Source organism: Plectrocnemia conspersa, unplaced genomic scaffold (assembly GCF_051122295.1).
Source record: "Plectrocnemia conspersa isolate PC_06_02 unplaced genomic scaffold, ASM5112229v1 ptg000011l, whole genome shotgun sequence".
Lineage (NCBI taxonomy): Eukaryota > Metazoa > Arthropoda > Insecta > Trichoptera > Polycentropodidae > Plectrocnemia > Plectrocnemia conspersa.
The window spans coordinates 9,602,765-9,737,012 of NW_028277175.1; the positions used below are offsets into that span (position 1 = coordinate 9,602,765).

A 134,248-nucleotide genomic window follows, 5' to 3' on the forward strand; every position below is an offset into this window, starting at 1 on the left:
TAAGAAAATGACCAAAGGGTAAGAGAATGTCAATTATATTTTAATTCATTAAAATTAAAATAAATACTTTTAAGTTATTTTTTTAGTCATTAAAAACGACATTCATTTTGAGATTATCTAATACAATCATCGCTTTTTCTCGACAAAAATCAATACCGAAATTTTCAGGATTTTGCTAATTTATAATTATCTTATTAGCATGTAAGCAGCTGTTATAAAAATAATAACCTTCATTCTCTGGTAACATTACACAATCAGAATCTTTAAATACAACTTTCTTTGCTTTAAAAATACCTTTTAAAAACCAATCCCTCAATACCACTTAACCAAAGATATTGATCCGTACAGGAATACATATTTCTGTGCCAATAATAAAGGTAGCAAACGTCGCATATTTCTCGCTTTTATAAAAAAAAATTGCGTCGAACATATCGAGAAATGCCCATAGAAGAAGAAGAGGAAAAAGAGAAATGTCTTTATGTTTTATTTTCTTTATATATCGGCAGCGCTCGCGTACAAAACGCGCTGGTTTTGTTGAAATCAGGTGCGTTTTAGTTTAGCAATTTCGTTTCAAGCTGAAGAATAAATAGAGGAACGCCGTCTATCCGTCTTCCGTATTAAGTTCGATACATCGAAGGGTGAAAAAGGGTAGGTGGTAATGGTGAAAACGAAAAAAAACACATTATTTATGAATGTATCTTTGTATACACAAATAAGTAGATATATTATGCTGTGATTATTCCAGGTTTCTTTGTTATTATGGCTCTTAATTTCGCGGGCGATAGTTCTCTTTTCATAAGTACTCGTTTAAGTTTTTTACCCGCTTTGAGCTATTATATTGCCCAGGCGCTCATAAAGAATGGGAATTAACTCAAGTGCAACGGTTAAGCAAACTAAAACATGGGTTGATACCGTATAATGCTCTTTTTTAAAACGAATTATAACAACAATATGCCCTATATCAATTCATTAACACAAATTGCTAAATAAAAACGTCTCTCATAATCATTAGGAACGATATCAGTAGTAAGTTCATAATAGTAAAATATATATTTAAGTATCAATTGAAATGGATTAGTAAATTATTAATCACTTTTACTGTATTGTATATTTAGTTAGATACGCTTTGATCTTTCGGCGGTTACAATTCTGATTATATTATATAATACACACAGTTAATAAATATGTGGCCGAGTCATGCTTTGGTGTTGCTGCAACACTCAAGGGGCACATGGCGCATACTTATCTGGCTAGTGTGCAAATGCACCATTTTATTGTGATACCGGTGTTTATACCCATAATCCCGAGGGCGTTATGCTCTCCTAAACCATGTAAATGAGTATATGCACCTCTGGACGCGTTTAGCCACCATAATGCACACACCAACACAATTTTGTCCATAAATCTGGCCACCGCTCTGCAATCGGCCACGATCGCTTAATCAAGCCACGAATATCTGAGTATCTGATCTTAGTGGCATCGTTAGATTGTTTGAGTTGGCGAACCATTAATTATTGATGGTTTGATTAGCTCATGGTTGTTTGTTTTTATATTCAAAGTGGTTGAATAAGCAGATTTGATCATCGCGATATGGACTATGTGATTAATGAATTCATTATACTCATCAGATTCAAAAGCCATGGCTTCATAATTAGGCACTGTTTTTAATGTTGCATAAGTATTTAAAATTTAGTTTTAACTGATATTTTATTAAGCAACAAACTAAGAGTCTCGCAGTAATATTGATTTACGACGAAAACATTTAGTTGCGTTTTTTGTAATTTAATTTGCTGTTATTTATTGTACTTTCATATTATATTAGTATTCCATAAAAAATATTACAACTGCGATTCAAGCGAAAGTTATATCGTTTACTGTTGTTAGACTAAATCAGACCAAATCATCTAACTAGTTATAACTCTGGCGTTACTTTGGCATAAATACAATGAAGATAGTTAGTTAATTTGTTACATATCAGAGTCTTAAGCAGTGATGAGCAAATGCTGGCCCGCGTGCTGAATTTATCCGGCCTGCGACAATATTTTGATATTAACCAATTTATTAGAACAATTAATTTTTTTTTTATAAATTAAAAAATTAACTGCAAATTTAGTTTTCCATTCCAAAACAATACGAATGATATTTTTCTCGAGAATTTCTAGAGAAAATATCGAATCGAAAATTTTCATTCCTCAGAAATTTTATAAAGCATTTTTTATTACATATAATTTAATTTGTACAAATATTTTTATAGCGCTGTATAAGTATTGGCGGGTTCATGCCTAATATGCATACTTCTTAGTTTGTCTGCACTTGGATATTACACTATGTTTTAAAATATGATCTTTACTTTTGATATACGAGTTTTGATCGAATTTTGGTCAATAAGAGGGCGCCAAAACAATTATCACTTTTCAGAAGTCAAAATTTCACGTCAAAAGCAATAAAATCAAGACGCCGCCGTCGCAGTATAATGGAGAAATAAATTCGACTCCATTAAATCATCAGAATACATAGAAATTTTAAATTTATTATTGGCTCAACAATTAAAGAAAGAAATTTATTTTAGCCTTACATTGAGTAGTGTTAGAAAACCAACTTCTTACAGATTAAAGGAGAAAGAATTCAAAATATTTTTATCGACAAGCAAGAGAACAAATAATTTACAGTGCCTATTTAAAGCCTAGTTGTCGATTAAACCAACACTAACACAAATCGATAAGAAATTTTCCACGACTAAAACTTATTTAACAAAATAAAGAACGACGATGTCTGATTCTGTTAGTGTTATTTAAGGAATAATATTTAATAATGTATCTTCAATACTGTATTGTTTTACATACATTTTTTCATTCATCAAAATTTCTCGAAAAATTTGCGAAGTGAAAATTCTCATTTTTGGAGAAATTAAAATCATCGAAAAATCAGGATGCCTAGTTACAAGATTATGTTATGTTAGGTTAAGAGTATTTCCTATCTTTAACATTGCTAAGCAAAAATATCAGGGATGTGAAGTCGTTTAAAATTTTACCGACTGAAAGAAAGGAAAAAAAAATATTTTGACAGATTGACTAAAACTAACTTAATTCGTGATTAAAACTAAATTAGATCCTTAACATATAATTGCTTTTAATAAGTCAGCGTTTTTGAAAGCTTTTAAGTCCATTTTTTTTATTTTAATTTTATTTACACTTGGCGTGTTAAATAAATTTATGAAAAAAGTCGAAGTCGGTCAAATTTGTATTACTTCGACTCTTCCTAAAATACCACAACTCCGCGACTCCACACCCCTGGAAAATATCTAACATGTTACACACTATCAGTATTTTATGGTTGTTTAAATACAGAGCTGCATCCTAATTGTAACTTAAGCCGCATTAGAATAAATGATTCGTTTATATTTCACTATAGAAATATGTCAGCCATTTCATAACAATCATAGATTAATAGAAAGTTACTTTCTCATAAATAGACCCATATAAAAAAAACAAACCTTGGTTCAGAGTGAAGTAGTAATTTTTCAAATGTGTAGAAAGAAAACTATTTATTTACTTTGTAAAACAATAATTCTAGATGTTTGGAATGTAAAGAGACTAAAGCTGTTTTTAAGGAGACACAATCAAAACATCAGAAAAATACAAAAAAATTGTCAAGCGAAGAGATGAACATTATAAGTGAAAAATTGGAAAATTCAATAAATAAGCAAGGACATATATATGTACATATTTTAATTTTCTTACAAACGTCAAGATGTCTATTTTATTCACTGACTGAGACAGGAAGAACAGTAAAATCCAGCGTTTTACAATTTAATTTATTCATAAAACACATATATTTTATACAATATTTTCAGAGTGTAATGCTAAAAAAATATTGATATCGACATAAAATTTAATTTACTAGGTTTAAATCTAATAGTGCTTTAAAGCAATAATTGTAAACTGAACTAAAAATATACACATATATTACTATTAACCTAATTATAATAAACACACTGTTTTATGCTCATCCTGTATGTATACTATGTATCTATACAATAAATGTAAAATTCGAAACACACGTTCATAATAATTGGCGGGCAGTGTCAAATTTATCGGAAAGATAACATTAAATAGGCTTCGGGCGTAATTTATGCACGCAAAAGTTCTGAGGCGATAAGACATTCGCCAAGTTTCGTTTTGCCAATATCTACTGTGGCGAAACTTTGGTCGAGTCTCAAATTTCACTTTCGCGGAAAGGGCCGATATTTTACATCGGCTGGAAAATTCGCCTGTTACCGTCGAGTCGTGTATTATAAAACAAAATTATTATGTTACTGGTGTATCTGAATTACCAAGAGAAGCTTTTTTTTATTTGCTCAAAATTTTCTTATTTAATGTGTCATGTAAATTTAATTCAAGTATTCTTTAAAATAGTATCTTTTTAATTGATGGCTACCAAATAAGCATATAAATTAATAAAACTAAATTTAATAACATATTTTAATGCCTAATAGATATTAAATATTTTTTATATAAATATAAATATATACGTAAATATACAAAACACAAGATTACGGTAATCTAGAGATTTGTGTAGTTGGATCTATAGCTCAACTGTCTAATCACAAATATTGAAACGCAAACGCATGTTTGTTTTCAAAGGGATTAATGTACAATATCACTCGAATGCTGCAAATATTTGTTGGATATCTGTAAGCAATAATTAATTTTAATGAGGTAACCAATTAGACTAGATTTGGTATATTCACTAATTATTTTTAGATGAACTATAGAGTAGGGTTGGGTAAGAGTTATTAATTTATTTAATTTAATAAGAACCGAATAAAAATAAATATCTATGCTTATCGGATTTTTATTTCTTATGATGATACTCTTTATAAAGAAATAATATTTTACAGATATTTATATATCTACCTTTAATATTATATATATAGATAAACAATATTCTAAAGATATTTCTATATCCTATGCAGTGGCGTAGCTATAGTGGGGGCGGACCGCCCCGGGCGGCACTTGCTTGGGGGCGGCATATTCGCGATGGGATCGTCTAGTGTGGTTCTTAACCCTGAATCCATTAAAACATATATAAATCCACGAATAACAATAGCTTAATATTAACCAATTTATTATTTTAAGAAATGCTGATTTTATGATCCTGCAAAAAATGTATGGGGGGGCGGCAATTTTAAGGATCGCCCTGGGCGATTCATACCCTAGCTACGCCACTGATCCTATGTGTCTTTTAAAAATTGTAGTTCTAAATGTCGTTTGTTTTACAATGTCAAACCTTGTTTCTATCATATTGTATTTTCCGTATCTAACATTTTTGTCTATTACTTGAAAATTTAATAAGTATACATGCACTTTGCATTTCTGCGTATCCTTCGAGTTATATTAACATACATAAAAGCGCTCATCACATTCTATGTTGCGAAATTATCATCTTGCTCAAATTGTTCAGCGGTTAACACGCTTCTTGCGTTTAACGCAAACGCTCGAGACGTTATTTTGAAAGCTTTCCCTACCATAATGTGTATAGTATAGTTTAACGCGATCGTGTTTACTGATTGCACTATTATTGTTATACTAATATCTAACCGTATTAACAAAATCACTAACTGGTTTTCTATTTGTGTGACCCATATTCAAGTGTAGTGCATAAAAAAATATTTTTGTTTTAAATCAGACAGTATGTAATGATTTATTTTTATGGGTTATACCAATATCCTGTAAATCTCATCAATCAGATACCTACAAGTAAGTAATAAAAACACTTGACTGAAAATCTAGGAATCGGTGACATATATAATAATAATAATTTATGCTGCTGGGGCCAATTTTTTATAGTAACGCATGTTTTATAAATAAAAAATCGAGTGTCGCTGCCGGGGCTTGAACCCGCAACCTAAGAGTTACTAATCTGAGACGTTACGAACTACGCTATTCCGTCCTCAAATATAATAAATAATTTATAAACGTACCGATTGATTATGTCAAGCAAATATTACCAATATTTTGTCTGCGGTACATTTTTTAATGCTTTCAAAATAAAAAAGTTTTTATGGCTAGAGACTGACTGACTTTATACTATTGTACTATCATTATTTTATTTTAGATGTAATGCATTTGTAGTGTATGACTCTACGTTTTTATTATTAGAATCGGCAGAAAGTCAAGTGAGTCGGTTCGGACAATATTTTTAAATGCATTTTTTTATCGCTGGCCATTCGAGCCCATGTGGGTCGAACCCGGCCAAAGGAATAACCGGGAGTCTGGATCGCCTACGGAGATATAGTCCAGATAACGTGGCCGGCTTCTAAGCGAGATGTTAACGTAATTTTCCAGTTTCATGTTACACTGTAAGAAAGATAATGATGCAATAAATGTAAACGATTCTCGTACGAAGAGAGTGGAGGGGAGTGGGCGGAGGAGTGCTACCCCACCCTCCGGGCCCGGAGGGTTGCCCTCGCTCGGAAAACCGTTTAGGATAATAGGACACATAAATAATCTTTATATGCGGCAACACTTTTACATGCGTTAACGAGTCCGGAAAAAAATGGCCAGAAAGAAACGGCCGTTACGAATGAAAATCAATTTTACCTTTTTCTCTATCCTTACGACTGCCATTGAAATAATTGATTGGCCTATTTGCGCGCGACAGGTGAGCGTGTATAAATTTGCGCATACATTCTTTATGGATCCGTGCCGAACCCGGAGCAGTACTAAATCAAGAAACAGACGTTCAGTTTAACGATTTAGCGCAATGAAAACGAAACAAAACGTTATATGGGATCGGTTGAAAATAAACGATCGCGTTTACTTAACAAAATAAATAATTTTGACCCACATCTGATTCTGAGAAGTGAGCGGAGAAATCTGTAAGCATTGATTGGTGAGGTTTATATTCAGACAGCAGGAAATTTAATTATAAAATTAGAGAGAGAATTTTCAACAAAACCTGTGTGTTTTCGAATGTTAATTAATTTCAGGTTTTACTGCTTCCTAAATAAAACAGTAAATAAAAATAGGCATATGCTATTGAATATAAAATAATCATTTATTTAATTTATTCATTTATATTCGATAAGTGAAGATACAATAATAATTAAAATGGAAACTAATATATTATATACAGATAAACTTGATTAGTAACACGAGAGTTAATCAGTTCTTAACCATGTAGATGCTTAAAATGCCCATTGGCAATCAATCCTCGTTCAGTAGTGTCATAGGGCATGAGCAACTACCACTCTTTCCAGATCGAGCATTTCGACCTCCTACCTGGGCTGTCGTGAGTGACAGTGACGAACGGTATACCGTAAAAAATATTAATGATATTAAACATCACGTTTTGCATACCTAAACACTCTCATTGCTAAAACGAAGATATTTAAAAAACAAAATGATAATGTACTACATTGACTGATTCAAAAATGACGAGATAACTTCGCTACCTAAAAATAAAAACCTCTACAATACATATTCCGAATTTAACCTGGGACATCTCTCAGACGCCATAAGAGCCTGGGGGTCAATTAAAATCTATATGAACTAGGGATTGCATTGAAACCTAGCGGCAACCAAGATATACAACCGCTTTGTAGCTCACTCTAACGAAGCTGCTACTTTTCAGTCATAATCCCCAATACTATCATTATATTAAACATTATTTTTCCTGTAATTTTAACATCGTTGAAAACGAATTTATATTGTGCACCAATGTGAGAAATTGAGAAAAAATATGCTTTCTGTGGCCTTCCCAAGCATGCTTAGCAAATGATTCACTTCGCTACAAAACTCAGATCTCAATTCTTGCCATCGAGTCACACCAACCTGCATATAGCGTTTTGAATCCTCTCCTTAGTGTGCCGTTTATGACAGAGATTAAAAAAATGACCATAGTACGGACTTTCGATTCTTCTAAAGGTTGTAAAATTAATTTTGTAATGACTTAATAATGAAATGGTGTCGTGAATTTTGAGCAAGAAGAAGTGACACAGAAAATATAATTAGTCAATTAATACCATGCGATGCGACGAATTCGTTCAAAAATCAAAAATAAAACATTTTGGTGGGCGTTTATTGATTGACTATCTATTAATAAAAAAAATATTCTAAGTAACACAATTCAGCTATCGGAAATCACGTAGAAAAAACGTTGGGTGCCGAAAAAAACAGGCCTGACATTTCTTTGGCGTTAAAATCAACACAACTGACTCCAAGTCCCATTACGATTTTCATCCATTACGTCATACATAGTGACATTAATTTATTTTAATCTGTAATAATATTATAGTTTATGATTATTATATGTAATAAATGTCACTAAGTTACAATAAATAAATATCTTAATTGCCACTAGTAACCATAAAAATTAATTTATTACCACAAAGACTGTATTATATTCATATTAGTCTTTAATTTCACAATAGTATTTTTTATTGATAATAATATATTTTATAGAACAAAAAATTGAAGCTTAAAATTTTTCAATATATAATATAAATCTATATTTTTTTTATTTTATAGTTTCTGGGTCTAATGCTAAGTGTGCCGAATGCGACGCAATTTTAGCGTTAAATATATGAAACATCAATATAGTTACATTACATTAATACATATGTATGTATGTTAGAGTAAAAGTGCTATATTTCGATAGAGCATACAATGCCTAGACAAAGTATGCACCAACTATGAGTTTTAGCTTACGTTTACAATGCTACATTTCGTATATACTTAGATAATGCATACACGATGTTTTTTATTGGTAAATAAGAATAAGGTAGTGACTAAAAAATCAGGAAATATGATATATATTTTAAAATTGTGAATATTTTAATCATTTATGGCAAGGATTTTCAGCACTCATCTATGCTTTATTGTTAATAAGATTGAAAAATAGATAAATATGCAAGAAATTATATACGCAGAAGTTTATTTAGTGAATTTAGCTTTAAATGTAATAATGGTCCATACCAAAAATATTGTAAAGCCAAAAAAACAGGTTAAGTGAAAGAGATCGTTAGTCATATTAGTGAACACCCCATGAATAACTGTCTGCAACAAATTTATTTAAAATGAGGATTATATAAATCGACAACAATAGACCGGTATTCGCACACGCGCTAGCTTCGGTACCTTACGTTAGTGAAGTACCGACAACTAGTATGTAATAAAAGTTGGTTGATATTAAAGCTACCCCAGAGTGCGTATTTGAGGGGCACTGGTCTTTTGGTGACACGGCAAGGTAAAAACAAGCCCTCTCTGAGTCTAATCTTTGAGTAAACAACCGATGGAGGTAGTTTACGGATTGAATAAAAATTTAAAAATATTGTAGCACCTGATTTTGTAGTGGAAAGTCCCTACGAAAACTCTTTCATTACAACTTCACCATTACTTGTACATATGTAAAATTGTAAAAAACTCTATTTAAGACATGTTCCAACTTTAGCGCGACCCACGCACTCGATGTTATATAAATAGAGCGACATCGATCGCTCCAATCATTCGTATATCGTCTGCGCATGATGCAACACGTGCCGCGATTTTAAAACATACCATAACATTACACTGATTTACATACCAGATAGAAAGTTGTACTTAGCCGGAGTGTACTTGGCAAAACTCTCAGCGTCGAAGCTTAGTCAAATAGAGCCCGCGCTAATTAATTATCAAGTTTCCAGCATCTTCATCCATTACATTCGCATAAACGAAATTCCACTCCTTGATCCAATACACTTACGACGCGGGCACGTGGCCCCGAGCGAAGCATATAGTCTATGTGTACGATGCACCCTCTAATGCCATAAAGAGAAATATAATGAACGAAAATAACCCAATGCGGCCCCCGCACGCGTGCTTTCTAATGTAGCATAAAAAGAAAAATATACATGATAAAAGCAGTAATTGTAAATTTGATCCAAAATAAAAACGCGTGGTGGTGTATACGGGTTGATGGTTTTAATAGCTAATCATAGACCCCAAACTGTAACTGTTTTAAAAAAAATTAAAACCAAATTTATTTATTTAAAATTCTAAAATCAAACTCACTTAATTTATCGAATTTTGTATATTTTTGTTTAAATTTAAGAAAATATTATCTTATAAGTCATTTGAATACAAGTGTACACTAGTTTTCATTTTATACTACTACCCTGTTAAGTGACGCGATACTTATCTCTCACTCACTCTCGTCAGTTAACACGCGAGCGATCGAAAGAGAAACTATCTCACCGTACGCGCCTGATAATCACGTATTTTAATTTTAATATATGATACGGAATTTGCAAATTCGATGCCAATAACAGGCAATGTTTCTTTATGTTGCTTTAAATATTAACTTGCGTGAAAATATCCAAAAAAAAATATTTATAATGATACTTTCTTACGTCAGCTAACAGTCTTGAAAGACGCCAAGGGTCGGACAATGGGGCGTTCATTTTGCCTACATTTTTTTTTTGCACCTCTACACAAAATACGTATGCACCCGACAGTGCTAGGGTCATAAATACGACCTGCGCTGACGTTTTGGCCACACATATAGTGGCGTTACATGCATAAGGTGCGGACGCCACACATAAATAAGCCGCCGCACGTTTTCTAGGCCGTGCCATAAAACCTTCGCGTGAAATATGTTCGCATTAATTTGATCTATTTAAGCCGGTTGACATTTCTATGTAGCGGCAATTAAAAATATGTCTGCTTTCATATGCGTTATATTGTATCTATGTACTACTTCTACATGAAGACTTAAAAATATGGATAATAATAATATTTTTTTATTTTTAGTGTAATTACAATTTAACTCAGTGACTATGACTTTGCAGCGAAATAGATTTATTTAATTGCTACAGTGGCAAAATTGTATCGTGTAAATGTTATTTTTAATAAAAAGTCCGTCGTTATTACAATGTGTTGCTCTCTTTCATTTACTGGCTATTGAGAGGAATCACAAGATTCTTGAAAAGGATTTTTAGTTGGCCAGGAAAGCATTCTAGAAAGGTTTGTTTTAAATCTGATAAATGTTGCATAAAATTGTATTTGACATTTTTATTCAGCTTAGCGTTGTTGATAAATTTGTTGAATTTGTCACAGTAGTCTGCCCCATAAAAAGAAACCTTTTTAAAACTTTTATGAAACCCATGTTAAATGACTGTGGTATATGGCATTGAATAAATGTATATTAAAATCAGTGCTGTAATATTTTTTTACATACTTTTAACTTATCTTTTCGAACTACTACTCGATGTTTTACTTAAACATCGTCAAATTTAGATTCCAAGAAATCCTCATTAAAAAAAGTCAAAATTTTTATAAATAAAACATATATAGTTATAGCAATTACTGGGTTATCATCTAACTTTAATGAAATGTATTTAAGCAGAAAAACAGTTTTTAATTTTATTTCCTACCTATTTCTTGTCGGTTTCGAAATATTACAGTGTATCTAAAACTTAAACTTAATATCGCTATTCCCATGAGACTTAAAACTAAAGTGAAAGGGACATTAAAATTTAACAATCTCAACAACTGTACTTAGAATACTGCTGTGTCTATACACGTACATGTACATCCCTCCCGCCAAATTCCTAATCACAAAAATAAATTTAAGTGCACATGGTGACTTCTAAAATCTGACTTAAGATTTTATATCGTAAGGAAAAATGTATACAATATTCACAAATATTTTTTGTGGATCTTTTATGTATCTAAATAACAAAAGACTGCGTCCTTTTAAGTAAACCATCCATTTTTCAATTGCATTTTAACATATCACAAAAATATATAACTTTTGGACTAAAATTTTAGAGTCAGCGCAATTGAGCTTAGCATGCATTTAAATAAAGAAGGAATGCGTTATTTTGAGATAGTCTACAATTTAGCCTAGAATGTCAGCAAATAGCATTGAGTCAAATCCCTAAGTTTTCGCTAGTTTTTTCTGAAACCACTGTTACTTATTACTCATGAATATTTGTAATACACATGCGAAAACTAGAGCAATCATTTAATATTTATAAAAGCAGGCTTCTAGCATCGTATTAATCATTTATGATTTAAAAATAAAAGCGAGGATAATGACAGTCAGGAAAATTGTATTTTTTTTACTATTTTTTAGACAATATATAACGCCAACATGGATAAATGACTTTTGCTCTTTATTTCCCACTTCTTAATAATTAGTAATTATTTAAGCGACCTAATAAATGCCTAGACATGCAAGCCGAAATGTCAAAGTCCGGAGAAAAAGCAGCTTTTCTACTTCGATCGTAATATTTAATTCAGTTAGTTCGTCACCTTAAGTCGCCAAGAGTTAAATCAAGTTTCAAGACCGCAAGAACAATTATTTACGCATATATATTATATTTAAATACCAAATAAACATGTCCGGAATGTACTGTTGTAATGTGAAACTAAATATAGTATTTTTGTATGATTTATCTTAAATAAAACGCGAGTTCTGAGCAATGGTTTTACATAAGATTTATTAAAATATCGCGATTTAAAAATCCTGGTACAGAATTTCTGTTATTTATTATTGAAGAGTATTAAACAGATATGTCTCATTCCATTAAAAATTGGTAAATGATAATGTTAAATATGCCGTTTTGAAGCTTTATTCAATATTATAATATTGAACAATGTAAAATAGTACAAGTCGGGTTTTTTTATTATTTGTGTCCAATTTCAAAGATTCATTATAGAAAAAATCACAAAACAGTTTTTATGTAATAACGCTAACCATATATATTTATATTATACCTTATAAATAATGTGTGTATAATATAATATGTTAGAAAAAAAAATAGTTACAAAAATATTACTATTACAAAATAATGAAAAACACTACTAGTATTGCACTGCCAAATGTTTCTCAAACTACAAAAAAATTATTTAGTGTTTTAAATGGCTCGAAAAATGAGCTTTTTATTATTAATTTATTATTCTATATTACCGATATTTCGCAAAACATAATCATTTATTTTTGCTAGTTTGTTATAATTAGACATCAATTACTGTAACTTCGATTATTAATAGTTGATAAAAAAAAACAATATTTGGCAGTATAAAACGTATATTGCTTAATTATTAATTATGATATTAAAAGTATTTTAAAAATGAGTATAAATTATGATTCTAATTAAATTCATTACGTAGCAATTGAAACCGTGAAGATTCCACGTGGAAATAGTGTCAGTTTGAAGCTGTTTTTAATTCAAAACGCCACCCCACGGCGCCAAGTGCAAAAAACTTTATAACAAGCCGGTCAGGTCAAAGGGGGCTTTGAGGTTTCAAGGCTCGTGCGGATTAAATCCTTTACAAATGCAGAATAAGGACACAAGCTTTAGCTGTTTTATTGAAAAATAAAATACGACAAAACAGACACGACTATTGAGTAAAAACGAGAGAAAAAATATGCTAAGTAACAACAATCAATTACCTCAAAATTATTTAAGTGTATAAAAATGTATCAATGTATTATACCTAAGAGACCGTTGAAAAAATATACAATTATACTTTAAATTAAAATTCATCACAAGTTTTTTTCCTAATTGAAAATAATATTATATTTTTATGTTTAAGAAATGCTTAATTATAATTTAATATGAAAATATATAACACATAGTGCATATTATCTTGCATTCTAACGTTAAACTAATAATTTTGCAGATAACCAAAAAAGTTTATATGTAATTTAAGTGTTTCATATCAGGCGTCATAATCGATAGTGACAATTTTAGTATGTTTATTATAAACATAGAAGTATTCTATCAGCTCATGAATATTTATGATTAAATTAATACATAGGTAACTAATATATTAAGCGTTTGGTTAATTTATGCTACCTTATTACGTATAAAATAAATACAATAATAATACTCTAACTCACAATTATATAGCTACTATTAATTTCGAAACTGCTCATAAAATCATACATCGATATGAAAAAATATTTGATTGGGTATAATTAGTTATGACACTTATCCAAACTTTTACATTGATATTAAATATATTTTTTATAAGAAAAAATAAAAAAAGTCTGATATTTTAGTCGCTTCGTGTCAGTGATATCTTGATACCCTTTCAAATCGATCTACAAATATTCTCCTGCGTTATCATACGATCCGAGGATTTATGCGTATTTTTACGTCGCACTTTTGACGTCGGCCTAAAAAGGCATATCAAATATCTGAAAAATTGAGTCGGTCATTAATAAAGCTTTCAGCTTTCCGGGCACGGACAGCTTGCAGCAAATGTGACATAAAATCCCGGTATTCCCGAGACACGTGGCTCGCCTTTTACATTTAGACTTACATTTAATAGACGTTTCATGGCGTATGTACTTTTAACATTAAAGACGTTTTAAGCAAGGAAGCATGTGGTTCTTTTATGTTCGTGTAATATGACGTAAGCAATTTTGGACAGTTTACATGTACCTACATACTCCACGATATATCCGACCAAAGACGTATGAATTTTATTAAATTGTCACAAAACAATATAAATATATATATTTTATTACTATATTTTCAATTTAAAATATTTTAGTTTCAATAAATTACAAAGTATTTACACAAACTAAAATATTTAAAAATATAATTAATTTATCTTTACATTGATATTAAACTAATTAAAGTAATTAATATATACAACGGTCTGATTACTGAGATATTTTTAAACCTTTCGCATACTTTATGAGCGTAAAATATTTTTTCAAAGTATTCAATACAATAAGAATGTTCAATAACATTTTCTTTGAATTTTCCGATAGCTGACGGTAATATAAAAAATAAACTTTTTTATTCTCGCGTTATATTTACTCACTGACCTATATATAAGCTGACGCGTTATTTTCTTGCTTCATAGTACGCTTTTAAATTATGTTATATTCTTTATTTAATTTTATTTTTTACCCATTGAAATTTTCAGTCGACCAACTATTACGTAATATAGTTACGAACACAACTTGAACGAGTTGAGCGACAAAACTCAGATCTTGTTAAAGAACTTTTCACGTGATACGTTCATTTCGCGTAACGAACGCTTATTATTCAGTTCGTTATTGTTGGTATTACATATTTTATTCTATAGTTTATAAGAAAAAAAAATTCTACCTAAAAAAATAACGCAAATAAAATTTTGAATTATTAAATTATGTATGTACATTTTGGCAATGTTGTTAAAAAATGCAATATTAAATATATTACATGCTCAAAAAGTATACTATTAAATTTTTTAATAAGTAAAAACCCTTCGCGATAATTGTTTTTTATATAAAACGTTTATTTCAATATGAAAATTAATTTATTATTAGCTACAATATAATAAAAATATGAATATAAAATAAAACAAATTAAGGGGGGGAAAGTTAAAAATCTTTTACATTTTAAGTGAAAGAAAAAATAAGAAAAACAATGGTTCAAGTGTTATTTTAAGTAAATTTAACTAAAGATCTGGAACCATTGAAATGTGTTCTTCAGCCTCTAAATCAATATGTGCTTTGGCGTTTTATGCTAATATATAAACTTAAGGTTATTTCTATCATAGTCTCCAATACATGAGATGAGTGAGCTAGCATGATTACGCGTATTTTCTAGTGTAAAAATACAAAAAAAAAACAATTTAAAGTTCAATATAAAAAAGTGTTATATAAATGTATAATTTCAAAACTTTATTTTAGATAACTTGCAATTTACAACAAAAAAAATATTTTTTTTGCAGTAAACGCATTTCTTTTAATAAATATTGCTCTGAGGACCGCATTGGCAGCAAGTCCTTTAGAGCGAAGTACTAAAATATGTTCATTTTAACACAGATGACCACGTTTGAAAGATTCTTTGTCTCAAACCCTAAACCCGCGTTAATGACTGTGAACAAAAATGCTTTTAAGAGTAACTACTCAATAGTATAAAGGATGGTGGACCACACAGACCTCGGGACAATCCCATAAATAACGCGTGTTTACAGTCAATATTCTCTGTCATTAAAAAAATTTCTTTGTGCCGAAACGGTCACAGATATCTTAAATCACCAATGATTTTGGAAGAGCGAACGTCACTTTCTAAAGGCGTATACCTATTTGTCCGTTCTACCAATCGACTGCAGCGATTGGCTGAAAGATCGTTGCATAATTACGATTGGTCGGCAATGATATATAAGCATGGACTCCAATGGAGAGAAGGCAGACAGGCAGTCAGAGTCACGAAGTCACAAGTCATTTTCTATTTCGTGAGAAAAATAAGTTCGTGGTACAAGGCCCAAAACACAAATCTAAATAAAATATATTGCGACACAAATTTATTTTTTAAAGTACGTTATATGAGGAACGTGGTGAAATAGTGCAGAAAATAATTGTTAAGATTTTTATTTTAATATTGACTTATAATGATTTTAAAACATTCTTTTGTATATTTTTCGTCTCATTCCTGCTTTTCATTTCGACACCCAACGCGCGCAGTTACTTGAAAAAATAAAGAAAATGTTATTTAAAAAAATAATAAAGGCCACTCGTTGCCATTGATTTAAAAAGTGCAAGAAAACTATCGCTTTTTGCGATCAATGAACTTTATAATTAATATTAAGAAATGTTATATAGAAATCAGTTACATAAAAATTAGACTAGCAATGTAATTATCATGAACAGTAACAAAACATGTTGACTTATTTCTGTTTGCGCACAAATTATTAATTGACATTTCTAACGTTCCTACAACATCAGTAAAAAACAATAGCTGATAATCGATAAAAAAATATTCGCCTTGCTCTTTTTTTATATTTATGATCTTGATATATTTCTATATTCTATAAATAGTTAAATAGATAATAATTATTAAACTTTAATGCCAACCGATACATATTATAATAAGTTATTATTAATTACTCCTTCATTTATTTGCTTAACAAACTTTTAATTAAGTTAAATATATTAAATACATTAACATATTTAAAACTCAAGGTACGCATATTAATGGTGAATTAAAAATAATTGAAAAAAATTTAACCCGTTTGCTGATCGAAAAAAATGCGTTTTTAGTCCCCTCGTTGGCCTCAGTAATAAAAACCTCTTACTTGGACGAAAACGAGAACAATGGTGCAATTCGAGCAATTTAACAAGCCAAAGATAGGAAAAACGGCTTCTGCCTGAATTATCGCCAAATTCGTTTAATTTATTTCACTTCACGTTCAATGAGTTTTCCACTTCTTTTAGCTAAGCGGAAGGGAACAATTTTCACTCGTGACCTCGTGTTTCATTACACTGCACACTTTTTTCAATTTGCTTTTATATTTTATATTTCACCGCCGCCGTGTAATTTTTAATTGTTAGAGGCGTATAAAAATTATTATACGATGATATTACGTCTGCATATTAACATTGCATAAAAATTGTGGCTGAAGGCTACGGTGGGATTATTCAACTTTCCATATTAGATAAGGGCAAGGTGTAATGTGAAACGCAATTAGCGAGCAAGCGGGACAGCCTTACAGGGGGTGAGAGCGAGACGGGTTATGGGATATAACGGGAAGGAAAAGAAATAAAGTAATTAGTAGATGGGAAGGGCAATATTAATTTTTAAACATCGCATTGTTGCCGTAATTAAATATGGCCAACGGTGAAAGTTTAATCAGACGCGAAACGGGCGCATCTCTGAAAATTGAGATGGACTATAATAAAAAATAAAATTGAAATTATATATTATATATATATATATACACATTTTTTGCGAGTATAGATTAATATTCGCAAATTAATAACATGATACCTAATTCTAAATTACTTTTATCATAAAGTTAAATTTAGATTATAGCAGAAATTTTATTAAAATATACATTATAAAAGTGGAAATCAATAGAGTAATAAGTATAGATTGTATAGTAGCTAAATAATGTAATTACTTCCCTTATAAATGGGTCATGGTATATGGTACAAGGTACATGGGTCGGCAAAATAGGGCCTGCGGGGCAAATCCGACCCGTCGCCTATTTTAATCTGAACCCATGAGCTCGGAATAGATTTGACAGTTCAACTTCTTTAAAATTTCGAAGAATGACGAGTTAAGAAATTGTTAGATATGACCCTATGTGGTGCTCCTATTGTTTTACATTCTGCTGTGACATTATGCAGTTATAATGCCACACATACAGTGCCCCGTGGAACACTTTATGTGATATTTTGTTCTTATTTTAATTACACGTAGATATTCGTATTGTCATTGTCGTGCTTTTAAAGCAGAATGGAGTGTAAATTATTTTTTTATCAAATTATGTAGATGACAAAGCATTATATTAATTATGTGATGACACTGTGTCTGCACTAAAAGCATACAATATTCATCGTCATTTCCAGCACTCGCACGATATTCACAACTTGCAGAAAAGCAAAAAACTTTAAAAGCTTAAAACGATTTTTTTTATTACAGCACATTTTTTTTACAAAAATACAATTTAAAAAATGGCTGTAACTTACATAAATCAGTTTACAAGTAGCTTATTTAATAACAAATAAAATAAAACCATTTACCGATGGTGAATTAATAAAGTCGTGTTATATTGTTGCAGCTTTTGAATCTAGATGAGAAGTGTTGAGCACATTGCGAGTAACATCAATAGACAATTTAATAGTGAAGATTTTGTTTGGCTTGACCTAGAGGTCTCTAAGCTTATTTGACGCTTTGCTAAATTCAGATGATAATAAGTGTGTTACCTTTTTAAAAGGCTCGCACAATTAGTTAGTTACTAACTGAGTTCGCACCACATTGAATTCAAAGTCGAAATGACAAACTTATGAAATTTTATAATATAAGGAAACTGCGCTAGGAACCACTTGCCTTACATTTACTACTTAGTTGCTGCTGTTTATTCAATGAGTTGAAACTGATGTTTAAAGTGACTGAAGAATTAGCTCCTATGAATAACTACAGACAAAAATATTTTCAATAAAATTGAAAAAAATTAACCAGATGTAATCTAGAGATGATATATACTAAAATGCGTGATATTCTGTTCATTTTTTATTCTCTGTTTATGTGCCCATTTTGTTAAAAAGAAAGAGTGAGGGCTAATTTTCATAAGAAATTTTGTTAAAATTTTTGTCTTTAATCATTTCACAATCTTATCTATAAATAAGTGTAATTTTTTACAAGTAATTTATTTTGGTCAATGATATTGTTTCTTGATTTTGAAAGTAAGGCAAGTTCACTCAAAATAAAATATTTTTAATAAAAATTAAAAAGCGTGCTTATTCATTAGTTTCCATAGTTACAGAAAAGACATAGGATTGGAACATTTAATTTTCTAAGAATATAAATGGTGCTTTAAAATTTATATTGGAAGTAATGTGTCTTATAAAAATACTGTTTTACGCGTTTAAATATAACCATAAAAGCCTAGATAGTATATATATTTAAATAGTATTCGTTAGGGATCGATTGTCAACGACGAGTATAAATCAGATATACAAATTTGACTACGCCTGACCACGTCGATGTAATAATCTGGACGTCATTGTTGCTGCACGAAGTTGTTTCACTAGTTACTGTCGAAACTCAGAGGCACAAAGTCAAATTATCCGACACGCAAAAGTTGCTCGCTTGCCTGACTTCCTACCTTTACTTGCCCTCCGTTTTCCGACTGAATTTTCCACCGCATGTATTCGTGCATGAGCATCGACCCAAATATTGTGCAACGACATAAAAAAAGTTTATAAAATAATAATATGTATCAATGAAAGATATGACAATATTTTCATATTATTTTATCCGTCGATTTTTTAAATATAATTTTAACTCCATAGTGGATCACCCTATGTTTCTTAAGAATTTCATTACAACAATTAGCCGATATCTCTTTCAATTTCTAAGCCGCTCTCAGGTGTCTTAGTTGATATTATCGATCTTGCAAGACGAGCGAGAGTTTTAAAATTCCACCCTCGAGGCATAAAGCCTTCAAAGAGGCATTAATTATGTTTGAAGCTAATACAGTTTAGTAATTAACGCTGAAACTATCTGCAAATCCGTGGTCGCTGGAATTAATAGCTTTGACTTTGGGCCTTTGCCTAACGACGATGTGTGAACATGGAATCGTTTCTAAGCCGATTACCCGCCTATGTAGTGTATGACAAGACTTATTATGTCTGCTAGGCATTGTCGTACAATTTTAAATACAACAAGAGCAAACAATGCTATATTCTATACCAATAAATTATGCATGTAATTGCTTATGTTCTACGTATATATGGAATAACAAATACTTAAGTTTTTATATTGCAGAGCCTGCATAGACAAAATATCGTAAAGAAAAGATTAAAGCTGATAAAATTCTGTTTTCAATTTATATAATATCCACTAGCGCCTGTGTATCATAGCTAACATAAACTGGCCCAAGTCACAGAAATATCGAGTTTAAAATTAGTATTTAAAATGTTTGTTTAAACAGATTAAACATCAGCTATTCGGGCTATCGTTTCAGTACACCGTAAAAACTGAGGCAAGAGCTGACCTCCTACTTGGACAGTCGCGAGTGTATTCTGCGGTTGGGTAAACCAGCGTGAAACTATTGCCGGTCTCCAGTATCATTAATACATTTAAGAAAACATACAAATATAAAAATTATTATAATAATTTTTAAAAATGTTTGGATATTTGCACGACACAAATATGGTTCAATCACCCAAAATCACCGACACAATTTTTTCATTCTAAAACCAACTCTCGGATCTCGAAGGTGCGCAATACCATCGAACCATCTCCCAGTGTTTTTTACACTGAAATATAATATTGTTAATTACGAAAAAGCTGACTAAAAAATAATTAGAATTTATGTCGAAAATCGGTTACAATTCAAACAGAGAACATACATTGTGCAAGTCACTTGTACAATCAACAATGATAATAAATATTTTGCATCCTTAATTAAACAACTAAGACTATCTTTCGTTTCGATGCGTTAACATACTTTAAATAATATTGGACTAATCTCTTCGATTATTGAATATAATAATTAAAAAAATAAAATAAGAGACCGCAATAAAAACTTTGATGAATAAATTGAATTATGATATTTGCGTTAAAATTAAAAAAATATATATTCCATGTGGAAAATAACACAAAACTTTGTTATACCATCTTGAAAAATCAATAATTACATGACAAAAACTTATTTTAAAACGTGACAGATTCTATTCGATGCGATAGATGAGTTTATATTCGTCATCGGTCGTGTAACAACCTCAATTAAAAATGATTATTGCTGAAGTAAAAATTTTTTTTAACAATGTATGTTTTTATACAGTAAAGCACTTACAATGCTACAAATAAAAAGATATGAGTCGTTCTTGGTTAAACGATTTTTTTTTGTAAAAATTATCCTTGTAAGATGACCCCTGAGATAGACTTGCAGAAGTATTGATTATTCATAAGACATATTAATATGGTGGTAATAGAACTCAGCGTTTGAGTGCCGCATAATTTGTCACAAAATAATTTATTGGATTAGCTGAATTCATTTAAATCATTGATTGCTAAACAAAATCGGGAATCATTATTATATTGTATTGTAACAGGTGAGTGAATAACGACACTAAAACAACATCTATTTCTAATTCTTAATAATCATCTTATTTATAATTCAATTAGAGAAACAATAAAGTCATTAATATTATATCCGATTATATAATATATAATAGATTAAATAAAAATACAACGTATTTTTTATGAAATTAGTTGTAAATTAAAAATAAGCTTTGTATATTTTTTAGAAGCCATTAAAAAATATATTAAATTTTAATAATATTATTATTATAATAATATTAGCAATGAAGTAGGTTATAACAAGGCAATGTTTTTTATTTTAAAATAAATTACACATAGACACAAGCTCATTAGTGTTATTAAATATTTAATAAGTTCACTCTTACTTATATATCACTTGAGTTATCGAAAAGTATAGTAGGTATACATTGTTTTGGCTTTAAAAAATATTGTATCACTGGGTAGTTTTCTAAACATTATTGCACTATATGACCCTACAACCTGCCCTAGAACGTATTTTTAGATTAAATCTTATAAACGACCACATGAAAATCCATACGTACTGTACACTATACTTAATAATAAACAATCTATGATTATCGCCTTGAACCAAAATAGCCTGGCTTTTGATATGTTCTTTATCGTTTAGTGTATATGTTTAAAAGAATGTAGATTTTTTAATGTCAAAGCTCGACGTGACCATCGTTTGAAATACAAGATTTGTCATGAGCATGAACAGCTTCCATAAAGCTCCTTTGAGTTGTGGCAGCCTAATCAGAACACTTTTTGCTTTCAAAGCTCGTCTTGAAAATGCGTGCCGTGGTTTTATAATTAGGATTACCCATCTACAACCAGTGCGATAAATAACAAATTGTATTCGCAGGTATCAGTGTTTCTCAATTCTCTAATCTAAATATAAATCCATATTTTTATATCAAACATAAATTGCGGTTAAGCTACTTTAAGAGTTTTATCGCTGTGTTTTAATTTGATGATATTTTCCTCTCAGTTCTGTTTTAGATCATTTTTCAAAGATCGGTCAACGTTTTTTCACGCCGTCCGCTAACTTTTGATCCTTCTCCATAATCAACAGTATATAATTGACAGATATGTCGTTTAGATTAATGGTGAATTTTTGTTGATAAATGACATCAGTCTACGTGACAATTTATATATATAAAAGAATTTTTTGTAGAAAAAAAGGAACATGCTTATAAAAGAAATTTATTAAACATAGTTAAATATACTTATAATAAAAATATATTTTTATACCAAGCATTAAAAATCACAGCTGAAAATGGTTTTACCTTTTTTTGATCTTTTCAATAGATAAAAGTTTTTTTTTTCAAGAAAGTTTTAGAGTGGTTTATGGAGTTTCGTCTCAGATAAAAGGTACGCTCATTTTGGTTTCCTTGCCTATATTTTTATACCACTAATTATAAATATTTACATTTTTACTAGTATTAACAAGCATTGTACTAAGACATTAGAAACTAAAAAAGATTTTTCTATAAAAAAAAGCTTATATTGATTTTAAATGCAGATTTGCTACTATATAAAATAATAGATAACCGTTTTGTTTTACTGTTTATAAAATAATAAATAAATATATAGAATTTTTTCATCCAAGTGTAACTTTGACAAGAAACGATGAAGTTTCATTATTCCAACAGAAGTTTCTTAACTATCGTACCTCTGCAAGGAAACCAACCATGAATATTATAATTAATTTTCTTGCTTTTCAATTTTTATATTTCAATTTAGATCATAATATGATTTTTATACATTTTTTAAACTTTAAAAGTTAATAATATTTTATTAAAAACTGTAAATGAAAGCACATGCCATTTTTTGAACAAAATGTATTCCCTTATTGTTATTTATTCCCTTTAATAATCTGAATAATAAATCAAATACAGATATATAAAATATAAACTTATTTTAAATGTGTTTTTAGTTTTTACTTTACATATTTTTACGACAAGTGTGTAATAATAATCATAGTTACCAAAAAACAATACATCTTAGCAAAAAACTAATAATAATAACCTAAGATTATATACGTTACAGTGAATATGCATTACCAGCAGACTTGCCGAGAGGGGGGAAAGGGGAGAAATTTCAAAAAAAATTGAGGGGCCCAACAGGAATACATATATAAAAAAATATAAAAACCGACCTCAAATAATGAACCTGAACTATACTAAAGTTGTTTGAGATGTACCTATATACTTATGTATTTTAGGTATAAGTTCCTTTAGCCCTTTTTATACATATAAACAATAAATAAAATGAGCGGAACATTGCCTTCAAAAGCATAAACTTTTTAGGTACTACTTTCACAATAAACATTTTAATCAAAAGGACAGATTGTAGTCTTTTGACGCGACTTCGTTTGTATTAAAATTTGTTTGCAAATTATTGTTGACTATATTGTTTTTTGAACGATTAAAAATATTAGATATGGGAGAAAAAATATTTAACAAGTGTAAATTAGTAGCAGTAAATTTAGATATTTGATCTGAAAAAATAGATCGAATACCTAAGGAAGAAGCAAAAAAATAAAGAAAAATCAAGAACAGCACCAGCTGAATTAAAAATTACATAGAAATACATTTTCACCAGTAGATATACATATATTTACCAATGAAAATATAAATTATCTGGCAAGTGTTTGTAAAATTATATAATTTCAACTTTTCTATATGTAGTAATATGTATATATATTTACATACTTATCATTATTTATTTACATCCGATATATAAATGTTACAGCGAATTTGTTTTTTTTTGTAAAGTTTATTTTCACCAGTAGAGTTTTTAATAGCAAAAATACAATCTAACTGATATACGCTAATATGCGAAACGTCCACTTGCTGTTCAAACCCAACCAAACCTAATGAAAATTATAAAACTAATTATAGTTTTAGAACTTTCATTAGCTCAAGTCCAAAATATAAACTAAACCAACTCATCTCTCAGGGGAAAATAAGCCGAAAAATAAGTACAGACAGACATTGCATCTCTCGTATTGGTCCTAGTTTGTCTGCATTTTAATATTACACTGTTTTAAAAATATAATAGCTACCCTTACCGATATTACTTTGGATTTCTAATATAAAAGAGCTGATCAAAGTATTCTCAAACCGAATTTTGGTCAATAGGAGAGCGTAAAAATAATTATCACTTCTCAGAAGGCAAAAATTCACGTCAAAAGCAATAAATGAGAGTAATCAATTTAGTACGACAATTGTATAGCTTATATTATTATGTTAATAAGAAGAAAGTCCAACAATTTTTTTAGTCTTTGTTCTTCTGAGTAATGTCGATGATTTGGAGAGGAACTAGACTCTTTCTTATTGCCTAATGCATATATTATACTAAGATTTAGCATGAATATCTGTCTAACTAATAATTGACTATCTTTATCATTAGTATATGACAAATTCTTAAACAGACATTTGTCAAGTTTGCATTCCTTTGCTTACACAACCATCCCATTACAGGAGAGATAGCAACGCTTTGATGAATTATTTATTTTAAAGGTATTCCTTGACCTAATTCAGATAAGCACATCCCCGCAAGATAATCTCTTCCTACACATACACATAATTAATGCAGCAAACTCGAATAAAAGCATGCAAAATAATATCGCTCACGTATCTCTACAACTTGCCTGTCGTTTATTAGTTTGAAATTATAACTGCACCAGTGCACGTACCCTGCTGTGTCAAAGTTTGTTCGTGTGCCGAACGCTACACATAATATTATCGACTGTTGTGTAGTGAGTACATAGAAGCTCGGCTATATTTCATGAATCTTAATGAATGGCTGAGCTTGAGCTCCAAAAGGGGGTCGGTTCTAAACTTGCATATTTTAACGCAAACTTCTGCGTGAATTTAAAGGTCAGTCCTCTTAAGTGGGTCCAGGGCACAAAGCCTCCTCCTGACCACTGGCAACCCTTATTGGAAAACTTTGAAAGCCTCACAGGCGGCGGCCACCCTTTGATTACAAATTTGCGTTAGATCGAAATTGCATTTTAAACTTTGGCTACGACTACCGTCCGAGCTGAGAACCTACTACCCCTCCTCCGTAAAGGGGTGGCGTACTTTGGACGTGCCCCACGGTAAACAAAATCGACGTAACGTCACCCCCGACTGAGTGTTTATTTTCTTGAAAACTACCCTCCGAGATCCGCAAGTTGTTCTTGTACTTAAACGACCGTATTTCGAGTTTTCGATTTGGATAAACTTTGACTTCCAACGCGAGAACTCTTTGTGTCTGTATATTTTCATTGTTTTGGACATTTGTAAAACATACTGAAAAAATATTTTTTAATTACTTATGAGCATGTCATTCATGGTTAACTTAAAACACTTAATGTTTGTATCCTAGTTACTGTTTAGTCGATTTATAACATTAATGATTTTTATCGCACGTTATTAATATAATAAAATCTCTTAATAGAATGGTATAAATCAGTATTGCAAGTGTCGCTTTTTAATTTCAATTTTAACTACAAAACTCTTTGTAGTTAAAATTGTAAAAAGAGTAATAGTATATCTAGATTTTTTGCTATATTTAATTTTATATTTATTACAAATTGAACCCAAATGACAAAGAAAAAAACGCCTAAATATTATCGCGGTACCAAATCATATAAAATAGAATGATCCATTGATCAGCCATTATGTGATATCGCATTGTCAAAGAGGAAACGGTGGCAAGTCATAAACAAATCGAGATGTGAGATATAAAATTTTACGTCACCTACAAGTGAAATATACACCAGACGATGATTTAAATAGCCCACTACAGGTTCTTAATGATGATTTAATCATTTACATATGAATTTTAAAATTAACGAAAGCATTTTTTATAGCCAAAATAAATAATACTTGCTACTGGTCGATCGTCAATATTTTAATACCTTTCCGGTCGACCTAAAAGTCAGTTTTCATTTCTCACTCGCCACATAGTTCACACTTAGCACCCGAGTTTTTAACTACTTTAAAAATATTTAACATTGTAGCAAACCATATTAAAACCCATTAAATAATGATTTTAGTATTGTAAGAAAATGCGTCTTAAAACAAAAATTTTAATCCAAAATCATTAATTGGTAAAAAAAAAAACAAGCGGTTTAAATTACTCAATAATTGATTATTTCTACGGTATAATAGTATGTATTATACAAAGAAGATAATATTACCATTATTATTGCAAGTCTCCTTTTTACCAAATTTTAATTTTAATTTGTTTTTAGCAGAGCCCAAGTCTAACCAGTAAGTCTTCTATACTATATTCACGTTAACACAGTCACTTCGAGAGTTACCCATTTCATCATTATTTATAACTAAGAAAGAAATAACAATTTTGGGTTTACGCCCTCCACTATTCTCCCTAAAACATACACAATAATATGTTCGATATACTTATCATTACTCTTGTTTATATTATAAACAAGTTTATAAAAATGAAAATCATTACTATAGCTTTTTATATTGATTAATGAATCGGAGTAATGATAAACATATCGAGCGTATATCGTATCATGTGCTTTAGAAATAAAAGTAGGGGTGTAAACCCAAATCATCTCTTTCTCACTTATGAATAATGATCGAACTGACTGTGTTAACGCAAATAGAGTATAGATATGTTGCTTTTTAGAATATTATACGTAAAATACCCAAATCCAAGTACGTAAATAATTAAAATACTCATTTAACTAACAGCTATATTTAACGAAAATTTTTTTTTTAAAAGTTAAGATTATTACATCGATCGTAAATCATTAATCAAATGATACTAATCATGCTATAATTCGCATAAAGTGAATTATGATAAAGAGAATCGCAATTCGGTTTCTTGTAAAAACATTCACTACTCTTTATTTCCATTGATATTTTAAAATAAATATTTTTTCAATACATTTACACAGCTCTTAAAATACAATTGTTTAATTTTTTTTCCATAAAATACACGCCTCAAATTAAATGAATTCACTAATAATATTATCTAACGTTGTAATACGCTACAGCGATAAGCTAAAATTCGGAAGCAGAGCTTTCTTCAATCAGAAAGTTTAATCAGAATATTTAAAATTTAAAATCACGAACTGAACTCTTGCATTAGTAGATTAAACTACGGATTCGCTCTATATTTGTAAAATATATTTATTTTCTAATTTATTTAATTGAATTTGCGTAAAGGACTCACTACATAATACATAAATCTACAAATACGTGAACTAGTATTTTATAATACAATTTGCGAAATATTGTATATAAAATTTAATAATCGACATTATGTATACTCGGTATTATATTAATATAATAAACAGCGACGAAACGCACGAGAGCTACTGTTTTATTAGGGGTTCGTTATTAGCTCGCCGTATATAATTAGTTATGATCTCCTTACTATTAGGTTTAAGCCAAAGATGTTCCTTGTTCATTACCCCCTTGTTACTCCAATCTCGACTCAATTAGTTGTGAACGTGTGATTTAATTAATTTAACTAAGGAGTTCATGTAACTCGTTCGGCGGAGACACAAACTGCGAACGAAGCTGACAATAAGGGGATGCCGAACAACCGGTAACACGTTTTTCACTCACATTAAAACGTGTAATATCCATATATTACTATTAGATGACTAAAGTGAGTTAAAAGGTTAATTTTGGATAAATTAATTCATCATATTTTATTAAAAATCAACTGTAATATGATTCAATATGAAAGCATATCAAACAAAATTTCTACACAAAACCCTTACATTTACATTCTCTTTTTTTACAATTTGGACAGATTTTGAGGATGGTAATTCCTTGCTTTCAATAGTTTGCGACTATTATTAAATTCTGGATGTTTTGTCCGTCTTTAATGTTTATTATTGTTAGTCAAACCATTGTCGTTTCTATGATTTCTAATGCCAATGATGAAACCCCCGGAATAGTAAGTAATGAAATTTAGCAACGTTGTTTCGGCTTATAGGTGTATATAATCGAATAAATGGGTGGTGCTGATTCAAGACTGTTCCTATCTAATAATATTGCTTTAGATCTTGCAGGCCAGAAAGTTTCTCTACAGTCGTTTATATCAAAAGGGCGCTTTCAATCGGAATTTAAACACATATAAAAACAACAAAGCAGTTATTTTGCCAATGACAAAATTTTAGTGTTATATGGTTTATTGACTTCGATATTCTTTTTTAATATTTAGCTTAAATAATATTGCTTTCAAAGCAAAAATTCGATTGCAAACACAAACAAGCATTCAAAATGTGTTCTTAAAACCGCTTAATGTCTGACTTTTTTGCAAAAGACATTCCAAAATCCCAGACTTTTTCCGATTTATAATAGATATAGGAAGACTAAAAATATATATATATATATATATATATATATATATATATTTATCTGGATATAATTACTGTATTTTTTTGCAAACAACTTTCCGAAATCTCATAATTTTTACGTATTATAATATCTATAGGAAGAGAAAAACGTGTTAAAATAATACATATTTTTAAAACCAAATTCCTAACAAAATATGAAAAAATTATACAACATACAACACCAATTATTTAAATTAAAATTTATTAATTAAATTTTAATGCACTGTGTGTGTATTTTTATATAATATATGCACGCCTAAAAAAAATAAGGTCAAACTTAACAAAATTAAAAAAAATTCTCAAGAATCAATTCAAAGTAACATCTAAATATCATATCTAATAAAAAAGGTATATCATCAATTATAATTTTCAGTTAGCGAGTATCAAAGGCAATATTAAAACGTGCGAGTTAACTAGTCCATGGGGAAAATAGATCATATATTTTTGCCGAGTATACTTGTTTAACCCTTAAATACATAGTGTTGCAAAGCTACAACAATTTATCTAAGCGCTTATAACTTAATAAAGGAACACTATTGCATAGTGCTACATATGTGTAACAAACGCCGAGCCATTATGTTTTGAAATTATTCCGATAGATGTCTCTGTACTCGTGATAATGCCATTTAAAAAAAATCGTTGGGTGCAGATGTGTCACATTTTAGGGAATTTGAAAATTTGTTTTCATTGGTGCTAGTGGATATAAAACGAAATAAAATTAATTTTTATACTCCAAAAAGCTTAGTTTACCATTGTTTATTTATTTTTAATTTTATTTTTTTGTAATAGTTACATAAATTAAACAAAACATGCAGTTATAGACACTAGCCTATATTGACAAAGAATAACATATGCAAAATGTTGAAATACAATGGAAAAATGTGATGTGGTCTTATGTTTTAATAAGCACATAATTTTCTTTAAAAAATTTAATAAACCTAAATATTTTTTAATTATTTTTGCTGTCATTTTCAGCCGAATTTCAGTACAAAAATATTTTTATTTTTGAATTTGGAAAAATCATGCATTTAAGAGTTAAGCGGTTTAATTGTTTGATTGATTGCAAACACAAACAAGCATTTAATGTTCGCTCTTAAGAACGGTTATTGCAAACTTTATTATTTTAAGCTAACATTTCTTTATTACAATTATGACCATCGTGACCTGACAGGTTAACCTAATGCGTCACAGTTGCCAAAAGTATAAAATATATTACAATTTTAAGGTGTACATACAAATATATACGTACGCATACATACAAATTCATATACGCAAACACACACATACGCATATAAATAAAAATACGAAAACAAGATAAAATAACAGACACAAATCACCTGAACAGATATGTGTACAGAAAATGTCAATATCTCTATGCACAGTATTGAGCAAACGAACTGCCTTTGCCAGAGAAGAGTTGGCAAGTGCTCCGGTTATAGACTTTACAGGCAAGAACAGTGGACGCGACCGAGAACTATAACCACCTTCCGGAGACCACATTTGGCGCTGCCCGAGCACCGAAAGGTTGTCTACGATGCCTTTGAGCAATTTCCAAAAGTGTTTTGTTATATAAACACCTCTGTCAGTTGACAAAGAAACGTATTCCAGCGCTCCCAGAATAAAAGCACTGGGAAATAAGAACGCATAATACCCGTATTCCTTCCAAGTATAAATATCGAAGGAATTTACGCTGTACTTTTTCCAGCTTTAATTCATTACATTGACTCATTACGCCTGGAATCCAAATCATAGAGCTAGTTTCTAGTATGCTGCGGACTATAGCATCATAAAGAGTACGCAATACTAAGTATTCCTGAAGTAGCGTACATTTCTTTAGATAAAACCGAGTATTTTTAATGGTCTGTTGTGAGTCTCTACAATGTGCTGGCTAAATTTCCAACTTTCTATAAAAGTAACAATTAAATTCTTAGTAAAAGAAGACCTATCTATAATATATCCGCCGAGATAGTAGAAATATTTTAACGGCATCGATGACTTTGAAAATGAAATTGTGTGACATTTCTTCACACTGAAAGTCAATTGGTTATAGCAAGAATTGAGGTCAAGGGAATCCGAAGTCGACTGCACTTTCTTGAAAATTTTCAAGTAATGTGCATATAATAAAAAAATTGAATGATGCATTGCTGTTTCTATGTCATCAATGAACAATAGAAACAGCAATGGACCCAATTTAGATCCTTGAGGTACTCCAGTAGAGGTATTATATCGTTCTGAAAAGACCTTTAAGTAAAGCATGATAAAACATAAATGCTTAGAATGTAAAGTTTAACGATTGCTATTAAAAATGTTAATGTTACTTTGTCAGTTGAACGTATTTACAAACCCACGTTAAACTGTAAACAGTGTGCTCCTAAAAACGGTATTGCAAACTCGTAAACATAAACGCCTTAAATATATAGTTTTACGTTTACTACTGCACTGAAAAATACACATTCACTGTCTATTTGCTGTTGATGAAAGTTGTTAATAAACCTTAATGAAAGTTGTTAAACTAACTATAGTTTTCAAGTTATATTAGGCTAATTCTTAAGGTTTGGGTTAGAGCATAAATTAACGTTTCGCAATAGCTAATAAAGTTTTACATACATTTTAGAGTAATTGGTAAAAAATTACTGAAATAATTATTTAAACTAAAATTATATTTATACTAGTAAAATATTTACAAATATATTTTATTGTTCTATGTATTTTATTGCAGTTACAAATTTAAGTTTTCTTCTGTATGTCGATAATTTAATATTTTTTAAATGCATGCGATCCGTTACAGACTCTCTATGGAGATAGGATTTCGGCACAATTAAAATTTTAAATACTTTGTGATCCCAATAACTTTATAAAAATGTTGCGGGGTTGTCCAAAAGTAAATAAAAAAGATATATTTACTAAGTAGCAAAATATTTAAATAATCTATATATCACGGTCGGTTTAATCATTTGCTTACGAGCAATCAGTAAATAATTTCTAATAATTTAAGACATAAAGCAAACTGGAGCCTAAAAACGAAAAAAAGGAAATGAACCAAATCTCGCTTAATTAAACATAATATTTAAATGCGTTTTTTTAAATAAAAATTGAAAATGAAAATAAACAAATATGTTATGAGAATTAAAAATTTAAACGAATCCGAAAATTGTATTTAATACTCGAGTCATATACTAAATTTAGTTGGGAATTTTACTATGGAGGCTTATTTAGAAGCGGTACTTTATTTCGAATATGTTTAAAGCATTTACGTTTTGTATCTCTATCCACACGTCAGTAAAAGCTACTGATTAATAGATTAACGATTCGTGACACAAAAATAATTTATAAAAAGACTTACTGTTACTAGATGGTCACCATGAGCAGATGCAGTTCTTGACTGTCACTTTAACCACAACACAATCAAATCCGTTCTTCTTAAAGTCACTATAGACGTAAATAAAAAACCGGTAATTAGATTTTTATGAATACGAAATCGCGCTCTTGATAATTATGTGAGACAAAATAATGCAACGAATTAATAAAACAAATGTATTTTAAGGCGTAATTTTTTTAAATTCCTTATTATTGTATATAACGGACATACAAAAGGAAAGCTTATATATTAACTAATAATAAAATAATAAAATTTATCAAGACAAACGAATAAAAAAAGGAAAATTTAATTTCACGAATCAAATGAAAATTAAATACGTTTAAAAAACGAAAATTGTTATTAGTAGGGACTAAAATTACTACCAGAACTGATATTTATAAAACTGTTTGAGAACATTTTGCAATACTTTTTAATCATAATTCAAATAGTGAAGAAATAACCGAATGTATTATAAATTTAGCGAACACATATAATAATGATACCGACCTGCAGTATTTTAAAGACGAGGTCCATCATAACGTGAAAATAATCTTACATGTGCTTTTGAAATGTACGAAACAATAAATAATGCATTACATTAAATCTTCCTAAATGGCGAAACAGTTATGAAATGTTTTTTAACATTACCAATATGTAAAGCAACTGCCAAACGATTTTCTTCAGTTTTTAATCATATCATGACCGTAACCGAATCGACACAGGCAAAAAAAATCTTATGCTGGCACTGCACAATGATCTGTTTAGTGTCAGCTGCGAGAAGCTGATCCCATTCGTATTATTTAGTTATAATATCTAATGCTTGTTTTCCTTTCTTACTATATGTTATTTTTTATCTTACTTGTAATATATTTTTTTGTGTATTGTTATTTTTTTAATATTTTAATACCATAATTTTTATGATGATAATTTTACGGGAACGTGAAGATCCGCCCCTGATGTTTATATATTGTATATATGTAAAAAGTTACTTAGAAGAGTGTTCGAAAAGCCTCTCTCCTACACATTTCGAAATATGTTCTTCGGTCGGGTCGTAAAGCTACGAACTACTTTTGATGACATCCATGTTTTCCATAATCCTCTTTCGGTTTCGGCGAGTGTTGCTAGTCTCACGCTCTCGAGAGTTGCTTTGCTAAGCCAACAAATCTCGAAAAAGCATGCATCTTTTTGGAGACACATATGGTACAAAAAAACACGTCTTTCATGATATTTTTTTATTGCCACGTAAATAAAAATAAATAAATATAGAATAATCTTTATTATAAATATTTATGTAAAATTGTTTTCTTACTGACATCTTAAGACATTAATAAAAAATATTTCAGTTTATCCAAGTAGCAAACCGTAAAAATATAACTTAATAAAAATAAAAACATATTTATAATAATAATTTTTATAAATTATATAAAAGTAAAAATTCTCATTTAATAAATTTACAATATACAAACATACACATGGTAAAAATATAAAAATAATTATATGATGGCACCCACAAAATCAAGACTGAGAACCTTTACATAAAACATGACGCAAAGTTGAACACAATTTATTTTACATACATAAATGCTTATCACAGCCGTACAAAAAAATACATAGAACAATAAAAACAGGAAGCTGTACTGTATTGTGTATGTTGCTAAGTGGGATACAGTGCGATTTTAAATGGACAATCGAACACAACAAAAAAATGAACTAATAGTACTGACATCGCCATCTTAACTTGTAAAATGTAATACAATAACGCGATAAGCAAGTCAGAAAGTAATCATGGTACTTAATTGCTCACACTACAAATTGATCAATATCTGATCTCTGAAGTTGGCCAATTTTTAATTATTATAATCACAAATATATCATTATTTATTAATAATATCAATATCCTCAGTTTGGCCGAGATGGCCTCTTTTTAGCTCTCACCATCCTTTTACCAAAATGTAAAAAAACTTTTTCTAAGCTGTTCCGGTTTAGAGTTATATAAATATAGCCTACTCATGAGTAAATATTGCATTGACTCTTACCTTAAACACTACTACATAAATTAACTCCATAACCTAGAGAGTTCTAAGTTTTAAGCTTGTTCCAACAGACGTTGTAACAAAAAACTGGTAGTGGATAGTTATTACTTCCCAATATAAACAATAACCATCTCAAAAATCTTCGACTGTACAAAAAGTCACTTATTCCAGAAAATCTCTTGTATCCAATAGCATGAGACAATCTCTTGTCTCGTAGATACAAAACGTAACGCAAAATGACGCGAGAAAAACATCATTTGAGAGTTTAAGTTTAATACAAATAAAATTTAAAATAGTTTAATCAAATATCTCAATAATTTGTTAGCACATCACCACACCGTCTGGTACTCAAACACCACATGTTGAGGTCTATGCACATTCTCAGACAACACATGTTGATGAATTTTAATCTTTCAACTATTCACAAGGCTCTAAAGAAAGGGAGCAGCTGTTTGTTAAAGTTACGAATAATTCGTGATCATGGCTGGATTACAGCAGCCGAAATATAGAAAGAAAGTAAGTGAAAATCGAGATGAATCCCGAAATTTAAAAAAAAAAATTGAAATTAGTTTAAACAAATATCTCATCAATTTGTTAACACATTACCACACCGTCAGATACTCAAACACCACATGTCGAGGTCTATCCACATTCTCAGACAACACATGTTGATGAATTTTAATTTTTCAACTATTCACAAGGATCTAAAGAAAGGGAGCAGCTGTTTGCTAAAGTTACGAATAATTCGTGATCATGGCTGGATTACAGCAGCAGAAATGTAGAAAGAAAGTAAGTGAAAATCGAGATGAATCCCGAGATTTCAAAAAAAAAATTGAAATTAGTTCAAACAAATATCTCATCAATTTGTTAACACATTACCACACCGTCAGATACGCAAACACCACATGTTGAGGTCTATGCACGTTCTCAGATAAAACATGTTGATGAATTTTAACCTTCAACTACTCACAAGGATCTAAAGAAAGGGAGCAGCTGTAGCTATGCAATCACCCAGCCTAGCAGCCAATATACTTCTGCTTGTGAAATTTCAATGTCTCCAAAATCAAATCGTTCATCAACAAAAAACAAAAAAAAATATAAGAATTAGAATATATTCGGATTCGTTTCCAAAATCTAAATCAAATTAATTTATCGATTGCTTACTAAATCGCCATGGGCAGAATATGAACTATAGTAATCGTTACTCTTTTTTATAATCGCAAATATATCATTATATATTAATTAAGAATAAAAATATCCTCAGTTTGATTGGGATTGTCCCACCTTCACAAAATTTCCGAGATGACCTTTTTTTAACTCTCATCATCCTTTCAGCAAAATGTAAAAAAATGGTTCAGATTTATAGTTTCATAAATATGGTAAGCCTACTCATGAGTAAATTGGGCATGGACTTTTGCCTTATACATTACTACATAAATGAACTCTGTAACCTAGAAAGAGAATTCTAAATTTTAAGCTTGTTCCAACAGACGTTGTAACAAAAAACCGATAGTGGATTGTTATTACTTCCCAATATAAACAATAACCACCTCAAAAATCTTTGACTGTACAAAAATCCAATTATTCAAGAAAATCTCCTGTATCCAATAGCATGAGACAATCTCTTGTCTCGTAGATACAGAATGTAACCCAAAACGACGCGAGAAAAACATCATTTGAGAGCTTAAGTTTAATACAAATAAATATTTAAAATGGTTTAAACAAATATCCCAATAATTTGTTAGCACATCACCACACCGTCTGGTTCTCAAACACCACAGTTTGAGGTCCATGCACATTCTCAGACAGCACATATTGATGAATTTTAATCTTTCAACTATTCACAAGGATCTAAAGAAAGGGAGCAGCTGTTAGCTAAAGTTACGAATAATTCGTGAGCATGGCTGTATTACAGCAGCAGAAATGTAGAAAGAAAGTAAATGAAAATCGAGATGAATCCCGAAATTTAAAAAAAAATTGAAATTAGTTTAAACAAATATCTCATCAATTTGTTAACACATTACCACAACGTCTGATAATCAAACACCACATGTTGAGGTCTATCCATATTCTCAGACAACACATGTTGATGAATTTTAATCCTTCAACTATTCAAAAGGATCTAAAGAAAGGGAGCAGCTGTTTGCTAAAGTTACGGATAATTCGTGATCATGGCTGGATTACAGCAGCAGAAATGTAGAAAGAAAGTAAGTGAAAATCGAGATGAATCCCGATATTGAAAAAAAAAATTGAAATAGTTTAAACAAATATCTCGTCAATTTGTTATCATCTGATACTCAAACACCACATGTTGAGGTGTATCCACATTCTCAGACATCTAAAGGGATATAAAGAAAGGGGGCAGCTGTAGTTATGCAATCAATCAGCTTAGCAGCCAATATACTTCTGCTTGTGAAATTTCAATGTCTCTAAGTCCAAAATCAAATCGTCCATCAATAAAAAAGCAAAAAATGTAAGAATTAAAATATATTCGGATTCGCTTCCAAAATCTAAATCGAATTAATTTATCGATTGCTTACTAAATCGCGATGGTCAGAATATGTAATCGTTACTCTTTTTTATAATCACAAATATGTCATTATATATTAATTAAGAATAACAATATCCTTAGTTTGATCGGGATTGTCCCACCTTCACAAAATTTCCAAGATGACCTTTTTTTAACTCTCATCATCCTTTCAGCAAAATGTAAAAAAATGGTTCAGATTTATAGCTTCATAAATATGGTAAGCCTACTCATGAGTAAATTGTGCATGGACTTTTGCATTACTACATAAATGAACTCCGTAACCTAGAAAGAGAGTTCTAAGTTTAAAGCTTGTTCCAACAGACGTTGTAACAAAAAACTGGTAGTGGATAGTAATTACTTCCCAATATAAACAATAACCACCTCAAAAATCTTTGACGGTACAAAACGACAATCCAGAAAATCTTCTCTATCCAATGGCATGAGATAATCTCTTGTCTCGTAGAAACTGAACGTAACGCAAAATGTAGCAAGAAAAGAGTCTCAATCACAGTGTCAACTGTACAGAGTCGAGTTGACACTGTGGTACACATTTTTCATATTTTATTTTACTTAAATATTTTTAATTATTAAATATTTTATTATATTTGTTTTATTTTAGCCATGGAACAAATTGAATCGAGGAAGAAAAGACTTTTGAAAGAGTTTTGACTGATTGAGTGACGTAGTGGAGACGTCTAAAAAAAACTTGCTCTGGACGTCTGAAGATAAGCTTAGATGATGTTGTTTTTATTGTTACGGAACACAATCATGCTCCAGACCCTAACGAAGCCACAGCGATGAAGATCGTATCAGAAATTCGTCAAAGAACAATATCGACTTGTGAGACACCACGCCAAATCATACAGCAAGTAACAGCTGGAGTTTCTTTGGAGGTAGCGTGCAATCTTCCAGAATACAGATCTTCACAACGCTTGATTGAAAGACAACGAAAGAAATTTTATGTTTCTTATACTGCAGTGAATTCGCTCAGCGATAAAAGTATTCCTAATTCTCTCAAAAAAAACGCTCCCAGTGATTGTGAACATAGTGATATGTGCGAAAGTGATTCCAATACAAATGTACGTGAACATAGACCGCGTGTGACGAATTTACATTCATCCAGTTCATCCTCTTCATAATGACGAATGTTTTTATACGTATCACTCAAAAATATTGAAATAGATAAGAAAGTGTAAGTAATACAAATAAACATGAATAAGTATATAGTGTAGTTTATAAGTGTAAAATACAAAAAATATGGTCACTGTAAGTGGGAGCGGCTTGGAGAACCGTTACCAAACAACACACAGGACTTCGAATATTGACCTTCTTCAAGAGCATGATCACTGGTTATTGACGGGACGTATTTTTCTGCAAGTCTTTACGATTCATGCGTTCATCGACGGATCTACTGTACCACTCATCTTGCTTCCTGATAAATCTGAAGACAGCTATTTAAGAATATTTCAAAAGCTAAAGCAATTAAAGCCAACACTAAATCCAAGCAGTATAATGTCAAATTTTGAAAAAGCGAGTCAAAACGCTTGCTCTGTAGCTGAAATGATTGGGTGCTACTTTCACCTTGGCCAGAATCTCTGGCGAAAATTAAAAAATTCAACGTTCCACAGAATCCAGCAAAGATGAAAATATACAAATTCACGCAAAAATGATCCTTGCACTTAGTTTCGTGCCCATAGCCGACGTTCCTATGGTATTTTTGATACCAATAATTGAATACTGGCAAGATACTTACACTGGGCGACAACGAAAAGACCAACGAGTAGAACCAAAATTTTCAATGAAAATTTGGAATATGAGAGACAGAGTAACTGGCCACTTTCCTTGAACTAACAATTCAGTGGAAGCGTGGCATCGTGCTTTTCAACAAACAGTAAACATTGAACATCCTACTGTTTATAAATAGTGTGAAAAATTTATCACTGAACAAGATCATTTCGAACTAATAATCGAAAGATTCAAATCTGGCTTCAGGTGTCCAAATTGAATCATTTAATTATTATATTTTATGTTTGTTTTATAATTTTTTTTCTTTTGTATTATTAAATAATACAATTATTATTTTCGATCATCGTGACGCATTGGGATAACCTGTTAGGGGACGATGGTCCTAATTTAATATTAATAAATAAACAAATATATATTTTTAGCGCATTTAGCTTAAGAAGCACACTACATGAATCATTCATCGCGAAAATGCCGCCCCCAAGCATATGCCTCGGGGCGTTCCGCCCTCTCTCTATTTACGTCACCGCTTGGATGTATCAACCAACCCCTCCTATGCTTATACAGATGAAGAGACTGTAGAATGTAAATTACCAGCTACTTGTGAAAATTTTTATAAAGGGAAATAATTTAAAGCAAAAAAAAAAGATGCGTTGATCGAGGAGCTCAAGTGTTGTGTATTTGTGTTCTATGATAACATATTGTGAATGATTTATAATGTAAATACATAAATATTTATCATTGTCAGATTGTTGCGAAAGATGTAATTGTTTATACTTTCACCTAATCAAGAATCTATTGTCAGCAAATAAACTTGTTATCATATGTAAATAATATATAGTATATGAGGTAGAACAGTCGGAGTACGAGCTCATAAACGATACTTCAGAATTATCTTTATATACGTCCACGTCCAACGTCATCCTCGCCTCCCGGTCCATAACACAAGAACACTGTTCATGGATTCGGTAAGCGTATCAAGATCCGACAGAACGTTCTCGTTCCCAAGTAAAGGAGAGCATGAATGCGATATGCTTAATCCTTGTAAAGGTTCAAGAAACAACAAGCAACGCTAATATGCAAGGGTCAGAAGCGCAGAAAGTCAAAGCGACGCCTGCCGAATATTTTGAAACAAAAGCTTTGAAAAAAGTGAGCAAAAATACGGCTTAGATATGTTGAAGATGTTTTTTCTATGTAACACCACGGAAGGAGCAATTTGGATGTTTTCCTTATGCCCTTAACGCACAAGCATCCAAACAAAGTCTACAATGGAACTATAAGAAAATCATCAACTGCCCTTGCTGAACATAGTGAGCATCAAAATTTAAAATGGAACGCTGAGATATACAATCTTCCATAAATCACGAGCACCAATAGATTGCATAGAGCAAGAACTATGCTCATAAAAAGTAGGATTTCGATGACATCCGTATTCAATGTAAAAAAAATAGTATTTAAATTATATAAACAGACCATTTAGGATGCCGAAAAAACATTTTCGACCAAAGTCAAGTGCAAAATTTACTTTCAACGAAGATAAAAAGTTTTCAAAAAATATTATACCTGCTTTAAAAAACATATTTAGTGAAAATTAACGGTAAAGAATTCTGTTGTTTCCACGAATGAAAAATAAGTAAAATAAAACAAGATAGTAAACAGCAACGAGTTTTTTATTATTTTGCTACGCGACAATAATTTTCATTAATTTTTCATATGCGTTGTTCGATTTGACTGAATATAAATATTTAGATTGCAAATTAACTAGGTACGTTATAACTATGAAAATGAAATATATACATAATGCATGTAAGATTTAAAAGAGTACATTGAACTTGAGTAGAAAGAAATCGGCAGTGTTGGCACAACGCCTTTATAGGAAAAGACAACTCCGAGACAAAATCTGGAGAGATAAGTCTCATAAACTTTAAAATGTAACTTGTCTAAGATAAGGTAACTACCTGATAGGGGGCAGCAGCGCTAATCAATAGTGTAATAATTCTTAAAAGAATCGATCGATAAGGATTGAATCAGACAATTGTATCAACAGTACAAGGGGAAACTACTGTACTAATCTCCCGAGAATAACCATTGTAAGGTAGAAAAAATTGGACGTGACACCAAAATAAGAAAAACATATATTTAAAGCATCGATGGAGATCCAACCAATCAAACCAGATGTCCAAATATGGGCGAAAGAATACGACTTCAATAGTTGGATGGCGGAATGATAAATGCCAGTGCAGCTGAAGCCAACAACTCAAGAATCCTGACGCAGGACCGGAAGAGTTGGAATTAATTCTTAGAGCAAATGAAAACCCATCTCAAGTTTTTGGGCTAAAAATGAATGATTTAATAATTAACCAATTCGGCATGTGATATATATTATTTAAAAATACTGGTGATAAACGTCCAAAAAAAAAGGTGCTTCTATGTTAAAATGAAACAAGAGAGGGACAGAAAATAAGACCATCGGTATAAAAACGCGGACAACCTTCAATCAACACTTTGAACTTTACTTCATCAGAACTTCAAGAGTTCTTCAACTTAGGAGCTGCGACCAGGAGGAGGCCAATGAAGATTGAAGAACCCGCCGCTTCTCTCTTCGCATCCCTTGGTCCAGCCTGACGTTACAAGATCGGAATTGAACTCGCTTTAAAGACGCCCATAACCTACGGACGCACTCACAAAAACTGTACGTGACAATCTCAACCATTGCACAAAATATATTTTTTTTTAAAAAAAGTAATAATCCCACTGACACTATAACGGGACAATTAAAAAGTAGCAACACCAGCTTACTCCAACTTTAACTATTTCAAAAATTATTGAATTAGCGATAGGCTGTTGAGAAAGAAATCAACAATTTATCTTCCATGAACAAAAAATACGTACGATTCTGGTGAAACAAGTAAATAAAAATAATTCATTACAGGCCATATATAATATTATTATTATTAATAACACTGCTAAAAATCCATACTTGCACCAAAAATAAATAATATATCTTTAATGTGTTAAAGTACCTCCAGCTTTTAAAAATGCAACTATAAATATACATAATAAGTTTGTCATACGTTATTATTAAAAAAATTGTCGAACCTCGGTTGCTCAGATAATTTAACTCGGTTATTTTCGAGTTATTTAAGCAATCGTAGACAGTTTGTAACCTATGGTGGCCGATTGTCAAAGGAATATTTTACCCCTTCGGGGGTTCCTCAAGGATCCAATCTGGGACCTCTGCTTTTTGTGTTATTTATTAATGACATAAATACAGCAATTAAAAATTCAAGTTTTCTTCTGTACGCAGATGATTTAAAATTATATAAATGCATTCGATCTGTTGCGGACTCCTTCTCTCTACAAAGTGATTTAGACTCTCTGTGGAGATGGGCTTCCGTTAACCGTCTGCCCTTTAGTGTCGGAAAGTGCCATACTGTGTCATTTTCTCGATCCCGTTCGCCATCAGCTTATTTCTACCATCTCGGTGGTAACATTTTGACTAGAAAAACTTCCATTAAAGATCTCGGAATCACTTTCGAGAGCAAATGGAGGTTCTCTCTACACATACACGACGTCTGTGATAAATCTTCCAAGATGCTCGGCTTTGTTATGAGGAATGCCTTTCACTTTGACGATCCGTCAGTTATTCGCATCCTCTATGACACCTTAGTTCGTAGCATTCTTGAATCGGGATCTATAATTTGGAATCCCCGAATAGCCAAATATTCCCTTTTAGTGGAAAAAATTCAAAAAAGGTATTTAAGATACCTTTACAAAAGGACATTTGGTTATTATCCGTACTTATATCCCAGCGCCTTTCTTTTAGGGGCGTTGGGATATGATTCGCTGAATTCTCGCAGAAAGCTGTATGTCGCTAAGCATTTTTTCAAACTACTAAAAGGTGCTGTCGACAATCCAGCTATTCTCGAGGAATTCCAGTTTTGGGTTCCGGAACATTTTCGAGAATCACGATCGAGACCTCTTTTGATGGCAGTTAGGGCTAGGACATCCGCACTTGCCGACTCGCCTATAGCTGTGGCCATACGGCTCCTTAATACGCTTGCATTACATATTGACCTGTTTAATGTTAGCTACAAGGAGCTGATCCAGTTTGTTTCATTTAATTTTGATATTTTATAATTTTTTGTTATGTTTATTATTTTTAAGTTTTTTATTTTTTGTTTTCGACCATCGTGGCGCATTGGGGTAACCTGTTAGGCCACGATGGTCTTAATTTAATCTAAAAAAATAAAAATAAAATAAATAAAATAAATAATGATCATCAAAAGATCAACTATTATTTAGGTCTGACAATAGGTGACAAACTTCATGTGTAAAACGAATATTTTAAATAGATGACATAATTAATATTTAATAAAGCATCCGCATAAAAATACTACATCTACTGTAATATATATCGCTTGAAACAAGTATTTTAATATGTTATTTTTTGATGATATAATTTATTTCAGTATTGAATAATAAATAATATTATTATCTGACTTTGAATATTGTAAATGTGTTATGTCCCACCCTTATTGTTACATTATTGATACTATTGTTAAATTATTAATTACTTTATGTGAACGAACTTTGTATGTGTTATCATTAAATACCAATCAAATGTAATTACATGTACTTTATATAATGAAATTGTAATTAACTAATAATATTTTAATTAAGAAAGAATGTAATGTATAAAAGGAGATGTTCTCTCCATACATGGCCAGTTGCAGCCAGTTGCAGCCAGTTGCAATTAATCGCAGAAAGTCGCAGACAGTCTAAAGACAGTCAGACAAAACTGAACTCATTATGGAGATTTAGCCAAGCGATCTCTCAGGTTTAAATTGTATTATATAATTTTATTCTATATTTTATATTATGTATATTTACTTTTAGTAACCATTTTTCTTATGTTCATATGAAATATATTTCTAAATTGTTATATGTGTATTTTGTAACAATCCTGTGAAACTAGTTGGGATCCCGAGTTATAAAAACTGTTGTGTCGTTGGACTGATCCGGCGACACGGCAAATGTAATAGATTTTCTACTAATCGTATGACACAAGATTGTAAATACGGAATAACTATTGAATAAATCAGAAGGCGCTAGAGCTACAGCGGACCATACAGTCGTATTATTCACGAAGCATCCTTACTATCCCTCCTCGCTGTCCCATAACACCACTACTTCACATTTTAAAAACAACGAAAAATGATGAGGTTGCTTAGATAAAATATTAGATTCAACAGTATTAAATCAAAAACATTATTTAAATGTTATGACGGTTTGCTGGTTGACGATGCGGCACATTTATGGGCGTCATCCAGATGTCATAAAAAGAGGTCAACAAGTACAAATTAATTGATCACCTACGCCCACTGCTGCTACCACTAGGATCAAACAGCAACGATAACTCAAATTGATGAATCAAATGAAAATGAAGAAACACCCCAATTTAATGATGTAGAGGTAGCTAGCCAACGTTCATTATTTACGAATCTACAATTTTAGCGGATTTCCCCAATAGTTTAGAAGCGAGCTTTTTATGCATCAATATATACATTGAAATAAGGAATGAAAATGTTGTGAACCAAATTACTAAAATCGCCTAAATTATAGGCGCTTTTTACATATAGTCTTGTGGAGACCAGTGACGACCACTAATATCGAGTTCAATACCCTTGCAATATTTCATTAAATTTAAATGCGCACGAGGATCAGACTGCAAGAGTTTCACGACGTGCTTCCTAGTTTAATTTTGCAATTGTAAATTGCTATGGGGGGAGTAGTGCGGAGACCATCAGTCAACGACCACTAATGCCGGGTTCAATACCCTTGCATATTAATATGTTTATGAAATGTAAATACACATGACTAAACAAATTAATAAAAAATACACGCAGAATGTAATTATTATCATTATTTGTAATGTCAGTCAGTCGACCAGACTAAATTCAATTATTTTTGGAGCACCGCCTGTATCCCTCGCTATTCCATTTGTTTTTCGTCCCACCAAGAGTCAAAGCGCTACCTACCATTCTAAATAAACTTAAAAGTAGCGAGATTACCAAGAATAAAACAGTCTATATAAGAGAAAGTAACTTTAATTTAAAATTCATGCTGACGGACAGCGACTCATATTAGTACTGACTTGGGTGACAGGAGACAGATTAGATATTAGACAATTACAGACTGTTATATCTTCCATAAATAAGGAAATAGACAACGCAAGAAGGGTTGGAAGTCTGTTTCAGTGGAACACTAATACTAATGAATCATCAAGAATTCAAAACTCAAATCTGTCAAAATGCAAATTATTGATTAATCATCAGTAGGTAATAGCGAAAATGAATTGAGATGCAAAGAACGCAGAACTACAACCGCATGAACACATAAGACAGCTGCTTGAGTTTCATCTTGGCAAAAGCTTCAACAATAATTTCCAGACGTGTCAATTACAATAAATTTGTACAAAGTGTACCAAAATTACTCTTCTGAAGAAACTGAAAGAGATTTTTAGTGAAACGTCTGACCAAAATCTAAGCTCAGTTGAGCTAAGTAATATAATATACTGCAATATTATGTCAGACAATAAAGACAAATATTTAGTCACATGCATGATTACAACCTTCTTTAAATTAGCGTATATATTAGTTCTTTATATATCCAGATATGACAACATACACAATACATACACAGCTTCGATAATAAAACCTTTCCAAAATAAAAAGTATATACACTAGCGATATATAAAATATAAACATAGATTAAATGATAAAACTGTGTCGATGCGTTTTATAAAGCATCCCGTGAAAGCTCACACTTGATCAATCACTTAATATACACAATTATATATTATACTGACTCGAATACTCACATGCACATAAATCAAAGAATAAAACTTTGCAGCGACTTAAGGCAGTCTGGTTCCTATTGGATCCATCTTGATGGAACACGTCTGCCTTTGACTGTTAGTACTGCTAGTTTTCGGATCTTCCGGACAATCAATGCTTTTTTTCCCACAACAAACTGCGCAAATGACCTCCTCGCACTTCTTGACACAGGAAATTCTCTTCTTGATGACCTTCCACACTCTCGGCTTCCAACAGAAGATTATGAAAATGAAGACTGCCCTCAGGAGATTAATGGCATCGGTAACGTACCAAATGTAATCTGGACCTCCGACAGCCCAGGATATTATTTCTGTCAACCATGTGACGCCCATGAGCGAAAACAGTTTTGCGTAAAGTATATATCTGAAAAAATGTATTTTTATTGTTTTAATAACCAATTGTGGTTAGAGTAATAAATATACACGAATGAAACTACCGGCATCCTGATTTGCGGTTACCTCAAAAAAATAATATGTGTAAAAAAAACAATTAATATGATAAAAATATTCTAACGAAGCAAGAAATATATGTATATTGCAATAAAAAAATGATATTAACTACGTTGATGTTCTAAACAAAAAAATGAATTACCTTTGTTTATCCCTATTTGTCGGATTACTTCCACCATGTCTTGCGCTATCTCCTTGATGTAGTGTAGCAGTACCTCTGCGTAAAACAACAATTCTATAACTGGTATAGACGAACAACGCAAGGTTCATCAATAGAAGAATAGCCATTGGTCCATAGAAGAATATCCATAAAGCTTCAGCATCTGTAATGATACATATGTGCAATTAAATTTAATTTTATAAAGAAATTTATAGTATTAAAATGGTTTTAATTTATAATCACAAACCTTTAAACCAACACTTGATCGTTCCAACATTAGGTTTGAAAGGAGTTCCATAAGCAACTGTATGTTCGACTATCAAAGTGATTCCAGTTATTGCCAAAGATCCTCCCCAAGCATAGACCGAATACCATATGAACTTGCTCCTGTCCCTCTCCCTTTGAGAGCCACTGGGCGGCCTCAATCCGCTGAATGTCCATGACATATCCAAGCACATGACATTCAACCAAAAGAAAGCGGCCAAAAATGAGAACTGCATTACGTAACCTGAAATAAACAGAAACGTGTTGAAACCGTAGACAATTTAACGCATCGTAGCGAAAGAATAATAACTTCAAAAGAAATAGATCTCAAAATAAACTTTGGTAAGAGGTGAGCGTTAACACGAGATTTTATGAGCTGACTAACTTTATGCTTACAGCTGTCTACACATATTTCTTTGTTCAAGTGTTTTTACTTGTATTTTTTTATACTTGCTTTAATTAGACATTTATTGCATTATTTTATAGATATATACATATGTATTTAATTTTAGAGGCTACTATAAATAAAAACAAATACAATTTATAAATAAAACATGAAGGATTTTACATTTTGATGGTCATCGCAAACGCCAATGAAACTCATTTTTTATATTATAATATTGACTTATCAGTGTTAAAAATATTATATAAAATACAATCAACGCTTATATAACTCGTAATAGTATTCATTTATAAAACTAATAGAATATTTTTTTATTTTATAAAATAGAAGTGTGCTATTATATACATATGTTACCAGGACCTGAAAAACAATGATTCCGGGCCTCATGACAAAAATGGCATTTTATATATTTCTTAACATCGTAATATAATTATAATAGGCGTAAGCCCAATGCGTTACAACGGGGTAAATCTGACCTAACTAAGTAAGGCAATCATAATAAATACCTACAATAAAGTATTTATTAAATACTTGACTTTTCAGTCTAAGAATCGGTGACATCTATAATAAATAATTAATTATAAATTACTATGTGTAATAATATGATTCACAATAAATACTTAGGCTGGTTTTTAATAATAGCGCATTTTTTTAAATAAAAATTCGAGTCTGCTGCCATGGCTCGAACCCATAGCTCTGGGTTACCAGTCTGATACATTACGGACTACGCTATTCCGACCCTTTGCTAAACGATGTGATATCACAATTCTATGAATCTCTAATGTATGTAAACAAATACAGATACTGATTGTGAGCAGTGAAATTGATTAATACATTTTAGTGAACTTTACTCGTAATACACATTCACTGCAACATTATTTTTTTATCAATGAATAAATTGGGTGTAAATATATTTAGCCAAGCTTAAAACCAACATTTATTTTTATAAGCTAAAAATAATATGTGGTGTCACTTAGCTTCGCTAGAAGCTAACTTTAATCGCTCTATATATAATAAAAAATATTTTTTTTAATCAAGTACATTATAAATATAAATACAAACATTTTATACATTATAAAGTATTTAACTTAGATGAAAGTTTTAATAAATACTCAGTATCCAGCTATTGAGTTAACCTTTTTATATACATATATAATTTAAAGCTTAACTCAGTAGAAGTTTGTTTAATATTCTAAAATTTTAAAGAATGAGTTATTTTTAAGATTCTTAATGTTTAAAAATATGTAGGAATATTGATTTCAATATTTGCAATATTTACTAAAAATCGTAAGAAATATTATCAATAGTTCAATAACTTATTATCTTGTTATATTATTCAAACAAATATTCCTGTAACTAGTTTTCAAAGAACGTACTCAAATCTCTCTTGACTAGTCGTTAATATTTAATTAACTCTCCATCGGGTTTTCCCGTTTTCATGACTTGCGGAATAAATATTATTCTACGAACCGTTTATAAGTTATATTATAAAAATAAAATATTTATTTAATAGATATTTAATAATAAATAAAGTCTCTCCATTGTGCAAAACAAATGTTCTAATGATAGTCACAATAAGCCACATATCACGAAATGCCATAATAAATATTAGCTATTCCTCGTCTTGTTTACATTGCGCTTCACAAGTTTATTCGAAAAATCCAATACTGACGATTGATTCATTAACATGCGCTCGAAAATAAAATATATACCTGTATAAGCATTCCTGAGTACATATTTATTTGCATAATATATTCTGTACATGTACTATACCGTCATCTTTTTGCTGTTAACCGAAACACTCACGGGAAAGTTGTGGTAACATTGATTCATTCGCACGCGTATGACGAAATATAAATATATTTACCAAAGGTTATGCAAGCTGGAGCGATGGTGACGAATTTTCCACCCAATCTGAGAAACCCCAATACAATATGCGCCAAAGCTAGCGATATATTGTGACACACGTACATCTTCATGGTCATCCTGGATAAGTCAGGTAATATAAGATGCACGACGACTGTGATGATCAAGAGGATGGCGCCGAGGAAGCTCAAGAACGAATAGAACCATCCTTCGACGACAACTTTATCTAGGCATCCAATCACCACCGTTTCTAATGATCCGCGGCTTGATTTAAAATCTCCGCAGTAATCATCAGGAGCTATTGATCCATCTATATCCGAGTAGATATATCCTCCTTTCTTCATAAGTAACTCTCCTCTCAAATAATATCTTCCTCTACTACCACATTCCAACGGAGGAGTTATCACTTCGTATAATTGACTGACGTTATCTCCTTTGATCAAAGTCGGACTCCAATCTTTCATATGACCAGAATAGACGCATTTATCTGTTTCGCCCAAATATTTATTGGAACCGCAACATTTTTTAAAGCATAAATGATTTAAGCAAGGACACAAAATAACGTATGTGTTATTATCAGCGTCATTATCGATACAGAAATTATTATTGTTGTATGAAGTGTTTCGACCACCCTCGATCGCTATTGTATTGCCGTCTGTTTGAAAGAACATCGATTCTGTGACATCGATCTTCGAATGATCGAGATCACAACTTCTTACTCCGTAGTTGTAGGTCAGTTTAGAAGTGTTTTTAACTCCATATAAGATCCATTCGGATTCGTCCATCACCGGTTCGGAATTCAGATCTGGTTCCATACAATTTAACTCGCTGTTGAAGTAATGGCCTTTTGGGCAACATTTGTTAACACTGATACCACTCGCTGACACGCACAATGTTAATAAAAGTATCCCACAATATCTGAAGGCCATTGTGGCTCTATGGTGTGCTGCTCGTTCGACGGCAACCGACACACTAATATCGCTAGAGGTTTTTGAAGGAAATCGCTAGACAGTCGTCGTATGCGTTAATGAACTCGTAGTGGATAATTGTGTTAATTGACCTGTATGACAAGTATGGCATAAGGGTCATTTTGCAACAGCTAATGTTGAGGTAATTATGTAAAACGGTATTATTGACGCTAAAAAGTTTTGTTGTAAATTTTATAAATATCACAAATAATTCATCGACGCATGTTGGTTGGAAAAATATTTAAGAAACGACGGCAAAACCGGTTATCTATCAAATCAAATGTGAAATTCCCAATACAAATGAGCTAAAAATAAACCCATATTCCAAAAAGTCTATAATTAAGCATATTATTTAGCGGTTCCCATATTTTTACTTAATACAAATGCGTTATATCCGAGTCAAATTTAAAACGGCCGTTGTAACAATATGCAGGTGATTAATTTAATATAAAAGACATATGTACGTTATACTTACTTCATATTAATAGTAGTGCATGTTAACAATAATAAATTGGCCGCCATAGGTTACAAACTGTACTGATCGCTCAAATAACTCGAGAATAACCGAGTTAAATCATCCGAGCAACCGAGGTTCGACAATTTTTTTTAATAATAACCCACAACTATATAATGAACAACATTGATAAAACTAATAAAAAATAACTATATATTATACTTTATTTTAATAAATAATAAAAATGCAATAAAAAATATTTTTTTAATATTTTATCAAAGCAAATGTGTTCATAAATGATATTTACCATATATAAAAGATACGTTTTATAGATAAGAATTATTTTATTTTATTTTATTAAATCCAGAGAATTTTGATGGTATTAGTCTGAAAGGACTTTGAATCCCGTATGATCCTTAAGTGTTTTTCAATTTTTATCTTAACCGGAATTGGTAATTATTATATAATTATAATTCCGAAAGATCATTACAAATTAAATTTTCCTGATCTCACGGATGAATAAATAAAATAAATCAAGATTTTAAACTTTAATAATAGTTCATAATTAACAATATAAATGTCACTGATTAATATACTTTGACTTAGGTTTAGTGTCTCTTAGTCAGTTAAAAAAACTACAAAATTATTATCTAGTAATCTATGTATCTATTTTTATTAATATTTAACTGTATATTTAGAACAGAACAGAAATAAAATTTTCAGAGCACAATTTTTTATCATAATTAATTTATGTGCCACTCAACGATAACTATGTTTCAATATAATAATGAATTACGACGAATAAACATAGTATTCAAAGTATTATTTTAAATCTTTGGCATGTATGATTTCCTTAGATAATATAGTAAAAATAAATTTAAGTTTTGCAATTTCTTATAGTAGTACTAATGAGGTTAGACTAGTATTAATAAGGTTAGATGTTTTGCAACCTCTTTTACTAGTACTAGATAGTATGAGGTTAGGTTAGATTATTTTTATATGTTTTTTAGAACTGCAAACAATGCATCTTTTAAAAAAAGATTCCTATGTATTTATTTCTGATCACTTTCTTTTTAATGTACTATTTTAATATATATCTTACTTTTAAAATATATTTTTTACTTGTGTGCTGCAGAATTTTGGAAAAAGCTTTGATGTAACATGAGTGATAAAAGGTTGCAAAGCACTGCTAATATATTAATATATATGTATTCATATAGAATTACATTAAAGCTGGATTTTGTGCTCTAAATTACAACAATAAATAATTTGGGCTATAAATTATAAGTTTATATATAAAATATAATTCGCTACAAAAAATAATCAATTACACTTGCTTATAAAATAACCGTTTTTGTAACTGCTGACTGCAAAATTCTTATTTTTAATAACTTAAATATGCAATATTACAATCAATCATATTGCGTAAAACCAAAACTCTCATTTTTAAAAAAAAGATCAGTCATAAAAATTTAAGAGCTAAATTTTTATATTTTTTCCAAAATTTGATCAGGCAGTATGATTAAAAAGGAGTTTAAAATTTAATTTAAACATGATAGATTTTTACAATCTAAAATTGCTTCAAGTTAAAAATAAACCACTACGTCATTCTATTAGTCGTTATCAAAACACGTAGTAGGTATTTTTATAAGGTCATTGTAACTATAATTTAATTTCTTATAATAAATGTGTTTTTTCCTATATTATCTAATTGTTATATGTAATTATATTATACTTAATTGAATTTAAATTCGTCATATACCTACATAAATAATAATGTGCATTGTACAGATTTCATGCCTAATTTCATCAATCCAAAATGGAGATAAAAAGATGATATTAAATATATTTAATAAGAAATACGACACTAAAGAGTATCCATACTATTCGATTGTCACAATGTCACATTAATTTAATCAATAAACACTGCGAGGTAATACCATTGAAAAATAGTCTATCATTACTGTACAATTACGTATACCTTGAGGATCAATGTATAAACCATTAAAGCAATTATTTTAATTAAATTACATTTAAATACCTACTTCACCCGTATGCGAATTTATAACTGAGTGCCAAAATTGCGCACATGAATAAACCAGTTTTTTGTACAATGGCATCTATTGTGAGATATACGATTATAAAAAATGAAAAAAAAGGATATCGAGCCAGAAAATATATATATAAATTTTCTCTGTATTTATCTAATGTTGATATTTAAAAAGTTTTAATCAAATAATTGATACGGATAAAGCATTTTTATGCTCATGGTTGTGAATATACCTCTTATAAAACTGGTTTAATTTATTATATTTACTCGTCTTTGAAGGAATCGTGTCAGGTATATATTCTCTCTGTGTCGATTAACTGTTACGCAATTATAACCTTACTTTACAATAAGCTTTAAAGTTATTATTGGGTAGCGGTAAAACGACAAGATTAGTGTTGCATAAATGTGAAGGAAAAATAATATACCGATATTTACCGAATTATTGAAGACATTTTTATGTTTTAAAACATACATATAAATTATTATATTTGATAACATATAAATACATATGTATGAATCTAAATAACTTTACGAATATAAGTATGCGAATATTTATCGTTGACTACTTGATTTAATTTTTTTTTTAAAATACTGGGAGCTCTGTAAATAATTATTTGCTAAATTTTAGTCGAATAGCTTTTAGTGACATAACTTTTGAGTAGTTATTTTGTGACAAATTGCATTTATTATTAATTGCTGCATCTCTGACTGAAATAATTTTGCTTTTTAATAATATGCTCACGAAACAGTTACACTACTCTCATTTAATCTGTATTATTAATTAAGCTATTTTTTATATAGCAAAAATAAAATTAAAAGTAACTGATATATTTGCTTATCCCTTAATTTTTAAAATCATGCCTCACCCATTTCGTGTGTATAATAACGTATGTGACGTCTTTAATTAATATTCAAGGCTTATTCAGTGATCCGTTTATTTTGCCATAAACTTCTGTTAAAATAAATATTTAAACCGTGTTACTAATTGGTAAAATGTGGCAAAATACGGAAGTGACATCTATAACTTATAGTTAGCACTAATACACTAATTATATATTTTTACTTAAATTATTAAATATGAATAAAATATAATTTTATTAGCTTCTTCGTTTTTTATAAAGCCGGTTTTTTTAAATTACTATTTTTTTATAATTATCATTTAATTAAAACTGTGAATTATTTTGACTTGAAACCGCTTTAGTTACAAATAAAAGAGTAGAACCATAGTGAAAGTGACTATGGAGAGGATTTTTTAAATTATTTTTAACTTCTAGATAAAAAACTGAATTCTTGATTTGGTCTGACAATTACAGTCTTCTGATAGAAATAACTTTCTACAGAAATATGTGAAGCAAAAATTCATTACTAAGTGATTGATCAATGAACGTTTTGTAATTTCTAAAAACCTATTTCCTAAAGAGAAACACTAAATAAAGTTTTGCTTTTTTTGTTATCAATCAATTTAAGAAATAGTTAATAAATTACTTAATTAATTGATTTTTTTTTGTAACAATGTTTATATAAAATTAATTTAAAAAAATCTTAAGCCTTTTTTACTGAAATATCCAATTTTTTTAAAAACTGTTAAAACCATGCCGAACCAAATTTGAGGATATATAGAAATTCTAAAATCAGATTTAACAATATATATTTTATAAACATTGTTAAGAATTTTACACAACTGTTCTTTAAAAAATTGTACTATCGAAATTTATGTGCTTTAAATTCCAAAGAAGAAGATAAATTTTGAATTAATCTTATCTTATTTTGATCAAATAACTATCGAGATAATAATCACATGAATCATGGAAACATCCAATTTCTATCTAGTATTTATTGCTCACGTGACCAGATGTTTGATTGTTGCAAATGTCAAATGTTTCAAATTTTTATTGCCACTTCTACGTTTAGTAACACATAAAATGATATATATAATAAGAAACAGTAAAGTTTATAAAAAGCATCATAAAAAATGACTTTGATATTAATTCTAAACGTCATATATCATACATTCTATCGTATATCAATATTATTTCCTTGTTCCATAATAACTTTTATATTAAACCTACATCCTTACAACACGATCAAATTAATATTATACAAATAATTTATTTATTTTTTGATTATTTTTTACCATCTAATAATATTCTAAGAATGTTAATCTGTAGGAATTTTTAGCTTTTAAACCTTGAAAGTTCTTTTTACAGCACAATAGCCGATGAAAAGAAACATGACCAGTGAATTAATCCAGCAATAAATGCTCGCCTATAAAAATATTGGCAACGGTCCATTAGCGACGCATTAATACTACATAATGTATAATAAACATATCAATTGATATACCATAAATCGATATTGGTTATACATAAAATTTATCAGCTCAAACACAATGTAATGTATTAATATTGTATCATAAAAAATAAATGTTGAGAGATTAACTAAACTCAAAAAATATCAAATCTGCAATATAAATTTAAATAGATAATATCAACATATGTTAAAGTTATGTATTATATGACAAAAACATATAGGTACTTATAAATCATAATCATTAAATAAAACTATAATACTTCGTATTGGTTACACTATTGTGTTTAGTACGATAACAATTAAAAAAACTAACTATATGCATTGCTTTCAATGTTGATATTACACAATAAAGCAATTAATAATAATATATTCAGCCAACTATATACGACGCAAAATAAATAGTTATAGTTAAAGAGCTTAATGTGTATTTTTTGTGTAAAGCAGTATCATATTTTATCATAAGATAAAATCCCATTTTTTTCGAATCACTTGAATTTCGGACGCGTTCTAAGAAAAGTTGTATTTAACCTAGACGAATATAGTCAAGTGGTAGTACATTACTTTTGGTTCCTTCTACTGGTTGTTTTTCACATATTTTCTATTTTTATTTTATCAAAATAAAGTTTCTCATATATATACAAATAAAATAAACATTTTCAGGTATATATATATATACATAGATACATAAACATATTCATATATAAATAAGTATTCGATCTAAAAATTCAGATCAAATACCTAAATTTACTGCTACTAATTACCATCGTTGAATATTTCCTCCTATGTCTAATGTTTCTTAAACGTACAAAAAACAATAATTTGCAAACAAATTTTAACACAAAAGGAGCCGCATCAAAAAACTACAATCTGTCCCTTTGAATAATAATGTTTATTGTGAAAGTACTACCTATAAAATATGTGTTTTTGAAGGCAATGTTTCGCTTCTTTTATTTATTGTATAATATGTATAAAAAAGGGCTAAAGGAACCTTTAGCAAAAGAATATAATTTTAAACAAAGTAACAGATTATCATTTAAGTACATCTAAATTTATTAGATCTAAATTTTTAAAAAAAACCAGCGCCTAAAAAAAGTCAGCATGTGGCAAGAGTTGAAAAAATGAATTGTTGTAATATATAGGTCACTTATACAACAATTTCAAAGAAACGTAAAGAAATATCAATGCATCTCAAAAGTGAGGCGACACATAGTGTGTTTAAAACAGTGGAAGAGAATTCGCGAGCAAATAATTTAGTTAACAGCTGTTAATAATGCACGGACCACCTAATAGCACATCAGTCCCGAGACGTTAATCATACATAAGTACCGAAAACTACGCTTTGTTTGGAAAGGACGCGCGCTATGCAATGCATTTTACCCTACGGCATTGGTTACCGATCGTCTGTGTGGTCATCTAGACCGTTTATTTGTAAGCCTATATCTGAAATACATCAGTATATAGGTACATCTCAAACATCTCAAGCAACTGAGGTCAGTTTTTACTTATTTTATAAATATATTCTTGTTATGTTTTTTACAGAATTGAGCCCTCAAGGAGAACGGGCCTCAGGAATTTGTCCCCTCTCCACCCCTTCCTCTCGGGAGACCTCCTCGCAAGTTAAATAATACTTATTTTTATATTAGTTTTATATGAAATAATATAATTCTAGCTATCTAAATATAAAATATAATTTTCATGCATCGTTTATTATAAAATACAACAATATTCGAGCAGTCCGAATTTATTTAAAATAAATTACTACTTTATATTTTTCATAGCTTATAAACTTAGAAAGGTTTGGAAATATTTAAAATATGTTCATGGACTTTCTGTGGATTTTCTAATATATATAAGATAAAATAACGCTATGTATAAATAATATGATACGCTAAAATCAAAACTCTTAAGAGTCAGTTTCTGCTAAAAAAAATCTAATGGCAAATTTTACATCAACGAAATTAAATTTAAATGTAATTAATGTAAAAAGCATGCTGTCGTTTATAGTTCGTTACGAGAAAATTTTTCAACAAATTTATTCTATAAATATTTTAAGCAAACGACGCAAAGTTCATAATTTAAAATATATATGTACGTATCAGCAGATTTGTTTTTATTTACACGTGTACCAATGTTTAATAGTAATATAAACAAACAGTGTATAGGTATTACAGCAATTAGTAGATTGAATAATATAAATGTATATGGAAAGCAGATGATTTTCAATAAGGAAAAACATTTATTGAATATGTTATATACTAGTAGATAAGTCTAATCTGTAAAATATGCTAATTTTAAAAGTGATCAGTATTCTATAAATGTTACCCCTATTCAACTCTATCTATATAATTAATATGTATTGATCACGAATCTATCAACACAATTTGGTGCAGATTATCAATGTCAAAATCAATATACATACCAGTAGCCTTACACGGAACAGATTTCAGTTCGTTGAAGCCGAAATTTTGCGAAGCAGAAGTGACGTAAGCCACCAGAAGACTTCCAGAATGCAAAGCGACCAGCCATCTATTAAGACCGCCCATTTCTGGCAACCAGACGTACAAAGCTGTCGTAGTTAATAACAAAAATGCACCCAAGAACCACATAGCCATATAAACATAATCCGTAGATGCAAATCTCACTTCCATTGGATCCAAACATGCCAAAACCGTTGCCTTCATTTCTTCGCCATGCTTAATAAAATCTCCGCAATAATCGTTAGGATGAATCAATCCATCTACTTCTGAATATAAATAGCCGTCACTCTGCAGCTTGAAATTTCCATACAGATAATTAACAGATTTGTTCTTAGAGTTACAATCGTGTAATCTATTCATGGTGTAATGCATATCTTGAACTGTTCCGTTCAGTAGATCGAAGCTCCAGTCTTCTTGTGTTTTATCTTCGAAGTTAGAACAGTATTTAGTGTCAAAGGCGTCTGTTTTCAGATGTTTTCCTTGATTGCAACACTTCCAAACGCATAAATATTCAACGCAAGGACATACATAGACTAAATCGTAAACATCTTCTTCGATTATAATATTGTCAATACAAAATGAATCTTCTTTATATTTGACCCATTCGTTTTCTTGCTCTCTAACGAAAACATTGCCTTCTGAAGTCAGATTGAATTCAGATCTATATTTTGCCATATGAAGATCACATGGTGTTTCACCGAAGTTGATGGTTAAAGAAGTTAGGTTCAAGTGGCTCGGTAGCCAAATGTGTGTATCGTTTGAAGAGTCGACGCAAGATATGGTTTCATCGAAATGTTGACCTTCCGGACAGCATTTGTTCAAAGCTTCGGTTAGATAAATGATTGCGAATATGACAATAGTTGATGATAAGATCATGGCTGATACACCACGTGGGTGACCGCACCGGTTCGCGACCCGAGAAAAACTGAACTCGCGCCTAAACGTACGTATGCTGATATGTTTGGAAGTATGACAAGTGTTTCAGTGGCAAAATTGGCTACAACATAGCAGGCTTGTTCTGGCGCTACCTTCGGCATGGCACTGCTCGACGACGATAACGCGCACGTACCCCGAATAGTAAACGAACAGCTCAGCGCTTTTCAAACTTTCGGAAAATTGTTAGAAATTAATTAATTGTACAATAAGGTAAATGTTACAATCATAAGATACGTATAAATCATTTATTTTTATAAAGTCTCATTTTTTAGATATTGTCGTTTTTTGTTTCTGAAAAATTTCAGCAACACACGAGTAAACTTTTTAGTTTACTTAATATTTTAGATTAGAGAAAGCTTTCTGGTTATTAAATATCCAATTAAAAAATGAGAGTTTTTACGGCTCTATTATCTTAAAGTAAAATAGGAAAATACTTTAATGTACAAACAATTCATATAAAGTATATTAGATAATTACTTCTACTATCATATGAATTAAGCTTTTTGAATGACCAATAATTAAATAGTCTGCGAATTAATAATCCATTATTTATTTATTTTTTAATAAATGTTCCGTTGTATCCTGATAGGCGTAAGCCCAATGCGTTACAACGGGGTAAATCTGTATCAACTGAGTAAGTCAATCAGATATAATGAATACTTACAAGTAAGTAATAACCACCAGACTGAAAGTCTGAAAATCGGTAACATCTATATTAATAATAATAAATTAATATGTGTAATATAATTAATAACCAATAAATGTTACTGCAACTGGAGCAGTTAATTTTTATAATAGCGCATTTTTAATAAATAAAAACTCAAATACCACTGCCGGGGCTTGAACTCGCAACTTCAGAGTTACTAGCCTGAGACGTTATGGACTACACTATTCTATTCTCGTTCCCCGTTATATAATTTTAAATAAATAAAGCCATTAAACAATCTGTGAATAATTTCTACATATTTCTGAATTGAAAAATAACTAAAGAAGTCATGGTTTTTTGACAAGTGAAAGATACTGGATTATGCAAATATTTAATTAATTATCTCTTTAATTGCCCGTTGAAATTTCGAGCTTAGCTCAGAATTGATATTAATTATTTTTAACAGAAAATTTAAGGCCCCTTCGGCGGTCAATAATAATCGTGAGACAATTGTCAATAACAGATGTTACTACTGTACAAAAACTATCGAAAAAGAAAAATAGCCCTAAAGCATTTTGCTTTCTGCCGATTCCCATGCGTAATTTTTCTTATCGGAGCGGGTTCTTAGATCACTAAAACAAAGATAAAGCCGCCGGCCGGTTAGAGTAATATAAAATCGCAAAAAAACTGTTGGACATTCAAACTCTTTCAATCTTATATTTTTCAACATCTAACACGAACACCTTCGGAATGTTTTTTTATTTGAGTGTGTTATTTTATTACTCAAGCAAAAATAATTGTAAACAATTTTTATCATTCCCAGACCCCTATTAAAACTTTTTAAGAAGTATGCATATCAGGCATAAATCTGCTTATGCAGCGTTATAAAAAGGACAGTGGTTGTAAACTTTAAAAAATATTCGTACAAATTTAATTTTATATAATAAAAAATGCTTTATAAAATATCTCGAGAAATCAGAAAATTTGCATTTTTTCTCGAGATATTCTCGTGAAGAAACACTAACTATACCTATCATGTTCATGTTATATAAAGAATAATAATACGATGATATCTATGTATACTCTATTTGCGTTAACACAGTCAGTTCTAGAGATATCAATTTCATCAAATTCATAATTGAGAAAGAGATCGCAAGTTTGGATTTACTATTAGCTCTAAAGCACACAATACGGATATAAGTTCAATATACTTATTATTACTCCGATTGATTTATGATTTATTTATTTTTAGATTAAATTAAGACCATCGTGGCCTAACAGGTTACCCCAATGCGCCACGATGGTCGAAAACAAATTTTTAAATTATAAAACATAAAAAACGTATATATACATAAATATAAACAATACTTAAACATAACAAAAAATTATAAAATATTAAAATTAAATGATATAAACTGGATCAGATCCTCGTAGCTAACATTAAATAAGTCTATATGTAATGCCATATAAAAATATAGTAACGATTTTCATTTTAGTAATGATAAAAATGTCGAACGTACATACGTAGCGTGTGCTTTAGAGCTAATAGTAGGGGCGTAAACCTAAACTTTCCATTTTTCTCAATTATGAATAATGATTAAATATAAAGATCTCAAACTGACTGTGTTAACGCAAAAATAATATAAATAGTAATAACCCGTTAATAAGGATTGGTGTCCATTTCTTTATATCATGGTCACACCGTACGTAGATGAGCGGATGATTTTTGGTCTCCAAATAAAAACATTCAGATAGATCTTAATGTATTACATAATTTATCTAATAGAGAGAAATCGGCATTGACAAACGCGTTAGATAAATAAGATCCTGAGAGTAATCGTCAATTTTAACACAATAGTATGCAAATTGTTTTTAGCATACAAAGCATAAACGAGATTTTCAAGGCATAACAGCCTGTTCATCCATATGTAATAATTAGTAGTTGTCATTTTAACGACATTGTTACGCTAAAGCAATATATATTGCCCTTGTTCAGACCCATGGAAAGGACAATGTGTTAATTTACGGCCACAAACGCATTATGGCTTACCGCCTCTTTTTTCACTTTGAATATAAAGGCGTATTAAATAGTGAAATCACTACAACATAAGTCGCATAAAAGAGCTTTTGGCAAACACACATTCACAACTTTAGACTACATTATCAGCAATTTTTAAGCAACTTAAACCTGTTAAATTAATTTTAAAATAATATCCACATAGATATTTTTTTAAATACTTTTTATGCTACTTTTAGTGATAATGCATGTATTATATTAATAAGAATACTTTGATTTTGTGTTATTAGATTGGTGTGTCAAATCGGATCCAATAAAAATTCGTTTATATATGAAATAAATATATTTTTACCAAAAATAAATAGTAAATATTAAAAAATAATTTCATGTGGGATTTTAGAAACATCGCATTTTTATACACCATGTTAATTTAATTCATAAACACAAGTGGTGAAATGTAGTATATGTCAAAATGACACGAGAAGTTGACACACCTTAGATATATTTAATTTTAATATTTTAAAGTAACTTAGATGGTACTTGCAAGTGCAATGTATGCATAGTGAATAAGAATCTATTTATTATTTAATTACGTAAGATTGAAAAAAGGTGAATCAAAGTTTTATGTTAAATGAAATATGTACACTGAAACTTGACGTCAACAAACAATTCTAAAATTTAACACTCATCTTTGATTATTTTTTCATTTAAACATGTTCAATATCTATTCTAAAATATATATATATATTGAAAATCTCCATACTATTTTCGAAAATAATATTATTACAAAAATATCTAGAACGTTATAAAATATCGACGATTGACGACGTGTCGAGAAAGTGAGAGAACTTTTTTTATATATAAATATATATGTATATATATTTTTTTTTAAATCAAATATATTGAGAATCTCCATACCATCATCAAATATATTACTAAAATAAAAATTTCCGGTTTGTTCAATAGGTTATAAAATACCGACGATAGATCAAAAAAATATGGTAAAAAATATAATAAGTGTCTATTGATGAACCTGACATGACCTCGATAGTAAGAATTATACAGGGTCTGTTTAAGAATAAACATTTTTTGTACAGCCACTATATACAATGTGAACATCTTTATCGCTAAAGTCTATTTTTCCCGTTCAAGATAAACACGCCAACAAACTGACGACTTGTTCACATCTCTACGACGTTGTATTTACAACCATGTATTTTTAACTTTACAACTTTTAAAGCAGTAACGATTTGTTTTACAAGAACTTAAATTATAAGTATATTTGATTTGTTAACGTCTTTGTCTTTTTATTTATTTTCCTAGGCCTTGACATTAATTTTCAACGATGACTTTGAACTTAAACACTTCGACCTCAGTATGGGCTATAAAATTTACCACTTCAAAAAGTCGTCAAAACTAATTAAAAAACGACAATTAAATAGTACGTATTTCGCAGTTTCATGTAAAACAGTAATTGGAGCTTATCTATGATGCCGAGATAAACTAACTGCATTTTAATTAGTATCACGTTACGATTTTCCTGTAGGATATATTTTTTATAGCTGGGTAATAATTTGCTTAGTTAATGTCGTCTCTCATGCATTTAAAAAAATATTAAACTAAATAAAATCTAAAATTCTATCTAGAATTTTTGAAAGTGAGCCAAAGTTCTAGTTCTTGATTAATGGTTTTGTCTTACATCTCATACAAAAAAATGTATTAAATGACATGGATTACAAGATTGTTTTATTTTTGTGTTGAAATATGCATATAAATATGCAGACACATATGCGTTATAAACAGTGAAGAGTGTGTGTTTGTAACGGTAGAAAACAGAATTAATTACGCCAGTATAGTTGTCAGCTGTGACAAATGTTTTATCTAATAAAATAAACCGATTGTCGTATTATAGTGGTCATAAATCTTTAATACTTTCTAAAGTCTAAGACTAAAACAACCATTTTTCATCGATTAAACCCCCTCATATTTAAAAATTGAACCACCCAATAAACTAATCAGTTGTTCTAAAAACGATCGATAAGCATTTAACCAAATTTACATGTGTGAGAATCTGAATATTATGCTATTGAATCATAAGCCCAGATGACAAAGCCAGTTGTCCTGTAATATTATATACAAAGATGGATTTTAAGCGCCTAAGATATAATAAACTTGAATTGGAACATCGCCGTGAGAAAACTTTTTTCAGATTAAGTCAAAATATCAATACATATAAATATTAAAATATTTTATAGATTAATTTTTAATAAATAGCTTTATAAATATACTCCATGTTGAAGAGAATTTAAAGAAAATTTCTGAAATATTTCTACTAGAAGAAGTACGAGTCATGTAGGTATTTGTATTCTAGCGCATTTTTTTGAGGAGCATTGATATAAAATTCATTGCATTTTTTGGATAGCGTATATTTAAAAAATCAGTTTTTAGAGTTGCTAATGGTTGGTGTCGACAACCCGTAAATGCTTAGTCGGCAGCGAACGTAAGAGTGCCTAGACTCTTTTAAAGCACGATCGCGTCCCTTATTCCTGATTGTTGCGGCCAGAACATCAGCGCTTGAGAACGCTTCTCTTGCACGAGCAATCCAGCTCCAAAACAAGCTTGTCGAACATAAGCACGTTTATGGCGATAGCTATGAGGAGCTGGAAAAATTATGTAGAATGGTGCTAATCTATTTTTAAATTTGAACCATAATTATTTTTTTTTACAAATGTTTAATTGAATAATGGTCATTATGGCGCATTGGGGATACCTAATAAGTCATATTGCTCAGATTTTCAATAAAAAATAAAATATCTATTTATTTCTGAATTTTAAAAATATCTTTTTAAAATTCAGAAATTCACACAGCATCTTATATTTTGGTAAAAATATAAGCATACATTTATAAGTTATATTAGTTTAGATATATTTTAAATTGCTTTGAGAAGAAATTCATACAAAAAAGTTTGAGAAAGTATAGTTTACAACAATAAGACATGAAATAAACGCAAACACAAGACTCATTATTCCAGAATCGAAACTCATCATTAAGTTTTATATTTTTGTTGTGATATATGAAGTATCATATGCAATAAGATTTTGAAATTCATTTAAATAATTACAGCACAAGCTTATTGGGAATGATTAGTAAAATAATAGTCTAGTAAATATAAAAAGGTATGTTTTACCACGACAATGCGCAAAATTAAATAGTAATCAAGTTCTAAAAATTAAAATAATTTTTCTAAAGTATATTCTATATATCTTAAAGTCATCGAAAAATCTTAATATAAACTAATGGTAATCAGAACATGCATAATTTTTGCAATAAAACATTCAATATTTTAGAATAAATAAGCCTATATGCTACACTAATTAAATATATATAAATATATTGTAATTAATAAAAGTAATGAAGTATTTTTTATAGAATTAATATTGAATTGCGTTATGTATTCTTGCGGTGATTTATTGTACTGAATAAACCTGTCTATTTGAAGATCTTTTAATATAGACTCATTTCAAGTGTCTTTTAAAAATAAAAAATATTCAATAGTAAATTTAAAAATCATTGTATTTAATTAGATTTCCCAATAAATCACCACATATGTATACATATATACATTTATACAGTTGTGTCATGCTAATGAATCATGAAGCTTTTACAACGTAATTATTTTTATATTGTCATCCTATGATCCATATATAGAATGGATTTCTACATAATACCGCACCTGTTTGCGGTACTATAAAGAGCACATATTCGCATAATTAATATACAAAAATGACATATCATTTTAACCCTTCACCAGATTAATTTACCTGAAATGATGCACGCAGGGGTAGCAACGCCGATAGGTACTGCATATGCAAAAATTGACACAATATGTGCCACAGCCAAACAGCAAACGTGTCCCAAGACAGATTTAGATCCTCTCTTTCCTTCTACGTCTGGATTCCATCCCATGTACAAGATCAAAGCACTTGCGATAAGTAAAAGAGCACTGATTGCAAGTAAAGGAGCGTATGATAGAGCTCTAGCAGCTGCCTTTATTATTTTCTCGTTAGATGACTTGGAAAAGCACACCATAACCATTGGCTTCATCGTGCTTCTAGAATCCTTCCAAGAGAATTCTCCACAATGCTCATCACCAGGAATGATCGAAGATTCTACCTGAAAAAACAGAAATAATATCATTTACACAATCCAAAGAGTTCCATATATAACTGACAAAAAAAATTGCGTGCGATAGATTGATAGACAAGCCAATTGGGCACGATGGTTATTTTTATACTCAAAAATAATAACAACCATATATCAAACAACGTGGTACATAATGATTAATTTACGATACCGATGGGACCATTTTTCATGTTAGTCAAATTTATATATATTTACATACATATATTTTTGACACGTGATGACGTTAATATGAATTTTAATCTCTTAATACTAGTGTAGCTGGTGCTTCTCAATTATAGTTCTTGAATCTTTTAATAAAAATAGTTTTATTTATATAATGCTGCTGACGTATTGTCAATAAATAATTTATTTATTTACACTACGTCAGCAGAATTATTAAATATTCTCTGGTACTTTATTCGTCATTTTTTTCTTTAAAAGTTAATCGATTATTTGTACTAAATTTATTTAATATCACTTTCCCTAGATCAATATATGCCAAACCAAAATAAATAAAAGTATGTGAGGTCTATAATTTGTGATATCAAATTACATTTTTGCTGTATATTTAAAATATATGTATTATAATATAAAATAATATATACTACCGTCATCTATTGATTTTGATCAAAATTTAAGATAATTTTATTGATATCGCAAATATTTAAATCACATGATAAATATAATTAGCTTATTGAACTAATCGTTCTTAGAAGTCGTAATTAATTTTAAAACCATATTGAAATATTTTAAAAATACGCGAACTTTTTTAGACATTATTATATATTAATATATTTTTCTACAGGAATTGATTTAATATTCTAATTTTTTTACATACAAGTATTGTTACATTTATCTATTTTTATTGAACAAGCAAAGAATGTATGAAAAATTAAAAATTACAATTTATTTTATGATGAGATTCGAAATATTGTTATTATGTTAAAAAACTATGAATTGACTTACATTTGTTTAAGATAATACATTTAAGTCATAAGATGCGTAACACTGAAACATATTCTCGTGTTACTTTTTCGCAACTAAGCAACCATAATATACAAAAGAATGTTTAATAAAATATAAAATATATTTTTGAATTACTATTAATCAATAAAATATGACCATTATCAATAAAAAAAATTCTAAACATATAACATACACTTAAAAGGAGGGATGAATTTCCTAATAACAATTTCCTAATAGAAAAAAGTAAGTTTTTTTTTTAAAATGGCATTACGAAACCCATTCTGGTTTCTTTGTGTGTTTTTTTTCTTTAAAAATGAGAATTCTCATTATCACTTCTCATCTTTCTCAGAAATTCAAGAGAAATTTTGATTACCAAAATAACATATGTGATTATAATAATACAGTATCTTTCAAGCGCGTGCGGTGAGATACTTTCCCTTTCGCTCGCTCACGTGTTAAGTAACGAGAGTGAGTGAGAGATAAGGGCGTGAGGCCGCACGCCCATTTCTCTCATCCACTCTCTTCACTTAAAATGCGAGAGAGCGAAAAGGAAAAAAATCACCGTACTTGCCTGGTATCTTTATGTTATTGATAAATACAGAACAAGAGAGCAAATTTCAATAGAATTATGATTTGTTATAATGGACGCGAATAATCGATTCTACTTCGATTGACTTCAGAGTATCAAGTTACGAAGGAATTTCGAACACCAGTATTTATACCAGAATCATAGATAAAATTGACGATAATATTTCAAACACAATAATATTAAAAAAACAAGTTCGCCAACAGCCTGGTATTTGGCATAGCTTTATGGAACGTCCCCATACATTTTTGCAATCTGACAATTCCCACTCGCGTTGATTTTTAATTTGATTTTTAATTTAATTTTTAGATTACCATAGCAAATATAAGGACACAGTTAAGAAATTTGTGAACAATTTTTTGTCATTTAATTACGTTTACTTTCTTATAAAAAGCTTTCAAGAAAGCATGAATATTTTTAAGCAGATGACACAGACAGACCCTTTCTTGTTCAGAAAAATAAAAAATATAGCGGTTGTAAAACATTTAAATATATTCGTACAGATAACAAAAAAGACTATCAACTCGAAAAATCTGAAAATTTTCGATAAATGAGAATTTGAAATTCAGCATATTCACGAAAAACAATTTTTGAAAAGAAACACTATCCATACATATTTGATCTCATGCTCATTTCGCAAAAATTCATATAGTGAATTTTGAAAAAAATAAATCAAAAGAAAGCCTAAATCCACTATTTGGAAACCACTATAAACTTGTTCCTACCGGTCTCTTATAAAATGAACAACAGATCTCACATAATCAGCAAAACATCGACCAAGTCCTTGAATTCACCAAAGATGATCTCGACTTCCAACGAATATAATTTAATTTTCCAATGGCGTCATAGAATTTTAATATTATAAGTAAATCGTCTAATATTAACTCATAGGGTATTTAAGACGGTAACTTTGACCGTTTTTTGAGTGATGAAGGTTAATGCTGCTATGTGAGATATGCGCATGAGAGAATAATTTATTTTCACACAAAAACGTTGCTGATCTTTTCAACAAATGGACGAATTAAATTATGGTTTTATTGTTACACACAGTGGACCTTTAATGTCAGAATAAAAACTGGTTTATAAACTTAAAAGAAAAGCTACGTCGCAATGCATCGGAAATCTTCCAAGATATTGCGCTTTGAATCGCATTTTTTCTTAATATTATACAATTAAATAAAAGTTAATACAAAATATTGTTGTTTTACACAAAAATGCAGCTCTTACGTTATAAATATAAAATTACAAAATATCCATATTTATTTATGAAAATAAAGGTAATTTCTAGGTGTGACAATCGTTTTTAATAATCCAGGATATACTGATTCAGGAAAGATTATTTACAAAAAACCCAGAATGTAAAATAATGTATTTGAAATATACTATACAATACATAAAAAAAATGTATCAGTCTGTCACAAGAACTCGCAGTAGCGACAGTAGCAACGTGACATTTGCACATGTCATTCTAACTACCATTTTTATATCAACTGTGCTATTTTCAACTTTCAACTTTTAATTTAAAATTTAAATGTTGAACCGAACAGCGACGTGCTGACGACTAATTACGTGCTACTGTAATACGTAAAGACAAGAGACTAAAAATATTGTATATAGCCAAGTATTGAAATAAATATTTAATAACGGGATGAATTAAATTAATTATAATAAATAATAAGATTGATTATATGTCGATTTATAAAATACGTATACTATATCTAGATATACATATGATAAATTGGTTGATACTGGATGGAAAAGTGCATACAAATCAGTAAGTTGATAATGTGTGTTATTGTAGTAATTATCATTCCAATGATTCTTACGTTTCACCTTGTAATAAATTAATGAGTTATAAATAAATACCATTCATCTGAATAATGTTAAAAGTGGCTATATGAGATATAAGATCAGATACATTTGTGTAAATTGCAACAAAAAATACATTAACCTCGTTCTTTTAAAAAAATTTGTTTAATAAGAAACTAACCAAACAATGATTAAATCATAAATAATATATACCTTGTGTAAACGTATTATAAAATTAAATATATCTATCCTTATAAACTGAGATACATACTAGGGAATATGGGAAAGTTGGGATGCGCGTGTTTACTTTTATGTATATAAAGTTTTTAATTATAAATTATTAGTTTTAAAAGTCACTATATAATTTGTGCAAATACTTCAACTTGAACATGCACTCATGTTGTATGTACGTACATACATATATGTACATACACTTTAACACACCTATTTTTATTACAAATATGCTTTGTAAAATTTTTTTTTAAAATATAGTGACGCATAATCAAAAGAGATCACCATCCCACATAAATTGTTTTAGCTCTTCATATCTATCGCAGAAAACATCCATGTAACTATCAAGCTTGAATCCTTATATGTGCGAATACATTTAATTAAAATTAATTAAAATTACTCACATCAAAATTAAGAAGTCAGTTTTTATTGATACATCAGATTTAAATAAGTAAAATAACTTTTTCTAATACAATAAATTTAGAAACAATAATATAATATATACATCAATGCTAGTTAAATTTGTATAATAAAAATAATTGAAGTATTATACTAAGGTATCGGTAATTAAATCATATATAAAAGCAAGACAAACTAGCAGTAAAAGTCATTAAACTAATACCTTATATACCTGGTTACAAATTCCATATAGACCCTAGTCCTAATATTTTTTATTGTGTATAAGAAACATAAATTATTGCTAATTATATATTAACCATTCCAAACGATTATCACAAATCACGTTCTCCTGCATATTCCTTATCTCGCGGATAAAAATCGTGATGAATAATTAAAGCTGGGTCGTGCAAAGTGCCATTTATTGATTGCAAGCTGTAATAATAGTTAAAATCGTCGAAATAAATGTCTGTGAATAGCATAGTGATTAATCACCGTTACACAGATACAGTAGAAAAAACTTTATTAAACAATAACAAGAAGTCTGATCCATCCCGAATCATCGCATTGGCCAGACAACGGAGCACTGGATGGGATATTGGACTTTTTTTAATGTATATAAATTATAACATTGCTGAAATAGTAATTTTTTACATAGACTTTTAAGTCAAGAAATTCATCCAGAAATACCACTTCGCTTCTGACTTGGAATAAGACTCGAAAAACTCGCGCCAAGCGAAGCTACGCCAAGTCGATCAAAACGACCCTTAGAAGCCCGAGAAAACATCTTTCATTTTAACATGTAATCTTTGATATAACTTGGAAATATATGGAGGTATATTACTATAAGAAGAACAGACTTATTCCATATTTAAAAAATATTATGATTTAAAAAGAATAATTTGCAATATTACATATGACCATACATAATAATTCACACACAAAATATTCAAAATCAATGATCTTATAACTGTAAATTAAAAACATTATTCTTAATAAGGAACCGAAAGCGTAAATGATTGACCATACACCATGAAATTACTTTTTTATTGTTTATTTGTGTTGGCAATCTTCCTTCGCATGAAACTTCTTTGATTATTTTTATTTCATTTAAATTGTCAGTCAAGAATAAAATGTGAAAGTGTTGTTCCCAATCTTTCATCGATATCATAACATAAAAAACACAATTATTGATTTCACTTTTACAAATTTAGAAATACAGCTATAAGACGAGCTCATCGATCGATTGTCTAATTCTATTTTTTTATATCTGCCGCCCACGCCTGATGCGTGTTGCCATATGAAATAAAATCAGCACACTCCCTTTTCGCCCCCACAATGTACTACCAAGCGTCTCTTAATTTTTTTTATTTAGCTATTTTACAAAAAAAGAATTAAAACCTTTTCAACGCGGTCGCTGTCGGTTGAATAAATACGTTTAATGATTCCAAGTGACTTTTTTCTCTTTTACGTTCTCATCAAATTAACTCGATGAACTACCCACGGGAATTGCTATACTCGCGTTGTTATTTCACCTTTACGATTCCAATAGAATTAATTGCATTTTTTACATGGCACAAAAGTTTTAATTATCGTCAAATTTCATCAAATGTCACGTCACGAATGTCCTTATCTTTTGGGCGTTAATTGATCAAACATACATCAGCAATAAAACGATCAAAGATAATTCACTACTAATTAATATAAATGATAAAAAATATTTAAATGAATATTCATTAGGGACACAAACTAATTCAGTTAATTAATACTTTCCTATATATACACAAAAAAAAACAACGTTTAATTAAACATAATAATATCTACATATGAGAGGTAAGACAAATATTACCTCTATTATTTTATAATTTAAATACCGATTTAACCTTCTGTTAATTTAAGATATTAATGAAGTTTTTGAATTCCTACTTTTCGCCGATGAGCTTAAAATACATATTCCCTTAAATAGATTTATATTTTAAGGAATCTTTTTATTTGCAATAAGGAATGGACAAAAAAATTACGAATTCAATCTGAAATACAACGTGGCGCAGGCCACAAGAAATATAAAGCTGGGATTTGGTGACGGTACTGTTAGTCAGAGAATTATAAGGCGATATTTAGAGAAATTTCTTATTAACCTTAAAAATGCGCCCGGTGGACTGATTGATTTTTTTAGTTAATCCACAAACAACTGTTCTGACATTTGTAACTAACTTAAAGATTTTTCTTCAACTTTTTCTTCACGAAGCCTATATTTCATAGGAAAGGTAAAAGATATGGACTTGTAAAAACGTCGTACAAACTGACTGAAAGGTAAAAATATCTATGTTTTGAAGTCTGGTATTCCTTAGCTCTTAGAAACAGTAGGGAATTATTCTCTAATAGAATCATGACTTGAGATGAGAAATGTATTTTCTATTATAACCAGAAGAAATCAGGACAATTTTTCAAACCAGGTGCGACTATTACAACATAATTATATACTGTTTCCATAAACCTTCTCCTACATACGAGTATTATCACTTTTTAAAATATTTAGGCTTAAAATGCGAAATTCAACATTCAGAGTGCTATTATAAAAGCCTGTGCCGACTTCAAAACCATTAAAAATTACCAATGGATTTAAGTATTGTTAAATTGTTGGCAAAAGACAATTTTTATTAATGGAATTCAATATAAAAAAATGTGGATAAAATAATATCTCACTAAGAAATCAGTAACTTCACATGAAGCAATCCTTTAATTTTCTGCTGCTTTCTACACCCAATTTTTAATTTATAAGCACTTGTTCTTATTTGAAGTCATGTTGCATAAAATTAATTCTCTTCGGATGAATCAACTTAATACATTAAATTAATTCACACAATCCTACATTTTTATGTAATCATTTTTTTTTGACATATTAAAATAGTATATCCACATTTGGCATTTGAAACTGGTCAAACGAGACATCGGTAACATTATCCCTCTAACGACCCATGACCTGATGACTAAGTTTAAAAAACTAGTTATAATCTTCGTAGGTGTATGTCTATTTCGCAAATACATTATGCATTTACTTAAGAAATAATAAATGACTCTTAAAAGTATGCACTTCATAATGTATTTAATAATAATAATAAACATGTAGTAAATTATATATAATATGAAGGAATAAGTGAATATTCATCGCAACAAGTTTCTCTTTGATAACCACATGTTACGTAATTTCATGTTAATTAAAATGCATTCGCAGCTATGCAAAAGTGAAAATGAATAACATTATTGAACTCTTGTATTGTCATGTTTACAATATAACTAAACGTTTGTGTAGTAATGTTGAAATATTTAATTATGAGATTATAAATACATATATGCAACAAATATTTACCTTGATACTTCCATTGTCTATATAATTGTATAATTTGCCATCCAAGTACTCGACATAAACTCCACGTTCATCTTGGCAAGGTGGTAATTTTCCAGATAATAAGAAGTATTGGTAATCGAGTCCATTATCTGGTTCATTGTCTGTTTCGTTCTTACTCCAATTGTCAAGTGTCTCCCTCTGAAATTAATATAAAAAAATATGTATCAATTTAATCAAAATGTTATAGAAAAAATATTTCTATTGCAGTACTGTTGTTATAATAATTTGTACTTTTAAATTATAATCTTTTTATAGAACCTAAATAATAGCATATTGTAAAAGATATTTTTAGGAATTTATAATATTTGCTGTATAATTAAGAAAAATATGTATCTAAAGCACTTTGATTCTTTAAAATAATATTAATATTTTACAACTCACTCAAGAAAAATACATGAGTAGTAAAAAATTCGTAAAATTTAAAAGGAAAAATATACATATATCATACATTAACGTACAAACGTATTTCACGTCCAATCCTTTTAATTTTTGCATCAATATTGTTGAGTTTTTTTATATACTACTACAAAAAATCTAGTTATACTTAATCTACTAAAAGATTAATTCTCACTGAACTCTTGTAAATTCAGTTCCAATAAAGTAATCAATTATTTTAAATATTTGCCTAAGTTGACCGTTAGCGTACTGCCTTTATTTAACATCTTTAAAACTCTTATCCATTTGTCGCGTTTGTAAGTTAAAATTAGACAAATATTTAGAAATATTGACTAATTTCTAAATGCCAGTTTGGTGCAAATGGTGCAACATTTCACACGCCTAATGCGTATTTAGTAGTTGCGAAAGATTTCCTTTAAAAATTTTGGATGAAGAACAGCAATTGGATGTTTTTTTGGAATATATAAAAACAAGGTATTTCATAATAATAATAAAAAAATTAAGCAACTGTATAATAATAAAAGTACAAAATTTAGATGATATTGATTTCCCGTAATATGTATACATTTAATAGTTTTTTTTTAATTTAAAATATCCTGCTAATAAACATTATTATTGTTAAACACATTAAATAATTCAGGGACATAATTTAGGGGGGGGGGCATTTGACTTCTTTTGAATTTGACCCAAAAAATGTATATCATTTAATTAAACACTATGAATTTAAACGAAATACAAATATTTAAAAAATCTATAATGACGTCCCTGATTCTAAATCAAAAATTACATAATTATCCCGAAAAGAAACAATTAAAAAAATCTCGAATTAGGGTTCTCGTTATTTTAATTAATCAGTAATTACTTTCATAATCGCTTTAAATAATGTAAAATATGCATAACACAATTCTGTACAAATTACTGATCAGTGAGAGCATAAAAAAAATTTGCTCAGTAACGAGCGTTCCCACTGCGACGGCGACGACACGATTTTATTGCTTTTGGCGTGGATTTTTGACGTCTGAGAAGGATATTATTGCGCCCTCCTATTGGTTAAAATTCGGTTTAGATGCCACGATTTTTTATGCATGTAATTTAATAAAATACTATGAAATGGAAATATTAAAAAAACGGCCACTAAATTACCAAGTTTTGCCCTCTCTTCCCCCTCAGAAAAATCTGAAATTACGTCTTTGCACCGTTTCAATTTTAAAAAACACAAAACTGCACTTAGCTTTGCAGCGATTTTTTTTATGATTACTCGTAAATCGTTAACTCTTGAGAATCATATTACTACAAAATTATTATTTTATTCTTAACTTTAAAATTCCCTATTTTAATCAAATAAAGAGATAGATCAATATAAAAAAAATCATAAAATTCTACATTTAAATAATGTTTTTTCTGTAATATTAGGTTATTAATAAATATTCGTTCTTAAGAAAATGTGGTAAAATATAAAATGCTTAAATCTCATTTACTGTTAATATTCTTTTATACATATAGTTATAATTCACAAATAATAATATTTAGGTTTTACAATGCGTTTGAAAAAATATCACAAAAACTTTAAAGGTGAGAATGCTAGAGAAAAATAGCTCATTACAAGTATTATTTTATCCAGCGATATTATTTCTACGATAGTATAATTGTATTTGTAATGAATGAAGTAAATATTTATAATGGATTTTTATTGCACTTATTATACTAATAACAAAAATATAAAGATTAATAATATTTTAGCTAACGGAAAATACATATTCTTAACTTAATCATTATCTTACAATAACAAACTACTCATTATTGTATACAACAGACATAAAAAATGTAAAAAAAAAACATATTATATCATTTGGAAAGGTCACGCCACGCTGAACAATGACGATACAATTATTTATGACGTGTTTTCCTAATAATTATGAATTACATTAACTTACTTGAAATTCTGGTCTCCAATCAGTATAAGTATCATTCATATCTAACGAATCTACAGCTACACATCTTTTCCTGTCCTCGTCGAAAATCATATTTTCGTGGCAGCATTTCCGTATGCAAGTTATTTCAGAGCAAGGACACACAATCGCTAGATAAGATTCATTTGGCCCATTATCGACACAATACAAATCAGGATGAAAATTATTTTTAAACGAAGGAGTTATATGATTGTGGTACACAGATCTTCTGTAATAGTTCAAAAAAACGCTGCTCTTACTATCATATAGTAGATAAAACTCGTCTTCAAAATCATTGTCTTTCCAAGCTATAGCCAAATCTCTCACATTAGGATCGCAGTTGGGAAATCCCACTTTCGGATTACTCTTGTAGATCTTCTGGACAGTTTTTGAAGTTAAATCTTTAGATATTTTCACTGTGGACTCCGAAGATGTGATGATCAAAGAATCAGTGGGTATCCAATCTGATGTATTTGGATATCCTTTCTGGCATGTTGAAACCCCATCTAAGTACTCCCCTTCTTGGCAGCATTTCCGGATATACATAGCCTCGACGAAAATTGGTAAGATCAAGGTTAACAGTAGCACTTTCCGACCTGTCATTTTAGGTGTGTGGCACTAGACTGACACGCGGTGAAAATGATGATCGCTTTTGGCATTTCAGTTTCTCCTGACCACTTTTAAACACCTCCGCGTTTGCCGGTGTCTTAAATGGACAGGTCTTGAAGCGCGCAAAGTTTATGAAAGACTATTCGACGTTTCGATGGAGGGAAGGTTTTTTGTTTACTTGTTTTTGTTCGGTGGGAACTTGGGTAAGGTCGTTTCGTAAACCGGTTCGCAACATCACATAATAATCAACATGAATGACCAAAATAACTAAATAGTGAGATTATCGTTTACTTATTCAAGAGTTTGTCAATGCTTGGTGAAATGAGAAAAATATGCAAGAAAAGTATGAGATATTAACAACTAATATACAAGACACTCGGCTCTCGGTGTAAATAATTTAACTATGTATTGCAAATACATCATTTAACTGATGTTTTATTTAAATCAACCTTACACGATTGTGCTTATCTTCGTTATTTAAATTTATAGTAGTAGTTTCATGCATAAATTTTCTATACAATACACGTAAACGTCTAAAATATTGTAATATAGCTTACATATAATTTTTGCTTTTTAAATATTAATAAAATATTGTTAATTATAACGTAATTTAGATAAATTTAACTTAATAACTGTCTTAATTTTATTAATGAACACAGATCAATGTCTTCCAGTCATGTGACGTAGTCGACTTTTATTTCTATGTAAAAGCTATTTAAGTTATTAATAACCGCTTACTCCTTTCAAATTCCTAAATAATATTTTATAAGGATAAATCAACTATTTTTATGTCATAAAAACCTACAACCATTCATGTTTGTGGCGGCCAATATGTGGCGTAAAAACGAAATTCCAATGTTGTGATAAGAAATGACTCATCAATGGAAATCCGCACTTTCAAGATGCTCGGCTATATTATGAGGACAGGGCCGGTACGAGAATAAAGCGAGCGAGGCACTTGCCCCAGGTGAACGATGGAAACGCCGTCGAATTGGCAGTCAGTAAATTGAAAAATTACAAAAATACATTTTTAGAGAGACGCTTTTAAAGAGATTTTTATACATATTTTGATTAGTGTTTTACAATTTAAATCATTAAAATCAATTTCGTAGTTCGTTCTCAAGCGCGCCCATAACCGGGACTTCCCAGGGATTGCTTACATATGACAGTTCTTCTGTCATCTGGCAAGTGCTTGCTGCGCGTGTTTCTGTGCAATTAAATAAACATTGAAATATGTTATAATCACAGCGTTTTTCTTACAAAGTGTCAATTGAATATGATTCAAAGTGATGTAGCATTGGAATTATAGACACTATAATCAAAACTATGAATTATGAGTGTGCCAGTAAGTGTTTGGTTATATGAATAATATATCACGCTTATTCTAACAAAATTACTATTGACTTTCCAGGGTAAAATATTAAAAGACAAACAGCAGTGATTTGGCAATTAAATGTATACATATCAAAGTTAATTAAACATATTACAATGCTAGTAATATTGAGAAATTTCGTATTAGTATAAACAAAAATCTCGAAACGGAATGATCTGGGTGAATTTTTTTTGCTGCAATAATGGTTTTAATTTGTTTTGCTGTAACCTTGCTTCTTCAGCTACATAACCGACTGCATCACAATAATTGTCACGCGATCGTCGTAAAAGATAGTATCCCCAAATATCAATAGAAAAAAAAATACGTTTTATTAGCATTTATATGGTTTGATCGACATTAACCTCAATCTTCATACGTACTAAATATATATTACATGTTTACGTTTAAAACGAACCTAGTTCAGTAAAATCTAACGTATATGTGCATTAAATCGGAAGCAATGATAATGTTTATGTATTATAAAAGGAAAAACTCACTTTACGGTCTCGGATCCCGATGACGTGAATTCAAAATTTGAAGATTTCATTACGAAGATTGTTTTATTATTGTTTATCTAGTTTAATCAATGTATTCTTCTAATGCTCAACACATTATGTATCGATTATTTATATTCAGTCAAATCGAACACAATGCACATGATGAATTAATGAAAATTATTGTCGGTAGCAAAATTTTGTTTATGAATAATAATTATTTAAAACTGTTGTCACGTTGATGTCGGCCATCTTGTTTTATATTTTAATGCTCGTTTTTCATTGGTCGAAACAACCGAATGCATTACCGGCGGCTCGAAAATCAATCGGAGCAAATTCAATATTTATTTTTATAATTATAATTAAATATATTTACTTTACTTACGTATATTATTAACCACCGTTCATATTTTATTATGCCCCACATGTCCTTCTTTCTATCGGAGCGAGCTTAAGCCGCCAAACTAAAAACTAAAATAAAAAGTAGATGATAAGAAGAACCCCTTTTTCTTTCATGTTGTCTTTTATTATTCTCTTCCGAGAGACCCGCGGTAAACGGAGCGCGACTGCCCGCAAACCACCACTCCTCTCCATTTCCGTCTCCAGTTGGTTAGTGATGACAGAGACCATCAACAGCATTTCGCGACGGTAGACCCGTCGACTGTACCCACACCGTTCATACAAAGCGATACGATTTACATAGTAGAAAATTGAACGGAAAATGTTTCATTTTAAGTTATGCGCGTCCGGAAGCGGAAGCGATGGCTTAGAACAAATTTATATAAAATTAAAGAAAGCTTACACCTATTTATATTTATTTTTATATTTTCATTAAGTCCAAAACTAGGCGGCACTTCGGTAACACTGGCGTGACGGTTTTTTCTCTCCGCTGGCAATCTTTGGGCGTTCGGACGCACGCTGTCCTGCGCCCGCCTCGTTTATTTACTAACAATGTAAACTTCATAAATAATTCAATAAAACATTACTGCAGTGGCTCAATCTGTGTCTAATTACAACTCGTCGCCAAAATATATAACGTGTTATTGGATTTAGACAATAAACAATCCTTAAAACGTGTAAAAATTAAATGCCGAAACAAATAAATTGTAAGTTTTTGTGTACACCAGGGGTGCTCAAACGGTCGATTGCGAGAGGTTTTTAAGTCGATCAATTACATATTATATTTTTGAAATTTCTGACATTCAATTTATTAGTTTCGGTGTTCTCCTCTTCATACTGTTAATCTTTTAACAGCACGACTTCGCGGTTTTCACACTCTTGAGCTCGCATCAAATAGAAATAATATATGCATGTTTTTTTTACTTTACAGCGAATCGCTTAGGTCAGCGCATCAGCGCGGCAAATAATATCAGATTATATTCTTTAACAAAATTGTTTGATAATTTTAAGTAAAAAAAGTGTGGCGCCCCACAAGATCAAGCGCCTCAGGCGATTGCCTGTACTGCCTTCCCCTTCGGGTCGGTCTTGATGTGATTAATCATTATATTTGCTTAATATTCTCATAACAATTAGCTGACAACTTTAAGTAAATTTAAATATATAGATTAATATATTCACGTAAATGTGTCATACAATTTTAATTTAACTTAGATTTGAATAAAATATTTAACAACGAATTTTCACATATTTAAGAGAGAAATATTTTTGATGGCCGAATTTTATATGCTTATGTTCTGAGCATTCGTTTCCTCTCTACTAGCAACCCTCGAGTTTGCTGTCAATCGGTTAAATCCAATTAGTTTTTAGGCTTATGTCGTTGTAATCCAACATATCTTTGTACGCGCATTGATTTTTAAACTCTCATCAATCTTAACTAATTACTACAATACTATATTTGTACAACTTCAAGCGTTTAATTTCATTTTAATTCGTAAATAATTAAGTTTCAGTAATTATTAATAACAAAATGGAGCAAGACATCGCCGTAATCGAAAAGGACAACATCGAAGCTTCAAAAACTGTATTACAGAATCTATTCACAAAGGTTATCATTTAAAATAAATAAAGGTGTAATTTTGTCGGGCTTCATATTAAATTTGTGTAATTAATTTCAGAATAAAGAATCGTATTCGTTTCCTGAAATAGAGTCGCCATCTATAAAGTTAAAATTATGGTCGGCGCTTATCAAATGCTTGAAGTGTCAAGAGTGCATAGACATTCATCATCTGTGTTTGATGAATATAAGAGTTTTAAGGTCCTTTTATAATTTTTATTTGTGATATTCATCATGTTTGTTAATTTGTTAGTATATGCCTGAGAGTGAGTTACTATTATGTATTTTTCCATAATTATTTCCGTTGTTATTTATTTATTATTGTTTTATTTTAAATTTATAGTTAATTATAAAAAAATCAGTGATTCTCAAAGTCTTATTGCTGTGATTTATTTTACTAATTTCTTGTATTGCTGTTTAAATAATTTATTTTATATATTATTTGGTTTTGTGAATTTTTTACTCAATTTTATGTTCATTTATTTCGTAAAAATCAGCAAAATATGCTATAAAGTAGTATTATTTATCTTTACTTATTTTTACAGTCGTGAAAAATCACAGCTCATCGACATTCCCGAAGAATGGATAACTACGTTAATTATAGCAATGACATCTCAAACGAAAAGCACTGATATCAATATCATAAAACAAATAGACAGTATCAGAGTCGAGTCTTTGATGTGTCTGTGCAACATGATACACAACAGCGAAGACGTTCGGAAGAAGTGCATCAAACAAGGAATTTTGCAAGAGTTGCTGACGAAACTACACAAGTATATAAAACAACACAACAGGAATCAAAAGAGCAAGTTTAACGATGACGTAAAGCACTACGAGATGAAATTGTTGTTTATCATAACAGCGCTCGATATCGACTCAAGAGCCACAGTGAGAGATCAATACGGAGGATTTGAAGTACTCAACGAATACATGAAGTCAATCTTAAACGAAGTTAATCCGTCTGATCAAGAGATCGAATTACTCGACGAGAACACTCCATTAATATTGAATGTACGTTAAATTTATTTGTCTAAATTCTGTGCACTGTTGTATTTACACTTACTTATTTTATAGGACACTCATGTTATATTCATATGCGAGATTCTCAAAACTCTATTCAATCTCGTGATGCAAGGTGAAGAATTCACAGACGAAAACTATGAACTTGTGACGATATGCAGATGCTTGATTTTCTGTCAAACTCCTTCGAATGAAAAGAAGAATCAGCTTCACAACGACATTGTTAACATACTGACATGGTAAATCTTAATCGTTGGATTATTTAAATAATTTAATTGATATTTTGTATAACTATTGTTATGTTTAAGCTTGGAACCTGTGTATTACGCTCACTTAACCATACCGTCGAGGAATACAACGGAAAATCGATTCATATTTGATAAGTTAAACGTGAAACCGTTACATAGCTTGCTCGAGTTTTTACAGAACAAATTAGCAATGGCTGAGGTAAATATTATCAAATATATAATTCATGGAGATTATAAAAAAATTGGGGTAGAAGTCGGTTTTATGCCAGCCACTGAATCACATTCACACATACATTGAAACAATTAGGCATATGCACAAAATTGTCTTAACACTCGACTGACATGTCGTTTTTTTTGCTGCATTAAATATGACAACTTTTGAATTAATAGGAATTAAAAAACAAAATTGGTATATATGTTAAAATTGTTTTATCAGTGTTTTTCATTCTGTGGATTTTATAAGATTAAAATTATTCTACTTTTTTGTTTCTAAATAATTTTAAAAATATTTACAAAAAAACTAAATATTTTGGAACTCAATATAAAAAAAATGTAACGGCGCTGACACAGTTTTATTGCCTTTGATGTGGATTTTTTACTTCTGAGAAGTGATAATTATTTTTGCGCTCTCCTATTATTAACCAAAATTCGGTTTGAATACACTTTGACCAATACTTTCATATTAGAAATCCGTAGTAATATCGTTAAGGATAGCTATAATATTTTTAAAACAAAGTGCAGACAAACTATGGAGCAATATGCGAGATGCGATATCTGCCTGTATTTCTTCTACCACTTATTTTCCCCTGAGAGATAAGTTGGCTTAGTTTATATTTTGGACTTTCATTAGGTTAGATTTGGGTTGGACAGCAAATTGAGTATCATAGACATTTTAAAGTAGCATATAATTTCACTAGTGTCTATCAGTTTAATTATATTTTTTCTGGTAGAAATATATATTTACTGATGAAAATGTATTTGGACTTCACTAGTGAAAATATAACTTTACTGAAATATACACACTCTGGGGCAAATGCACCCACCTGCTTCACCCAAATGCCGTCCCTGTGTACATCCCCTCTAATGAAGCAATGTAAATAAAAATAACTAATAACAATACTTATCAAAACAACTTAAGTCTCAATAGATCACAGATAGAATGTACAAGTATTTAGTGTGGTTAAGTAGTTTTGGTTACGGTTATTAACACTAATGGCCTTCAAAAGTCTGCATAATCATAAGCTAAGACACTTAAAATTCTTAGGTGTTCCAAATATAGCAATTTCTCTTGCGTTTTCATTCATCAAACTTTTTTCAATCGTTGTTTTCCACTTTACGTTTATTACAATGGCATTGTCCTTTTTAATAATGTCACAAGACTTTCTTAGCCATTTTAAAAATTGCAGTACATACATCTTTTCAGAACGTGTTTAATCAAGACGAAAATCTATCTCCGATCCTCACCGTGCTATACAAGACGGCAGTCAGTTCCAACAGTTACAGGAAATACCTTCGTATGAGAATACTACCACCATTGGTGGACGTACATTCCAGACCAGAAGTTGGCAACACGCTCAGAAATCAACTGTGTCGCCTCTTGACGACCCCTATCATGCACGTCCGCGATTTGAACGCTCACTTCTTATTTGTATTATGCAAAGAAAATGGTATATATTTGCACTCCTTTGATATGAATAATAGCGAATCATTAATAATATGCATTTATGCCTATAGTCGGCCGAATGGTGAAGTACACCGGTTACGGAAACGCCGCTGGTCTCTTTGCATCTCGTGGACTCTTAGGTCCTGGTAAGCAGTGCGCTGAAAGTGCTCAGTATTCTTCAGATAGTGAAGATAGCGACACTGATGAATACTTAGCCATGAAGCATACAGTCAATCCGGTTACTGGGTGTTATGAGCCACCACGTCCTGATCCGATGGCTGGTTGTACAGAAGAACAGGTTTGCATATTTTTTTAATGTATAGTATCACTATCCTTGGTGCATTTCTCATTACTTTTTATCTCTCACTTATCATGTCTATATTGTTTTTGAGTGAATTTTTATAATTCGATTTTTTTATCACTAACTTTTTACTATTTTACATTTTTTTTAATTGCAGAAAGAACATGAGGCGATGAAATTAGTGACTCTGATGGATCAACTGAATAGAGCTGGAGTCATTCAGCCGTGTAGGGTAGGTCCCGATGGACGTCCAGAACCAGTGGAGCACGTTCTTCAACTACAAGAAGATTTACCAAATCAGCAAGTTCAAAATCACTAAATGCAATACATAAACATGAACGAAACAGTATTTAAAAAAAATATATGAGATCAACTTAAGATTTTTTTATATAATCGCATTTTTAAGGAGTATGGAGAGTGCAAAAGAGGAGTGTATCACTAGTCACTTATTTTTATTTTATAAGATTTATACCGAAATAATATAATTATGAAGAGAATGTTACTTATGGTATTTTACTACATTCAGTGTCAAACATTCAATTTTATATAAAATTTTAACAAAATAATTTAAAATGAATAATAATTATACGCAAAGCAATATCAGGTCTATATTCTCAGAAGTGTTGAATCCTTAATGTGATCCCGAATGGCCTTGTATTTAATTGTTAATAAATATACAAATAGACAATTCCTATCGAATCATAAAATTTAAATAATTTATATACAAAATATTATATATAGAACATAGTCTTATGTATGAAATAAAATAAAATTTGCTTATAATAAATATCTCTTTATTTACACTCATTGAGTTCTTACATTTTTTGAGTTTGAAAATTAAAAAAAATGAATAACAATCTAAATTTTAACATTCGTCATTATACTAGGATTACATCGGGACAAAATTGAGCTCTGGTGGTACAAATTCGTGAATTTCCTCCCTATAACTGCCGTGCACTCTGTGCTTCCTGCACTCATATGGCATTTGATTTTCTGCAAACGTCAGAGTTACGCCCAGGTCTTCCAAAGTCGGCACTCCTGGTAGGATGACATCGCTAGTAGATTGCTACAATAAGAGTGAAGTTAATAAATGTATTTATTTATAGATCAACTCGAATTAGGTTTTCCCAGATTTTCCTAATCTCACAACTAAATATTACTGTAAAATACAACAATTAAAAATGTGAATTGTTTACACTTGATAACATTATTTGCTATTAAGATATTTATTAAAAAAATATTGTCTTTTTTTAATTTATTTAAAAACATAACATTCTGTTTCCTGACAATATTACATGATCCTGATATCGCATGTCTAATAATGGCAGAAACAGGACCACACACAAAGCGATTTTTTGCTAGTAAATATCAAAAAAATCATGTAATCTTCAGTTATCCTAATAAAATGATCGATTATATTGAAACATAATCATACATACCTTTTCAATATTCTCCCAGGATACTCCACCGATGGGGTAAGCGGGCGATAAATGTGTATGCAAGGTAACTCTAAGTTGGAATAGTGGGTCATATTTCATGTCATATCTAAAATATCCCCATTTATCATCTCTACGCATGTGTATGTACAGCCAGTCCACCAAGTCACTCATTTTATAACGTTTTGGACTGTTGAATTATAAAAATAAATTTCAACATCAGACATGTCACATTTACATACTCTTAAATAAAATGCAACAACCATTTGACAATATTGATCATTTAATATTTTTTTAAATTTTATTTTTGGGCATGTATTAATGTAATGTTAACTTATGTATATATCTAAGAATAAAACACTGAGTGGGAGTTTTTATTTATTAGAATTTTATATATTTCCTGGGACATGTTACATTTAAAATAACGCATATGTTTTTCAAAATATGCGAATTTTTTAATTTTAAAATGCTAGTCTGCATCTTTTAAAATTGTATTTTGATATAATACAAATCAGTTGCTTTTCGCTTATTGATTGTATATAATACATTAAATGTAATTTTAGTGTTAAAACTGCTTAGTAAACATGATATATAAGGAAATGTAAGAAAACGAATATCAACCAGAACAGACTGCCAAAATAAAGGTCGCAAAGCTTTAATAATCTTTCAGAAAAAATAAACGACCTAGAATATGAAAGGCAACATTGAAAACAAACATGAAAATTAGTCCAACAAAGTTATTGCTGTATGTGTGTCAAAGAGATGAAGCAGAATATCTCTGATTGTATCGTATATATATGATGCTTTCGAGATTGTCCAAGTAAATATCTGATTCCAACAAGTATTTATGCTACATTGTAAAGAATAAAGTAACTTTTTTATATATATTATATATAGAATTTTCAAGGTTATATATATTAATTAAAAATAATATTATTTGATAATGATTATTGACATTCCATTGTAAAATTATGTTATTACGTCTACTTTAAAACTCACCCAACGGCTTGGAAAATTTGTCCTTTTGTGTCAGGATCTCTGGCAGCATTTAGGATGCCTTGAGCTACGTCAGAGACATAAACTGGTTGCTTTTCGGTGAAATCTCCATCTTTCCACATTGGCAAAGCTTTACCTTGTCGCCTCCATTCCCAAGCTAAGTGGCTAAAATTATTTTTAATAAAATTAACAAATCATTTTAATACATAAAAGAAACATTAGTTTGAATTAAATAGACTAAAATATTAAGTACTTAATAAAACGATCCTCGTTTCCATATATATCTGAAGCTTTTATAATAGTAGCGTCTGGGAACTCTTCCATGGTGACTTGCTCTCCTAGCCACTTGGTCCTCTTATACACACTCGGTTTTTTCATGGCCAATGGCACTGGATTCTCGGCAGAATTCAAATACGACAGGTGGATCAAACGGTTTACGCCCATTTTCTTGCAAGCTCTAAAATTGATGACAATTTAAAAGTGGATAATATTAAGTATGCATCAGCTTCGGCATTACTTGGCGATATTCCTCGCTCCATCAACATGAACGTCGTGGTATTTATAATTCATCGTCTCGTGATCTCTACCAATGAGATTGATGACAACATTGGAATACTTGACGGCCGTTTCCAATGCTTTTGTATCCCTCAAATCAAAGTAATAAAACAAAACTTGACCGAGATCGCCGGTCAACTTCAATGGCATGGTTTCGTATTGATCTCCACGGTATGGCAAAATCAACTGTAACGTTTCAAATAAATACATTAAATACAAATAATATTTATATGGCTTACATTGATATAAATAACATACAAAGGACAGATTTTATGTATTGTTTCTTACTTCGAAGAGCTTAAGGACATCTTCATAAACACAGTACTAATAAAAAATTGAATATATTGTATTATGCGTACAACATAATAATAATAATACCTAGGATTAAAAATACATTTACAATAAAACCCTATTAATTTAATTTAATAACACAGGGACCTTAGATTGATGCAAATTTCTAATTACTAATATGAAAATGTATACAACGGCAATATAAATTTGTAGAATATTAAAATTATATTTTTTTAATAACTAAAACTGGCAAAGATCGATCTGCGTCACAATTTAAAAATCAATTTGGATTGATTTCAAGGGCATTGTGACTTTGAAGCTAAAAAAGAGTCCATTTTACAGCTGAAGATAGTTTATTGTTTTTGATCTATGACATTTTTTTCAATATAACTATTTAAATCAGGATGCAAAACAACTCGCATTTAAAAAAATCGAATCATGTAAATTATAATCAATGTACACTTTAAAAATTTTTTAAAATTAATAAATTCTCGCTGAGGAATGCGCACCTGTTCCTTTCTATACAATGTGCTTCTTTTGAGTGTATTTATTTGGCTGGCTATTTCATTCAAACACAATGTTATCGTCGAATGATTTAGTTTTTAATAATAATATCTACTCTTTTCGACGTACTTATAGAACGCCATATTAAATTTTTGTTATACATCATAAGCTGTTGAGTAAGGATTTTTAAAAATGAGTAGTACTTCCCCACCACTAGGGTTTTTATTACCATTAAATTGTTTTTAATACTATTTAGGCAATGATGTACAAGTTAAATGGATATTTAAGAGGAGAAAAGGAGGGATGAAAATAGTTGAGTTGAACTAGAAATTCCAGAAATAATAAGATGTGTAAAATTTGTGATTCAAAACTCAATATATGAGTTTTATTAACACATTATGATCCGTTCACGCGTTTTCGCGTAATAGCAAAATTTTTGTGGTCAGTAACTCAAGCTTATAAAAATATTGTGTGAACATAATAAAGATTAAAAAAAATTCTAGGATAGCAATGTATACCTTTTTAATTTCAACTTTAGTTAAGACATAAAAATATATATATTTAAAATTCCGCGAACATAGCAGACGGTAGTGTTCATGCGTGTTTTTCGATTGCGTGAATTTCAATATTTTGCCAAAATATTAAAACTTGGAATTTAGAACCCTACCATTTTTGTGAAAGAAAATACTTATATTTATTTGGTCAAGCAGAGCAAAAATTTAGAATATTATTCTAGTAAACTGCTATTTTTCCTAACCTCTTTATTTTAAATATCGTTTTAAAATACAGTCCAATTATATAATGATATATATTACCTAAGTTATTACCTTACTTTTCAATAAATAATGAAGTAGGTGTAATGAGTTACCCGTTTATAGAAGAAAAGTTGATATAAACCTTACAAGTTTTAAATATATTTATTATATGAATTTATAACTAAGATAAAAAATTCACATTTGCTGTAGAAATTATGGCAAGCAACTATACAGTATTTTAGTGATAATTTTTCTGCTTAATGAGCATAAAATGAGACAATGATGCTAACTTGAAAAATTTTCATTGGAACTTTTCTCTTTTGATAAGATTATGTTAAGCAGGTAGTCTTAAATTATGTAGATGAGTAAAGGCACGGTTTCAGCGTTGAAAAGTTTATAGAAAAAACCGTCATACCAAACCATGTCGAAAGCCTTGTCAATACCTAAAAGAGCCGTACCAGTATTTTTAGGTTTTTAATTAAATTCAGCAACTCCGCAAGTGCCAAAGTTTCTTATACACAGTTGTGAAAAACCCATGAGTAGCAAGTCGCCATTCAAAGGTAAATATTTTACTACTAAATAGCACATTTTCAACAATTTATTATAAAAATTATTCATAAAAAAGGCAAACCTGAGAGCCAATTTTTCCAAACTTGTTGCAAACATAACTTCCTACAAAGCCAGTTGCACCAAAAACGGTGGTTACCATACCGCTGAAACTGCTACGACCACCAGTACCTCTCTTGTATGCTGCGATGTTCATATTATCATTTTGTGTACTGTATTTGGAAGATTGCATGCAGACAATCGAAAATCCGGCATTGTTGTTTTCTGAAATACAGCATTTATCACATCAAAACAACTGTCAAAATATTATATAACCAAAGTGTCTTTGAAAAAATGAATTTACAAAACGCAAATTGTTTAGTATGAATGTGCAAAACTGTTTATGAAAATGAATTTATTGCTTATTAGAAGACTTACGTGATAGCGAACGAACGACACAGCGAGCCAGCGCCATGGCTGCAGCTGTCAGAATGTCTCACCAGTATTACCAGCAGTTAAAATATTTATCTGATTTTTTTGGTCAATTGGAAAAATAATATCTGCATTTTTATATTATATATACCTATTACACATATAAGTATTTTTAGTATATTATTTAGGTAAATTTAATTATTATTAAGCCCATAAGACTTTTATCTAATTCATTCAATATTTCCCTGTCAAGTCTGTTCACCGAAATTATTACTATAAAAAATACATATTAATATAAAAAAGGGTACACCGTATAAAAGTATTATATATAAAAAACGTGTACATAAGACAAACAAAAAAACATTTTTACATAAAATAAAATAAAAAAAAAGATAAGAGCCGTTGTTTTTCAGTTACACGATCGCAAAACATCGTGCTAGTGGGTGCGTTCCTCACGCACGCATTAGCATGGTGTTTTGCGATCGTACGACTGAGACACAACATTCATCCTCTGTGTATAAGTTTATAAGCAATAATAATTAATAAAATGTTAAATAAATTAAATAGTTTTTAGCTACATACGAACATGCAACACTTTCAATAATAACAAATTATGACAAATAGAGAAACTATTTTGGCGATGGAAGGTGACGGATGGCAATTAGACACAAATTGAGCCGCTACAGTATTTTATAAAGATTTTAAGTTTTTTTTAATTTTTTAGAGTCTGAGGCGCTAAATATTCTCGGACCGACCCTGCTTTTCTGAAATGTATTTTTTAATGTAGAAAATAATAATTAATTATCATACTTGTTTATTTATAAATTCAATAAAATAATAATAGATTTATAAATAAACAAGTATGAAAAGTAAATAACTTCGACCACTAATAGTAACAAACTTATTTATATTTCAATAATATTTTTTCTTTACACACCATAGTGAAGTAATTATGGTGAATATGTAGTATGTAAGGCAGTAAACTCATTTAATATTAGTATTACGAATGGAATGGGCACATTTCACAAAAATATTTCTGCAATAACATTTTACAGTAAAATTTATTTTGGTCAATTTATGAGGATATTGTGCAGCATTACTGTGTGATTATAAATATAAAAAGAGAATATTATTATTTGAATATGTTTTTATTGAAATACACGAACACAAAATTTCTACTTTTGCAAATTAAAATTTTCATATTGTAGGTGATAAAAATTCATTATATTCCAAATTATCTATTAATTGGGTTTTCTTCGTCTCTCTGTTTAAATTAAGAATACAAACCATGAAAAGATTTTATTAATTTTTTGTCGGAATTATTTCATTTTTTTAGCTGATTAAAAAGCTGCCAATTAAAAACTTGATTCGCTAGTCAAAAATAGTTATTTTTTTAATATTATTTCACTGTATTACTATTAAAACAATTATTAAAAAACAATATATCATGTCAAAATATAACGCTTTATCATTAGCATACTTTTTCAGTTTTGGGTTTCGGGCAATCAAACAAGCCACCTCGAAGCTAGCTTTTGATGCTGAACGTTGTTCGAATGTAGCTTTCATGTTGTTGTCTATTGTCAGAAACTTACGAAATATTCCCGCGGGTTGAAGGATAAATGTAGGTGTAAATTTACAAATGTTTCTGCAACTCATTTTTTTCTGAAAGATTATACGATCAGTACTTTCAAACAGACAACACACTGTGGTTTCATTATTCCTGTCTTCAATTTGTATAAACCCATAATTGAGAAACTCTTCCTGATATACTCTTTTACATCTTAATGCCATCTAATTGCTAAAAAATTATAATCAAAACAAATATAACCCTTCAGAACACAGTGAAGTGTTCTCAAGGGTTATATTTGTTTTGATTATACCTACAATACAATATATACAATATATTTAAATCAGTATCGCCTAATCATTGCAGATATTTTTACCAATGTATACTAGCGATTGCTTCCCGGATTTGGACTTATATAGGGATTTTTGGAGGCGTAGATAAAATGGAACTATTTTTGACAGTTCCTGAGATTGGTCCAGGACACCTATTTTAAAAACTTGGTGTGGTTTAAATAAAATCCTAGACAATTAGAGACAATGCAATTTGGGATTCAATTGTCTGTTGCAAAAAAACATTGCATTATGATATTAGCAGGAAGGACATCCCATCGTTACGTGAATGGGTCGAAACAAGTGTGAAAAAATATTAATAATAGGGACGATCCTTTATGATTTAAGATGCCTCTAAAAAAAGTTGAATTACTCCAGAAATTGTATATTCTTAATAAAGAAACGCTCTTAGCTTTTTGCAAAGTCGACATATTCATTGGTTCGACAGAAATAGGGAACAATTAATTTATTAGAAGTTACAAAATATTTAAGGCGGCGTCTTGTTGATTTTGATGTCTTAAAAAATATATTTTTTAAATGAAGGTAATTTACCACAGCTAACCGACCACTGAATTAAAGGAATGGATTTCCAATAAAACATAAAATGGTTATTTATATAAAGTATTTATTAATTAAATAATATATATAATAAAAACATTATAAAATTGTGAATACATGTTTCAATTAAAATATTAATTTGTTTCCATATTGGTTTTTATCAATTTCATAATGGAAAACAAAGATCAAAGCAATGTTTAATATCATATTTCGATGCGTAATTTAGGACATCTTAGTCTTAGACCTATTTTATTCTTAACTAGCTTATTACCTGGCTTTGCCTGGGATATATTTAAATTCATTATATATTTTTTATTTATCGTGGTATTACAAATTTATTTCAATACTTAGGTTCTCTTGTTCCCCGAAAACTATGGATTCGACACCAATATATGTTTCTACATGTTACCCTCCACCCCTAGGGGCCTAGGGATGTTTAACCCTCATAGTATCATTTTCCAGATTAGTTATACATCGTCTATCCCAAATCCGCAAAGACTGATCAAAAAACAAATAGAAGACATCTGTCATTCTGAAATATTATATTAATTTATTCAAAATACACCCCTTCGTTGTCAATACATCTCTGAAGACGATCCTAGATTATTTCTAAACATCTATAGAAAATTTCCGGAAGTGCCTTTAAGCCCTCTGTCAAACCCTTTTGGACGTCATAAATTATGTCAAAATGTTTTCTCTTCAACGCTAACTTTTGGAATTTTTGTAAATAACCAGAAATCACAGCTGAATACAATGCCTTTATTGAACAATCTTCGCTTTGTGCGCTGGTCGAACTAGAAGAGCTAGTGCCAAAAAATTTTCAATGGTGAATGTCAGAACCTACAAAACGCATACTACAACTAAGAGATGCTAGAACCGAAGATATTACTAATATAACTAGTCCTCGCGGATTTAAGACAGATGGTGTATGCATACCAAGTTTGGTTGAAATCGCTCCAGGAGTTCCGTAGTTATACCGGAACATATACACACACACTTAATTTTTATATATGTATAAATATAGAGATAGATATAATAATACACAAAATAATGTAAAACATTTAGTTTAGTTTCACATTGTATAACCTAGTTCAATAGATAAGCAGTTGCTATTAATATATACAGTACTGAGTTTAACTCATATTATTACAAAATAAAATTCTATTTGATAATGAATTAAGCTCTTTTTGAGGTTTTCAAAATTGAAATTATTCAGTACAAGGGTGTTGATTGTAAATGAGTTAAAGATTATGTCACATTGAAATGATTATTAGTGCTATATTAAAATTCCAAAATATCATTATGAATTACAATTTCTTTAGAATTGAATGATTTTCCATATTTGAAAGTATTATGATTATAATGCACATGTAAACATATGCCGTTTAAGATTAGACTTCCTTTTGAACATTTTTCCACAGTTGCTACATATAAAATCATAAATATCACTATGAATTTTTACATGTTGTGAAAGAGCCTCTTTAAACCTGAATGATTTTCCACACTCGACACATTTAAAATTAAAACTATCACTATGAATGTACATATGACGTGTAAGCCTAGACTTTCTGTTGAATATTTTTCCACATTTAGTACATTGAAATTCACAAATATCACTATGTACTCTCATATGCATTACAAGGAAATATTTACGTTTGAATTCTTTGCCACAGTGATTGCATTCAAATTTTCGAAAATCTTCATGACGATGCATATGTCGGGTAAGGTTTTCTTTAGACTTGAATGATTTTCCACAATCGACACATTCAAAATCAAAATTATCATTATGTATCTGCATATGGCGAATAAGATTTGACTTCTTTTTAAACATTTTTTCACATTTACTACATTTATAATTATAAATTTCATTATGTATAGATAAATGTCGAGTAAAATTAGCCTTCTTTTTGAACATTTTTCCACATATGCTACATCCAAATTCATAATAATCACTGTGAGTGTTCATATGCTGCAAAAGAATTTCGTTGGACTCGAATAACTGTTCACATTTAACACATTTAAACTCCATCTTACCTTCATGTATAAACATATGTCGTATAAGATCATACTTAAATTTGAACAACTTTTCACATGTGCTGCATTTATAACCATAAATACCGTTATGAACCCCAATATGCTTCAAAAGCTTTTCTTTAGACATAAAAGACTTTTCACACTTGTCACAATGAAAATGAAAATTCTCACTATGTGTATACATATGACGTGTAAAATTAGACTTAATGTTGAACATTTGTCCACATTTGTTACATTCAAAATCATAAATATTCCGGTGAATTTTAATATGCTGTGAGAGAGTTTCTTTAGCCTTGAATGACTTTCCACATATGTCACAATTAAAATCAAAACTATCGCTATGTACATACATATGCCTCGTAAGATTAGATTTATTTTTGAACATTCTTCCACATCTATCACATTTAAAATCGTAATTGTCACTGTGAATTTTCATATGCTGTAAAAGAATTCCTTTAGACTTGAATGATCTACCACACTCGGCACATGTAAAATCAAAATTATCACTATGTATATTGTACATATGCCGTGTAAGATTCGACTTCTTTTTAAATAAAATTCCACACTTATTACATTTAAAATCCCAAATATCATTATGAATTTTTTCATGTTCTGTGAGCTTAGATTTTGTTTTAAAATATTTTTGACAACTAACACACTTAAAATCGAGACTATCATTATGTATATGCATGTGACGTGTCAGCTTATTTTTTTTCTTAAACGTTTTTCCACATATACTGCATTTAAAATCACGATGAATTTTCATATGCCGAGAAAGATTATATTCGCTCTTACATGTTTTTCCACAGATATTACATAAATGATCGAAATCTTTATGGACATTCATATGCTGTATAAGAGCCTCCTTTTCATTAAAGAACTTGTGACAATGAGCACAATTAAACAGCATATCTTTATTGTGATCATACTTTCCTCCGTAGTGTATCTAAAACATATAATAATTTAAATGTTATATGTTAAACCAATATATACATATATAGCGTTAAAATCCACTATTACATGAGCTTGCATACAATCGCTTGTACTCTGTATAGAAAACATGTCTAAATCTTTATCAATTTTAATAATCTCATCCTTAACGTCGCGCGCTTCTGAAATGATATATTGATTATTAATTTACGATTTATATATTATAATATAAACTTGTATATGTAACCTGTTTCAAACATGTCATCTCTTCCTATATTATTTTCATCAACACTCTTTGGCTCATTAGGAATTGAATGTTGGCAAGGTAAAATTTCCTTTTTAATATGTACATCTTCCACATCATACGTTTCTGAAATGACATTATAATCGTAACGAACACAACATAACGTATTCTTCTACACATATAATATATATAACCTGTCACAAATAAATTGTGTGTTTCATCTATATCACTTTTGACAACGATTTCATTTTCATGCTAAAAAAAATATTAGTTTAAATAATTGTTATTTTAAATCTCAAGTATTATCACTTACTTTTATTGTACAATCTAGCTTATCTAAAGATTTCGTTGCTTCATAGTCTTTTACAACCCCTGGCTCTTTATGAAGGAAATAAAGCCTTTATTATAGGTATTATATTATAATTAAATGCAGTAGCTAAGCCTAATATAAAAAAATAATACCAATCTTAACAAAAAATGGAAATGACATGAATGCACAAACAGCGGCCTGGACTGTCAATCTGTCAACGCCGAACCGACGAATTTGGTCTAAAGGATCATTGTTTGTTAGCATGAAAAAAACCGATGAAATTCTCTTTTTGTTAATATAGGATTTTAGCGTCCTTTATTATTATACTGATTTATTTGACATCACTGCATCACTCACACACACTCATTCACACATTGATGTTTAACCCGCTTTTACTCGTGACTTTTTTATTATAGCTTTTAAATTGACCCAAAATATATATGTATATGTATGAAGAGTAAATGATAAAGTAAAAAAAATAAAATGGCATTTGTTGATGAGCTTTCATGAATTTTCCCGTGTGCAAGTAAATAAATTGCACTATTTTAAAAATATGTAGTTTTTGTTTATATAAAACCAAGAGCAGTGAACGCCAAGTCTTCCAATTCTAACACACAAACATTCGCGCGTGCCACAGCCGAGTCACAAGAAAGTCATAGACGTCGCACGAGAATACGATTGCGTGATGTTATTGTTTCTACCTGCGCTTCAATAACGGTTATTATCGGGAAACTGCAGCGTATCGGCATACTTCAGCAAGTTTTTGCAGAGGTTGATAACAATTTTACACGTATGATATATTATTAAATATATATAATTAAAAACATTTCAAAAATTAAAATAAAATATTTTTTTTACATAGTAATACAAATTACATACATATAATATACATAAATTAACATACATAGAAAAAATATTTACAGAAAATTTTCAAAGAAAATATACATATTTTAAAATACAATTAATTAATTTGAAAAAATAAAAATTCTGTGGTGTTATGGCCAAGACGGTGTAGGAGCGACGCGCACGTGGACGGGAGTTCAGTTGGTCGGAGACCGCGGGAGTGATAGGTCCCGTTACAAGCTATTTCGGCAGCCGTGTCATGGCGGGCGAGATAAGATTCGTGGACGTTGTGAAGCCGTTTGACGGCGAGGGGGACGTGAACGCGTGGTTCACGAAGCTGGAGATGGCCGCGAAGCTGCGCGGCGTGCTGGACATCGCGCCGATCGTGCCGCTGTTCCTGGAAGGACGCGCGAGCGTCGTCTACGCCCAAGCGGTCGAAGGTGTGCGAACGGATGCCACGCAACTGAAGGCTACCCTGGTCAAGGCGTTCGGATTGGAACCGCTTGACGCATATAGGAAGTTGCAGGGGATGCGGTGGGACGGGGAACCGCCCGAAGTGTTCATGGAGGAGCTTCGGTGCACGGCCGCGAACGCCGGAATCACGGACGGGGCGTTCCTGATGCGGCATTTTCTGTTCGGGTTGCCCGCCGAGGTAGCGAACGCCATCCGAGTTCGCGACCCCGACTGGAAACTGTCGACGGCGGAGCTGATCAACGCGACGAGACCGTTGCTGAGGAGTACGTCTAGGGATCCTCATCGCGAGGGGCCGCCTTCGGGTTTCCGCGGCGATATCGTTGAGAGCGCCAACGTGGCGGCGGTGGTAGCGTCGCGAAGCAAGCCGGGACGCGACGTTGCCGGCGGGCAGGCGCGGCGAGCGAGCTTACGGTGTTACCGGTGCGGCGGACCGCACATGGCCCGAGTGTGCGGGGACGCAGATAAGGCGCAGTCGACCGCTGAAGTGATCCGGTGTTGGCGTTGCGGAGAGGAAGGCCACGTCTCGAGAGGTTGCAAGAAGCCGGGAAACGGGCTGCGGGGGGCTGGTGCGTCGGCGGCCTCTTCGGTGCGGGAATAGCGGCGTTGCCGATCGTTGACGCAATTGTCGGTCGACGGCGAGTGCGGGCGCTCATAGACACTGGGTGTTCGCGAAGTGTGATGCGCGCGGGACTCTGTCGGGCGACGACGCAGGGCGATGTGTCAATCATTGCGGTGGACGGTTCCCGGGTTAAGTGCGTTGGGACAGTGCGAACGGATACACAGGTGCTCGGAAGAAGTGTTCGTACGTCGTACCTAATAATCAGCGAATTGTTTGCGGGGGCAGACGTGGTGCTGGGGATGGACGTTATCGCGTCGCTAGGAGGAGTGACCATCGACCGGGACGGCGTACAAGTGCTTGAAGGAAGGGATCGGCGATCGGCGGGGCAGTTCTGGGAGGACCGCCCGAGAGGGAGACAAATATCCGCAGCCGCAGTGACGTCTCAGAGGGCGATAATTCAAGACGGCGATTTCGAAGCGGAGTTTGACGGTGACGCGTGGACCATCAAGTGGGAGTGGAAGGACGGGCCGGCACTGCTGAGAAACAAGGTGCCGAACTATGGAAGCACTGACCGACCGGAGCTGCGGGAGCAGTTCGACGCTGAGGTGAGAAGATGGATCGACGATGGCCTGCTGCAACCGTGGAGAGGGCAAGAAGGCGGAGTTCTGCCGCTTATGGCCGTGGCGCAGCCTAATAAGGGCAAAGTGCGACCGGTTCTGGACTACCGCGAATTGAACGCCACGGTGAAGTGCAACCCTGGGATGGACGCGCCGGCGTGCGACGAGACGCTCCGGAAATGGAGGCGTATGAAAGGGCCGTTGCAGCTGATCGATCTTCAAGCGGCGTATTTGCAGGTGCGCGTTCACAAAGACCTCTGGAAGCACCAGCTCGTACGATTTAGAGGGCGCACCTACTGCCTAACAAGGCTCGGTTTTGGGCTAAGCAGCGCACCAAAAATTATGTCGAAGATCGTAGAATACGTGCTGGCGCAAGACCCAGATGTGCGTCGGGGAACGGATAGCTACATCGACGACATAATTGTCGACGAGAGCGTCGTGAAGGTCTGCAAAGTTGAGGCGCTTCTTAGTGCGTACGGCCTTAAGGCCAAACCTACCGAGAGCCTGGAAGGAGGGCGAGCGCTGGGACTCCGCATCGAGAGAGACAGAAGCGGACGGCTGCAGTTCAGGCGGGGAAACGCAGTGCCAGATGTAGAGGGAGGACCTTCAATGACCAGACGAGAATTGTTCTCTATATGCGGAAGGCTGGTTGGCCACTACCCAGTAGGTAACTGGCTACGAGTGGCGTGTAGCTACGTTAAAAGAGCGTGCGAAGGGGAGGCCTGGGAAGACGCGATCGGCAAGAGGGCATATCGTATGCTTGGCGAGATTGTGGAGCGCGTGCGTAAGGAGGACCCGGTGCGAGGACCGTGGGGCGTAGTGAACACGGCCTACACAGCCAAAATTTGGTGTGACGCAAGCTCCATTGCGTTTGGCGTCGCGCTTGAAGTAGGTGGAGAAATCGTCGAAGACGCATCATGGTTGAGGAAGCCGACTGACGCGAGCCACATTAACGTTGCGGAGTTAGACGCGGTCGTGAGAGGCGTAAATCTCGCCATAAAATGGGAAGTCCAGCGACTGGACATCATGACAGATTCCGCAACCGTTGTGAGTTGGCTGCGGTCGGCCTGCGGAGCGGGATCGAGAGCGAAAGCATCCGGCGCAGCGGAGATGCTGGTGAAGAGACGAATAGGCGTGCTGCGAGAGCTCTTCGACGAGTACGGATTAAAAGTGACCATCTACCACGTCGCATCAGAGAAAAACAAAGCGGATGCGCTGACGCGCGTGAAGAAGAGCTGGATAGAGAGAGCGAGCGAGACAGTCTGTGCTGCCTCTGTTAAGGATCTGCACGAGCTGCACCACTTCGGCGTAGATCGCAGCCTTCAACTTGCCCGGATGGTGGACCGCACTATAACGCGCCGAGAAGTGGAGAAGTGTGTGCGTGAATGCGCTAGATGCCGCATGATCGATCCTCATCCGGTCACACACGAACCTGGAGCGCTCAACGTGAACGAAAATTGGACGAGGCTGGCAGTCGACGTGACGCACTACGAGGGTCGTCGCTTCTTGACGATCGTGGACTGCGGTCCGTCCAGGTTCGGCATTTGGAGAGAACTCCGATCAGAGTGCGCGACGGAGATAGTGCAGCACCTTGAAGAAATATTCTTGGAGAGGGGCCCCCCACGGGAGCTGCTGATGGACAACGGTACGTCGTTCAGATCAGAGAAGACGGCGGTCATGTGCGAGAAGTGGAATGCACGGCGTCTTTTCAGAGCGGCGTACCGACCGCAGGGAAACGGCATCGTAGAGAGGCACCATAGGACGATAAAGAGGACGGCAGCTAGGAGCAAGATATCTCCACTCCAGGCCGTCTTCTGGTACAATATAGCAGCTAGAGATGCGGCGGAGAAGGACTCTACCCCAGCGAGGCTGCTACACAAGTACGAATGGAGACACCCCTTAGCACCAAGGCCCGAGCCATCCCCAGTGCAATCACCTTTCACGGTGGGCGAGAGAGTCCTGATCAAGCCTACGCGCCCGTCGTGCACAGAAGAGTGGACTTCAGGGTACGTGACGGACATCGCATCGCGGAACAATGTAGTTGTCGATGGCGTACCGCGGCACGTATTAGACCTGAGACGGGCTCCACCGGAAGACACTAACACGACCCGAGGATCCTGGCTGCAGTGGAGCGCGCCGTTCCAACCCGAATCCGAGCAACCGGCAATGGAAGGTCCAGAAGCGGAGTCCACGGCGCAGTCCGAGAAGACAGAGACCACCGCTCGACCAGCGAGGAGTCGAAGACGCCCACACCGCTTGGAAGACTTCGTGATGTAGACATCAGGAGGGCGTGTGGTGTTATGGCCAAGACGGTGTAGGAGCGACGCGCACGTGGACGGGAGTTCAGTTGGTCGGAGACCGCGGGAGTGAGAGGTCCCGTTACAAATTCAAAATAAAATCACGGTTGAGTTTGAAGTAAAAATACCAAGCCGAGCAACTTGACTTGAGCCGGCACTTGCCGGTAGATTACAGAGTGATTGGTTAAAAAATAAACATTCGCAACTGCTCGAATATTTGAGGTTACTTCAGAATGTACTCCTATCCTTTCTTAGGCCCGTCTGTGCAAAGACCAATAACCCGCTTTCAATATAAACAGTGTTTTATAAAATATTCGTTTATGACTCGAAATATTTCTGAGCTGGTTGCACTTTTTGGTAAATTCCAAACATTTAAAATTACCATAGCACCATTAGATATATTAAGTGACTCGTCGATATAAAAATAATATAAATATTTTACACCAATTAAATAAAAAAAAACATATTTATGTAATATCAGAGTAATTGGTTGCCAACTCTTAACGTGTGATTGTATTTTGGATAAAAAGTGAAAGCTCTGACTTAACTGACCTAGAATATTTCATTATGAGGGCAAACAAATATGATTATTCGGCGGTTTATTATATATTTAGATACACTACAGACATTTTTTTGGAGAGAAAAATTGAAACATAATGACTTATTATTATTGTTTTTACTATTATTCTTACATGTAAACATAGATAATATAATAATAATGATACTAAATGTACATTGTAAAGAATCTAGCGGGCCTGAAAAATGTAAAAGGCGGGCCGCGTGTTGGCCACCTTTGGTCTAGTACAAAATATCTTTAGTTGGTAACTGTATAAAATTAACATTCATTATTATCCAATGAAATAGTCTTTTTTTAAAAAAGAATAAATTTCGCGAATTTTTTTCAAATACGTTTTTTATTTAAATATATTTATTAAAACTTATTTATACCTAATATTTAACATCTATGCTTAGTGAAGCATATTCCGTGTACTATTATTTTGTAAAAATGTGTATGAATGGAGATAAAAATGTATAAATATTAGAAAGAATTTCGTGTATTCAATACCTGCTTTTGTTTTTACTTCGCCAGCCATCCCTATCATAAAAAGAGCTAGCAGGTCGCGACGGCGTATTTCTCCAAATATCGAGCATGTTATTATTAATTTTAAAATTTTGTGCAGAAATATCAGCCGGTTTAATATCCGACAAGAAAAAACGTTGTCGCCAGAGGTGTAGTGGGGCTGGAACATCGTTCCAATACGATTTGTTATAAGACCTGATATAATTTTCTTGAATACCTTTTAAAAATCTTCGCTTCATTGAATTGTCACTGACAGCACACTGCAGAACCTAACCAAAACGCAATAAACAAAGTAACAAGAGTAATCGTCTCCAGATTCACATAAACTGAAATCTTTTTGATTAGAATTAAAAGCAATTCAAGCCTTTAGTCAAATTTATTATGATAATAATGCATACAACAGCAATAAGTATTATTATGGTGCAGTATCCGAGATGCAAATAGCCTACGGTGATGCGGTATCTGGGTCTTTCTATTGACGTTCTCAACCCTCAGCGCATAGACGTAGTGTTGTAGGCCTTAGGGCTGTAATTAGCTATGCAAACTTACTAAGTGAAGTTGTATCCTACATACGGCCTAAAATAAAGCCGTGTGTTATGAACTCCTGTGGAGGTCTCTTATATGTTGTATCTCTCTCTCTCTAGCAGAATTTTTAGGAAAATATATTTCAAATAAATTATCGGAATTTCCGTTGACTAGCCATTCCTTATCACGTCACGCCATTTTTTTATCTGATGACACATGTGACCGCCACAACATAAAAAATTAATTTATAAATTAACTTAATTAAAAATACTACATTTGCTACATTCAAACTAACAAATATCACTGAATTTTCATGTTGGTAAAGAATTTATTCAGACTTGAATAATTTTCCATATTTAACACAATTAATATAAATTTATTATAATGAACATTTAAACATATGCCGTCTAAGATTAGACTTTCTTTTGAACATTTTTTCACATTTGCTACATTTAAAATCATAAGCATCACTGTGAACATCCATATGCCTCGAGAGCTTTAATTTAGACACAAATGACTTTTTACATTTAAAACAATTAAAATCAAGATGCTCACTATGTGTATACAAATGCTGTATAATATTAGACCTGTATATAAACATTTTTCCACATTTGTCACATTGGAAATCATAATCACAATGAATTTTCATATGCTTGGTAAGATTTCCTTTAGATTTGAATGATTTGCCACAAACAGCACATTTAAAATCAAAAGTGTCATTGTGTGTGTACATATGACGTGTAAGATTAGACTTCTGCTTAAACATAATTCCACATATAATACATTTGAATTCCCATTTATCATAATGAATTTTCTCATGCTCTGAAAGCTTACATTTATTTTTGAAAGTTTTTTCACATCTAACACATTTAAAATGATCATTATGTAAATACATATGTCGTATAAGATTTTCTTTAGCCTTAAACGATTTTCCACAATTAACGCATCCAAAATCAAATTTATCAGTATGTACACGGATGTGCCGATTAAGATTTGACTTATTTTTAAACACTTTTCCACATTTGGTACATTTATAATTGTGAATTGTATTATGTATATATAAATGTCCATTAAGTTTAGATCTATTTTTGAACATTTTTCCACAAACACTACACTTGAACTCACTATGAATTTTCATATGCCGAGAAAGTATATATTCGGTCTTGCATGTTTTTCCACAGTTTTTACATTCAAAGTTGTCGGAATAATTATGAAGATTCAAATGCTTTATAAGAGACCTTTTATCACTAAATAACTTGTGGCAATGACTGCAAGTAAACAGCTTATCTTCATTGTAGTGGTGAAAATAAACTAAACGGTTGTCATAATTTTCTTTTTCTTGTTTCTAAAACATACAATAATTTTTTATGTTATTTGTTAAGTAACAAGTTTAAATATCGCATTCGATTTTATTATTACTTTAGTTTCCATACGATCATTTGTACCATGAGAAGAAAACAGATTCATGTCAATATTCTTTTTAATAAGCTCATCTTTAACATCGTGCATTACTGAAATAATATTATATACTGATTGTTAATGCATGCTCTATATAATATATTACTACTGTAAATATAATATATGTAACCTATTTCTAGCAAGTCATCTGCTTCTTTTATATTATTTTCATCATCACTTTTTGGTTCATACTTAATTGAATGCTGGTAAGATAAAATCTCCTTTTTAATAAGTACATCTTCTACATCATGTGTTTCTGAAATGTTATTATAATTACCGATACAAACACGACATAATCATTTCTAGTCATATATGTGTATCTAACCTGTTACAAAAATCTTATTTGAATCATCATTGTTTTTATCAACACTGCTCTCATGCTTACACTAAAAAATTAAACAATAGTTAAAATTACTGCTACTTCAATGATGTTGTTTTACAACTTACCTTTAAAATACAATCCATTTTATTTACATAATACGATGTATTAACGTCGTTTTTAGCACCTGGTTCTACAGGAAGAAAATACAGACATTGATATTAAAATAAAATAACTGATTTATGTTAATAAAATTACCGGTCTTAATAAAATGTGAAAATGACATGGTTGTGTACAAACCGAACTGTCAAACTGCTAATTTAGAAGTGAATAATTTGGTCTAAGCATCGTATATTGTGATCATGATAAAAAAAAAGCTGTGATTATTCATTTAAAAACTAGTAAAATAAATAATATTTTTAACCCACAATAATGTGAATTTTTAAGATGTTCACTATTTAACAATGCATTTTTAGTTCACCTCCTCCTCTGTATATATTACCAACCTTATAAAACATGAACAGAAAAAATAATATAATTAAATACTACTTATCAAATATTTTTCGTCCTAAATGGTAGTGGATCAACGCCTCCAAGACAACTGCGAAAACAACTGTATGGTAACAATAGAACATAAAATATAATGTTAACTAACCAAAGTATACGTTAAGACTTTAAGAGGCATCGTCATCATTGTTTATCATTTACATTATTTCGGACAATTTTATGTTCGAGGTCAAAAATTTTACCCATTAAAGAACTGTAAAAAAAACACTTTTTTTTATGGCGTTACTCAGAGGTCGAAAATATTTATATACTTATTTAATATATCTAATTTATATATCTATTTAAAAAATATTAAAACTCTTATTTATTATGTAATTTCATTGCCTCTTCATTATGGTCGCAATATTTCATGCTAAGGCCATTTTTTATTATTGTGTATTGACAGTTTGACAGTTTAGCTGAAAGCTTGCACAGCGATGTCCTTTGGATATTTTGTTAAGACTGGTATCATTTCAATTATCAATTTTATTAACTCAAAGCATTCATATTGGGTTCTGTTACCGCATTTAAATATAATATCTATTGTTTGGTTTTGTAGAACCTGGCGTTGAAAACGACAATGAAACATCGAATTCTGTAAATAGGATGAAATGTATAATAAAAGTAAGCGATAATACTTCGTCTTTAAATATAAAACATTTAAACTATTCTTTTACTTTGTAGTGTGAATATGAGAGAAGTGATGAACATAACATAACAGGTTAGATATACGATGTGTAAATGTAATCCATTATGATGCGTTTGTGTTAATAATTATAATATCATTACAGAAACGCAGGTTGTGAAAGATGTATTTATAAAAAATAATATTAAGAAGGAAATTTTATCTTATCAGCATTTAATCAAATGTGAACATGAGAGTGATGAAGAAAATAATATAGAAGAACGAGATGACTCATTAACAGGTTAGATATATTAAACATAAAAATGTTATACAGTATAATGAGTTTGTTTTTTAAAGTATATAATCATTTCAGAAACGCGTGATGTGAAAGATGTAGTTTTTGAAAACAATATTAAAAAAGAAATTTTATTTTACCAGCGTTCGATTAAGTGTGAACACGAGAGTGATGAAGAAAATAATAAAGAAAAACAAGATGACATGTTTGAAACAGGTTACATATTTATATGTGTAGTAATATATTATATATTACATTAATTAATAATTAACATATCATTTTAGAAGCGCACGACGTTAAAGATGAGCTTATTAAAAATAATATTGACATGAATATTTTTTCTACCTATAGTTCAAATGATCATATGGAAACTAAAGTAATAGTTGAATTAAATGCGATATTTATACTTGCTTTTTAACAAATATCTAAATTTATCATATGTTACAGGAACAAGAAAAAGTAAATTATGACAACCATTTAGTTCATATTCAATCACACAATGAAGATAAACTGTTTACGTGTGCTTATTGCCACAAGTTCTTTAGTAAAAAGAAGGCTCTTAAAAGGCATATGAATATTCATAATGATTCCATTAATTTTGAATGTGATAACTGTGGAAAAACATGCAAGACCAATTATGGTCTTTTGCGTCATATGAAAAGTCATAGTGAATTCAAATGTAGTATATGCGGTAAAATGTTTAAAAAGAATTTTAAACTTACGCGACATATGCATATACATAATGATACTTTTGATTTTGAATGCGTCATATGTGGAAAAACGTTCAAGTCTAAAGATAATCTGTCAAGACATATTCAACGTCATGGGGACTCTCTTAAATTTGAATGTAACCATTGTGGCAAAGAATTCAAACGTAAGTATTACCTTATAATGCATATGAAAGTACATAGTGTTATTTGTGTTTTTGAGTGCATTAAATGTGGAAAAATATTTAACAAGAATTCTAGGCTTACACGACATATGTACATACATAGTGATAGTTTTGATTTTAAATGTGTCGAATGTGGAAAGTGGTTCAAGTTTAAAGAAGCTCTTAATCAGCACATGAAAACTCACAGTGATATTTATGATTTTAAATGCAGTAACTGTGGGAAAATGTTCAAAAGAAAGTCTAATCTTAAACGGCATATGTGTATATGTACATCATGAAAATATCTATTTAAAATGTGTAAAATATGGAAACTTATTACACTTTAAAGAAATTATATTGAAGATGATGTGAAAATTGACAGTAATAATTTTGAGTTTGAATGTAGCAATAATTGTTAAAAAATATTGCGATTCTTATAATTTTGAATGTAAAGCATCCTTAACACAATAAATAGCCCACTGACACAGTTAAATGTGTAATTGTATCGTTAACAGCAGTTATAATTTTACATTAATAGCCATTTGAAACACATCGGTGTCATTTAATATCAGAAAATTTATGATGACCAAGTCGCCACCCCAAAGGAGATGACAATGTTTCTCAAAACTGCTTTAAAGAAAGATAGAAATCACGATTAAGGCTTTCTATGAAATACAGAAAGTGTTAGCTTATCGGAAAAAAATCGAAAAGTTGTCTGTCAGGCGCCTGGGATATCAAGAATCGCAATATAATTATTCACAAGAATGATGAAGAAGTGCTACAAAAATATAAAACAAGAGATGAATGTTTTGAAATATCTCTATTTCATTATTGGATTCGAATATATAAATGTCTTATTCATATTGCCAATAAATTGAACATTAAAAAATGGTAAGCAAGAACCAAAGACGAAAATGATGATGTGTGAGTTAGAAAGCGTCAAATATGGCTATATTCTGAAAATAGACTCAGAAGAGATTGGCCCTCTTATAGCCTAGCCAATAAATCAGCAGCAAATACATACGACGGAAATGCAACTAGACGCTTCTTTCGCAGTGCTAAACAATAGAATGGTATTACGGGTTTAAACAAACTAATTTAGTATTTTAGGATAATTTTAAAGTCTAGTGATCCTGTAATTAACTTTGAAAACTAAGACAAAAAAAATATATTTACAAAAAGTTTTATTTATGTATGAATATTTGTGTTGATGTATATATTTTATAATTATGATTCACAGATAAGTCTGAAAAAATATAATTACAAATAAAATTGATCATGAAAATATTTTCTTTTTCTTCTTAAATTTGATATAAGATGTTAATATACTCAACATGAAATAAAAAAAATATTTTAATAGATTATATTTAATAAACATCCTTAGATATGAGAAAACGCATCGCCGGGTTGTAAATCCCTGGCTCACCAGGCACCTATTACAGCATAATCCACCAACCGGTAATCTGTTGACCACTGATGGTCTATGGAGAAATTTTATTGTTTTATTATATTCTGATTAATTGATGGCCCATACCAATATCAGGTGTTAGCGATGAATTATTGAATCAAGATATTCTTTCAGCTGTGAAATAATCTAAGGTTTCAGGATCTTTTATCTGATGACGAATACAGATAAACAGAAATTATTTTTTAATGAAGTAGGGGTGACAACTAGTGAATCAATGTACATCAATAAATCCAAATAAGAGCAGTTTTGAAAGATTTTATTGAAATTGATGCACTAACCGTAAGAACAAAACCTCTCCATAAACCCATTTATAATTTTTGATGCTGCCAGTGCGGACCCTATGTGACAATAAACGGATTAAACTAAAAGCATCACAATAGCCATTCGAGACTTTCCGCGAGTGTTATTATCATATAATAAATAACAGCACTTTGAGATCTAAAGAATAACGGGTCACGAAGTTTCCATATCTCATACTCGTTCAAAATATTTAACGGGCGTTTCATATCTGTTCAGATGACAGGTTGCAACGCAATGGTCATAAAAGTCTAGTAAGTTAACATCATAATCTAATTACACTTATAGCTCGTGGTAATTAGTTGTGGCAGAAAAAATGGGTGACCACTACACCTCTCTAAGGCTGGCCATGTGTATAAAATCAGGTACAACACAGCAATTTCTTACATTTGGGCTCTCTAATTTCGACATACGAGTACCTTTACAAAAACAAGTACCATTTCGTATTTAGAATGTTACTTGTAGGAAAAAATCATGGCAGTTGTCTGCGGGATACAAGATTTTGAGCGACTGCTGTATTGGAGGCCTCTTAGTATGTCAGCATAACTGCGCCATTTGCTAAGCTTTCGACGTTGGCCGATGGTCTCTGCTATTTGAACGACGCTGAGCTTTCATCCTTGAGTGATCGAGCCCACTTTTAAATCGAGGGGCTACATGAGATTGCAGCCATCATTGCTGCGTCTACGAATCAGTGCCCTCCTACTCCAGTCTACTCCACTTCGTCATCCCAAGGACGATGATACAATTTTAAATTGTCGGGGGGTTTTGACGAGGGGTATATGTCCAGGGGGTTTGTGTCCTAGAACATCATACATATGTATATGAACCTAGGAACGCATACTATAAATAAAATACGTCTTGCATACTGTCTTTTTTATTAAAAGTTTAATGAAAACAAATTAAAAAGTTCACACAATTTCTTCGATTTGTATAGATTTGTCCAACAAAATTAAAAGCCTCTACATTGGCGACCTTGTGTTATTAATTATTTGATAGTTTTATATTATATAATCGACGCTTTGGAGATCAATAGTATAAGAAAAATATAATTACATTGTGTTTCTATATCTTAAATTAGACGTGGGTTACACGTTCAGTTTGTCATCAGTTCAATCTATGATCTTGATCGTAAAAATACTGATAGCGAACTGATGGACGCTGTTATTTACATAATTATTTGGTTAAAACCCAACCACGGCTTTATTTGGCATCAAATTGAAAAATCACAAAACAAGATGGAAATGAATTACTTGATTTGGAGCCCATTAGCACTCGAAATTCCCCAAACGATATAAAAATGATAAGAGAAAATTTTTGTCATTATTTCAATAACGAGGGTATATTGGATATTCGCAAGAATTAATAATAAATATTTAACTGTATTCATTTATTAGCTTATGTTGTATTCGTTTTAATAAATGCATTAAATATTTTAAGCGTTTTTATTTGAAAATAACATACTCGGGGTCGCTCGAATTCGTCCAAAATACGAAGATATTGAAATTTCCAACTCTTCGGAGTATAAACATCATCTGCCCCGGCCCCTGATTTTCGAGACGTTATTATTTTTTTAATTCTCGGCGGTAATTTGATCTTAATGTGTTTTTTTTTAATATCGTCGATGGTGGCCAGAGGTTTAATTTTTTTATAAATATCCACAACCTTTCCAAAGCTTCATTTCTCTTATACTTATTTACATAATTCTTATGAGTTTTATCCTAGAGAATAGGCAATAATTCTAATGTAAATAAAAAAAATTTCTCTGCCTCAAACGGCTGCGTAGTTGGCGGCTCATACCTCCATTGCTGTCCGAGCGGTGACTGATAGATCAGACTGATGATGGAATGCATTACACAATCAATCTGTTGTCAGTCTGCACCAGACTGATGAAAATTATCAAAATATTTAAATATCTGTCAGTCCGGTTCATCAGTCCGTCATTCAACGCGTTACACATTCAGTCTGGCGTCAATCGGACCACAATTATGGACTGAACGTGTAATCTACATCTTAGAGAATCACTCGCAGGTACTTTGGCACTTAAATAAATATCAATTTGTTTGCTCACTGCATTTAAAATGACCTACAATTGTCTGCACTTTATTATAAGTAACACCATGTTATTTAACAAAAATTGCATTACATTTTTAAATACTTTCCATATTTTATTATTATGATCTATGAGTTTTGATATGTTGTGAAGTTTTTCCACATTTTTCATATTCAGTCACAAATATTGCTGTGAGTAGGCATATGTCGTGTAAGATGGGATTTTGTTTTGAATGCTTTTTCACATTTTTCGCATTCAAAGAAACGAATATCACTATGAGTTAGAATATGGCTTGAAAGATGGGATTTAGTTATGAATGTTTTACCACATTTGTCACATTCATAGTTACGAACATCGCTGTGAGTTTTCAAATGTCTTGAAAGTGTGATTCTATATTTGAATGTTTTTTCACATTTTTCACATTCAAAGTCACATACATTACTATGAGTTGGCATATGTCGTTTAAGTTGAAATTTTAATTTAAATGCTTTTCCACATTTTTCACATTTAAAATCACGAACATTGCTATGAATTAGCATATGGAATGAAAGATTAGATTTAGTTATGAATGTTTTTCCGCACGTTTCACATTCAAAGTCACGAGCATCGTTATGAGTTAAGATGTGTTGTGAAATAGAGTGTTTAGTTTTAAATGTCTTTCCACATTTTTCACATTCAAAGTCACGAGCATCGCTATGAGTTGGCATATGTCGTGAAAGATAAGATTTCTTTTTGAACTCTTTTCCACATTTAGCACATCTAAAATCACTATGAGATTTCATATAATATGAAAGTTTGTCTTCAGTCTTAAATGCCACATTATGAGTTAGCATATGGTTTGAAAGATAATGTTTAGTTATGAATGTTTTTCCACATTTTTCGCATTTAAAGTCACGAATATCACTATGAGTTGGCACATGACGTAATAGATGGGACTTTGTTTTGAATGCTTTACCACATTTTTTACATTCAAAGTCACGAACATCGCTATGAGTTGACATATGTCGTGAAAGATGAGATTTTTTTTTGAAAGCTTTTCCACATTTATCACATCCAAAAGCACTTTCAGATTTAATAAGGTGTAAAATTTGGCTTTCAGTTTTAAGTACATCGCTATGTGTTTGAATATGTTTTGAAATATTGAATTTGGTTTTGTATGTTTTTCCACATATTTCACATTTAAAGTCACGAACATCACTATGAGTTCGCATATGTCGTGAAAGAAATTTTTTAGATATGAATGCTCTGTCACATTTTACGCATTTAAAATCGCAAACATCGCTATGAGTTGGTATATGTCGTGAAAGATGGGATTTTTTTTTGAAAGCTTTTCCGCATATTTCGCATTCGAAATCACGAATATTGTTATGAGTTAGCATATGGTATGAAAGATTGGATTTACTTATGAATTTTTTTTTACATTTCTCACACTCAAAGTCACGAACATCACTATGAGTTTTCATATGCCTAGAAAGAGTAATTTTATATTTAAATTCTTTTCCACATCTTTTACATTGAAAATCGCAGATATCACTATGAGCTGGCATATGTTGTGCTAGATGTGATTTTTTTTTAAATGCTTTTCCACATTTTTCACATTCAAAGTCACAAACATTGCTATGCGTTAGCATGTGGTAAGTAAGATTTGATTTAGTTATGAAAGTTTTTCCACATTTTTCACATTCAAATTCATGAACATTGCTGTGAGTTTGCATATGTATTGTAAGACTGTATTTATTTTTATATGTTTTTTCACATTTTTTACATTCAAAGTCACGAGCATCGCTATGAGTCGGCATAGGTTGTAAAAAAGCTGATTGTGTTTTTAATGTTTTTTCATATTTATCGCACTCAATTTTATGAGATTCACTATGCATATGTTGATTTCTAGTACATTTTTTTCCTTCTGGTATCTAAAATTTAAATTTAATTTGTTAGATATGTCGTACAAATCAAAATACACAGAAATTTCAGTATTACTTTGCCAACGTATATTTGGTGAGATAAAACGTCCACGCCAACAGTATTCGTCTTAAGTATATCTTTAACATCGTGTATTTCTGAAATTATATATTAGTCAATAATATATTAAAATGCAACTGTATACATATGTAAGTAGTATGTTCAACCTATTTCGAACATGTCGTCTACTTTGTCTGTGAATGTATCTTCGCTGCTATCATATTCGCATTTTACATGTTCCGACTTAAAAAAATACTATTTAATATCACATGCTTAAACAAGTGTTAAATATTACGATTCATTACCTCGACTTTAAATTGAATTGTGTTAATGGAAGCAAATGTTTCGACGTCAGCTTCTGCAAAGGCGAAGTATAATACTAAGGGGATATCAATTTAACTAATATATAATTTATCGTAGTGTGAAATTAGTCATTGATGAAAATAAGTTTTGTTTCTGAAATTCTTAATATAAATTAATTTCATGGAGAAGTGACATTAGCTGAAAAGCAAAATCTTGAAACATAAACCTCCATTTCGATCGTTAATTGTGATCACAAAAAATAAAATAATACCAGTTTTGATATGCGCCATTGTATGTCGAGTTGACAGTAGACATAAAATTATTCATAATCAACGATTGGTCTAAATTCGATGAATTGTCGAGCATTATAAAAAAAAAAAAAATTGAATCGCTGTTTTGGAATGGGTATTAACCCTTTCACCGTGGTTGATGTGTTAATTAATTGGCTAATTTGTTAATATGTGGTTGGCACCTATTCATGGCATACTTTTTTTTAATTATGGTTTAAAAATTCAATTGATGTCTTAAATTATATTCCTACTAAATAACCATATTATTAGGCTCAAAGGCTTATAGGCATCTTTATGTGCCTAATGAGTACTAGCGATTTTCTTGATGACTTCTATAGAAGCTATCCGCGGTGAAGGGGTTAACAAATATAAAGTAATTCATATTTTACAATGATTTTTAATTTACGCGATTTGTAAATGTAAGCCCGATATCATCGTCAAACACGGTTACATGACAGTTTAACACAGAGACAATTGCACACAGTTACAAATAAACACATAGACCAGTGGTCATCTAACCTGGGTAAATTACCTCAAATGGTGTAAAAAATATTTTTTTTACTGAGCATTCCTTCATTTAACCCTTTGACCGTTTATGACACCTATATAAATCATCAAGAAAAACGCCAGTATGCATAGGGCAGAAAAAATTGTCATAAATAAATACTCCCCACATATTAGCAAATTTCGAAATGGCGTGCCAAAAATATTAGCCGCGCTGAAAGAGCTAAAAATATAATTTTTCTTATATATTTTTTTGACGCCAAAATCAACAAAAGACGCCACCCTTATGATTTTTTATCTGTTAATAAATCAATTGTTTCTTATTTCTGTTGCACCAAAGGATATGTCGATGTTGTAAAAAGCTAATAGCATTTCTTTATTATAAATATGCAGTTTCCGGAGTAATTAAACTTTTTCTTTAACGGCATTCTAAATCACAAAGCCTATTGTTAATATTTTATGCGTAATTTTTTCTACACTTATTTTGGCCCATTTATGTAACGATATGTATGTCTTTTGTGCTAATACCATAATGCAAATAACTCTTGTTTTGTTTATTTTTTGCAACAGACAATTCAATTCAAAGTTGTATTGTTTCTAATCGTACAGGATGCGATGAGCAACACCGACTTTTTAAAATATATAATATATAACATTATATTTTGTCCACGCCTCCCAAAATCCCTATATAACTCCAAATCCTTAATTTACTCCACACAACCAACTATAATGGCAGTTCGCCTTGCGAAATAAATTATTACCAGTCAAATTCACTCTGTTATTATTTGACTCACCTTCGACGAAGATATAATAGTATAGCAGCCATAATCGTCATTGCAGATTCATTATTGATCTGAGTGGAATTTAATTTTCCTTCCCTATTATGTGTATTGAAAATAATATATTTTTCTATTGTAAATTAAAATAAAGTTATTTCTACAATTTTTTCAATTTGGAAAAATGTTCGTAACGATTAGTACTGACTTACATATATTGTACACACAGAGGTTTCTTTTATACTTCACCGTGTGCTGAAGAGTTAGATTTGTATCGATCACTTTTTTTACAGATCAGATGGTATCAATAAGAAAAAAAGTATACTATGAAGAGTTCCTCAATTATGGGTTTACACATATATAAGATTGATGAATAATGAAAATAAACCGTGTTGTTTGTTTGAAAGTATTAACTGCATAATCTTTCAAAAAGAGTTAGTTGAAAAAACACTTCCAACCACGGGAATACTTGGTAAATTTTCTGCCAATGACATACTGGACATCAATATGAAAGGCATTAGGTCATCAAGTATGAAATTTGTAGAAAAAAAACAAAGTTTGTTAATGTTTTATAAATAAAAGGAATAGTTTTATTCGTCAAAGTATACACCCATATTGTCAATACACTTTTGCCATTTCAGCGGTAGCTTGTCCAGTCCAGTGGTGTAAAAGCCTGATTTCAGTCTGGTGTCTCACTACTTACTTAGTAGTTGTATTTAATCAATTGTAACGTATTGGGAAAACACCGTACGTTATGTGGCAACGGAAAATTTACAATACATTAATATATAATATTAATGCAATCGTGTTTATGTTGATTCCAAAAATTAGTATTTAAATCATAATAATCTTTAAATGATTTTATGAATGTTTTAAGATAATTTTTATAAAATATAAGTAATTTAAATATTCAATCGTATTGAATACAATATCAATAATAAATCAATATAAATACAAGAAAAATGAAACAAGTAAATCTATTCCATTTTTCACCTTGTATAATAAAATAAATCTATAATTAAGGGTATTTTAAGTATACATATTCAAAAATAAATTTTAGAAATAATTTAAACAGATTATAACCAGCATTATTTTAAATTATAAGAATCACTATGAATTTGCATATGCACTATAAGAGTATCTTTACGCTTAAATGATTTACCACAATAGTTACATTCAAAATTATAAGAATGATAATGAATTGTCATATGCCGTTTGAGATTAGACTTCTTATTGAACACTTTTCTACATTTGATACATTCAAAATCAATAATATCTTTATGAACTTTTGCATGTCGTGAAAGTTGATGTTTGGTGTTGAACGCTTTATCACATTTGATACATTCAAAAGCAAAATTATCACTATGCTGTATATGCATATGCCTTATAAGATTAAACTTCGTTTTGAACAATTTTCCACATTTGGTACATTCAATATCACTAACATTGCTATTGGGAATAACACTATGTATTTGCATATGCACTAAAAGGTAACTCTTACATTTAAATGTTTTATCACAATAGTTACATTTAAAGTCATAGGAATCATTATGACGTTTTATATGCTGCGAAAGAGCTTCTTTAGACTTGAAAGATTTTCCACAATTAATACATTCCACGTCAAAAGTATTGCTATGAACAAACATATGCCTTATAATATTACACTTTTTTTTGAACTCTTTTCCACATTTGTCACATTTAAAATCATAACTATCATTGTGAACTTTCATATGCTGTGAAAGAATTCCTTTAGACTTGAAAGATTTACCACAATCGATACAGTCATAATCAAAATTATCACTATGTATATTGTACATATGCCGTGTGAGATTCGACTTTTTTTTAAACATTTTTCCGCATATGTTACAATTAAAATCACAAATATCACTATGAATTTTTATATGGTCCAAAAGGTGATATTTGGTATTAAATGCTTTTCCACAGTTAGTACAATCGTAGAGTTTTTTTAACATTTTTGTTTCGCATTTTATAAATGGTTTAAAATTCCACAAATGAAAATGTTTATCAAGATGCTGTATGATAGCTCTCTTTTCAGTAAAGTATTTGTGACAATATGCACATGTATATTGGTTATCTATATCATGTTTTTTACTTCCTTGTTCCTAAAATATATGATAAATTGAAAGTTACTGTGATTTCATTTTATTCCAATATTACTTGTGTTACTATATTGTATGTGGATTGCTGATATGATACAATGTCCTTTTTAATAAGTACATCTTTAAGATCGTGTATTTCTGAAATTAAACATTAATTAATAAATATCCTTAACATAATGTATATATTACAAATATGCATACAAGGGTGAAACAAATGAAAACTTTAAAGTGCCATAAAAATTCGAATCACCACTCTAATATATTGTATATTGCCAGCAGTGTTACATGAAGTTTGAAGAATAGTCGACAGGTGGCAGTACAAATCAGGCGTGCAACACGAAACACAGCAGTAGCTTTTAATGACCGTCTCAACATGCACTAAAGTGGAGCAGTGTTATTTATTTTTTTAGTAATGAATCATTGAAATTCATCGACGAATGAAAACCAAGTATGATAACGAATTTGTCATTCCAGCAATTGTACAAGTAGATTAGAAATTCCATTAGGAAGCATCTGCAGAAAAGATTATTTTGGCTCTTTTGGGATGAGAGAATGTACTATTAATACTACTCCAAATTGTGTGTTGTTTTCATTTATTGAATAATGAGATAACATATAATTCATTTAAATTACCCTCGTATAATATATCTAACCTGTTTCAAACATGTCATCTCTTTCTTTTATATTATTTTCTTCATCACCCTCTTGTTCATACTTGATTGAATGTTGATAAGATAAAATTTCTTTCTTAATACTATTTTTAAAAACAATATCTTCAACCTCATGTGTTTCTAAAATGATTTTATAATTCATATTACAAACAAAACATAATATATAAATAATATATGTAACCTGTTTTAAAAATGTTATTTGCTTCATATATATTATTTTCGTTAGTTGTCTCATATTCCACCTAAGAAATAAAATAATAATCCTAATACAAATATTTACTTTTTATAAAAAGCAGTATTATCGCTTACTTTAATTACACAATCAATCTTATTGTCACAATGCGATGTTTCGTCATCGATTTCAACGCTTGGCTCTATAATAGCAGAATACGCCCATTATTATAATTAAAAACTAATATGAATGTATAAATATGAATGATACCGGTTTTAATAAAATGGGAAAATGACATTATTGTGCGCAAACCGAACTGTCAAACAGTCGACGGTAAGGGCAAATTTTTGGTCTAAGCATACTGTATTGAGAGCATTACGAAAAATGTATATTTATATTGACTTCGACATAGAAAATTTTATTGTTAACTGTTTTTTTATTAAATTAAATATAATACAAAAAAGCAATAAAATCGATCCGTCGCTGTCGCAGTGGAAATGCTTGGTTATCTAGCGTTCATATTTAGACTTTTTATAACAATATTACGACTTATAATAAGTGAGAATAAAATAAAGCATTTCTAAACTAAATTTTGACCAATCGACCAATATAAAAGCGCAAAAAACAATTATCCCCTCACAAAAGTAAAAAATATACGGCAAAAGCAATAAAATCGTGCCGTCGCAGTGAAAACGTCTTTGACGTGGATTTGTGAATTTGAGAAGTGATAATTGTTTTTGCGCTCTTTTGTTGACCGAAATTAGATTTTAATATACTTTGACTAACACTCAGAAGTCTATAGTAATATCAGTAAGGATATAAATCATATTTTTAAAACATAGTGTAATATCCAAGTGAAGGTAAACTATAGTGCAGTATGTAAGATACGACGTCTGTATGTATTTCTTCTTTACTTATTTTCCCCTGAGAAATGAGTTGCCTTAGTTTGTATTTTGGATTTGACCTAATAAAAGTTCTAAAGCTATGATTACTTTTAGAACTATGTTTTTACACGATTTTATTCTCATGGTCCTTGGTGCCGACGGAGTACACCATCTCAGTGAATATATTCTAGATAGACTTTCCTTTAAAACGGTGTTGGTGTAACGTTTGAGAGGCACTGGATAAATAAGGATCAATAAAGATGCTCAGCTTTATCTTGATAAATGCGCGCCACTATAAGTATATTTTAGTATTGTGCACTCTTTATGATACCCTAGTCTGCAGCATACTAGAAGCTGGCTCCATTATATGAATTTCTAGCGTAATGAGTCAATGCAATGAATTGCGGCTCAAAAAAGTACAGCGTAAACTCCTTCGGTATTCATACTTCAAGGAATACAGGTACTATTTTTGGCGACGGGTGACAATTATACACAGATTGAGCCGCTGCAGCAGTATTTTATTGAATTATTTTAAGTTCTTTACATTGTGAATATACAATTACGGGGAACGAGCCTGCGACACACGAACCGTTACGCCAGTGTTACCAAAGTGCCGCCACGTTTTGGCCATAATGAAATATAAAGATATATATATATACATATACATATATATATATATATATATATATATATATATATATATATATATTTATATATAAATAGGCCCTAACATATTCATTCCTGTTTTTCAGTGCTTTCATTTTGCGAGTGCTGGGGCATGTTTCATTGTTAGCTCCCAGAAGCGTTTATGTAATTAAACACTTTTGGAAATTGCTCAAGAGGGTGAACACAGTTTTTGGTCAAGCCCTCTGTTCTTGTCCGTTAAGGCTAGGACTGAAGCACTTGCCAACTCTTCTCTAGCAATGGCCGTCCGACTACTCAATAGGGTATATCAAGATTTCGATATTTTCTCGTCAGCTGTTTTAGTTCGTAAGGGAAAATGCACACCTTCTGTGGTTTATACTTTTTTATAATTGTTATATATTTTATGCTTTTGGCCATCTTGACGGATTAGATTTTAATTTCAATAAGTAAATAGCAAATAACATTAAAAACGACAGGTGTCAACAATTAACTAATATTGTTAAGTTTGAAGTTTTGAAGTCAGTTTAAAATCGTAGAAAACATTAGTAAGAAATAAATACGGCAATTGCTCCGCTATTTGCTTCACTTATTACAAGATATGATAAATTTATTTTGCGGGGCAAAAACAATACACAAAATAAACGACAATATTTTTATTACGATTTTTATAAAAACACATTTAATCTAAATACATTTATTATTGTTACACTCGTTAAATATGGTTAGATATATTTATAAATATTATGCACATTAACAATATTACACAAAAGTATTATATAATTTTTAATGTAACAATTGGCGTAATCCTACACTTGAACAAAATTTACTTTATAATAGAAACAAATTGATAGCTTCGAAACACACATAGATAATATAGTATTCATCTAAGCACTTTTCTTTTCCAATTAAATTTTATAGCATTTGGAACAGTATTTATTGTTACAAGCTACGAATAAGCTTAGGCGCCGTAGCCAGTTTTTAGAGTAAAATATATAAAAGTTTTGATTTGCAATACAGCAATGGTTGATTTTTCAACTCTATAATGAAAATTCAATCTAAAATAGTATGATGTTGTACATTTTTACAGAAAATCTTTATTTTATTACTGAATATTTTTGTTATGAGTGTTAATTTATTGTTTGGAGAATGTAATATTGCAAACGTGGTGCAAAAGGAAAAAAGTTGAAAAAATAACGTTATTTGCTATATTATTTTGAAAGTCTAAAGATAGAATCGTAAATGACAAAAACAATAGATAACATCGATGCAAGATGCGAGATTCTAAGGACTTGGCGCAAAACAGCTGCAGCCAGTCCCAAATATGAGATTATAAAATTGTGGTTAATAATTTAGCTAAACTCTAAAATTGATAAGTATAATGTAAACCAACTATGTCTAAACTTTTTTCAATTACTAATATTTATAAATATTGAATCGCTATGGAGTTGCATATGCACTATAAGAGTATCTTTACGCTTAAATGCTTTACCACAATAGTTACATTCAAAGTTATAAGAATTAATATGAATTAACATATGCCGCATAAGATTAGACCTATTTTTGAACATTTTGTCACATTTGCTACACTTAAAATCACAAACGTCGCTATGAACTTTCATATGCTGTGAAAGAGTTTCTTTATACTTGAATGATTTTCCACATTCGACACAATCAAAGCAATTGTTATTACTATGCGTATGCATATGTCGTGCAAGATTAGACTGATATTTGAATGTTTTTTGACATTTGTTACAATCAAATTTAAATGCATCACTATGTGTATACATATGCCTTTTAAGATGAGACTTGATTTTAAACATTTTACTACATATACTACATTCAAAATCGTATATATCACTATGAATAACAATATGCTTACAAAATTCAGACTTATATTTGAATGTTTTGCCACAATGGTCACACTCAAAGTTATAAAAATCACTATGAATTTTCATATGACATGAAAGAATTTCTTCGGATTTAAATAATTTCCCACATGTAGTACAGCCATAATTCAAACAATCATTATGTATATACATATGCCTGGTAAGATTAGATTTCGTTTTGAACATTTTTCCACATATGTTACATTCAAAATTACAAATATCACTATGAACTTTCATATGCAGTTTAAGGGAGTATTTACAATTGAATGTTTTTCCACAAAAATCACATTCAAAGTCATAAGCATTATTATGACATTTCATATGCTTTGTAAGAGTATCTTTACATTTGAATGATTTTCCGCATTTGATGCATTCAAACTCGAAAATGTCACTATGTAAATACATATGGCGTGTAAAATTGGACTTCTTATTAAACTTTTTTCCACATTTGATACATTCAAAGTCAAAAATATCACTATGAATTTTCATATGTTGTGCAAGTTTAGACTGAGTTTTGAACAACTTTCCACATTTATTACATACACAATCTGAAAGCATATTATGATCTTTAACGTGTAATGTAAACCAATCTTTACGTTTGTATACTTTACCGCAATAATTGCATTCAAAATGATCAAATTCATTATGAACTTTTATATGGCGTGCAAGTTTCTTTTTAGACTTGAATAATGTTCCACATTTGACACATACATAACCACAATTATTATCATTATGTGCCTTCATATGCCGTGTGAGTTGAGATCGATATTTGAAGGATTTTCCACATTTGCTACATTTAAAATCTAAATTAATACTATGATCTTGCATATGAATTACAAGGCAATCTTTACGTTTGTATGTTTTACCACAGTAGTAACATTCAAAATTATAAGCTTCACTATGCATTTTCATATGGCGTTGAAGATTTACCTTAGCTTTGAATGATTTTGTACATATGACACATTTAAAATCTAAATTATCGTTATGCGTATACATATGTTGTATAAGATTACTCTGATAACTAAACATTTTTCCACATATGGTGCATCCAAAATCAAAAATAACATTGTGAACTTGCATATGCACTAAAAGGGAATCTTTACGTTTAAACGCTTTGCCACAATAATTACATTCAAAGTTATAAAGATCATTATGACGTTTCATATGCCGCGATAAAGAATCTTTAGATCTGAATAATTCATTGCATATTACACATTTACAATCAAAATTTTCATTATGCATATACATATGACGTGTAAGATTAGACTTATTTTTGAACATTTTTTCACATTTGCTACATTCAAACTTACAAATTTTGCTATGTATAGTCAAATGGCGTGTAAGATTCGATTTAATTTTGAACATTTTTCCACATTCACTACATTTAAAATCAAAAATATCACTGTGAATTTTCATATGTTGTGTAAGATTTTCTTTGGACTTGAAAGATTTTTTACATGTAACACATTCAAAAGCAAAAATTTTATTATGTGTATACATGTGGCGTTTCAGATATACCTTCTTATTGAATATTTTTCCACATAAATTACATTTAAACTGCTCAACATCGCTAGGAAGCTGATAATCAACTAACGGGACATCAAATGTTTTTCTTTCTTGTTCCTAAAATAGATATAAAAAATAAAAAAAGTTGCTTTAAAAAAATTGCATTTAATTTTAATATTACTTGTGTTTGCATATGATTGATTGAATGCTGGTAAGAGAAAATATCATTTTCAGTATTAGTTTTAACAAGTACATCTTTAACATCGTGCATTTCTGAAAAGATATATTAATTAATAATACAATTATATTTTAATTGAAAATGAACGTGTTGAACTGCCTCGTACTGAAACAGAAGTCATACAATTATTGCAAGTAAGATTGTAAAAAGTTCAAACTAACTAAAGTTTTTGTACTTGATTGGATTTTGTACTGGATTGAATACAAATGGACGTTTCGCAACCGTCAAATTGAGTTCATATTTATAATTTAATATAAATCGATAAAATGTATCAATATTTTTTAGAATAAATTTGACCCCAGATAACAAGAAAGTAAGGTACTATTTGTATGCATATAGTAAATCAAACCTGTTTCAAACATGTCATTTGTTTCATCAATATTATTTTCATCAACGCTCTCAGGTTCATGCTAGAAAGAAAAGAATAGTTTAAATATATGCTGTTTTGGATAAGTAAAAATTTTCACTTACTTTAATTTCACATTTTATCTTATTCACAGAATGCAATGTTTCATTGTCGTCTTCAATACCTGGTTCTACAAACACAAAGCATAGCCAATATTACAGATGTTATAAATTAATTGAGCACTGCAACAGACATTCAAATAAATAAAATTATAAATAAAACCATACCAGTCTTAATAAATTGTGAAAACGCCATCGTTTTGCGTCAAGCCGAATTGTCAAACCGCCTACCTATAGTATGCAACACTTGCACAAATTTCGGTCTAAACAACGTGTATTACTAGCATGATAAATTATATTATAGTTTTTTATGATTTTTTTGACAAAAAAATACTTAAATTTTTTATTGGGCATTTATAAAATATTGTTAAATTTATAGAAATGCATTTTTTACTATTATTCTACATCTCATTATATAATTATTATAAATTTAGAATTTTTCAATTAACATTAATATTTAGCAATTCATATTTTTAGCATCCATTTTGGAAATAATTATTTGTAATAATACAAATAATATATGTATATGTACGTTATTAAAGAATAAATAGATATATTATTTATTCATATTACTTGTTATTAGTTGATTAACAATTATTATGAATTGAAAAAAAATTAAGTGGAAGGGCAATTGAATTATTGCAAGAGTATTAGAAATTAACTACGTACTCGTAAATTGAATGGTAGTAGTATTCAATTCCAGCTTATTGACCTCATAATAAAATATCTCTACCTTTTTTCTTTCACCAGTACAAAATTTTATTTATAAAATTGTGTTTTCAAACGTTGAATGTATTTTGAAATTGTTTTCTATATCAATATTGTTGTTGCAACCTCTCCCCTTTGGAGATGGCCGTCTTTTCTTCTCGAAGGACCACCGTCTCTCGACGGAATTAAACGCCTCTAATTATTGAAATGCTTTATTATCAGAGTTTACATCCTCAGAATCCTTGCTGACGCACGATCACACGGCGCGACAGCCGAAGCGCCTTCTGGTAATTTTCACACAGAAAAACCACGCACGGCCATAACACACTTTTATTCGGCCATGCATAAATATATGTAAAATTGTCGGAACAATTGTATTTTGTAATTTTTCTATATTCTATATAAATGGTTGACGTTATATCAACTTGCTATAAACCTGATCTTGAATACAGGATGGGGCAGAAACAATAAAAAAATCGATTAATTTGTTTATAAAAACTGTATATATACATATATAATATAATTCCTGCATAATATTTTTTATTATCGTTTTAAATGCAATAAAAACTTGCTTAAAACACAATTTTATTCATATGAATAATCTCCACTGCAAATTTTTCATATATGTATATCCACTCTTTATATATATCCAATTTTTCATTAATATTCATATAAATCGATGATGCTGCAAGAATATATAGTATATAATATCAACCATAGACACATATACATTTTAAAAGTTGTAAAAAAGTTTCAAAATTGATCAGATTATAGTCGTTAAATCTTTTGATTTGACATTTATTATAGTAACTTAACGACGGGATGGTGACGGGTGGCAATTAGACACAGATCGAGCCGCTGCAGTAATATTTTATTTACGATTAAAAGTTGTTTACATTGTTATATAATATACGAGGCGAAAGCGCGCGACGGCGTGCGCGTCCGAACGCCCTTAAGATTGCCAGTCGAGAGAATAACCGCCAGTGCTACTCAAGTGTCGCCAAGTTTTGGCCATAACAAATCTAAAGGCAAATCGGCTCCCATAGTAGGAATCACTAAAGTTTTCATTATCCTACATAACATAAAATTAAATGTAAACTAACTTGATTAAAATTTAAGTGTCTCTTAACGGTATTTTTTACAATGGCGCATGATTAAGTCATCGGAATGAAAAGTACTGGTTTTGAATTTTAATAAATAATAAATTAGATTAATAACTTATTACAAAAAATATCGTATCATAAAGCTATGAAAATATTAATACTATACAATGGCGGCACACTGAGTGCACTGACCCCGACGGGAAGACAACGGCCGGTGGTGCCTCTCTCACCTTTCATTCACATATATTGTACCTAATAACAAAAATGTTAATATGTAACCTGTGTCTAATTTTAATAACAAACATGTTAATATGCAATTTGTGTCTAATTTTAATAACAACCATGTAATCTGTGTCTGAAAATTAGCACATTTATAATATGAGCATTTTTAATATGCGCATTTATAATATGAACCTTTTAAAAATATTATTACTATCACTACTACGTCTATTAAACTAAATACGACTGCATTGGTATCGATAAAACAGGTACAATAACAACTTAAAAAACGATGTGTTCATATTTTTGGGATATTAAATAATATAATAAATATGCAAATCTTAACATTTTTCACAATTCAAAAAGCGAAAAACTCAAATGTAATGAATAAATAATTATATAACATCTTTTCTATACAATTGTAATATTTTTCTTGAACTTTAGATTCATTTTTCTTAAACTATTTATTGCGAAAAACAAGATGTTTTTTGTATTAGCCGGATTTTTATATGTATGTAAAAATATTTTCTATTTATTACCGACAGAAATAAAACTAAAGAACTTTTGTTAAAAAACATAAACATTTATTTGCTGCGCTAGTGCCGGCCTGTTTTTGGTATAAAGTAAAAATAATAAACTAACGATACTTGAATAAATTAAAACAATAATTTGTTATAAGTAATTAGATAGTAAAATAGTATATATTAAATAAAAAACGATAAAAAATTATTGAAATTTGTATTAAGATTTTTTTTAAAGTGGCAACATTTGCCCCTGGATTGTTTCTTTCCTGCCGTCGGCGCTGCCATCGAACTGCCAAGTGCGTTTTTCATTCGCAAATCTCGATTTATCTAAGCAATCGTCTCACGTAAATACGCCGCTTTATCAAATTTTCGACCGCCCGCGCGATCTTTTTCATAAAAATGGCGTATTTTCGGATTTCGCCGCTGATGTGTCAGATTCGACCGATGTAAAGTTTCGCCATTTTCAGGATGTTGATGCCCAAGCAGAGCCGCGTGTCCATCTATGAGTACCTCTTCAAAGAGGGGGTCATGGTTGCCAAGAAAGACTTCCATGCACCGAAGCATCCGGAGCTCGAACATATTCCTAACCTCCATGTCATCAAGGCGATGCAGTCACTCAAATCGAGAGGTTATGTCAAGGAACAGTTTGCTTGGAGACACTTTTACTGGTAATTATGGCGATGTTTTATATTTTAAGTTAAGCGGTTAAGTGTACTAACTTATCATTGTGCTTAAATGTATTATATTTCAACTTGACATTATAATCAAAATTGTTATTATTTTATCTTTTATAACATTGTCGTATTGCTCATATAATTTACAATACGATATCTATTTTCTAAACTGAAATTTCGCTTTTGTAATGTAAATGTATTCAAAACTATACCACAATTGTTCATTAGAAATTACTGTTAATCAATTAGGACGTGAATAATTCTTTAAATGTGCAAACGGAACCATAAACTACTATCAAAAGTGTATATATTCATTCAGAACGAAGCATTATAGTTTTTAGTCAGTGAATTTCTTTTCCAAATAGAATACCTAAAAACAATTGAAAAACATATAAACATAGAGTGTAAAATAATGTCAAATTGAGTTTATTTCAGATTGATGAAACTTAAAATGTTTCATGTTGTCAGTGTATTTATTGACTATAAAATATATATGTATGAGTATCCAGTAATCATTTCTAGAGGAGTAAATTCGATTCATTCAGCAATAATATTTTTCAATCTTCTGATTATATCCCACAAATGCAAATACAACGTCATAGAATCTCATCATTGCATAAACAACTTGATTGTACATTTTTTAAAACACATAGATTGAATTTTTCATCAATTAGGCCAGACTAAAATAATGATATAAGGCATTTCAAATGTTTGCTTAATTTTGCGTAATTGGAGTGAGCATTTCACAAATATATATAAAAACATTATAAGGAATTAAATCAGTTAAAGAAGAATACCATCATACACTTATGTCGATTTTAAAAAAAAAAACTTTAATTTTGAATACTTATGAGGTATTTGAAAACGTCAATAAATAAAATTCGATCTTTTGCTCAATGAGAATTGTTAATGATAAAATAATTTTAGGAATTCGCGCTTATTGCTAAATCGTGGAAGTTTGCTTTAACCAATGAGGCAGGTAGTACCTACCCGTAGTGTTCATATGTCAATATATAGATGCGCAATATCTACTTTTTTTGACCTTAGATATTTAACGAGTTCTGTAATATCTACATATGAAAAAATTACTCTAATTTTTTTCAGTGTGACAAGACCATAAAATTTAATTTGAACTCCGTTCTAATTCACTTACAAGTGAAGTTTATTCTATTTAATTTATTCATAAATATATTTTTAATATAATTATTCACAAAATTGCATGAATAAATAGACTGTTAGAGGAATGGTAAAGAGAAAAAACAAATACTGTATAAAGTATTGCCTGTTTCTATGCATATAATAAAACTATCTAAAATAACTGTCGACTTATTGTAAATAAAAATAATATAAGCTTCTCAAATCCCGATTTCGGTTTATTGTAGTGAAAATAAAGTTAATTTATGGTCTTTGAGTAATACAGAATATCATCATAGTACTATACTTCACCATATATAATACAATACATTTTTCTTGTTCGAGTTTTACAAAAAAATTACACTATACACTATTTGCGTTAAAACAGTCGGTTCGAGAGCTATCAATTTCATCATTATTCATAATTGAGAAAGAGATGGCAAGTTTGGGTTTACCTACTATTATCTTTAAACCACACAATACGGATATGTGTTTGATATATGTAAACCCAAACTTGCCATTTCTTTCTCAATTATGAATATTGATGAAATAGATAGCCCTCGAACTGACTGTGTTAACGCAAATAGAGTATAGGCATATATCATATATTTATTATATTTTCACTTGATAAATTTTTGTTTAATAAGCATGAACAAAAAAATATAATGAAGTATATTTTTTTATTTTAGCACTTGAGATTTCATAAATAATTACACTTATGTGGAAATACATCTGTATGCATCATACAAGCAAATTGATTGTGAATTATATTTTTTTAATTGCACGGAATCCCTAATATGTTATAAATTGATAACTCGTAACTTTACTGATGTGCATACTGAGAGAAGCTCAACCCCTTTATTGCAGATCGAAACTATTCACGCAATCAGGAAAATCGCCATAACTCAGTGGACACTATGTGCCATGAATCTGGGCCCTGTGATTGTTTCATATTAATGTAAGGCTAAAATTTATGATAAATAGATGCCTGTATTCCATGAGCGATGTTCGAAATGTCATTCATAAATGTCAGTTGTGCGATTAAAGAGTTAACCTTTTTTTATATATGTACTCATCCCTTGATTTATACGGTAGATACGTTCCTTGAAAAATCGCGTAAATTGATGCATAGAACGAAATTTGTAAAAAAACGTATTTTTAACTTGTAAAGTAAGTGAGAAATCTTTAACAAGTGTGCACTTTAAAAAGCAGTTCGTGCCACATTGCATGAGCAGTGGGAGAGGATCTAGATGTAGGTCAAGTACAAAAAATGGGAATAACCCATGTGTTTGCACATCACTGTCAAATATGTTTGATTTTGTGTATTTAAAAAAAACTTCTAAACCGTGTAATTCGAGGGATAAGTGTACACATTTAATAAAATTCAGACTATTCTTTTTATTTTACAGGTACCTTACCAATGAAGGCATTGAATATTTAAGAGGATACCTCCATTTACCTGGTGAAATCGTGCCTGCCACCCTCAAGAAACCGAGCCGATCCGAAACCACCCGCACCAGACAGACTGGAGGATCGCGCCCGGAAGGCATGCGACCAGGCGAAGACCGTAATGCGTACCGTCGTGCGCCTGTTGCTCCATCACAAGACAAAAAGGCCGACGTTGGCGCCGGCATGGCTGATCTTGAATTCGTAAGTTACATGCATCAATTGTTTTAACTTGGATGTTGTTATCAACGTTTTGTTTTGTTACAGAGAGGAGGATACGGTCGCGGCAGGCCCAACGGACCATAGGATGTCTTTTTTATATAAATTAACAACACCTATTCTTAACGCATCGTTTTAAGGAATGATGTAATAAAAAAAATGTTAAATTACTTGCATTGTTTTATTTAAAAACATTTTAAAGAGTGGAAGGACTAAAAGAATTGTCAAAAGATACAGTAGTCACAAAAGTGATCGTCATGGTTAGGAACGCGCTATGAGGTTCCTCAATCCCAGATCGTAGACTACTTCTTCAATTTTTTTCACATCGTACTTCAACACATCGAAACGTCTGCGTAGAGCGTCGTTCTTGAGATTCAACAGCCTGAAATTTTAATATCAAGGTTGAGTGTTGTTAACCCCTTTCACCTTGGATGGCTTCTATGGAAGTCATCACGAAAATCACCAGTACTCATTGCGATAAACCTTTGAGCTTAATAATATGATTATTTAGTATAATTTAAGACTGTAAATCACTTGAATTTATTGAACCATAATATGCCCGACACATTAACTAATTTCGAATTAGCATGCAAAAATATCAGCTGCGGTAAAAGGGTTAATGACTAATTTTGACCAGTGTAGTAAAAACAATTGAGTGATAAGTTTCATTTAGTCTTAAACTATACATAATTATAGGAATGTGTTATGTAATAATTAAATTAGCTAAAAGAGAACGACTGAAAAAATTTGATTTTAGGGAAATCACTTATAGCAAGTAAAACTACAGGAACTCTTAGATACTATGATGAAAGGAGAGAACTATGAATAGCTTGAGCATTGAATAAAAGAAAAAAATGGCAATCTTTAAATCAAAACCATTTGGCAAGAGAGATGGTCTGAATATGAAAAGGTAAGAAAAATACCATAGAAGTTCTAATTAGATTACATTGAGGGGCAACAAAAGGGATCCATGTATTATATTTTTAACCTAAATCCTGCATTTAGATCCAGAATAAATCTTGATATTTGCACAGGTCTGTTGTATTCTCCGAGAGTGACTGAATTCACAGCCAATCTTGACTGCAAGCATAGAATATTCATAGTACAAATTATATAACATGTTTTAATAGATGAACTATATATATATATTTTATACTATTACCAATTCTGAAGCAAGCTCCAGAATGCCCATCAGGTAGTCTTCAATGTCCAAATGAAACAGTCCCTCTCCTTCCTTATCGCTGACTATTAATAATAATGTATGATTGTTATCTTTATTAAATTGATATTAAATATTGTATAAAATAAAAATAAATTATACTTCCTAAGATCTGAGCGGCAGTTTCTCTCGATATAAGAGTGCCTACTTCTAACCATACGATTAAGGCTGCTGAAAAACACAGCCGCTGCGTTGCATACTTAAATATATCATGGTATCTGAAATCATAAATTCATCTATGTACATTTAATATGAATAAAATAGTTGAGATATTGTTACTAAAAGAAATGTTTATTTATTATTATTTTTTTAATAGCATGTATCCAGTTCTATAAGTCTGCGTTTTTTAAGGTGAGGGTTAAATGAGTTAAAAATTGAAATATTTAATACTTTTACTAAATTATATATATCTTATCTTTTATTAAAATTATTCTCCACATGTTAACCCATCCGACACGGTGTCGAAGAAAAAAACGCGTCTGCCGATGGGGTCCTCTGTGGTCCCAAAGTATTTTATCTATATATACATCAAATTCCTACTAAATTTTCTGTGTAATAGATAAATATAGCTATAAATACAACCATTTGTTATAATTTTCCTCATTTTGTTCATATTTATCAACAATTATTATAAATAAAAATGACGATAATCGACACACGCCATCTCCCGAAGAGCGTAATGTGCACTGCCCTCCCTCTCCGACGCGTAACCCAAAAATTATACACTTATAATAAATATAATATAAAAATACTATTTTATAAAATTTAATAATATCAAAGTTTAATGAAATAAAAAGTATTTAAAAAAAATTTACGTTTTGTTTTGTCGTAATCACCGATTCTTGGGATTCGTAGATTTACATGGTCTCGCGAGATATTTTTATAGTATTTTTCAGTTTGATAATAACAATGTTCTTTACTGGCAAGAATTAAATATCTGGTATGGATTTTTTTAAAGGTTAGTATAGAACGGTGTATTAGATATTATTGTTCATTTAAAAAGTGTTAAGATTACTTTTAAAACATTTATTAATTTTAATATAATATACGTATTAACAATAACTATTTAAATCAAGTCAACATATATATAAAAACGAATCTTCACTAGAACTCTCATAATTTACATAAAATATAAACATAACATAAATATTATAGAGCATAAGACATGACTAATCAGAATCAAAACATATAATAACACTTCGGATAAAAATAAAATACAAAAAAATAAGACAAAACTAAACATAATTCCAAAATACAATAAACATAATTTAATAGTAAAGTAAGATGACGACACTTAAAAAGAAATATAAAATAATTATTTATTGCACTCCTTACAATATATTGTCATTTTTTCTGTTCTATGATTCGAACATATCGGTTTTTGACAAGAATAACACTGAATGCGAGTTTTCTTGTCTTCATTTCGCGGACAAAAATAACATCTGGGACGTTTTCGCGAAATCGGCAATCTTGGTGTTTCTTCAGTAAAAGTTGACATTTCGACATTGTTGTCGAATCCAGCTTGTTCCATTTTTTAAAAATTATTTCGTTCCTTCTTTCTGATGTCAACATTGTCTGATACCAATTGGAACGCAAGTTCCTGAATAAAAAGCTATCTATGGCTTCGATCAGACATTTTCTAATCTGGAAACTTTATAATCCATAATATGTATGCGTTTAGTGCTGCTACATATATCAGTTCCGTAAATACTCTAAACGGCCATCTTCTGGCTGGTCTGACGCAGGAATATTGCCTAGTCATTTTATCACTAGTATCGACAGCACCCTTTGTGTGATTATAGTGCAATATGATCTCGGGCTTCATTTTTAAATCTTCAGGGGGCCAATTTGTTATCGAAAAATTCCGTAGATAAGAGAGCAACGGCTCTTCTTATTTTCAGAACATATGATACTAAAGTCATATCTTTGGCAAAACCGAAGAGGCTTGAATATTCTTCTCTGTATTTAGATGGGAGGAATTCTCGAGGAATTTCCCTCTTGTTAGATCGAAGTGTCCCGGTTATTGTGATGTTTTTTTCTAATAATTTTTTAGCTAATGGAACATAAGTAAAAAAGTTATCGGTCGTCACTCCCCGTCCTGAACCGAAGTAAGGTTGTATCAAATCCATCACAACTCGTTCTCCCTGGTTGATTTCCCTTCTGTTATTAACCTGACCAGTGTATACCTGTAAATTCAAGGTATACCCAGTTTGAGAATCTGCTACCACCCATATTTTAATACCATAATACCCTGGTTTACTTTTCATGTACACTCGAAACGTACAATTTCCACGATAAACAGCCAGCCTTTCGTCAATTGTTACGTGTGTGCCGGAACATAATTTTTTTGCATGCGTTTACAAAATAGAATGCTTCCATCTTATCTCTGCTTACATTCGTTCTCTCTCTCCTTGTTAACCGATCATCGAACCTAACAACACTAAACATATCTGAAAATCTATCCCTTGCCATCGCAGCTGAATAAAAGTATTGTTTATACAGTTCGTTCGTCATCCACAGTTCTTTAAACTGAATTTTTCGGCCATTAAGCCTACCGGAAGAAAGCAAAATTCACATAAAAGCGTCAATTTCGACCATAGTAATTAGAGAAATATTTTTTTTCTAATATTTTCACTGTTGTCCCAGTTTATTTGCTTATTTGTTTCGTTCAAATGTGTAACATCATTTCTTCTGTGAAAAATAATTTGAATGTATCTTTTATAGAAATAAAATCTACACCAGAGGCTATGCCTTGACTGGTTCTTGACTGTTTAAGAGGGTTTGATTTCCAAGATAATCTCGATTTTGACACATATGTCAATCCATCATTGATTTCTATTAATCCTTCAAAGTTTTCTTCTTCCCCATCTACCGTGTCTGCATTGTTTTCATGCTCTACAAAATCTTCTTCGTCAGTTATATTACAGCTATCTTCAATGTCAATATCACTATCAGAATCGTTATCACTTTCATCCGAGCCTTGTAAAATTCGAAGCTTTTCTGCATCGGGAATGAATTTTTCTGCCATTTCAAATGATTTGAATAAAAACCTACACCGGGTGAAAAAATAGCATGAATAATTATTTGTATACTAAATTTAGTAGCACAAAAAAAGAGTTCATTCACTAATGCGAATTTGATTCAGTGGAAATACTTACAAAGAAATAAATAATATTCAGAGAAGAAAAATCGCACGAAAGCCAAGAATACACAAACGCGTGCTGTAAAAGTTCGAAACGTACTGTGATTTTTCAGTGTAACACTGTTGTCTGAGCCATGGAGTGGGGGAATGCACGGAATCGCAGCATCCGATTACGCATATATACAAAAGCACACATACGTAATACTAAGAGTAACAAAGTATTTTATTATTTTTATATGTTTGTAATCGAAAAAAAGTAATAATTATTGTTAAACTTTATTATGTGACTTATTTCAAACAAACACAAAATTTTTTAAATGTATAGTATTTATATCAAACGAGTTATTTAAGAAAAATTCAGAAGTTGGGGTATCCTTGTTCCCCCAACGGCACGGCTGGGTTAATAATTTTTTTTGTATTTGTAAAATATTTTTTTCACCTAAAATCTGTTGTAGGGATCTACATAGATGATAGTCGTTTGGAGCAACGTCTGAAGAATATAGTGGGCGAGAAAAGAGTTCCCAAGGAAATTCATTGATTTTTTCTATCGTCTTTTTGGATACACGAGGGTGAGTAAAATTACCCTTTTTTAATTTATAAGGGAAGGTATTTTTTATGGTCTGAATCACTTAAACGAATTAGCTTAACACATGTGCTGTAATTGTCTGCCTATAATCTAATAAGTCATGAATTATGCCCTTCATATTCTATCAAATGCACAACTTTATCTTATTGGCGTGTAATCCTGTTCTCGGGATTGGAATTGAGGGTTGAATGGCATCCAGCCACTGCCATTTACGTCGATTGTTAAAGTAAAGGACCCACTTCTCATTTTCAGTAACAATTCGACTGAAAAATAAATCTTTCTATTCTAGAATCATTAATTATTGGCATATTGAGATTCGTTGCATGAGATTTTCCAAAGACAATTTATGAGATCGATATTTTCCGCAAATTAACGCTTTTCCTATTTTTTTTAAATGTCTGGGAACTGGTGTAGGTGACACGTTAAGCTTTTGTGCTAGTTTCTGTATCGTTAATCTCGAGCCTTCATTGATGGCAGCCCTAATATCCTCACTAATAACCTCAAAAAAGATATTTAATGTCAAAATTCCAGGAACGAAATTTTTAGAATCACATTTGATTTTTTAAACTTAATGGCATACCTGCCCATTGTATTACAGATGTCGCAGATGGCATTGTCGCATTACGATAGAGTAAAAACTCATAAAGCATAATATAGCTAAACTGAGGTTATTTTATCTCCAATGCCATTGTTGATTTAGGGTAAAAATATCGAAACAAAAAATATCCCGTTACTAAATAGCATCATTGAAAGAATGGTGAAATTATCGTTAATTTATAAAAAGTTATACATTTTTGTAAATGTAAAAAACCCTGCTAAGATTAATGAGACATTCTGATATAGGTTTTTTATATCCGTCTTCTTATGACTTGGCCAATCATGCTTCTGTTTATTTTGCAGATGGATCTGTATGTAGTTGTTTATTGCATAAAAGATGATTCTTCGATCACTTTTGCGATCTATGTATACTCTGATTTAGATTCTTATTGTATTCCGAGAAAATGGTGGAGATGATTTTTTTGGAACTTGACTACTAAAATAATTAGACATGACTCAGTCAACAAATGCATTATATAAAGAAAACACGATGAACAAAAAAAAGCAAAATCCACATAAAAAATATTATTATGAATTGGTTGACGATTTTCAGGAAGGTTTTAAAATATAACAATAATATATAGATGCATATTGATAAGATTCGTCCGTTAATAAATAAATCTTTTTTAAAGCTTTGTTCGACACCGATTATCTTGTTGACAAACTCAGATTATTTTCAATTGTTGTGTCACTACAGCAATGATGTTAAGTGTTTGGATATTTAGATCTCTGACCAAATGCACCAAAGCTTAGATAATTCACATATAAATATTTATGTGACAATATTTGCACCTCTCATTTTCCATATAAAGATATTTATAAGCAAAAAAAAGTTGGTAAGTTATAAAGTGTATACATTTACATTTTTTATAAAGTGACTGAAGTTATTACACAAAAATATATTGGTACTTGTTAGTTAGCACGGCACCAAGCTCAAATTTGACAGTTGCGGAACAACCATCTTATTCAAACCCAAACCTAACTTAAGCGAATATAATAACGGTATAATGGTTATTTGTTTAAGTGATGTTTGGGTTTGAGCAGCACAGGAAATGCAGTGGGAAGTAATAACTGGTAGTTTTTGAGCGTGGGGCCGTACTAACAAGTACCAATATTTTTATAGAAAGCATGGGTACTTCTCGGGCACCACGCCGGGGTCCTGCAGTTCCATTAGGTTTACTTATAGAAGGCATCTCTCAACGAACACCATTATTTAGCAGAACAATCTGGTAGCACTGGAGATTTACAAGAAAATGCTGCACATGATAGTAAGCATTGCCTGTCTAATTTTGCTCAAAAAATTTAGAAATGAACCACTGATATTTTTACAGACAAATGTGTAGTGAAATAAAAAGCATCCGGCAAATAACACGGTAATAAGATAATATGGTAAAAAAGGAATTTGCCAGTTCCCATGTACTTTTGAAATGATATAGGGCATATGTTTAAGAATTAGACCCTTCATTTAAATGACTCCCTTGAACATATATATTTGCAACAAACCTGTAGTAATCTGCGAGTGGGAATGATCTTGTAAGTTGAGCATATTTTGTTCTAACGCCTTCAAATAGAGTTCGTGCCTTTCCGCAAGCTGTAGATTCTACATAATACATGTAACAAAATTACACCAAAGAATAAATCAATATAACCTACAAAAATAATACCTGCTCCCAAATCATGGTGTATTACTTGCAAGTTTGAGATTATCTGTCTGGCGATTCCGTCAATTTCATTGGCAGTTTTTTTGATTTCCTGAAATAATTTAATTGTAAAAAGTAAACTAATACAACCTTATGATAATAAGTTCATCGATTAGTGTAATAAATATTTTTTTTTTTTATATTTTATATTTACATCGACAACGGATTGTTCAGTGTCAATTTCCTTTTGAAAGTTCAAGAATAAGTCACTGTAGTTAGGCATTTTGGTTATTGCTTCGTATACGTCAAACTTGCGTTACAGAAAGACGCCGGCGCTTTGAAACGGCGTTATAATTTTGGCCATAACTCTCTATAATTTGTTCATTATGTTAAATTTTATGTAAAACTAAATTGTGCTAATGCAAAAATTAAAACGTCACTAATATCTTGCAATTTAAAAAATTAAAATAATACAAAATGGTTGATTAAAAAAGTAAAATATTTATGTTTTTTCAACGCTTGTTTCATAAAAAGAAAATGTATTTCTTGCATATTATTTTATAACTTAAAATTTTTAAAACAATTCTTGAACTTAAAAACACTTATATATCATCCTTATTTTCGCAATAGCAGTCAATTTTGCTCCCCCTTTCCTATGCAACGAAAAGAAAA

The 134,248-nt window shown here is 30.9% G+C and overlaps 10 protein-coding genes and 1 long non-coding RNA gene across 19 annotated transcripts; 3 read left to right on the forward strand and 8 right to left on the reverse strand.

The window, feature by feature from the left end:
- Nucleotides 1-38,922: 38,922 nt before the first annotated feature.
- LOC148229400 (putative G protein-coupled receptor Mth-like 1) lies at nt 38,923-75,136 on the reverse strand. Of its 3 annotated transcripts, XM_088196791.1 has the most exons (6): nt 74,396-75,136; nt 72,027-72,203; nt 64,308-64,659; nt 46,342-46,602; nt 46,077-46,257; nt 38,923-45,848 (listed from the first exon to the last, which is right to left on the reverse strand). In XM_088196791.1, the coding sequence occupies exons 1-6, from the start codon at nt 75,011-75,013 to the stop codon at nt 45,506-45,508; spliced, it is 1,932 nt and encodes a 643-aa protein (XP_088052917.1). In that variant the 5' UTR covers nt 75,014-75,136; the 3' UTR covers nt 38,923-45,505. The 3 variants fall into 3 exon arrangements, with proteins under 3 accessions (XP_088052917.1, XP_088052918.1, XP_088052919.1); XM_088196792.1 differs by lacking the exons at nt 64,308-64,659; nt 72,027-72,203; nt 74,396-75,136 and adding an exon at nt 56,829-57,966; XM_088196793.1 differs by lacking the exons at nt 64,308-64,659; nt 72,027-72,203; nt 74,396-75,136 and adding an exon at nt 48,629-49,712.
- Nucleotides 75,137-78,574: 3,438 nt separating this feature from the next.
- ric8a (ric8 guanine nucleotide exchange factor A) lies at nt 78,575-82,918 on the forward strand. Of its 4 annotated transcripts, XM_088196607.1 has the most exons (9): nt 78,582-78,682; nt 78,796-78,890; nt 78,961-79,100; nt 79,445-79,910; nt 79,974-80,158; nt 80,228-80,366; nt 81,591-81,834; nt 81,902-82,128; nt 82,289-82,918. In XM_088196607.1, the coding sequence occupies exons 2-9, from the start codon at nt 78,813-78,815 to the stop codon at nt 82,448-82,450; spliced, it is 1,641 nt and encodes a 546-aa protein (XP_088052733.1). In that variant the 5' UTR covers nt 78,582-78,682; nt 78,796-78,812; the 3' UTR covers nt 82,451-82,918. The 4 variants fall into 4 exon arrangements, with proteins under 4 accessions (XP_088052732.1, XP_088052733.1, XP_088052736.1 ...); XM_088196606.1 differs by having other exon boundaries at nt 78,575-78,890; XM_088196610.1 differs by having other exon boundaries at nt 78,590-78,890; nt 78,961-79,241; nt 79,397-79,910.
- ND-39 (NADH:ubiquinone oxidoreductase subunit 39) lies at nt 82,904-87,712 on the reverse strand. The gene is made up of 7 exons (XM_088196611.1): nt 87,653-87,712; nt 87,300-87,499; nt 85,081-85,304; nt 84,817-85,020; nt 84,567-84,728; nt 83,571-83,757; nt 82,904-83,197 (listed from the first exon to the last, which is right to left on the reverse strand). Exons 1-7 carry the CDS (start codon nt 87,687-87,689, stop codon nt 83,021-83,023), a joined length of 1,191 nt encoding a protein of 396 aa, XP_088052737.1. The 5' UTR covers nt 87,690-87,712; the 3' UTR covers nt 82,904-83,020.
- A 3,646-nt stretch (nt 87,713-91,358) lies between these two features.
- On the reverse strand, nt 91,359-93,853 carry LOC148229403 (uncharacterized). Of its 2 annotated transcripts, none has more exons than XM_088196806.1 (6): nt 93,771-93,853; nt 93,622-93,686; nt 93,503-93,563; nt 93,312-93,434; nt 93,155-93,246; nt 91,359-93,080 (listed from the first exon to the last, which is right to left on the reverse strand). In XM_088196806.1, the coding sequence occupies exons 1-6, from the start codon at nt 93,796-93,798 to the stop codon at nt 91,458-91,460; spliced, it is 1,992 nt and encodes a 663-aa protein (XP_088052932.1). In that variant the 5' UTR covers nt 93,799-93,853; the 3' UTR covers nt 91,359-91,457. The 2 variants fall into 2 exon arrangements, with proteins under 2 accessions (XP_088052932.1, XP_088052933.1); XM_088196807.1 differs by having other exon boundaries at nt 93,155-93,243; nt 93,771-93,839.
- Nucleotides 93,854-100,322: 6,469 nt separating this feature from the next.
- LOC148229404 (uncharacterized) lies at nt 100,323-102,136 on the reverse strand. Of its 2 annotated transcripts, XM_088196553.1 has the most exons (6): nt 102,050-102,136; nt 101,920-101,984; nt 101,798-101,858; nt 101,603-101,728; nt 101,434-101,525; nt 100,323-101,359 (listed from the first exon to the last, which is right to left on the reverse strand). In XM_088196553.1, the coding sequence occupies exons 1-6, from the start codon at nt 102,075-102,077 to the stop codon at nt 100,394-100,396; spliced, it is 1,338 nt and encodes a 445-aa protein (XP_088052679.1). In that variant the 5' UTR covers nt 102,078-102,136; the 3' UTR covers nt 100,323-100,393. The 2 variants fall into 2 exon arrangements, with proteins under 2 accessions (XP_088052679.1, XP_088052680.1); XM_088196554.1 differs by lacking the exon at nt 101,434-101,525.
- Nucleotides 102,137-102,707: 571 nt separating this feature from the next.
- On the forward strand, nt 102,708-105,413 carry LOC148229405 (uncharacterized). Its single transcript, XR_015811268.1, has 7 exons — nt 102,708-102,802; nt 102,897-102,961; nt 103,022-103,058; nt 103,129-103,263; nt 103,336-103,473; nt 103,542-103,633; nt 103,705-105,413. It is a non-coding gene; the product is annotated as an uncharacterized LOC148229405 (long non-coding RNA).
- A 1,338-nt stretch (nt 105,414-106,751) lies between these two features.
- Nucleotides 106,752-110,523, reverse strand: LOC148229406 (uncharacterized). Its single transcript, XM_088196556.1, has 5 exons — nt 110,480-110,523; nt 110,211-110,263; nt 110,073-110,148; nt 109,924-110,003; nt 106,752-109,856 (listed from the first exon to the last, which is right to left on the reverse strand). The coding sequence occupies exons 1-5, from the start codon at nt 110,496-110,498 to the stop codon at nt 108,117-108,119; spliced, it is 1,968 nt and encodes a 655-aa protein (XP_088052682.1). The 5' UTR covers nt 110,499-110,523; the 3' UTR covers nt 106,752-108,116.
- Nucleotides 110,524-112,335: 1,812 nt separating this feature from the next.
- Nucleotides 112,336-115,095, reverse strand: LOC148229407 (uncharacterized). The gene is made up of 6 exons (XM_088196557.1): nt 115,012-115,095; nt 114,879-114,943; nt 114,751-114,811; nt 114,552-114,689; nt 113,966-114,036; nt 112,336-113,901 (listed from the first exon to the last, which is right to left on the reverse strand). Exons 1-6 carry the CDS (start codon nt 115,037-115,039, stop codon nt 112,867-112,869), a joined length of 1,398 nt encoding a protein of 465 aa, XP_088052683.1. The 5' UTR covers nt 115,040-115,095; the 3' UTR covers nt 112,336-112,866.
- A 1,813-nt stretch (nt 115,096-116,908) lies between these two features.
- On the reverse strand, nt 116,909-120,639 carry LOC148229408 (uncharacterized). The gene is made up of 5 exons (XM_088196555.1): nt 120,534-120,639; nt 120,372-120,436; nt 120,250-120,310; nt 119,844-119,935; nt 116,909-119,779 (listed from the first exon to the last, which is right to left on the reverse strand). Exons 1-5 carry the CDS (start codon nt 120,559-120,561, stop codon nt 117,677-117,679), a joined length of 2,349 nt encoding a protein of 782 aa, XP_088052681.1. The 5' UTR covers nt 120,562-120,639; the 3' UTR covers nt 116,909-117,676.
- A 2,540-nt stretch (nt 120,640-123,179) lies between these two features.
- RpS10b (Ribosomal protein S10b) lies at nt 123,180-126,562 on the forward strand. Of its 2 annotated transcripts, none has more exons than XM_088198938.1 (4): nt 123,180-123,263; nt 123,387-123,587; nt 126,137-126,377; nt 126,441-126,562. In XM_088198938.1, the coding sequence occupies exons 2-4, from the start codon at nt 123,388-123,390 to the stop codon at nt 126,477-126,479; spliced, it is 480 nt and encodes a 159-aa protein (XP_088055064.1). In that variant the 5' UTR covers nt 123,180-123,263; nt 123,387; the 3' UTR covers nt 126,480-126,562. The 2 variants fall into 2 exon arrangements, with proteins under 2 accessions (XP_088055064.1, XP_088055063.1); XM_088198937.1 differs by having other exon boundaries at nt 123,180-123,215.
- trsn (translin) lies at nt 126,555-134,017 on the reverse strand. Its single transcript, XM_088198936.1, has 7 exons — nt 133,791-134,017; nt 133,601-133,688; nt 133,440-133,536; nt 127,714-127,829; nt 127,555-127,637; nt 127,381-127,472; nt 126,555-126,774 (listed from the first exon to the last, which is right to left on the reverse strand). Exons 1-7 carry the CDS (start codon nt 133,857-133,859, stop codon nt 126,654-126,656), a joined length of 666 nt encoding a protein of 221 aa, XP_088055062.1. The 5' UTR covers nt 133,860-134,017; the 3' UTR covers nt 126,555-126,653.
- Nucleotides 134,018-134,248: the final 231 nt, after the last annotated feature.

Bases quoted from the DNA above. Each gene is read 5' to 3' on its own strand.
- LOC148229400 (XM_088196791.1), bottom strand. From the start codon at position 75,013: ATGACAGGTCGGAAAGTGCTACTGTTAACCTTGATCTTACCAATTTTC. The intron at 64,660-72,026 runs GTAAATATTTGT...CTGTTTTTTCAG, and splicing joins TAGACAATGGAAGTATCAAG to GTAGAATCTTCGATCATTCC. The intron at 45,849-46,076 runs GTAATTCATTTT...ACATTTTTTCAG, and splicing joins ACAAATAGGGATAAACAAAG to ATATATACTTTACGCAAAAC.
- ric8a (XM_088196606.1), top strand. From the start codon at position 78,813: ATGGAGCAAGACATCGCCGTAATCGAAAAGGACAACATCGAAGCTTCA. The intron at 78,891-78,960 runs GTTATCATTTAA...AATTAATTTCAG, and splicing joins TACAGAATCTATTCACAAAG to AATAAAGAATCGTATTCGTT. The intron at 79,101-79,444 runs GTCCTTTTATAA...TTATTTTTACAG, and splicing joins ATGAATATAAGAGTTTTAAG to TCGTGAAAAATCACAGCTCA.
- ND-39 (XM_088196611.1), bottom strand. From the start codon at position 87,689: ATGGCGCTGGCTCGCTGTGTCGTTCGTTCGCTATCAC. The intron at 84,729-84,816 runs GTACTTAATATT...AAATAATTTTAG, and splicing joins AACGAGGATCGTTTTATTAA to CCACTTAGCTTGGGAATGGA. The intron at 83,198-83,570 runs GTATGTATGATT...CTCTTATTGTAG, and splicing joins CCTGGGAGAATATTGAAAAG to CAATCTACTAGCGATGTCAT.
- LOC148229403 (XM_088196806.1), bottom strand. From the start codon at position 93,798: ATGTCATTTCCATTTTTTGTTAAGATTG. The intron at 93,435-93,502 runs GTTATATATATT...ATGTCATTTCAG, and splicing joins ACACAATTTATTTGTGACAG to AAACGTATGATGTGGAAGAT. The intron at 93,081-93,154 runs GTAATAGTGGAT...TATATGTTTTAG, and splicing joins GCGATTGTATGCAAGCTCAT to ATACACTACGGAGGAAAGTA.
- LOC148229404 (XM_088196553.1), bottom strand. From the start codon at position 102,077: ATGTCATTTTCACATTTTATTAAGACCG. The intron at 101,985-102,049 runs GTAATTTTATTA...TTCTTCCTGTAG, and splicing joins TTCACATTTTATTAAGACCG to AACCAGGTGCTAAAAACGAC. The intron at 101,859-101,919 runs GTAAGTTGTAAA...TTAATTTTTTAG, and splicing joins AAATGGATTGTATTTTAAAG to TGTAAGCATGAGAGCAGTGT.
- LOC148229406 (XM_088196556.1), bottom strand. The intron at 110,004-110,072 runs GTTGAACATACT...ATATAATTTCAG, and splicing joins AGACGACATGTTCGAAATAG to AAATACACGATGTTAAAGAT. The intron at 109,857-109,923 runs GTAATACTGAAA...TTTAAATTTTAG, and splicing joins ACCAAATATACGTTGGCAAA to ATACCAGAAGGAAAAAAATG.
- LOC148229407 (XM_088196557.1), bottom strand. From the start codon at position 115,039: ATGTCATTTTCCCATTTTATTAAAACCG. The intron at 114,812-114,878 runs GTAAGCGATAAT...TTTATTTCTTAG, and splicing joins AGATTGATTGTGTAATTAAA to GTGGAATATGAGACAACTAA. The intron at 113,902-113,965 runs GTAACACAAGTA...CATATATTTTAG, and splicing joins AGCAATCCACATACAATATA to GAACAAGGAAGTAAAAAACA.
- LOC148229408 (XM_088196555.1), bottom strand. From the start codon at position 120,561: ATGGCGTTTTCACAATTTATTAAGACTG. The intron at 120,311-120,371 runs GTAAGTGAAAAT...TTTTCTTTCTAG, and splicing joins AGATAAAATGTGAAATTAAA to CATGAACCTGAGAGCGTTGA. The intron at 119,936-120,249 runs GTTTGATTTACT...ATATCTTTTCAG, and splicing joins AAATGACATGTTTGAAACAG to AAATGCACGATGTTAAAGAT.
- RpS10b (XM_088198938.1), top strand. From the start codon at position 123,388: ATGTTGATGCCCAAGCAGAGCCGCGTGTCCATCTATGAGTACCTCTTC. The intron at 123,588-126,136 runs GTAATTATGGCG...TTTATTTTACAG, and splicing joins GCTTGGAGACACTTTTACTG to GTACCTTACCAATGAAGGCA. The intron at 126,378-126,440 runs GTAAGTTACATG...GTTTTGTTACAG, and splicing joins GCATGGCTGATCTTGAATTC to AGAGGAGGATACGGTCGCGG.
- trsn (XM_088198936.1), bottom strand. From the start codon at position 133,859: ATGCCTAACTACAGTGACTTATTCTTGAACTTTCAAAAGGAAATTGAC. The intron at 127,830-133,439 runs GTTTGTTGCAAA...TTATGATTTCAG, and splicing joins CCACTCGCAGATTACTACAG to ATACCATGATATATTTAAGT. The intron at 127,473-127,554 runs GTAATAGTATAA...CTATGCTTGCAG, and splicing joins TGGAGCTTGCTTCAGAATTG to TCAAGATTGGCTGTGAATTC.